Genomic DNA, 144,179 nt, shown 5'->3' on the forward strand with positions numbered 1-144,179 from the left:
TAAATACCTCAACATATCAAAGTACAAATATTAAATTAGATTCACAAAGAAATAGTAACTCAAGGTTTCAACATGACCTTTATTTTAAGGATTTTACCAAAAGGTAAAATGAAGACATTTGAAAAGAACTGTGCAATGTTATTTAAAATAAAATATAAAACACAATGAAAATTACTCTTGCTGCCACCTTTTTCATTAGGACACCAGTAGCAAAGGCTCACTTCCAGATTTGTTACCTCTTAATATTCTGGTCTTAAGTGAGAAACAATTTATAATATGTAAAAACAATTTTAAAGCATTTTAAAATTAATGTTATGTGGCACAGTAGAAAATGTGAATCGATTGGAAGTAAAAGGCGAAGATAGCCATGGAGTCATTTATTAATAAAACTAGGGCTTGTTGCTCAACATTAAATACCAGAATATTAAGTTCCCACCTCAACCCAAATATAAACCTCTTTATTTCTGTCTTCCCCATTGTTAAAAAAAATGCTCTAGGAAAGAAAAGTCCCTCATAATATGCTCCTAGCTAAAGAACAGGAGTGAGGCAAACTAAGGATAATAATAACATTTGTTTAAACACACAGAAAACTGTTTATAACTTCCTTAGAGAAAATAATTGATTCGAGATTTGCCTTAGTTTAGCAAAGTTGTTACAAAGTTACATCAGACTATTCCCTTTTTTGTTTGTTTTCAAAGCAAACAAACAAAAAGTGATTTTCCCTTCACAGATTAACTGTACACCCTGGGTGAATAAATTCATCGCATGAACCAACTAATGTGGAACTAGAAAAATGTTTGTTCTCTATTTCTAGGTAAGTTAACAAAATTACATATAATAAATATCAGTTATACATCATACTATGAGTTTTTAAAAAAACACATCACAAAAGCAGAATGAAATAAACCTGACATTTCATTTCAGAGAGCTAAAATCTGGTTTCTGCAGTGACTCCCTTCAAAATGAGAAGTACCATAAATTACCCCTGTAATAGTGAATTGCCTGAGTCAGTAGACACCTTGAGAGTTTATCATATTCCTGAAGTGATCACTACATTGCATTCCACCTACTCCCTGAACCTGTCCACAGAGAGGCTTCCAAGGCATCATCCTGCCTGGTTCCTCCCACCTCTCTTGAGGCTTTTAGGCTCCTCCTAAGTACCCTTTTTTCAAATCACATTTGTCTGTTGGCCAAATTAAGAGTTCTCTCCTTGGCCTACCATTTTCTCTACTAGTTCTCCAAGAGGCCTTCATCTAGCCTCAGGATAGACTTCCTCTGTCTCTCACACCTTCTAAAAGCACATTTCCAGCTCAAGTCTTCCCTCTGAGTTTCAGACTTTGGTGTTCATAAGTCACCCTGTGGCCATCTGTGGGATGATTGCCAAAGCCATTCCCTCTCATTCCTGAGCCCATAGGTAGGCTTTTCAGACTTCTTAAAGTTAGAGTTGGTCATGTGACTTAATGTTGGCCAGTGGAAAGCAGAACAAAGTGATGGGTGAGACTTCCTGGGCTGGACCATAAAACCTTGCAAGAACAATCCTCCATATTTTTCCATCTTCTAAACTACAAGCTGAAAATGGAGGAGCTTCCAAGGAGGGAGCGCAATCCCAAATTACCACACAGGAGAGGCCTGCTGCCTATATGGGATATTCATTTTAGTTCTAGGTGAGTAAAAAATAAAAATTGATTTAATGAATTAATATCTGCCTTGCTCAGTATGATCCAGACTAAATTAGCGACCTTTATCAAGGCTCACCTGCTAAACTTCCTGGTTCAATTAATGGCCAACCTCTGCCCCCAAGATCCACATTAGGACTCCCTTGTCTTTTGTCTCTCCCCCATATCCACAACCAGCCAGGCATTCAATTGCTAAGAACTCCAGTTTTCCCAATACTTCCTGAAACTGACCTTTTCCTGTCCTCAAAATTCCTCCCTCACAAGCTGTAATACAGCTGAGCGTGTAGCTCAGTGGCATAGCACTTTCTTAACAAATGCAAGGCCCTGGGACAGATCCTCAGCACTGTGAAAGAAAACACAAAGTATAAAGATTGTGATAAGCTCCATACTGGTCATCCCAAGTTTACCCTTATTCCTCTTGAACCTGTCCAGTCCACAGCTATGAAAATGAAATGATTTCTCAACAAGGAGCATCTGGTTGTGTTGATGTACTGCTTTAAGTCTTGTAGTGGTTCCTCAACACACTTCAGGGTCACTGCCAAGCACCTCTGCCTAGCGGACAAGGCCTCTGATGACTTGCTCCCATCCCTATTTCCTTACATCCCACTTCCATTCCAGGACCTGTGAATGGATTGTACGTAGCATATGGCTTCACACTATGTCTTAAGATCCCACTCTCTTCCCATCTGGTGAACACCACCTTATCCTTTATGTATCAAATTATTACTCTTCCAAGAAGTGTCCACAGACCTCTGTCCCACCTCATCAGCAAAATGGGATTAGGGAACTCTCTTGGGTGTTCTCATGGCATGCTCACAAATCCGTCTTTTTTATCACATTACCTTCATTAAAATAAGGGCTTTTGGCCCACTGGCAGGTAGTGGCACAGCCTTACAGGTATTTACCATTTAAATGATTTCTTATGACAGGGACCTTTTCCCCTCTCTAGCCATCCCCACATTATCCAGCAATTTAAATCACAATAGGGGGCCTTGGAGACCACATCCAGCTACCAGTACATCTGTTCTTATTCTTCAGCCTTTGTGTCTCAACATCCCTGACTGAGTTCACCTTCACAGTGTAAGGCATTGCCTTATCATTAGAATGTAAGTCTCCCATCCTGCTGTTCAACTCTAGCCCCACCATGCAGTGACTGACACATGACAGGTCTTTTTACTGTATGCTTAGGTAAACTAATTTTCAGCTTCAATCAAAGCTTTATTTATAAAAATATAAGAGGAGAAATGAAGAACTAAGGTGGACAAATGAGGCTGATGAAAACTTGGGGCTTTATGAGCTGGAGCTGGGCTCAGCAACAGAGTGTTCACCGAGCACATGCAAGGTGCTGGGTTCAATCCTCAGAACCACATAAAAATAAACAAATAAAATAAAGGTGTTGTGTCCAACTACAACAAAAAATGTTAAAAAAAAAAACTTGGGGCTTTACCTACAAAAAGAAAAAGTTATAGAGTTTAAGCTATGACGGGAGGAAATAAGGAAGAGACAGAAACTAAGCTAGGCGGAAGAGGGGCCCAAGGTCAGGATACCCACCGCTGACCCTGGCTGTGAGCACTGGGTGGACCCTTTCCTCTCCCCGGTCTACTTTCCATTTCCAGAAGAAATCAGTTAACTTCAAATAAGAAAAACAAGTTCTGTTCTTAGCTATTAACCACACTGAGTTTCTCATTTCATAAAAGTGTAAAGACCATTCATGAAGCTATTCATAGTTCTCTTTTGAAACCTTAACACTCCAAACAAAGAAAAAATACCAATATATATAAAACTGATTGCCATTAATTACACAAAGGCCTTTAAGTCACCTTTTTACCTGAAATTAATAAGCATTCATTAAGTGAGTAGTTAGAATTATGAAGTTTATATCTTTTCCTAAGGTACAATGTGTGACAGTTTTATTGTTATAAATGGGGAATGTTGCATAGGCTAACGTCTTTGTTACAAGGTCAGACGGATGAGCTTCCTGATCTATTTGCTGGATTAATAAAGTGAACAGAAGAGAAAACTGTGTTATTTCTAGCTCTGTTTTGAAGTTGTGGTTTCAGTTTTCACAAAGTCTATTCATAATGCTGCAGAGATGAAAACAAACATCAAGCAAACGGCTGAATTCACCTTGTTTTCTTAGGCCTCCTACAAAAATGCTTCTAAGTAAAGTACTGAAGCAAGTATATCAGGATAGACATAAGGGGATTTGTTTTCATTTAAAATGATTATTACACTGTAATAAGCAAGTTATTTGATTGAATTTATTAAATATGGCTTAGCACTGCAGCTTCTGGCCTTGTATGTTACAGAAAAAGAATAATTACTGTATTTAAAAACCCAAAGATTATTTTTCCCTTCCATTGGATCAGAGAGAGAAATGTAATAAAATCATAAGAAATTGCCCACATATGACCACGCATGATGTACAAACACAGGAATTCCACATACTTGGTTCTACCTAATCTCATAAAAGCAGAGGGTGGGGAATGGTGGGGGTAATAATAGACCCCATTTACTAACACAAAATTGTTTGAAATTGTTATTTTTAGGAGATCCCTGTATAATCATTACAAAATGACAGCTAAAATACTGATGGAAAGCTAACAATCATTTTTATGATCCTGTAGGTACTTAAATACATCAATCCCAACTCATTCACATGGAATGTAAAATTATTACTATGTCTTTTGCAATCAGAAAATAGCCATTCTCAGAAATTTTATTTTCTGATTTCTCAAAGAAGGCGTGGGTTTTTGATTCCTCAAAGAGGGTGTGAGAACTAGTACCATGGGCAGAAGCACATTTGCTCCATCACCTCCTCCCACTGTCTGCAAAGCTCTAAAGAGCACAATTATGGAATTACTGTAATTACACTGCCATCTCTGACAGCTGGATGGAACTTTTACAGAGAGAGACACAGTGACTGAAAGAACATTAAGAAATACATCAAAATCATTACCAGTGTTTCTAGGCGCTGTAGAAAGGATCAAAAAATAATATAGAAGATAATTTAAAAGTTAAAAAAAAAACACTAAGGGCAATTGTGAAACAGCATGCTATATATACTAAATCTTGGTGCCCTAATAAGCAAGTATTAAAGGTTTGAGTGGAAGAACACACCACCATTTTGATTTTACATGAAATTAATAATACCTACTCAGGTGTCCTCTGGATTCAGTTGATTGTCCAGTTTAATGGCCACTAAGAACCTACTGGAGGTCAACAGCTATAAACATTCCTGGCAATTTTACACCTTTTTGGTCATTGTTCAAGAGTCCTCTGGAAGTTAGGTCTAATCTCTGGTTGCTGATAAAGCCCCACTTTCAGGACTAGGGGAACCTAGAAAACATCTTTCCACCCAGGACAATGGAAGCCTAAGTGCCCAAAGGGAAGCGATCATCAGAAGAAGGAAGCACAGAGGAGGCTAAAAAGCCTGAACCCTGGGGGAGGGACCCAAGACCACAGGCAGTGCCCAGTGTTAGAAATTTAAATTAGTGCTCCTAGAAGATAAAAATGGCTTCCTCTCAAGCTGGGGAGGATAAGGTGAAAAGAAACAACTTTTTCAAACAGTAGAAGACAGGTTAATAGAATTACTTTGAGCTATTTGCCAAAAAGTTAATATTTCTGAAAGATGTAGAACAATGTAAATAGAATATTAGTTTCTACCTTCTTATCTTTTCAAGCCAAATGTGTCAGAGGTAGGAGGAAAATGTGAATTATTTTCAGAGACAGTAACAGTAAAACACATAAACTTTTTGGTGAATATCTCAGTGATGTAGAAATAGAAATACTGAAAGCAGAATTGAACCATGAGAAAAATATCAGAGAACCCAAATGCGGGACACTTTACCAAATGTCTGACTAGGACTCCTCAAAACTGTCAAGGTCACCAAAAACCAGGAAAGATACCAAAGAGGAGATTTAACAACTAAATGTAATGTGGCATTCAGGATGAGATCCTAGAACAGAAAGCAAGCACTAGGTATAGAGTTCACAATAATACACTATATACTTAAAAAGTAAGAAGGTAGTCCTTTTAAGTTAAATATTCTTACCATATGCAGGGTAGAGGGGAAAAAAAGAAGAGAACTGGAAGAAGGTGATGGCTAAGTTTGTAGTATTGTTTATCATGATGGATTGGCAGGTATATACTTATAGACACACTGATCAAAACATACACATCAAGTATGAACCCCTTTTTGTATACCAACATTACTTTAAAATTTTCAAAAGGATTTAAGGAAAAACTAATAAAAGCCAAGTAAATTATGAAGTTTCATCAGTAAAAGAACACCGAGACAAGAATAAAAATATAGAAATATTTTTTCCAAAATGAAATACAAAGATGGTCAGAAGACACAAGAATATTTCAAGACATAAACCTCAACTCAGTTTTTGATATGTCAGTGTTTCAACTCCCTGAACTTCACAGATAAACTTTTAAGTTTTAATCTTGATGGTTTCATTAATTTTCTCTCTTCACTGTTTATAGTACCAGAAATGGATGTAAAACACATGACTAAACAGTAATAAAAGCCAAGTACTGTGTAAGTGAAAACCTGATACTTCAATTTCATTTTATGGTCCATAGAAGAACATTTTGAATTCAGGACACTCTTAGATGAGAAGCAGGGTTTTAGCAAACAAGATTTTACTACTTTAATGCCTCAGCATGGCTGATATGATCTTATAGCGCTTAAGCATAACAAATATTTAAAGGTTGGGAATATTTAACTTTAAAAAATCAATATTTTCATTCCAAAGTGCCATTTGCTAGCCCTACTACTAAGAAATTGAAGACACAATCCATTAATACCATCTTGAAATATAGTTAATCAGGAAGAAGTCTTTTTTTCCCCTCTACCTTCAGTGAGCAGGTCTAAAGGTGGAAAGTTTTTTATTGTTGTTATTCAAAACTATTAGTATGGAGACATCCATTACAGATCTGTTCACTGAGAATACTTAGAAGCAATGGTACCCCACAGTAATAAGCACACCTAGCATCAAGGTCTTAGTATCTAAATACCATTCTCCAGTAAAAGAAAAGACATATCTTTGAAGAAATACCTGATTGTATGATTGTAGGGGGTGAAATATAGATAGATATAGATATATAGATATGTGAATATATAGAAATATAAATATAGGTATATATATAGATATGTGAATGATGAGTATCTTGTAGTGCTTAAGAAAATATATAAATAAAAAGAATGGAAGCATGCCAAAGAGGTATAAGAGCCAAACTGAAGGAGCTCCCAAGGACCATCACTAGAACATCTGAGCATGAAAATAAATAACATGGTGTTTCATTACAACTAAAAGTACCAAATACACATGAGTATATATTGATGCAAATAAACGACTAAGTCAATAAATAAATGAGAGAATAAATCTCTTTAGAGGAAATGCAAAAAAATTCATACTACCTCCTCAACTGTATACTCCTAATACTTCTGATAGCAAATGTATGGGGTTTTTTTTTCATGCCAATGAATTCTTCAAATCACCTGACACAAGCTGGGTGTCAATCAATTCAATTAACTTCTGACCCTAACTGCCTGGTGTAACTGCAGCACCTAAAGACTAAGGATTCAGTCCCATAAGCCTGCTCCTCTTCAGAAGCCAGCCGCAAATCTGGAAAACACATACTTCTGACCAACCAAGTAGGAAGCCAGCAGGTTTCCATGATCTTCTCTCAGGTTTGACAATTTGCTGAACAGCTCCCTGAATTCAGGAAGATGTCTGACTTACTGTTATTGGCTTATTATGAAGGATAAAACTGAAGAGCAGCCAAATAGAAGAAGTAAATAGGTATGGGAGAAGGGGTGCAGAGTTTCTGTGCTCTCTTCACCCTCAAGTTCTTGAACACCATCAGCTAGGTGTTTTCCTGATGTTTCATGACATGGGCAAGATTGATTAAATCAATGACCACTATTGATTGAGTTCAATCTCCAACCCCTCTCTCCTAGAGGTTATGGGTACGACTTACCAACCTTCTAATAATACCTTAGTCTTTGAAAACCAACCCAGTCCTGAAGCTATCTAGTGGCATGCCCAGTCAACTAAAATTAGCATAAGTTCAGGGCCTGTGGAAAGGGACCAAATGATGGCTTATCAACCCATCAGAAAATTCCAAAAATTTGGAAGCTCAGTATCTAGAACCAAAAACAAAAACAAAATACATATTTCTTATCACATCTCCTCTCCAAGAGGTAGAACCTAATCTTCCTCTTGATCTTTGAGAGTTAGCTAAATGTATTGAATTGCTTCCAGAGAATAAAGTAGGAAAAAGGAAAAACAATAAATTAATAATGAACACACTTGGTAAACACTATCATAATCAAGTGATAAAGATTAAGCTATGTCATATGGATATCCTATGCTCTCTGGTATGGTAAAAAGGGTACTTAACTTTTGTAGTATTCTTTTATATTTTTTAAACTGGTATACAAAAACAAAAATTGTATAAACTACAGGGGTAACATGATATTTCAATACATGTATATATTATGTAACATTTAAATCACATTAAACATATCTATCTCCTCAAACTTTCATCATTTCTTTATAATGAAAATTTTAAAAATCCTTTCTTCTAGCTTTCTAAAAAATATAACATACTACCATTATCTACAGTCACTTGATTGGACAAGAGCACACCAGAACTTCTTGCTCCTATGTAACTATAACTCTGTACCCATTGATCAACCTTTCCCCCATCCTCCTTCCCATCTGCTCTGGTAACCATGATTCTACTGATAATCCAAGTCTCATCCTAAAACAACATCAGACAAACCCAGATTGAGGGCCATTCTTCAGGATCCCTGGCCAATAATTCTCAAGAGAAAGTCATAAAAAAAAAACAAGAAAAGACTCAGAAACTAGTACAAACCAAAGAAAACTAGGGAATTCATAATGAATATTTATGCCATTTCTTTCTTCTAATTATTCTATTAAAGATATACAAGGAAACAATCTGCTATGATTTTATGTCAAGGTTTATCCTGGTATTGTTCATAACTAAAAAGAGTAAATTTTTAAAAATAGATAATGAAGGGCTGGGATTGTAGCTCAGTGAAAAAGTGCTTGCCAAAGCATGTGTGAGGCACTGGGTTCAATTCTCAGCACCACATATAAATAGATAAAATAAAGGTCCATCGACAAAGAAAAAAAAATACTTAAAAAAATGGATAAAGAAAAAAATGCAACATGGTACCCTGAGTTGGATATTGGACAGAGGAGGATACTTATGGAAAGACTGATGAAATCCTAATAGAGTCAGGGGTTTGATTGATAGTAATGTACCAATGTATCCTTCTTTGTTTTAACAAACATACCATGTAATGTAAGATGGTAATAATGGGAGAAATTGGTCAGGGGGCATAGAAAACTCTCTGTATTATTTCTGAAACTTTTCTGTAAATCTAGAATTAATCTAAAATAAAAATTTTAATAAAATAACAACTACTCGGTATGTGGCCTGTTTCTCTGGTTTTTGTTTTTCCATCAGAATGAAAAACACAGAGAAGAGTGCTGAGATTTCCCTCTGCAGGGGTCTCTCCCTGTAGTGACTCTTTCAGCTTTGCAAATCTGACTCGAAAAATAAGTCAATTTATGACAGTTAGATATATTTGTTCTCTCTATTGAACCATGATCCATTTTCTGGTAGTAACTAAACTTTATGTTGCAGAATCCAACATTTAGCAATATTGAGTGTATAACAGAAAGGCATGAAGTAGTTGCTTAATAAAGAAGCAGAACGACAACTCTGAAAACTTCATGTGTGAACTTTTTGGGTTCTGTTTTATTTTTCCCAATGAATAAACTTTATCATACAAATCAATATTGATTGGATTAGACCATCCTGATGATAGACATCTTAGATGGCTTCATAAAGATTTAAAAAACAAAAAAAAATATGGTAATAAGGACCTTTTAACATAAACCACATTATTACTGGCTTCAAAAACTAAGAATACAAACCGGACAAATAAAATGTTATTTCTCTCTTACTATTCTTATTTCATTTTTCCTGTTAAGATTGACTTTATCCATACTTATTAGTTAAACAGTATTACAAAGAACAAGTATAATACACTTCCATAAACAAAAAAGAAAATAGAAAAGTTAACTGAATTAACCTGAAGTTACAGAACAAGTCAGGAAAAAAAGAAAATGAAGTTTCTTCTCCAGCTACAGGAAAGAAATAATTGAATACCCATAAAAGATGCTTCCTATTTTTAAAATACTGATTATGTTGGACTGATGGCACTATCTTTCTTTCTCATTGTTCTTAACCTCTTGGATGGTGTTAATTAATTTACTTGAAAGGCAGACAAAGAATCTAGAGATGTCCTGTGTAGCTTCAGTTTATACAATTTCTAAAAATACAGTTAGATTCTCCTGGATTAAAATTACAAAACTACCCAATGTACGTATAAACAAACCATGCATCTTACACAAACGTGAAAGCTCTGATTTAAGAAAATTAAATTTCCTAAAATATGCATAGTTATGAGCAAAAGTTACATCCTGGATGGAAATATGTTAACTGGTAAAGCTCCTAAGTGCCAGAAGAATATGTCTATTTCTCATAATGTTCTAGCAATTTGAAAAAAAAAAGGAAAGAAGAGAAAAAGAAAGAAAGAAAAATATTGCCTTCATTAAAGAAGCTACTTCTATTTTACTTTTGGATTAAGTTTTCAGGTCTGATTACTTAGATATGTTTAGGCTATAACTACAATTCAGAATAGGCAAAACAGACTAGTAGCTAAAACATAAGGAGTTTGTGTCAGGCTTTATGGAAAAAAATTGCTCTTTCTATGCACAACTGTAACAAAACTGGGAATCTGATACTACATCCAAAGTTATATTTAGAAATTAGTACTTACATGGGAAAATTTGGATAATCCAAAAACATACGAATGATCTTATTCTTTACTAATTCTCTTTAAATATAGTTATTACTACAAATACTTCAAAGACCTACTGAAGTTATTACTTTAATACAACACTGAGTTGACTGGATACAACCAAGTTAAACTATCTGCATTTTACTTAGGGAAATTCGAGGGAGAAGACGGGTGAGAGAAAGATAAATGTAAAATGGTAATGATTTTTCCTGGCATTTTATTTGGATGGTAAAGGTCTAAATGGGAGGTGGAAAACCCATGTTCACTCAATCCTGACCTCATATCCTCTCATATGTAATGTGAACTTGTTATGGGTTGGACGTGAAATGTCCGACAAATGTTCATGTGTGAGACAATGAAAGAAGGGTTAGAGGTGAAATGATTGGGTTGTGGCAGTCTTAACACAGTCATTGAATTAATTGGGACAGGGATTAACTGAGTGGTAACTGAAGGTATGTAGGATACGGGCTGTGCCTTTAGGGTATATATTTTGTATCTGGTGAGTGGAGTCTCTCTGTCTCTCTGCTTCCTAGTACCATGTTCCCAGCTTCTTTCCTCTGCCATACACTTCCATGATGTTCTGCCTCATCCCAGGCCCTGAAGAATGGAGTCGGCTATCTATGAACTGATACCTCTGAAACTGTGAGCCCCCAAATAAATCTTTCCTCCTCAAAATTGTTCTTGTCAGGTCTTTTGGTCAGAGCAATGAAAAAGTTGATTAAAAGAGAACTCATTAGAAAAACTCTAGGGTTTAAAAATATTCATCATCATTTCATATGGTTCTGAATTGGAAGCCAACTGCTCTACTTGACCGTTAACAACAATAACCACAATCTGATCTGGCATTGTTCCTGAGGGTCTTACTGATACACATCGAGTGCTAACATGACCCCCCACTGGACGTCCTACAGTCGACCATGGGCATCACACTGGTAAGGTATGCAAGCAAGCAGGAAACCAACAATGCACTATTTCTGCAAATAATTAAATCATTTAAGACTCTCCATTTTTAGAGAATAATTTTAGTTATAATTCACAAGTTTTGATATAAATTTCTCATTTTCATTAATTTCTAAGTAATTTGTAATTTGTAATTTCAGATTTGATTTTTTTTTGTTCTACAGCCCCCTGAGGAAAGAATATGTGATAGATTTCATGGGTTTACGAACATTTGATGAAGAAGTAAAGCATTCTCATAAGCATAATGTGATTTTTACCTTAGGGTTGACTTTTAGGAGCTAACCCTCACTAAATAACTCCACATTTCAAAGCTTTTAGATTATCATAGCCTCAATTCTGAAATATAGATGATTTCTAGGTCTCAAAAATGGTACAAGCTTGAAAGAGGTGGAAAAATTTTGGACTTTTACCAACTATTCATATTTTCCATTTTGTCACAGTATTTTATGAAGGTATAAAACCACAGCTTGAAAGTTAAGATTTTAGAATTGGGTTCCCTTAGGATTTTTGGTGCCCAACTTTAATTTCACAGATTAAATCTGAACTATCTGATCAGGTAGTCTAGTCATATGTGGCTATACATCTGAATTAAGAAAAATAAAAACTCAGTTCTTCACTCACACTAGCCATATTTTTAGGGCTCAATGGCTAGTGGCTACCATATCTTACAAAGCACCTCTGGAGTATTTTCACCATCACAACAAAATTTTTTGGACAGTTCTATATTATACCAAAGGAGAGAAAATAGCTTGCATAAAATTACAGTTCACTAGTAACAAAGCTAAAGCTAGAATTTAGGTCTTTTAATTCCCACTGTTATTTGCTTTCTATGAAACCATAGCCTCTAAGAACTAATAAAGTAAAGGATCTGGGTACAACAAAACTCAATGCTAAGCTTAATCGAATACAAAATTGCCATACACTCATATAAAAAAGAAGTTTAGAAAAAATCAAACATGTATTTGGTCACTGAAAAAATATATTCCAAAAAGAAGTACAAGGAATTACTCCCCAAACCTTTGAATTTGGGGGGGGGGACTCTTGTAAAAAATTCCTGAATCAAAACTGAAATGATGAATTACCTAGAAAATAAGAATCTTATATTTAAGTTTGTGGAAAGCAATTAGAATTATACTCAGGAAAACATGGAGATCCTTAAATGTTTCTAAATTACAATTACAAGACTGTAAAAATAAGTCAAATATTCAGTTTATGAGTCTAGAACTAGCATCACATAAACCAGAGGATAGAATTAATAAAAAAGAAATTAATAAATCAGATATTTCTTAAAGTAATAATTAATTTAAAAACAGTAATTTTTGCAAGCCTAAGAGAGAAAATGAACATCTATAGTATAGGGAATGAAAATTTCATAATGAACATCTATAGTATAGAAAATGAAAATTTCATTATAATAAGTTTATAAGAAAATTAAAGAAATTATATAAGAATATTATATGTTGTTTTAGACTGGTCAATTAAAGAGTCCAAAAGACATGAACATTTTCTAGAAAAACGCAGATTAACAAAATTACTACAGGAAAGATCACAAAATGTGAGAAGATCATAATAAAAAACAAAAAAATACATTACAGATTAAAAACTGAATTTATTAAAAGAATAACAATGGGTTGGGTGTTGTAGCTCAGTGGTAGAGTTCTCGCCTATCATGCATGAGACACTGGGTTTGATCCTCAGCGCCACATAAAAATAAAATAGAGATATTTTGTCCACCTAAAACTAAAAAAAAATAATTTTTAAAAAAAAAGTAACAATGATTTTTACATCTATCAGTTTAAATGATGACATTAACAAATTGAAAGTGGAGAACTTTTGATCAATAGATGAAAATACACTTAATAAAATTCAACTTCCATCAGTTTAACAACTAGAAGCAAGGATTGATGTCCCACAGTGTTGCCAAAAAAGAAGAGCCTATCTGGTACCCATGCCTATAGTTTCAGCTACTCAGGAGGCTGAGTCAGGAGGATCCTAAGTCCAGGTCCAATCTCAACAATGTAGTGATATTCTGTCTCAAAAATTAGCCAGCATACCTGTAATCCCAGTGGCTTGGGAGGCTGAGACAGGAGGATCACAAATTAAAAGCCAGCCTCAGCAACTTAGTGAGGCCCTAGGAACTTAACAAGACCCTGTCTCAAAATAAAATATAAAAAAGGGCTGGGGTTGTGGCTCAGTGGTTAAGTGTCCCTGGTTCAATCCCTGGTAGCAAAACAATAAAATAAATAAAAGCAAACTTTTCCTTATACAGTGGAAAGAGCATCCCCTTAACACTGAGACGGGAGATAAGTTCCAGCACTGGCTTAGTTACTAACTGCTTTGGGGACGTGGGTTGAGTCACTGCACTTCTCTGCTTTCAGGTTTTCCATCAATGAGGTCAGGTACTGTATGGCTGAATATTAATGACCTGCACCCTTAATCCCTTACTTACAGATGGGATAACAGAAAAGGTAATCCTTCTTAGGAAAATCTGAAAGGAATCTTCCAGAGACAATGTAAAAATGTTTCTGAATCGATCAATATGATGTGTAGAGTTTGCTTCAAAATAGTCGGGGGCAGGGGGGCGGGAATTGAATAAGAGTACAGGCAAATAAGACTAACTGTGAGTGGACAGCTGTCTAAGTGGATAGATGCGTTCCACTATTTACATGTACTTCCAGTATGCCACTCTTCCAATATTCTATTTTTATTTATATTTAACATTTTTTAAAACTGTTTTTTTTTATCTAGATGGTCTCTAAACCAAAAGAATAAAGAGATGAAGATTTAACCAATTGGAAATGCCAAATTCAGTGATTTAATAAAACTTACTCTTCCTGAGTCATTAGCCTGTAGCTGCAGGGTCATGTTGTCACCAGCTCTTTGGTTTCATTCCCTGCAAAGTCATCTCAGCAGCACCATTATTTGTCATATTACTTAATAATGGGTTTCTAGGAGGCCTCATTTATCATTTTTAATGTTTCTTCTCATCCTTTTAAGTAGACTGTTTAATGAGAAGGGGCTGCCACAGTCATACAAATGCATCATTAGCCAAAGGGATATTATTGCAAATATCAAACGCACTCATTGTTCAGTCATTTTATAAAGAGATAGAAGAGAGAGAGAGAAAGATTGACTGATTCAAAAATTAACAAACTCCCACTATCTGCAAAAGAAGTCTGCCTTCTGACACCAGAGGAGATGGAGATTATTTAATCAAATTCTTACAAGAAATTCTTGGGGGCTGTGTAGCACCATGGCTTGGAATCAATCAGATGTCCAGTGCATCATTCATTCAATCTCTAGATTGAATACATTGAGTCCCCGTGAATAGTCAAAGTAGTTGTTCACGAAACTCTTTCTTTCTTCCACAACAAAAACAGACTCAAATAGCAATCAAAAAGCAAAATCTTTCAGTCAACTGAAAACTGAGATAAAGAAAAGGTTGTTTCCCATTTTCTTCTACCTTTGCGTACCTAAAATGTTAGCATGTATAGGCACGTAAGCTGGGAGAGCTGACTGCTAATGAATTTGCTTTGGTTTCTTTCTATTTTCAGCTAATCTTTTTTAAAAACTTGAATACAGTATTCCTTTTTGCAATTGTCTCATATTTCTACAATTATGCTTCAATTTTTCCCATTTAAGTTGTGCTAAAAGCTGATTTTAGGAAAATCAAATATGCAGTAAGTACAGGGGAATGCAGGTAGGTATGACTCTCATGGCCCCTGCCTGTAAAGAGTTTACAGTCTGGCGAATAAATGAGATATGTGGAAATAATTAGTATATATTGTGAGACATGGTAAGATATAGGCTTAAATAACATGCTATGAGAACCCAGAAAAAATGCCCAACCTGCCTTGGGTAGTCATTGGAAATGTCCAGAGGAAGAAGGCAGGCTGAATCACCTGAACTGGAATTTTCAGAGTAAAATTAGGCACAAGGGTTTGGTGTGTGAAAGGGGATGGATTTTTATGGTAGAAATCTATCTGTAGAGTGCCTGTTATCTTCAAAGAACAAGTAGTTCACTGTGGCTTGAATATAGAGTACATAAGGGGAAGTGTTAGAGGATGTGATGGTTAAGGTGGGCAGGGGCTAGATCACAAGTGGATTTTCATGTCTCAGTGACAAATTTGGGTTTATTTTATAGCTGGAGAGAACTTTGGCCAGATGGCATTCTAGAATGGTGCTATAGCATTGATATGGAGACTAGATTGGAGTCTAGAGACCTAAGATGGAGACTCAAGTTAGGAGCTATAGCCCTGTGGGGAGTACTGGGACTTAAACTGAGGTGGTGGTAGTGGAAATGTGGAGGAGGGAGAGGGAGAGGCCTTGGGTTATGTGGGCTCATGATGAGGATAAAAAAGGGAGTGGTGGAATCATGTTCTGATTGAGTAGATGAGGATTCAAATCACCAATTAAAAGTTACAGACAGGTAGGGGTGAGGGGCTTTCTTTGAAATAAAGATCAATGAAAAGATTTGGGAAATATACTGTCACATGAGTCACAATTTCCCATCTCCCAGAGTTTGTGCTGTATCTTCCACTGGGAATGCCCTCTCCACCATGCTTCTGCAAATTTGAGAGCTACAGTAAACCTCCTTACATTCTCAGTCAATAATAATGTGTTTAGTGCTCACTCATGTAACTCTTGTCTTTTGAGAAGCAGTGTAGGATAGTTTTCAGAATATAGATTCTGGAGCCCAACTGTAGGTTTAACTCTGAACCTAATTTCCAATATAGTACCTATGTGGCAAGCTTATCTGAGTATTAAATGAGTTCATTCAAGCAAAGCAATTGGAGCAGTACCAGACACATAGTAAGTGCTCAAGAAACACTGACTGTTATTATCCTCCTTCTTACCATGTGCTGTGTGCTACTTAATGTAAATATCTTTCTCCCTGACCTTACTTGCAGCTCCTTGAGGGTAGGATTTTTTTTTAAGTGTGCAGTATAATGCCTTACACAACAAATCTTTATTGATCTTTTGATCTATTCTGTACTGTTGATTTTGATCATAGAAACTTTTTGTTTAGAGCAAGTAATACATTTCAAACTATTTTTCCACTCAGGCTTGAAGCATCATTCTAGTATTTTAAATAATATCAGTGTTTGTAGTTTATTGTAAGACATGTTGCCATACATATTTATGGTGACATAAATATAATGCTGAGTGTTTGGCTGGGACTGCAACAGCCAAGTATTTTATTTTTATGGTGGGAAATATAATCCTCCTATGACTTGGTTTCCAGGAATGGTGAAAATTGAAGACTATTTGCACTTTTCCAAAGAACATTAATATACATTGTCCTGCATCTCATAATTCATTAGTTTTTCTGTCTATTCCCTGGTACTAAGCCAAGAAATAAACTTACTATCCAATTGTCGACCCATGTGATAATAGTATGGTCTAATAATTCTAGGCCTGTTTTACCAATTTAATGGTAAGTGTATCTGAGTCAAAGTCTTGTTTGTAGTTAGGCTAGTCAATAGCAAAAAAAAAAAAAACATGTTGTCATCTTGGTTTAGTCATGTCGAGCCTTTTATGCAAGTGAGCTTTCCAGGTAACTGAAGCTTTGCCTTCAGGTGCCCAAGGTATTTTTAGTTAAATTATATTTATTAGAAATTCTCTAAAATAATGGTTCCCTTTTTGGCTTTCTTAAACTTAGTTATCTTAGACATAAGATCAGTTTTCACTGATAATTTATTAGTTCACAACCTCTTTTTAATAAACCCTTATTAATCACTGTACCACATGCTAGGTGTGGGAGACCCAAGCCTAATGGTGTGCATCCTAATTATTATGCAGTGCTATTATTATGCAGGGATGGCCTTGGGGGATGTTGAGTAATGGAGGATTATTTATCTGTGCACTAAATGTCTCTTATCTGCTTTCTCCTTTTAGGTTTTCAGCTGTACTTCTGTTTTTGTTTTTCCCAGCTTTTCCTCCTCTGTCATGCTGGGTCAACCACTGAGTTGTGCTAGCCGAGCACCATTCAGGTCATGGGATATGCAGTCACGTCAATCCAGGCCAATGAACATGGCAGTGGAGGCACAGACTTTTCTCTCAGGGTCTCAGGAAGACCACTGAACAGCAGGGAAAACTGAGGCTGAGGACTACACACAGCAGGCTCAGAAGAGCATGAGGACACTTGGAGACGAACAGCAAGATATGTCGCTTGCTAAGTTGGTGAACTCAGCTGATCCGAATTCTAGCCAGGTAGCTTCTAGTTCCAATGGCTAGCACCTCTTCATTTAAGGGACCTTAATTTTCGTGGTCTTTTGCAGGAAACAGCTTTTCTGGGTTGTGCTGAGGCTATGATTGTGGATTTCCTGTGTTGGCCTCTATTTACTGATGCTCCAAGCATTCTTCCAGAAGTTTCTCTTTCCACCTTCTAGTGCTGCTGTAATTATCTCTAGATTAGAGAATATTTTCTATCTATTTTTGAAAAATATATACAAAGAGAGGGAAATAGGTTCAAACCTTGGGTCTATTGGTAAACTACATGAGATTTAGTCTATTGACTTTCTAGTCTCTCTCTTTTGGGGGGAGGTGGGGTATCAGAGATTGAATTCAGGGGCACTCAACCACTGAGCTACATTCCCAGCCCTATTTTGTAGAGACAGGGTTTCACTGAGTTTCTTAGAGCCTCACTTTTGCTGAGGCTGGGTTTGAACTCTTGATCCTCCTGCCTCGAACCTACTGAGCTACTGATATTACAGGCATGCACCACAGCGCCTGGCTATAGTCCCTCTTTTGATGACTTTTCTCAGTTGCTTGGTTTGTCTTTGTCTATTTGGTGGAAATAGCTAAGGTTACCAAATAAATGACTTACAGTCGAATGAATTATTACCATCTCTGAAAGTACTGCTAATGTGATTCTTGCCAGTATTTTTCTAGGAATATGCACCAAGATTTTATGCTTTCATTTTTCTTTGGTTTTTAAAAATAAATATTAAATATTATTTAACACTTTTGACAACTTCATTTTTCTCCACTTCCTTGGGAGTTTTAAGAAACGGTGGTTGGTAACACTGATACAGTCATTTCAAATGCTCTAAAACATAGCTCATCAGGGTGTGTAGATTAATTATATTTATCTTAGTAAAATATGGTGTTTCAATTCCCTCTTATTTTCCTTTTTTTTGCTTAATCTTTCTATTTTTATTTTCTCTTTATTAGCACTTAGGCTCATTAGACTCATCTACCTCCTTCCCTCCTGTCCCTCACCTGGTGTGTAGTGAGCGCGTACTACTGCTAGGTGCTCCCTGCAGGAACTTACATTCTAGTGGGAAGGACAAGAGGTACAGAGATTCCATCATGAAACACAGAAGTGTCTAAATGCTATACAATGTGGTAGCCCTTAATTAAGTAGAAGTGGTTCCTGGTTGAGTGATCATGACCATGACTAATATCCTATGGAGCAATTGTTTAAAAACCAGGTGGGAGACATTGGAACGAGAAAGGACAAGATGAGAGAGGCAGGGTGGAGACAGAAACTGGAGGGCCCTCAAGGGCAGATCAAGGACTGAACACTGTCAGCACCTCCGTGCTGGGCTTCTGATGAGCCTGACACTGTCTGGGAGCACAGTCAGAGCTGGGAAGCATGGGTTAATTAGATCTGAGTGGGCAAAGGATAGAATCTGGACTGAGGAGTGGCCCAGGCGGTAGGTGCTGCCTCTTCCAACCAGTCCGCTGACCGTGTGACCTACTGGGCTGAGCAGCCTATGACAAGGCAGAGAGTTCATCAAGAACATACCAGTGGTAGAAAGAAGACAGTCACAGGGTGGGAGGCCAGAGCAGGGTGTCAGGTGGGTTGCTGCTTGGTCCAGATTAGTCCCCAAACCAGACATATCGCCTGGTATGTTCCTTCTATTTTTTTGCCATGTGCTCTTGCCTCTTTGAGCTGACCTCTGCCCAACATGAAAGACCTTTGTTCTGCCTGTTGTAGGACCATCTCTGTCCAGGGTGCCTTTCTCTTTCTTCTCCTCTGGACCCTGGAGTGGAGAAGCATTCTTTGCTAATATGGGGATGTGCATATGCTGTTCTGGGGGCCCCTTCTGAAGCTACTTTCTTCTCTTCCCAGATCCCACTCTAAAATTTCTGTTGTTGGACCCAACCTCATTCTTGACCTCAGAAGCCATTATTGACTTTCAGACCTGGTTATTGCCTGTTGTATGTTCTCAGACTATGCTTACTGGCTTCTGCAGCTTTTACTGGTTGACTCTTGCCATTCTCTGCTTAAAGAAAGCGAAACTGAAGGCAACACCAGCCTGATAGGCTCCAAAGCAATGGCTGTCCACTGAGTGATTTTGGCAAGGTTTTATTATTGCAAATTGGGTTGAGAAGAAGAAATGCCTGGATGTAACAGGTAGAGCTCATGGATTCCATGAAAAGTCTTACAAGATATAGCATAGTCACCACTCCCCACTGTCAATATTACTGAGATTAAGCCAATCCCAAAAAACCAAATGCCGAATGTTTTCTTTGATATAAGGAGGCTGACTCACAGTGGGATAGGGAGAGGAGCATGGGAGAAATAGAGGAACTCTAGATAGGGAAGAGGGATTGGAGGGGAAGGGAGGGAGTATGGGGTTATAAATGATGGTGGAATGTGATGATCATTATTATCCAAAGTACATGTATGAAGACATGAATTGTTGTGAATATACTTTGTATACATCAGAGATATGAAAAATTGTGCTCTATATGTGTAATAAGAATTATAATGCATTCTGCTGTCATATATAAATAAAAATTTAAAAATAAACCCTTATCTAAAGGTATTTGTCTTGGAGCATGTAGCTAGAGTAAACATATAAATAATAAAAGGATTAATTAAAACTAAATTAAATTGCAATCAATTAGGGAAAACATTGGGGAAGTCCTGAGATGGCAAATAGAAAATGTTCCTGCTTTAATAATGACAAAAATAATTTGTATCGTATTGAGTACTCATTTTCACTGATAAGGATTATATTCATTAGGTCTCCCCATTTCTCCCTACAACTGTGAGTTTGGTAGTGGAGATATTTTGAATATAAAGAAACTGAGGCACAGAGAATAACAGAACTCTTCTAAGGATCCCATCCAAACAGAGATTTAAGGATTTTTTTTTATCCAAAGCAAAACCAAAACCAAAACCTACCCCCCCTAAAAAAAATTAAAATTAAAAAAAAATACCACAGGGCTATTCACACAGCTTAACTGGAGCTATAATGGCAGAAAATAAGGGCAGGAACCAAAGCTGCTGCCACAAAGAAAGGACTCTCCCAGTTCTCTATTTGGTATTTAAAAATAGGAGAGGGAGCAGCAGAGCTTGAATCTGAGATAATGCTTGCTGCTTTGTGAACGCTCTTACAGTGCATCGCCTTCGAAACAAATTGGCCTTCGTCTACAAAGCTTTCTTTTTTGTACTCTTGCAAACTCATTTTTAATGGCTTGTGTGGCATCAGTTGTGCCCCTGGGCTGTAATGAAGCGCTCTGCAAGTCACTGCATGCAAGTCAGAACTGAATCTCACCGAGAGGAAAGTGCTGGAACGTTAATAGGTTTTAATCCAAGGTAAGCAAGCCTATTGAGCCACTACCACGTGCTTTAAAAAAAATCTAAATGTCATGAAAATTTCAGCGGTTTTCCCTTGCCTGCAAATCAGTTTTGGTCCAGAGACAGCTGAGTGTGGGATCAGAAGGAAAAAATCTCAAATGTGCATAACTGCCCAGGAGCACACCTTGAGGAGTTTACAAGCACCATCCAGGCAAAACAAAGAAATAATTGATGGAGCGGGAGCGAAACTGGTGGCTCTGTCGGGACAGCATCTGAAAAGCCCGTAAGTGCAGCAGACATCTTGCAGTAGTATTTGATCCTATCTTCAATATCTGGGGTAAAGAAGTGGGTGTTGAAATCTGAGGGTCTCTGTTACATGGGTTTTCCCCCTAGGTTTTCACTGAAGTGGAAAGGCAGTATATGTATATTTTGCTGTATTGCATCGATCCTTGACAATTTACTGATATTTAATTGCTGAACCCCCAATTTTTAACTTTATTTTGCATAGTACCTTGGCAGTTTTGGATAGATGCTTAACCATTCAAAAATTAGAGCCTCTGAATATTAAAGCAAAACAAATTGGCTTTTAAACTGGTGAGACTTTCTGCATGTGTGGAAATGTTGAGGTGAATTTTGAATTTTTCCTCAGCTGGCCAGTGAGTGACAATGAAGTATAGAGATAGACTCAAGGCCTCACCCTCAGGGCCTTGGTGGCCAAGGCTTCCAGCCCCACTTCCAAGCTTCTTGCAGATGTGTTAATTGCTGTGGTAACTATGGGGATGTTCCTTGCATTTGAGATAGGATCTTTTTTCCCTCATGAAATGCAAAATGTGTCCCTAGTCATAGTGCCACAAACTCAATTAAACTAAGTTATAGGAATGCTGAGGCTCAGTAAAGGAAATTTAAAATTGTAACCATATTTTCAAATTTGCATTTGGGTATCTTTGCAAAGCTTACTATATGCAAGGTATGATTCCAAGGGCTTTTTAGCTTTGATACTCATAAATCATTCTAAAGTAGGTTCTGTTATCACACCTGTTTTAAATGAGGAGATGGAGGCACAGGTAGGTCAAGCAATTTGTCCAAGGTCTCACAGCTTATAGGAGGCATCAATACAACTTAAAATTCAGAAAGTTTCTCCTTGGAGCATTTTCGTACTCCTAACCACTCTGATACACTTCCCACAGCAAGTAACATTAATGTGCCCCTACTTAATACTGAATTGCAGAAGTTTTGAGTTCTTTTGTGGCATTTTCTTATGATTTAAACCTATAAAGAATTTTCAGCTGCTCAAAGAAAAAGAACAATGGGTTAGCAGAATTTTAGGCCCCTCTTGAGTGCATTCTATGTCTCTCTCCCCGGACTTAGCAGTCTGTATATAATAAGAATGTTAGTTCTTCCAACATTTTATGAAAATAGAAGCTATAGATAATTCTTAAGCGTATAGCCAGAAGTTCTGCTACCCTGGGATATGGGTGGGAGAGTCAGAATAAACACATAATAACCTTGAATGTGTCTTCCAAAACTCTGCCAGCTTATAAACTTAGGAGTCATCAGTAGTTCCAATGAAGATCTCCATCTTGTGACTTTATAAAGCAGAGGCAATGAAAAGAGGAAGATACAATTCAGAAGTCCCAGGATAATTTTTCCCATATTTGAATGTGCCTATGAGTCTCCCAGAGTTCTTGTTAAAGTCCAGGTTTTTTTGTGTGTGTGGGTGTGGGGTATGCCTGAAAATTCTAGCATTTCTAACAAACTCCTAGTAATTGTTGATGCTGCTGGCTTATACACCATACGTTTAGGGCAAGAATTTAGACTTGACTGGCAACATCTCCATCACCTGAAAGCTAGTTAGAAATGCAGATTTTGGGGTCCCACTCCAAGCCTACTGAATCAGAATCTAAATTTTAATTACATTAAAATGAAATGTCCAGGTAATTTTTCAGGCACTTGAATTGTTTTAGAAACACTATTCTAGAGTATTTCTCAACTCACAGAGATGCACCTAAATTGTTAAATGCATCTGCAAATGAATCAACTATGGTGTGGCCAAAGACAGACATAATGAAAAATTCTCAGTAGAAGTTCCATTCAAGTCTTTCAAGTATCTATTTTCCTTGTGACCCCTTCAATAACTGAAAAATTCCTTGGGATACCCCATTCAAAGCTCATTTGCAAAAGCTTATAGAATGTTTGTATTCTAGGGGAACTATTCGACTTAGATTGTTTCTCCTTTAGGATCTGTCTATAACCCAAACACTTGAACATTTAGTATTTGGAAGAATGACAGGAGTCTTTCCCATTATCATCTCTATCTCCGTATGGGAGAGTTCTAAATTCGGAGTCTCCTGTAGAATGCACTGTGGTGTTAGCCTAGATTGGAGATGACCACCACCTTTCTCTGTCCATGGGGCTTGCCCCCAGTTCTGCCCCTTCCTGCATCAGTGCAAGGCTCTTTTAGAGGACAAAGAAATATGAGTCTGACCTTCTCCCTCCAGCTGTGGGCTATAGGCCAGCTGGTGGCAGTCATGAGGAAGGCATTGGGAGCCTAAGTCCAGGCTGAGCTGAAGTCCTGGGAGGCAGAAAGCAGTGGGGACTGAGAACTCATCAGGGAGGAATAAGGTGGCAGGACTGAGACTTCAAGTTGCCCCCAAATGCATCATTGTCTCATTGAGTTTTACTTACAAAACACAAATTTAAACATCAAACCATTATAAGGATTTCAAGACAGTGACCGCACAGCATTAAACCTCAAGTGCAGGACACTTTGAGCATGAGGCTGTGGATAACTACACTGGTCACATGCCTGGGAAGCCAGGCTTGACTCTGAGAACTGGAATCTTTGTGTTTTGGGCATTTACTCAGACTTGCTTGTGCTGGCTGTATCTGCAAAACAAAATGATGTTTTTATGCTAATCAGGTAGTTTAAGGCAGTGGTTCTCCAAGTCTGGGCCTGGACCAGGAGCCTCAGCATCACCAGAGAAATTGTTAGAAACCCATATTCTTGCACCGTACCTCAAAGTATGGGACCAAAGTCTCAGGGAGTGGGGCCCAGCAGAATAACTTCTGATGATCTGCAGTATCCCAAAGTTTGAGAACCACTGATCTAATAGCTTGGACATTTTCAGCCAGCAAGGGGAGAGGGAGAGGTTCTTAAAAAAAATCTTACAAATCACAAATTGTTTCAGAATTCCTAGTGATTATTTGGAGGTAACACGGCATTGAGTTAATGAACCACGTGGTTATTCTCTATGTTTGCATGTTTTTTTCCACTGGAAAATCTGATGCGGCAGCTCTGATGGGAAGCTTGAGTCGCAGCACACCTAATAGCTGTTTGGAGATGCTGGGAGGGCTCATGGATTGAAGTAAATGAGGGTCTGGGTAAAAGAGACAGAAACCTTAACCTGGAATTGGGTCCCATCAGTTCAAATTCCAGCTCTCCTGTGAGATCTCGGGGAATTATTTACTGTCTCTGATTCCATTGGGAACAGTGACTTTGGCCATAAAATGGAAATAGTAATAACAGTGACATCTACTTCACTGGGTTCTTGTGAGTTGTAGCTGAGCTAATGAGCAGAAGTCCTTATCCTAGTGTCTGGCTCATAGTTGCATTTAATATTCACTATGTATTATTTAGGGATTAAAATTACTGTATATGAATACAATTATATAATGCAGTTATCTGTGAATTTGATTGGTCTGATGACTATTTGATACAAAATGAAATATTCTGTGTCCATCAAAGTCAGTGGAATAGGTATGACTTATAGCAATTCTGTTATGGGACCTTCTTAGAGTATTTTCAGCGATCCCACCGGTCTCCTGGAGGATTAAGTTTTCTCTTTTCCTGAAGGACTCAAAGCTTAGTTCATCCCCAGTATCAGCTTTGCTTTTGTGCTGAGCATACACTATTGGAATTTCATAGGCTTTTTTTTCCTCCTAGCACCCATATACTTTCTAAATCAATGATTTGCAAAGTAGAAAGGATTCCCTTCGGTAAATGTTTGCTAGGCAGATCCATCTTGCCCTTCTTTCTGAGCAGGGGCAAAGACTCCCTTGAAGCCTGTTGTGGAGGAGGATGGTGGGGTATTGATTTGCTGCTGCTGCATGCTCCATCATCACATCAGTTATAGGAACAATGGGATTCTCCCTGCTTAGACACATGGGCCTTTCTTTGTGTTTGGGTGAAAAACCAACTCCGGGCTACTTGTATTCTTCTTATTGAATAATAAATGAAGATCAAGTTCTGTTTGGCTCTAAGAACAAGCCAACCTGAGTGTGAGTTAAATATCAAGGCCAACAGGCTTTTTTCTGCAAACATGTACTGCTTTGTGGTTAGTTAAAAACCAACTAAAAAAAGCAGCAGCAACAATAAAAATAACACAAACCCTCAAATTATTTCACAAAAAATACTCTCTTTTGGGACTTTGGGTCCCAGGTGGTAGGCATCTGGATGCTTTTAGTATTGCAGAACTTTAATGCTAAGGACTGAAAACACACACACACTTCAGCTCTCCTTGGTATCGATTTCCCTCACACTGATTTAGTGTGGGCCTCTTGGCATTTCTCTACTACTGCTAGCAGCTGAGCTTTGGCCCAAAAGGGCTTTATTTAATGAAAACTTGGGGTTTATACTGTGAAAAAGCTGCCCCAGGAATTGAAGTTGTAGACATCCCAATGGAGAAAACATCAAGACAAGAGTCATTTGCAGGATCTGTCCAGGGGACGGGATGAGGATATGAAGCCTCCACCAAAGCATTTATTTTGAAGAGAAGAGGGAGCAACCTTCTTATTACTGAAAGAAAAAGTGCTTAGATGAAATAGGTTCAGAAGTTGCACTGGGAGAGGGAATCAGAAGAAGAGGGAGCCTCAAACTAGAATTTTGGAGAAGTCTGGCTATGTATTAGAAGGGCCTGATTAGAGACAAATATGGACTTTGGGGAGAGTTAAATGGGAGTGTGTTTTAAAAATAAACCTTTATTTTAGAACAGGTTTAGATTTACAGAAAAATTGTGAAGATAAGTACAGAGCATTCTCATACACTCTGTACCCTGTTTTTCCTATCAGTAACAACTTACATGACTGTGGTACATTTGTTCCAACTAATAAACAGATAGTGGCAATTTATTATAAACCCAAAGCCCATGGTTTAGTCACATCTTCTTAGTTTTCACCTAATGTTCTTTTTCGGTTTCAGATTTCCATCTATATTACATTTAGATGTCTTTTCTCTTTAGGCTTCTCTGAGTTTTGACAGTTTGCCAGACCTTCTTTGTTTTTGATGACCTTGACAACTTTGTGTAGTGCTGGTAAGGTATTTAGTTAGATGTCCCTCAGCTGGAGATGCAGGATTTGTCTTATGCTTTTCACTTGGTTAAATTGGGGTGATGAGTTTTTGAGAGGAAGGAAGGCCGTCTGGGTAAAGTGCCATTTCCATCTCATGATGTTTAACTGTTGGTGGAACAGGAGCATTTTAAATGGGAGATTTTAATTGGGTTGAAACAGAGATATTGAGTGTTGAGAATTAAGAAGATCCCTAGGGTGGGATAGTTTGGTATCAAGCCAAAGAGACACATTAACAGACCGCCATTATTAATAAACTACCTCAACATAGATTGGGTGGTGATTTTAACAAGGAAAAACTCTTGGTTTTGCTTCTCGCTAAAGAAATGTTTAAAAACAAAACAGAAACAGAAACAAAACCAAAAACAAAAAACAAGTAAAGGAAAGTGAATCGGGGTGGGGAATGAAACACATTTGACTCCAGTTCCAGTTGCAAATTGGAAGAGTTCTGGTTTTATAACTGGTTTTCAGGATGACAGTTGGCAAACCGAACTGGGCTTTGTGTGCAAGAAAATCTTGAAACTGAAATTCTGGAACTGAGACTGCATGGACTCTGAAATAAATTGCTAAGTAAGAGAGCTTTTGGAGCTTTTCAAATGAGTTGTGATTGTCCTGGGGCATAGATCTTCAGGACTAGCTGGACAGTGAGTGGTCCGGCTTTCTGTGGCTCACCTCTCCAGCAAGATATTAATTTTTATAGACATTTTTAAGAACATCAGTACAAGACCAGGATGATCATACGTGTTGCATTGTTTGTTATACTGTGACACCTCATCAATGTCTAGAACTTTGTGAGCAGTTTGCAGCTGCTCAAAGCCCCAGTTGCTCAGAAATCATGTTAACTTTAGCAGGACTTGACAATGGTTATCACACTGAGGTTCCAAAGTCACCCAGCTGAGTCGCTGGAGTGAAGATAATCATGAAGGGGTGATATGCATTCCTGACAATGGCAGTGGACAACCTTCTGGGTTGTCAAAAATCTCAGGCATCTTCTGTTTGAATCAGTTGGAGGACAAACCTGAAAGGAAGTGTATTAGTTTGCTATAACCAAGTGCCACAGAATGGGGGCTTCAACAAGAGAAATTTATCCTCATAGACCTGGAGGTTAAAACTCTCATATCAATGAATTGGCAGGGCCAGATTCTTCCGAGGCTTCTCTTTGGCATGTAGGTGCCACCTTTTACTGTGTCCTCACTTACTCTTCCCTCTGTGTCTTCCTGTGTCCTAATCACTTCTTCTTATAAGGACACCAGCCATATTGGATTAGAGCCTGCCCTAAGACTTCACCAACCTTAATTACCACTTTAAAGGCCCCATCTCCAAATGCAGTTACATTCTGAGATACTGGGAGCTAGGGATTCAATATGAAAACTTGGGGTGGGGGGAAACAGTATTCATCCTAAAACAGGAAAGGTAAACTATTTAATAAAAAAGGGAGCATCTTTCCATCCAGACTTGGGTTTCCAGGAGCCTGGGATGACTGACATTTGAAGCAGACTTTTGGCTGGGCTATTTGAGGGGATTATAACCAGGAGAAAAACATGAGAGGGAGCACTTCACGAGGGGTTAAAACATGCTGTGTAATATGGCTTTGTCAGGAGCCCATTTCCAGAGGTTACCTGTGGTGTTTGCACAGCTGTTCTGTCATTGTCCTCATGGCAGCCTGAAGGCTGATTTCCTGGTGAATTTTCACCCTCCTTTGCATCAGCCTTATAAGGGATAGTTCCATTCCTAGCTTTGAAAAAAAATGCATCAGCCAGAATGCTGATTTATTAGTATATAATGAGAAATATAATCATCGAGTGGAATGGATATTCTAGGTCCTTGACCAGCATGTGTTTTCCCTGCAGGCAAATCTAAGCAGGAAGCCACATTATCATCAGAGGGCAGCTTGGTGAGCATGGAATCAGGCCAGGGAAGTTAGTCGGGAGATTTGGCATTCCTGTGCTTTTTATTCTTTAGCTCGAGCATCACTGAGCAGCATAGACTAGCCACCTGGGGCTGGCTGCCTGGGCCCTTGTTATTCCCTCCAGGTTTTCATTGTTTCTCTGGCCAATTCCTCATCCAGCAAGTTCCAGCTCAACCTCAGCCTTCTCTGAAAAGCCTTTCTTAATTTCCCCAGGCAGAAGAGGTCCCTCTTCTTTCTTACCCAATAGTTTTTGATGCTAAGTATTTTTGCCTTCTGTGTTGTGGTTATTTATGCACCAATCTTTGCCACTCAATTCTGGGAAACCTAAGAGAAGTTTTGTGTATAGCACATAGTAAGTGGTCAGTGTTCAATAACATGGAATTGACTTATTAAGGAAATAATAACTATAGTAATTTTATTATGTTTGGGATAAACACATGTTGTTTTGTATTTTTTTAACCACCATTTGGCGCAGTTATCCACTGTTGTTATGTATTTAAAAACACTTCCCAGTAAGTTGTTCATTATGTAATGATCTTACATTACACTAATAGCTATGAGATAAGATAGGCAGGTGGGCACACAGTATCAGAAGAAAATAAGCTTAGAGGTTAACTCATCTGTCAGTTCTCAATTAAAGGTACTTTTCGTCAAACCTATTTGTCTTTGTGACTGTCTGCTCTCCCCATCCTTGCCCCATTGTCTACACTCCCTGTCTGAGTCTTTTCTCTTCCATAGTTAGTTTGTCTCCTTCCCTTCTGTTAGCAGCCCATGGTTTGCTGAATGTGTTGTGTTCTCCTTCTGAAGGGACGTTCCCACTCCTGTCTTCCTGGGAGAATCCTATACTTGAAAAATTCCTTCCTCACCTCTTCTGAACCTTAATTCCTTCCTCACAAATCTTCCTACCAATTCCCAAGTCAACCTCTCATCCACTCAGAAATTTATTCTTAAGAAGAAAACAATATGATTAAATTTAATTTGCACAGATGTTAATAATGCCCTAGGGGTATTTTTATTTTAAGAGTGAATTGCTTATAGCACAGTTCTGGACACTGGTACATCTTACCATGTTGCCCCCAACAACACACATTTAATTTTGTTGACTCTGTATTTGGTAAAACTTTTCTCAAGCATTTAGAACCTATTTAAAAAAATTTTTAAGAGAAATTTTTATACCTTGCAGTCCAGATGCTACCATGAATGAGTTCTTCGGATGATGCACAACTAGTCATTATAACCTTTGGGGAGATACAACACTATATGGATGAGTCATTAGCTTCTGGGCCCAGAGAATAAATCTGAAGGACCTTTTTATATCTTATAATTAAATACATTCTTCAGCTTGCAGATAAACATGCTGATCTGACAGTGAGTTAAGCAGGTTTATCAGCATTTGTGCACCTGCAGCATTAACACTAAAAGACATGATTTCATTAAAACTCACTGTGCTTGTAAGTACAATGAGGAATGGTCATAGGTGTAAAAAAGAAGGACACTACTAGATGGTGGCTTTAAGCTCATCTTTGAAGGGATGAACTCATTCTATCCGACACGTCCAGCTGTGTAAACAGCAGTGCCGAGTGAGCTGCAGTTAGCGGTACTAATACATAGGATTAGAATAGAGGCTGGGCCACATGTAAATGATGCTTAATATACTTGAATGCTATGCATGCTGCACAGAGGGGGAATGAGAGGCCCAGAGGTGACAGAAGATATTTTGCTAACTGTCATAAAAGGAGATTGTTTTGTGTTTTCAGGGCCTTCTAGGAATATTTCTTTTGCCAGTGACTTTTTGCCTTTTGAGGCCAATGTTTCCTGGGATGAAAAAACAATAGAAAACATTAGTCTCTCAAAAGACTCCTCAGGGAAATAGCAAGGTTTGCCACAGTTAGCATTGTTCTCTCATAAAAATCTCAGAATGAGGAAACTGTCCGTGTGTGTGTGTGTGTGTGTGTGTGTGTGTGTGTGTGAGCAAAAGAGGTGGATGGGATGGCCTAATGGGCATTAGTACCCACAGACTAAGAGTTTGGGCAACAAAGATCCAGGCCAGGGCTATAGGACATAGTCATGAAAGTGGATAAAATGGAGCAAAACTCAGGTTCGAGACTCATGGCACTAGATAGACATGGCACTAGATAGAAGGCCTAGTAGTAAGATAGATCTTGATGCTATGCCAACCATATCTGAAAATATGTTGGTGTGAATGGATTTTTAAATGGTTCTTTCCTTGGTGAGAGCTGTGGGTATTCTGAGGAGAGTTGAACTAAGTCTCCTCATAAGGTAAATGGAAGGACAAATGCTTTGGGTGGGAACCCAACAAATTCTGAACATCCAGAGACCCATTTCCAACCCTCATGGTGCTGCCAGAAAAATTGAAGAATGGGAGATTCACCTTATTTACCTAAGACCTCAAAAAGCTAGCTTACCTTTGGAATTTTCTAAGTAGAGCAATTATCTATCTATCTATCTATCTATCTATGCATTTTACTTTGGTGAGATGTGAGCATGGAACAGAGGTGAGGTAAAAGACACAATTCTGTGTTATAAAAAAGGGTGTTGGTCTTTTTGGAAACACAGGCAAATTCTTTTGATTTAACATATACGCATATTTGGTGTCTATAGATAAACTGTGAACTCCTTCAAGGATATCATTTGCTTTTTTAAAAAAATTCCTTGTCAACCTAACACCATATTCAACCTTGTAAGTGTTCACATTCTGTCACCAACCTGGTAAATATAAATGTGAGACACCCCAAACTAGCGTAATACTTAAATATGCTCACAAATTTCTCTACATCATATCATATTTGTAGTCAAGAACCCTGGCAGTATATCCAGATTGGTCTATTTTATGCATTGCAAGTGATATAGCTCAGAATTTATTGGCATGTTGGTCAATAAGTTACTGAAGTTAATCTTCATTTAATGAATCATCAGCAAGGGAGATAGACAAATGACAAGTCTTCAATTTTCAGAAATCTCTTGCCCAATCTCTCTCTCTTCCTTCTGTCTTCCTAATGATTGATTTAATGTATGAACCCCTCCTCCCAATCCTTCAGCCAGCACCCTTGAGAATTCAGTCTTTTAAAGATGTTCTCATTAGAGTCCATAATTCACCATGGCATATTATATAGTGCCCTGATTATCTATAAAGCTGTTCTTTCATGTTGTACATCCTGGGGTGCTCAAATAATTAATTTGACTAGCTATAAAGAACAATACCTTCTATTGTGAGTGGTAAAAAGTCTCTCCACAGAGGCAAAAGTACAGACATGGCTGGGAGACAAGCTCTGCGGGAAAGTTTCTCAAAGAATTTTTATGTTAGAGTCAGGTAGTCCTGTGCTTGGACGTATATGAAGATATACAATAAAGTGTAACTGTGACTTGGAAGTAGTCCATTACCAGTTGATCTGAATACTTTATTTTGGCATTTTCTTCTTCTTCTCTTCCTCCCTCCTCCTCCTCCCCTCCTCCTCCTCCCCTCCTCCTCCTCCCCTCCTCCTCCTCCCCTCCTCCTCCTCCTCCTCCTCTTCTTCTTCTTTTTCTTCTTCTTCTTCTTCTTCTTCTTCTTCTAGTAAGAGAACTCTCAAAATTAGTTAATTTGGTGTCATTGAGAACCCTTGCTTGAAGGGTGGGTGTGTTGGTGCACACAAGTAATCTCAGCTATTTAGGAAGCTGAGGCTAGAGGATTACAAGTTCAAGGCCAACCTGGGCAACTTAACTTGACCCTGTCTTAAAATAAAATTTAAAAAGGGCTGGAGATGCAGCTCAGAGGTAGAGTACTTGCCTGGGTTCCATCCCCAGTACCACAAATAAGCAATAAACCCCAACAGACTCTTGTTTAAAATAAAGCATTCCAAAGACATAAGACTTGGACCCAGGAGAAAATCCCAGATAGTCTCACACCGACTCAGAATTGTTCAGGTTTTAAAATAGGTATTTGAGTGAAAGTTAAGATTTCAATCAATTCGTACTAAGGAAGGCAATATATATCCCAATTTGGCTATTTATGAAGGGGGATAATGATATGAACATCAACATTTTGATTATTTCTAAGTAAAAATACTCCACTAACACTCCATTATTTCTAAGTAAAAAGACTCTAATATACTTTGTGACAAATGAATAACAATTCAGATACATAAAAAAAGAACCTTTTCAACTTTCATGGAGTAATTAAGAGGCCAGAGTTTCAGATTTTAATTCCAACTTTGCCAATAACTAACTAGTGGCCTTGAATGTGTCTCTCAATTTAACCCAGTCTTAGTTTCTTAACTCCTTTAAAATAGAGATTAATTCCTTCCAAATCTGATATTCTGTATTTCTTTCTATGATCATTGCTTGATTCTCCAATGAATGAATTACTCATCAATTGGAATAGAAAAGTTCAATAAACATTGCTTTGTTCCTTGAATAAATTCTAGGCAGCAGATATTTATGGGAGCTGAGAAATGGATGAACTATTATCAAAATATATATGTTCACTTTAGATGGGAGAGTTCCCAGTTTGAAATTTTTGTTTGATTGGAAAATGACTTAGCAAACCAAAGCCAGAGTGTCTATCTACGAATTTCTAGGTCATAGTATGAAAATTTCCTTTGGAAACTGAGCAGTTCTTAAGTTGAAAAACAAACAAAACAAAACAGACCTTGAGTCCTAGTTACCACAAATGTAGCCACATTCACCAGCTGCAGGATGAAAGGTGTTGCTCCAGAGCTCAAATGTGCTGCAGTACAGCAGCCCTGGGAACCTGGGCACAGTGCTGCCTGGTAAATCCAGGCATGCCCTTTGTCTAATCATTGGGTGCATCTTGAATGACAGCAAAGGGCTAAAAACCTGAGAAAACCGAGACTGAACTTTCTTTCTTGGGAAAACTAAGTACCAACTCAACCAGATTGGACATTTATGTTTCTTTCCTGCCACCCAGCAGGCAATAAAGACATATTAAGTGATAGTCAAAATCAAGGGTTTCCATTTCTAAGTGTTTTATACATTCAAATTGTAGTGTGTATAAAATTTGTGTTCTTGTTATAAAATGATATTCTGTTGTAGGTAATATAGAGACTGTATTTTATAGACTGAAACAGTCCCTAAATTCAATTTTCGAGTCTTAGTGAAGAGGCAGTTTTTATTACACATTTTATCCTATTTGTCACTATAGGTCCTTTGTCTCCAGGCATATCAATCTGGGTACTATTCCTAAGAATTGGTACAACTTTTTGGAGTTAATAAAACTGTGTTCCCACTGGTTTCCATTGCTGTTTTGTGCACAGTTCCCCACTGAGTATTTGATGAATTTCTACTCCTTGGGGCACCAATTTTTGTGTGCGTATGCTGAGGATCCACATCTTGTCACAGGGAGGAAGATGATTTCCTCTGATAGCATTCCCCTGGCACCTGTGGAACTTATCACAGCCCTTTATTTGGCTGTTTCTGTTATGCTGGCAAGAGTCCAGAGCACCGGGAAAGAAAAGGTTGTGATTTTACAGAGAACATTTTATTCCCTCTTGAGAAAAGGGAACATGACTCCATGTCAGGAAGAGAAATTCTTCATACAGATAAAGAGAATGAACATCCTCCTCCCTCTTTTAATAGTTAAAACACATTTAATGGTCCTTTTGTGTTTTTATTTTCTTGAGGAGTTCAAATTGTTTTAGGAAATCTCTTTTCTTTCTTTCTTTCTTTTTTGGTACCTGGGATTGAACCCAGGGGTGCTTAACCACTGAACCACATCCCCAGCCCTTTTTCTACTTTTTTGAGACAGGGTCTTGCTAAGTAGTTAAGGGCCTAAGTTACTGAGACTGGCTTAGAACTTGGGATCCTCCTGACTCAGCTTTCCAGGTCACTGGGATTATAGGTATGTGCCACCACACCCAACTGGAAATCTGATTTTTTCAAATCAGACCAGTCCCCATTTTGGGAGAAGAGAGATTATTTTTTCTTTCCTCCCAGAACTGAGTGGTGCAAAGGGATGAGATGGTGAGGGCAGATAGGAAGCAGGTTGTTGGAGGAAAGGTTTCTGAAGTAAAGGTCTCAGGTGGGATGCAAACTGGACTTTTTCTCTGCGGGGGGGCCGAGAGAGGAACGAGAGTTATCAAAGACTGATCAGGTGAAGTATCTGATCTATTGTATGGGAATCTTACTATTAAAACGTCACAAATTCACATCCTTTGAAAGGGACTAGGGCAAATTCTCAGTTTACCATCATCATATTTATCATTCCTCATCTGGAAATCTGAACTTCTTTATGAGAACTATACATCTCCAAATGTAAGGACTGTTCAATTTTATTTTCTAAAAAAGATTATTTTTTTAATTACCCAGAGCACTGGATATGTGCCTAGTTACACTGTAGGTGCTTAATAAATACTTTATAAATTAACTGATCCACTTCTTGTAGATAGAGGTACACTGATTCCAATTTTGCAGTTCATACAAGCTCCAGGAAAAACCCTGCCCACCACCATGTTTGGCTTAACATCTCTAGGATGAAAACACAGATTTATTTATAATCAAAGCAGAGAACAATTTGTTTGTTCTTTGTTTTCTCTAGACTCTGTTAGTCCAGATGGTCATAGTGCAGAGACTTGCCCTCCGATATCCATTCTCCAAATTTATATTCTTTAGTAATTCAATTCCAACTTTTTTGTGTTTGTTTGCAGGACTCATGCCATACCAGAATACACATTACAATCCCTAGCTTCCCTTATGGTTAGATGTGGCCACATGATTCAGTTAATGTAAGTGGAAGTGTAACTTTTGGATAGTGTTCTGAATGGGAGGGGAAAAGTCTTTCTTCTCTTCTTTTTTTTCATTTTATTGCCTGGAATGTGAATGTAATGGCTGGAGCTCCAATAGCTGTCATGGACCATTCTTTTTTGGAAACCATGCCTGCAGAACAAGGTAGAAGAAGTTGAACATCCTGACACCATGGAGTTTCCATATTATCTCTGGTTTCCTGGTCTCCCTGCCTACGGACTTCTTCATTATAGGGATCTAACTATTTTGTTAATCCAGTTTTGTTTGGGGCTTTAATCTGGTCAGAATCTATTTTAACCAATTCTGTCCTCTGAACCAGCAGTCTGCTTCAGTTATCAACCATGAATATATTGTATAAAACAAGATGTACTTGCTTTATGCATCCCATAAATTCCTGAACCCCTTTTCAGTAAGTTTGAAGGTCTTTAAAATATAATTTTAGTGGTTGTACTTTAAAGAAGCTAAACCAAAAATTGTTCTATAGAGGATTTACCTTCTTTTGTTATGAGAATGTTTTATATGTCAAATCTTGGAACAGAAAAAAAAGAATATTAGTGAAACTGTTAGGAACTGAATAAAATCTATAGTTGGTTATTAGTTTTGTGCCAATGTTCCTTTCTTCAGTTTGATAATGGAACCATGATTATGTAAAATTCTAATGTTGGGGGTAGCTAGTTAAAGGGTATAGGGAAACTAGGTACAGTCTTTTATTATGATAAAAAATACATGATTAATGGTTTACTATTTAAGATATTTTAAGTGTACAGTTCTGTAGTATTAATTACATTCACATTGTTCTACAACCATCACCACCAACCATTTCTTGAAATTTTCTCCTTCCCAAATAGAAAATCTGAACCTATTGGACCCTAACTCCCCAGTCCTTCCCATCCCCCAAACCTTGGCAAATTCCATTTTATGTCCATCTGTATGTGTGGGACTACACTAGGCACCTCATATAAGTGGAACCATACATCATTTTTCCTTTATGTTGCTGATTTACTTCTCTTAGTATAAGAGAAATCTTGAAGGTTCAACCATGTTTGTAGCATGTGTGTGTAAGAATTTTCTTTTTAAGGCTGAATAATATTCCCTTGAAAATGCATATTACGTTTTTATTATACATTCATCTCTCAATATGAAATGTATTTACTTATTTATTTTTGTGGTACTGGAGATAGAACCCAGGGACTCAGACATGCTATGTTGATATGAATGTTGAAGGACACAGATAGCATCCTTACAGAACACATTCACATTCTCATCTCTGGAACCTATGAATGTCACATAATATGGCAAAAAAAAAGGATTTTGAAGATATAATTGATTTAAGATATTGAGATGGGGCAATCACCCTGGGTTTTTTGGATAGCCTTGCATGCAGTCAGATGAATCCATATGTAGGTAAGGTAGTGAAGTAGAAAGAGATCAAGAAGGAGAGAAGAAGGACAGAAAAGGGGAGAAAATATGTAATGAACTTAACAAAATCATGCTATATGCATTTATAAATGTACCACAGAAAATTTTACCTTTAGGTATATGTAGAAAGTACTAATAAAAATAAATTTAAAAAACATGTAAAAGGAAAATAAGTAGAGGAAAGAGAATAGGGAGAGAGAGGAGTAGAAAAGGTAGGGAAAGTGTGGGAAAGAGGTATTCAAATCAATTCCATGCATGTATGATTTTGTCAAAATAAACCCAAGTACTATATGTCACTATAATGCTATAATTTAAAAGATATGGAAAGGTAAAGCTTATGAAAATGGAATAGGGAATTTGGAAACAATGCAAAAAAAGAAACAAGATAAAATCATACTGTGGAAACCTCAAGTTTTGTCTGGAACAGTGAAGAATGAGGGTCCTGTAATGAACTTAATGTGGAGAAAAATCAGGAAGTGAGAGAGTCAAGTATTCACCTGTTTACCAGTCGTCCACAGACTGGGGGTTTCTGAACTGTGTGATGTTAACATTTAAACACCTAGACAAGGTAGCTTCTTGGAGGGGTCTCACTAAGGCTTGGACAGGACTTGTATCTGACATATGGCAGAAAAAGTGCATACTCTGTTGAAAAGAATCCCATAAATATGACAAACAACAGCAAAAATAAGATTTAAGCCTGGTGTGGTGGCACATGACTATAATCCCAGCTTCTCTGGAAACTGAGGCAGGAGGATTGCAAGTTCATAGTCAGCCTCAGAAACTCAGTGAGGACCCAAGCAACTTTTCAAGAACTTGTCTCAAAAGCAAAGGGGTTGGGGTTGTGGCTCAGTGGTTAAGCACTTGTCTGGATGTGTAAGGCACTGCGTTTGATACTCAGCACCACATAAATAAAATGTAGATATCTTGCCCATCTACAACTAAAAAAAAAGTCTTATAAAAAATAAAAAGGAGGGGGTAGCTGGAGATATGATAAAGTAGTTAAGGGCTTCTAGATTCAATCCCTAGTATTAAAAAAGAAAAAAAAATTCAGATCTGATGGCAGCACTAGATGAGATATTCTGAGTGATTGGAAATCATTACAGCTATTGAAATACTTCCTGTGAGTTTAACCAGGTAAAAAGTGAAAGACAAGAGAGAGAAGGGAGTTGTTGTTCAATTCATCTATCTTGGATTAGTAGTGACATAGATGACATTTTATAACATAAGGAAAAAAGTGTAGGCACAAGATTCAGTAGACAAGATAAAGTCAAATATTTGCCTGTGGCCTTTCAGTCAGTCATATTAACTTTTTTTTTTTTTTAATTTGAGACAGGGTCTCACTAGGTTGCTCGGGCTGGCCAGGAGCATGTAATCCTGTAGTCTTACCCTACAGGGCAGCTAGTATTACAGATATGTGCCACAACCCCCAGTGTAAGTTTTTAAGTCCCTTACAAATACACTTTACTCCATCACATTTCTTGTCTAGATGTGTTTGGAAAACACACAGCCACATTGACTCAGCTCAGTTAAAATCCAGTACCATGAGTATAGAAGAGCCATTCTATCCTTCCTGTCAAGACTTTTCCCTTTTCTAGGAATAATGAAATGTGGGTCCCCTGATTTTGTTTTTCATTTTCAAGATTGCTTTGGCTATTCTGGGACCTTGCATTTAAATATTAATTTTAGTATCAGACTTCAGTTGAGATTTTTGGTAAGGCTTACATTAAATTTATGCATCAGTTAGGGGAGTATTACCATATTAATAATATTAAGTCTTCAGATTCATGAACATGGGATGTCTTTTCATTTATTTTTGTGAGTTTTTTTTTCAGTGATGTTTTGGAGTATTTAGTGTCAGCTTTATGCTTATTCCATTAAATTTATTCCTAAGTATTCAATTTATTTCGATGTTATCATAAATTATTACCTTCATTTTATTTTTGATTTTACATTCAGAATAAATAAAAACAGGATTGATTTTTGTGTGTTGCTCTTTTATTCTGCAATCTTACTAAATTCACTTATTGGTTCTAATTGTATTTAATTGTATTTAATTGTATTTTATTGAATAAGACTTTCTATACATAAGATCATGACAATATAGTTTAAAATTTGGTTTTCAATCTGGATGCTTTTTATTTCATAACATTCATTATGCTCATTAGCCAAAGATTTGGGATTGGTTAGAAATAACAGTAACTGAAACAGCTGTAGTAATGACATCTGGAGTGTAGATTTTCTGATAAAATATTATCCAATCACCCATGAAAGCCAAATTGAGAATTAGGACAACTAATTTTTTCTAGAGTGTAGTTTCAATACATTCATACCATTGTAACAACTCTTGATGCTAAAGCATTTAAAAACAGGTTACAGACATTGCAACAATGCCAAATAGACATTTCTTGCTTAGCCTGGTTGAAACAGAACTCTTATTTTTGTCTTGAAGATGTTTTCTCATGGGAATTTCCTATCTTCTTAAAGTATGCCATTGATATTGCCATCTATGGCATGTACTTAACCCAAAAATTTAGGTGTTAGTCTTGATTTTCACCTTCTACAGTCAATTCATTATCATAGCTAAACTTTTTATTAGACCTTTAATTCATATCCTAAAGCCATCTCCTTCACTGTCACTGCCTTAGTTCAAACCATCTTATTTAATTAAAAAAAAAGGAGGAGGAGGAGGAAGAGGAGGAGCAGGAGGAGGAGGAAGATGATTTGGCATGGGGTCTATGCCAGCTCTTCTGGTTATCACTTGTATCTTTTTTTTTTTGAATATCATAACTAGCCTCCTAACAGGTGTGTGTGTGTGTGAGTGTGTGCATGCATACCATTAATTCCACCAGACTCCACTCTCAGAAGGGCAGCCAGAGAAATCTTGTAAACATGCAAATAAGAGTTCATCATTTCCTTAATTGAAGCCAACCAATGACTTCCAATCACTGTTGGAGTGACTGTGTTCTGTGGTCTGTCTCCTGGTGATTTCTTTGACCTCATTTCAAACAACCTCCTCTCTGCCCACAATGTTCTGGTCAGGCCAGTTAAGTTTCTGGTCCTTGAAAATGACAAAGTAATTATTGTTTTGGGATCTCTGCATTGGCTGTTGGGCTTTCTGCCCTGGCCAGAAAGTTCTCCGAACCTTAAAATGGTTGTCTATTTTTTGTCCTTCAGATCTCAACCTAAATGTCACCTTTTCAGGGAAGCCTTTCCAATTACACCTTCTAATTTGGATCCCTGTCATGCTCTACATCTATTTGAATTCTCTGCATTCCACATTTTTAGGCACATGTGTCATCTCCTTCTAATTAAAATATAAGCCCCATGATAGTGGAAATCTTCTTTGTGTTATGTGACTTTGTAGCCCCATTGTGGAAAGCCATGCCTGGTACCAAGAAGGGATCAATAAATGTTTATCAAATGAACAACTGAAAATTTCAGAATAAAGCTGATATGGTGATAAAAGGACTATCAAAGTGTTCTGCTTGGCTGGAATTTTTTTACATTAAATTCTATTTAAATAAATAAGTATTATCTGGGGCTCAACACTTCTTTAGGGACAAGAATTAATCGTATGCTATTTGTTGTCATAGGAGATAATCAAGATCTACTTTTAAAAAATTGTGTACATTATTTGTTTAATTTGTACATTACTAAATGATTTACATCCTAATTGCACTGGATAGTCCTGGAACTCATCTGTTTAACTTTCCTGCAGTGTCTGATCCATCAATTAACCACCCCCTGCACATACAGCTCTTGGCCAAGATTCTAACACGAACAGAATCCCTTGTGATACCCCAGTAAGGAAACTCATCAGTATTCCTGATTTTTAAAAAAGGGGAAAATTCACATTGCCTTACACAAGAAATCTCAGGTGCTAGACTCTTTAATGCTTATTTTCTTTTAGTATTAATTTCTCTCTTAAAAAGGAAATCATGCCTCAGGTTGCATGCAGTTAGAGGAAGGTCGGGGACTGGAGTGGAGCAAATTTTGGGAACACCAGATGATTGCCCTGTGTGGAGTGCCCTTTGAATAATAATAATTTGAGGCTTTAACTGGCTCTATGTTCTTTTTCTTTTTCCTTTCTGCTCCCATTATTACATTCTTTAGGACCATGAGATATGAGTCTGCCATGAACCCCTGCAGAAATTTATCAGTTCAAAGGCTGGAATCAAAGCAGTGGTGTATTGTAAATAAGCAACAAACATCTTCCCAGAAAAAAGAGCCCTGATTTGTGGTGTTTATTTGTTTCCATAGGGTGAATACTCCCCTGATGGTTGATTTCTATCAATGAGATAACACTGAATGTGCATTTAAGAAAAGATGCTGATGATTGGCTCTTAGGAGCTAACCTGAGCTGGCTCCTGCATACTGCTGGATCAGAGATACAAATGCTTAGTTTCAAGTTCAGAAAGTTCAAAACAGATACAAGACAGAAAAGGTTGATAATAAATACAATAAGGCTGAAGCCATTTCACACCCCATCCAAAGACATAAAACAAAAAACCAAAACCAAACCAACCAATCAAATGAACAAAACTTTCAGCAGGAAAGAGAATAGAGATGTTTAGAGGAAATGCTATTCCTAGCATCAGGTCCATGTTTTCACTGAGTGTGAGTCTGGGAGAATAGGCAGGGTGGGAAGGCACAATGGAAGCCGGACATGCTGGAGTGCAGGAAAGCTGTGTCCCTCCAGGGACACACTGCTCATACCACAGGTTCCTCCAAGAGCCAGAGGCCCTGGGTCCCATTGGTCCCACCTGAAACTCTGGGGACAGGCAGCCTAACCAACGCTCCTCTTGGCACAGGGGAGAACTGAAGGACACGGAGGCCTATGAAGGGTGTTAGAGCAGGCAGCTTTGCTAACAGGCCTTTGTCTTCCCAAGGCTTTAAGAGGTACCTGCTTCCCTGTTCATGGGAAATTTTGGACCTTTAAATAAAAGAAATCTCAAATAAAAGAAATATCTGTGAAGAACTGGACTAATTTCCAGTATGTGGTCGCCAAATAATTGATTATTCACAAAGGCAGTTAGGTGTCACCAGATTTCACATAAACTTTGTGTGTGTGTGTGTGTGTGTGTGTGCATGCGCGCGTGTGCGTGCGTGCTGGGGATTGAACCTAGGGCCTTGTGCATGTGAGGTGAGTACTCAACCAACTGAGCTATATCCCCAGCCCCAGATAAATACTTTTTAAAAGAATTTTTAAAAATGCATTAACTACTTAAGATTCTAAAGTGAAATTAGAGGAACAAATCTCCAGATTATTGAAACATTATAGCCACTTTATAATGTAATCCTTAGGGAGCATGTTAATTTAAGTAAATGATAGATGTAGTTTAAAGGTTGTCACTAAAGCAGAATGTTGAAAACAACAACAACAAACAAACAAAAACCCAACTTCCACCACTGTTTGGCCTTCTTGCTTTCTCCAAACAAGTAAGTGTCATTTAAAAATTCTTTTCAAGAGAAAGCTTAGTTCCTAGAAGTGTTACCTGTTTCCTTTAAAATGCAGAATGGACATTTCTTTTCTGCTTCTAGACATCATTTGAACTGATAAGTGGGTTGGAATCTTTAGAATATCATTTTTTAACATTATTCCACTCATTAATTATTTTCTTTTCCTTTTGGACCTGGAATCATCAAGTTAAGAGAGAAAGTTTGCCAAACAAAGTCCTCCAAATGCTGGTTCTGGGCAACTGCATAGCTAGGATGGGATAGAGCGGGGGCACAAGACAGGAAATCACTGGATTTTTCATAGAAGTGCAATACTACTTGGTAGATTCAGGACTATGGTGAAGCAATACAGGCCTTTAGAGTGCAAAATTTACAGAGACCTTCAGATTCCTCGCACTTACATGACCTTGAAAATGAGTGGCTCCTTAAAATTTGCATTCTAGGTGCCTCCCTGGCCTCACTGTAGCCCTGTCCTGCTCCTGGGCATTTGAGGAACTAGTGGAACTACTATGTGCTCTAGGAAACAAACTTCAGTCTGGAAAGAGCTCTATCATCTTAGCCATTCAGGACCTACAGGAAGGCATTTGCTTGCTTTATGAAAGAACACCAATTTGATCACAAAGTGTTTCTCAATGCTTCAGTCTAGGGCTCTTGTGCAAGAAAGAGTTTTGATTTTAAAAAATTCTCCAAAAAGGGTCACTGTGTGCAATGACAGTCATTTATAAAGTTCAAATGAGCCAAATCTGTTTAAGTAATTTAGAAATCAAAAATCAATTCTTCCTGGGCTTTCAAAGTATATCTCGCCATTTGACTGCTTTTTGTTTTCCATTACTTCAGTTATTTTGGTTGGTTTGCAGTTCAACATATCTGCCTAAATCATCCACTAGTTAGCAGGCTTCTGACCCAAAGAACATCTAAGGACAGAGAGGTAAATTGAAAGGACTCTAAGGGGGTGGGGAGAGAAGTCCAGCTCAAGTGATTTAAAGATCAGTGTCAAATTTTATAATATGCAATCTGTTTCATTAGGTAAAAAGCTTAGGAGACTCTTTGGATAGCATTTCCTTTATTAGTGTCAGAATAGTAGTACGTGTGTGTGTGTGTGTGTGTGTGTGTGTGTATGCAGAAGAAAAAATTAATGCTAGGAATATTTTATATTTTTAATTGAGGCTATTACTAGGAGAGTGAGGCTCTTGATCACTGATTCTAAAATGTGGAATCAGACTTTTAAAAGGTTTATCATTTTTCTGCAGCCTTGTCTTACCGTCAATTTGTGACACAATTCTATACTACCCTCCATCTTGGTATCTGTCTAGTTGAAAATAATTCGTTAGATTAAAACTAAGTTCTGCAGCAAAAAAAAAAAAAAATGCTAGTTAGTTACCTATGACCTCTCCAATCTTCTTTATTTTTTGGTCTTATTTTAATAAAAGCTCAATTCTAAATGGAGTATATGCTCACTTAGCATGATCATGAGTGCTCACTACTTGAGAGGAGCCTCAAAGGAGATGGAAAGCCTTTTTGTTACCGAATATGTGGCAGGATGGTTTTGCTTTTTTATAAAATTGGATCTATTAGCAGAGCCCAGTCTGGTTTTCCAAACTGTTCCTGCTTCATAAAAATTAATGTTGGTGGACAAACACTAATTACCTGACCTGGGGATGTGGGGGGTTGCCTTATAGGGCATACTCATGTTGCCAGTGTCTAGGTTTAAATATATCATAGTGTGTTTATATGTATGTACACACATACTTACATACATACATACATACATACATACATACATATTACAACTTGGCTTGGCAGATGGTTATGGACCTACCATTAGTTGTTTTAGAAATACACTGGGAGACCCCAGAGATGGCCTAAGATACAGAGAAAATCCTGATAAGACTATTTGCAGGAGAGTCCATCCCTGCATGCCTGGTAAAGGAAATAAGAATGATCTTTAAAAAAAAAAATCTGAGTAGCTCCCTTAATTAAGAAAGGTTGTCCACCAAGTTGTTTTATTGTTTGGCTTCTCCACACAGAATGCACCAGCTTGCGTTTAGAAACAGCAAGTTCCCCAAGCTACAGAGAAACCTACCATGGCAGTCTCTTAAATAAGTAAACAGCATATATATATATTGTTAAAAAAAAAACTTTAAAGAAAAAGTTATACATATATAACAGCGTCCTTTTGATGTGAAATACCCACAAGAGACTCAGGGCAGGCCCTGAGCGTGTAGTTCGGGTTCCGAAGACTTCTTCGCAGTAAAATCCTTGGGAAAAAGCAAATCGAAGACAACGGGTCGCTGCCTTCAGGCCTCACCGCGGGCGCCTGTGATAGCGGCGGAAGGGCGCCACTGGAGTTGGGCGGACCTTGGAGCCGACACTGAAACCCAAGCCCGCGGGTCCCTGGCCACCTGGCTTCCGTCGGTGGTGTATTTGTCGGTCTTTCATCCTCTTTTCAGCTTCATTGTTTATCTCGGTTTTACATGGGATTCTGGTTCTGAGCGTGCTGGTTGGGCAGCTTAGATGTCGCATTCACTGTCGCTGGATGTGATGGAGATGGCCGAAGTGGCCGCCTTGCTGAATAGACTAGCGGCCGGACTGGTGGAGACAACCAACACCTCCGGGGTGCCCTCCCCCTCGGCCCATAGAGCCCGCCCGGAACCTTGCCACAGAACCTGCTCCTGTAGTCTACGGGGAAGGAAGGGGACACGGGTCACACTGCGGAAAGTTGCCGCCGCCCATCGTCTCCTTTTTCCACCCCCCTCCCCCGGCCCGCATTCCTTCAGCCCCGTGACCAGATGATCTTCCTCAGACCCGGGCAATTAAGGTGTGGAAGGAGAACCGACAGAGGTCAAGCAGGAGTCCTCGGCCCCTTCTTGGCAGAGTCCTGCAATTGCCTCCGCCCCCTTCGCTCCCTTTCTCTGCTCCACTTCCCTTGTCTTTGGTCTTTCCTAGTTGTTCCCTACCTTTGGGAGACTTACAGGACTCTAAGGAAATAGCCGAGGTGTGGATGAATAGGACAGAAGGCTTCGGACTTGGGACTCCCTTCCCAGTAGTGCATCTGTCCTGGGCTAACCTCTGACTCAGTACCCGTGAGGCTCGGTCGGCTCCAGCTAAAGGCAAACATTGCTACCTGAGGGTCGCACGGAGAGTTTGGGCCTGGGGAACCAGGCAGAGCCCTTGGCCAAAATGTTTTGACTAATGGAGATCCACACGTTCAGTAACGAGAAGCCTGGGCCAACTAGTTTGTTCTTGAGACTAGTGGCGCATGGGAAGAAGAAAACTCGACTTTGCACTTAGGAATAGGAGTCTTCTCAAAAACCATTTTCAAACCATTAGAGAAGGAGGCACCGGGGCTTTTAAAAGGATAACCTGAAGCCGAAACGTATTAAGCCAGGCTTTCCTTAATAGTAGGAGTCTGGGCCCCGGCTGACAAGAATTAGACCTTGGAGTCTCCCGATCTTTTCTAGGATTTTAATCTTTATTTTTCTCCTTTAATCTTTATTTCTCTCTCCTCCCTCTTCATGAAGCCTTAGTTTGGCGACCAAGGCTAGCTGCTATAGTGACCCAGATACGCCGTGAATGATAGAGAAGTTAAGAAACTAGGTGACCATAGGGAACACCGCGCACGACAGCCCAAAGCTCAGTGGGCTCGTAAACTGAGGATAGAATGTGCTCCCAACTCCTGAGATTTGAATCGGATTCTCCAAGCACCAGGTACCGCGCCAAGAATGTCTCCACCCGCCCCCTTCCCTTGCTCACTAAGCGCGAAGGCCGCTAGTTACCGACCTGTTCTTGGCTGCAGCCGCCCGGTCCCTTTGTCAGCGGTTTTTGAACCAGTTGCCCACCTGCGTGGGCGTCAGTCTGGTTGCCTGGGCGATCTCCCGCTTTTTGCTGGGGTTGGGATATGGGTCCTGCAGATACCACTCTCGGAGCAAGTGTCGCGTGCGCTCCTTGAAGCAATGTGTCTTCTGTTCGCCATCCCAAATGGTACGCGGCAGCAGGAACTTCTTCCTTATGGGATACTTGTCCACTGGCCCCAGCGGCCTTCCACGCAGCTTCTCTGCCTCCTGGTAGTGCGCTTCAAGCCATAGTGCCTGCAGCTTAGTGTGTGACTCCTTGGTGAACTTGTGCTTTTCCAGGATATGGTAAAGCTCGTGGTAGTTGCCACCGTGAAAGGCCACGATGTCTCTCCCGCGCAGCACCAACTCGTTCTTGTTGAGGGCTTCACAGGCCGCAGGGGCCACGGGCAGCGACCACAGGAAGCGACCCAAGCGCTCTACATCGCTGCTCTCCTCCAACGTCTCACATACCCCGGCCACTTGCTGGGGGCTGAAATTCAAGATGGGTAGATGAAACATTGAGGCAGCGCCGGCAGCTGCAGGGACACTGAGCCCGGGGTGGGACACACAGCAGATGCCCGCGGGCCAGGGCGGGTGCGCCAGGCTCTTTTCCTTGAGGCGCCTTGGGGTTACACCGCCAGGGTTGCAGTGGGGGCACAACGGCTAGGAGCTAATGTCCCCAACTGGAGGAGGTTCAGCTCGGCTTGGCTCAGGCACGCAGGCAGGCTACCTGGCGCTACTACTGGGGTGGGCGGATTGGCGGCGCGGGCGCCATGGAGACCCCCTGTCAGTCACTGGTCGGCTCTGCCAATCAAGGCTGCGACCAGTGCGCCCTGGCCATTTCAGCACCTCCCAGCACTGGACAGCGCCCGCTGTTTGCCGATGGACTTTTCCTCAGTATTCCACTGAACCCAGAGGATGAAAAGACGTAATGAGTGGCTAGAAAGAAAACAAGTAAGAGCGACAGCGTTTCGCTCTCCCCCTCTCCTCCTGCCTGGACCCTCCCTCTTTTTTCCCCATCAAAGAGGCAGGGATGCTACAGGAATTCATTTTGGGCTTATGCGATGCCTCGTCAAAAGGTCTCCAGAGGACAAAGAGGACTGGGCAAAATCAAAATCCTCCAAGAATTCTCAAGTTTAGTTGTAATAACGGAACAGTAAACCCTACGGGGTGAGCACGCACAATGGGGAGAAGGAGGCAAAGCGGATCTTCTCATTTCTTTCAAGTACCCATCCCTACATGCCTGCCACTTCTTTTCCAGCTGTCAAAGCAGCTGGGTGGGAAGCAAATCTGCAGCAGAGGAAACAGGACCAGGGATCTATAGAAGAGGTCAGTTTGGATTCTATCCCCACTCCCTTCAAAAGTCTCCTGAAATAATTTTAAACGTGAGCAAAGACACGCTCACACTTGATAACAGTTGCTGGCCATGAAGTAAAAACATTTCAAGTCTTAGAGAACTCTCACCCAAATAAAGATTATGCTCTTTAGACTCCCCCTCTCCAGTTTAACGAACTTGAACAAATGTGCAGCGTAGCCACATTTAGAGTGAGAAGTCATTGGTAGGTCAGAACAGCAACTTAAAGGCTTGTTTGAAACACGTTTTTTAAAAATATTGATTTGCACCTTTCCCTGAAGGTTAATTTCTGTGCTGGAACATATAATTGGAACTGGAGACAGAAATCTTGACTTTATAGCCCAAAAGCAATTCAGTAAAAATAGAGCAGGGGGGATCCTCAATTGTGTGTGTGTGTGTGTGTGTGTGTGTGTGTGTGTGTGCGCGCGCGCGCGCCCGCACGTGCTTACGTGGGGCTAGAAAGCACTTCCTAAACCGCTGGGCCCTGACCCCTCCTGCAGAGAGGAAGGGCTTTCTTGGCGGCTTTGCCTTCTGGCCACTAGATTGAATTGGCAACTTTTATTGATTCCCAATTGACATCTACATCATACCGTTTTCTGAGGCCTGGGTCAAAGAAACCACATCTCATCTGGGCCTTTGATGGGGGTTTGTTTAGTTTGATGAAAATACTCGGTAGAGAGTGTGTCCAAGGAAAACACCACGAAAGTCTTTGGGAGGCCGGTCTTTAGAAAGGGATCAAATGGAAAGTTCACCATCGAACTGGACTGGCCCTGGCTGTCTTTTCTTCACTATCAAGTACAATTTGTATGTGGCTTGTACAGATCTGGTAAATCAGAAGGCAGAGAGATAGCACAGATGGTTGGAGGTGTCAGGTCAGATCATGCTACGCCTGAGTGCAGGGCAAAGCTCGTTCTGACGGAAAAGCCTGATATTATTTTCACAGATCTTCACAGTTCACTTGAAAAAAATAGCAGAAGGGAAGGAAGAAGCCCTGCAACCATTAACATCATTTCTGTGAGATTGCCAGCCGCCTCAACGGAGAGGCTTTCTTTTTTAAGAGCTCATTTTCTTGAAATGCGCCAGGGCAGGGGCAAAATAAAGAGGGCGATGAGGATAATGACAAAGCATAAACCTCCTCTAGCTTGGAGCGACTTCCGAATCAGACGGAAAGACAACTTTTAGGGGAGAGTCGTAGCATACAGCGGGCCCAGAACACGTAGCCGGAGGAGAATTCGCAGCTCTAAAAGCCTGGCGGGCCTTTCTGGGCCGTGGGGGTGAAGAGAAGCATCCCCTTGTTCCATTTTGCAGAGGTTTCTTTATTCTCTCTGGGGATGGCTCCCTTGCAGGCTCTCGCACGGTGGCAGAATAGCATCACGCTTGCCCTTCCCTTGAAGAGGCCACAATCACACCGCGATCTTAGCTCACAAACCCAGAGCGAACTCCAATCCCAGTGCCTAGCTGCTGGAGATGAAAAAGGTTGTCCTCCTCGTCGCAGGCGACCATTTTCTCTGCTAGTCCCTTTGCTGCACATGAGCAGTTTGAATGCGGCAGAGTAGGGGATAATTGACTTTTTAGCCTTAGCCTTTGTGAGCAAGTCATTTAAATTTTCCTAGCCTAGGCACCCCATCTGAGAAATGGGAGTATTTATCCTACAGCCCACTTCTTGAATCAATAGTTCTGTAAATATTAGAAAAGAGGAGCACTTTGACTTCTGCGTGTTCAAGGCTCTGGGACCCAGGGTCTAGATTGGCCGAAGCCAGAGCCACCAGAAGGGGTTTGCTGCATGCGACATAGAAGTGCCTGAAGTCTACTATCACCGGATCCTATCTTCACCATTGTAAGGGATTTCATTTAATTTTATTACCTCTAAGGAAATTAACTTTCCCGGGACACCTAAAAATTACTTTTTTTTTTTTTCTCTAGCTTCATGCAGCGACAAACAGGAAGAAATAGCGGGGGATCGCTCATCCCTGGAAGAAAGAGCAGCTTTCCTGGGTTCCTTAGAAATAACCCTGCTGTGAAAAAGACAATGACCTTCAACCCATCCTTAAAGCTCACTTCTTCAGGACTTGCCAGGAGAATAGTGCACCTTCAGGTCCTCCCCATTACACCCCACCGCCCCGTTTAATTTTATGGAAAGATAGAGTTTAAAAAAAAAAAGGAGAAGAAGAAGAAATTGTTGGGCTCTGTGCCAACCCTCAGGCAACCCTCCACTCCTCACCCCACGTTTCTTAACTCCTCCCCCACCGCCCTCGCCCCCCACACTTGAACAGGAAATCCAGAAAGGAGGACAACAGCCCTTGGTCTCAGGCCTGTCTGGGTAGCTTTGCAACTTTCTACAGATTGTTTGCAGCTATGAGATAATGTGAAGATTTGGGCAAATTCTCAATTTTCACCGGATATATTTTCTACTCTCCAAAGTCAGGGTTTTATTTTATAGGGGGAAAATGTGCTATGAGATTCTGCAATCTGTATTTGGGGTAAAATTGGGAGTTCATAACCATCTTGAATCTAATGTATGAAATATGATATGTCAAGAGCTTTATAATGTTTTGAACAACCAATAAATAAAAAATAAATAAATAAATAAATAAATAAATAATACCAAAAAAAAAAAAAAAAGAAAAGAAAATGTGGACATAGAAGCAAGTAAAAGAGAGTGCCTATAGTTACATTCTGTGTTTAACTGTTCAGTGGGTACTTGGACTTAAGCAGAGTGACCCCTGGAAGTTGTGAGGCTCATTCCAGAAATCTTTGGAGTTTACTGAGTCATATCTATGCATACTGGGATCTCACTCTATTTCTGCAGCTACTGATCTTCCTCTGTAGAGGCACCCTGTTCATACCTTTCTGAACTATGTAGCTCGTATTTGTCAGAGGACAGCAGTGCCTTTTAGAAGTCAATACATTCTTACCTCTGGGTTCCAATTTTGTCTTAATTTACTAAGTTAAGTGCCTTCAAAATAATGAGGTTTTTTTGTTTTGTTTTGTTTTGTTTGAATAGTCAGGGAGTTTAATAATGTAGTAATTGAATCCATCTGAATTTCTTGATGAAAACATTTTACTGTATCTGAAAGTCACAGACTGGAAGACAATGAGGTCCCAGTCTTTTGAATGTCTGTTCGAACTTTTGGAAAATGTCTTGTTTTCCCTTTCCTGTGCCTAAAATCCCAATGTTGATGGTGAGAACTTATTTTTTTATTTAGAACTCTAATTTAAAAATTATTATTTAAAATATTTTATAGCAAGATAATGTAGAAAAATATGAAAGGTATTTATAGACTTTAAAAGGACTATATTAAGATTTCACACTCTCATTTATTCATTAATGTACTATTCTTATTTTCAAATGATATGATCTGCACCTAGATATATGTTCAAAACATTTATATATTTGGTAGTCCACATTTAAAGAATATGGAATAAATTCAGTATCCTATTTTTAAAGTATTAACTATTTTAATAAATTCCCAAGGTAGATTGCTGTATTTCATGAACTTCTCCCATGCCACCTTGTAACAAAGAATAAAGATAACTTTCCATTGCATTCTCCTGAGAACAAAGACCATTTAAAAAATATTTTGTAGATTTCCTGTCACAGTAAAATTAACCAACAAAAAACACATTACAATGAAAATATTCATCTATTTTTAAGAAATTAAGATTTTTTAATTATTCACCAGCAGTTTTTAAATGACATTTTAAAATGATGCAAATTTGTTTATGTTGCTAAGTGGAGGACATTTTTATAACTTTAAATGTGGAAATGTACTATTTAAAAGTAGTGATTACTTAGTAGTAATTTTAAAAAGTTAGGCTTCCTCTACAACCCTGTTTTGATCTCTAGCTTATGGCAAATCCAAGACATTTGAATGAGAATTTCCTTTTAAGACAAGAATATATACAAGGTATAATTCTTATTCTTATTTTTCTTTTGGTACTGAGGATTGAACTCTAGCCCTCTCTCCACCTTACCACACTTCCAGCTCTTTTTAGTTTTTTGAGACAAGGATTCACTAAATTGCTGAGGCTGGTCTCAAATTTATAATCCTCCTGACTCAGCCTCCTAGTCTTTGAGATTAAGTTATAACTTCTAAAATATAAGCTGTGCTTTTGAATTCACTATTTTCTCCCCTGCTTCTCTAAAATAAGACTAAATATACACAGGGCTAATCATACTACAGCATTGCTTGCTTAGAGCTATGAATCAAATGGGTTCTTGTCTGAGGGAGAAATGCTTAGAAATGTAACCAGTCTATCACTTCTGAACATGTTATTTCAGTAATGAACCATTAATTGAATGACTGAAAAAATGATTAATTCATAGTTCTCTACTGGAACATTATTCTTTCTACAAGCAGGTTATTTTTTACCATTTTCAAATCCAAGGTCAAAGTATCTTTCTAAAATACACATAGAAACCTTAAAATTCAATGATATAAAAGGGTGTCAGTTTGTTTAATATATTCTGGGATTAGCCAAACATTATTCACATTAAATTGTATGCATCATATACATGTTAGACATCATGTACATATTAGTTATATGTATTATATATGTGTGTATATGAATGTATACACATACACACATGTTTATTTATATTATTTTGATAAGTCATGAATCCTTTCCACATACTGTAATGTCAAATAGAGACAGTAACTTTTAATAAATACCTTAAATTCTCTGAATTGACCTAGCTGGTTAGCAGAAAATACTTTTAAAAAATTGCATTATAAAAAATACATATTCTTACCCTTTAAAGCAGCAATTCTCAGCTGAGGGCAATTTTGCTCCCCTTTCCACTTCTCAGATATTGGGCAATATCTGAAGACATTTTTGTTTGTAGCAACTGGCATCTAGTGGGTGTGGGCATGTTGTTAAACATGTTGCAATCAAACAGAACAGCTCCCTATGACAAGTATCAATAACATTGCTGTTAAGGAACTTTGCCTCACAGGATCTCAAAATAATTAAGGCATATACAAAACCTGTTAAAATTCTGTTTATTCTGGAGTCGAAGTGTTTTCAAAGGAATCAGTGCATTTTTAATTTCACTTTGGATGTAGGCCATACTAATAAAATCTATTCCTAAGAATATACTATTAATTTTTCTTCTTAAAATTTACCATAAGTGGTATTAGTAACCCATAAATATCTGCGGCCAAAGTGGGGATTTTATTTCTATCATGATGGAATCTATATGTTTTTTTTTCGTAATTGGTGAAACAGGCAAAAATGGGTTATCAGTCTCTCTCTGTTTTACAAATGAATAAAATATGAAGATCAAAGGGTTTAAATGATTACCTATATTACACAGCTAATGACAGAGGTAGGTGTAAAATACATTCAAACTTCTGTTAGATACCTTGTTTCCCTCAGTCAGGAAAGGTGGTTTAATTTCAGTTGAGTTGAGGGCAGAAGATATGAATTACACAAATAATTATTGATGCCTGCCATATGTGAGACTCTGCACTATTTCATGCTGCTGTGATCTTCATAATTTGCAGCAGGAATTTCAGAGATATTTAAACTATCCTCAGTCTTATCAGGTGGTGTGATCCTCCTTTCAAAATGTGACTCAGGGACATTCTGTGTTTTCTCTGGGGAGTCTGAGGCTGATGAAGACTCTTCCCTGAGTCAGCACACTGTCCACTAACAGAAAAAATGGAACTGAATGCAGCCTGTGGGGGAGAAGATATTGGACTTGAGGTGTTTGTTGTAAAGCTGGGTTTAAGTGGAAAAACTCTGAACTCTTTTGTCATGTCTTTCAAAAGAATAACAGTGATGCTTACAAGCATTTCTATAATTAACAAGCTGTCAACATTTCTATTATGACTACAGAAGTCTATTACAGACCTCAGAATTGTGATAAATGTTTCTTTAGGTCTGAAATGTTAGCCTTCATCTTCTTTTCAGCCTAGGGGCAATTTTTGAAACCAATTTTGTTTCAACCATTTTGGATCAGTTGTGTGGTAATTTTGGAAGTGCAGATGCTCTAGGCCCACCTATTGAAATAAAGATTTTTAAATGGTAACACAGAGAGGAGGCTGCTTAAGCCCCAGTGGGGACCAGCTGCAACACTCTGCAGGGAATTGTATGGGCAGACAGTGGGAATAGATTTAGAAAAACATTAAGGGACAGAGAAATGTGTGCATGTTTCCATTAACAACATATTTTTTTTCCTTGAGGTTCTTTCAAATTATAAAAATTTAAACCTTCCAATTTTTTCTTTTCTGGAATTTGTTGTTTTTGTTGTTGTTATTGCCTTCTCTGTTGTGCTAGGTTTTGGAGTAATTAATATAAGAAAATTCATCATTTCAGATATTAAAATTTGGGGCTGACCTGATTTTTTGGAATTTTATATTTATTTTTTACCCTTCCTTTAGATAAATTTTCTTCTGTTCCACGCATCTCCTTTTTGCTTTTTCATCTTTTCATCCTTATTTGTACTTTTGGAAGTTTCTGATGGTTATCTTATTTCCTAGTGATTATATTTCAATATCATAATAATTTATATTTATGTTCTTTCTGTTTGTTCTGATTCCACAACTCCTTCCTTCTGCTTTCTAGTCTCCATTGCCCAGTACCTCCTCAATAGACTTAAGTTTTTAAAAATTTTATTAGTACATTATAGTTATACAAGTAGTTCGGTTCATTTTGACAAAATCATATATGCATGGGATTTGATTTCTCCATTTCAGTCCTTGGTCCCTTATTCTCTCTTCACTTCTCCCTTCCCCTAGTCTTCTTCCTCTACTGGTTTTTCTCATGCTTTTTTATTTGTTTATTTATTTATTTATGATTGGTTTTTTATAGATACATAAGGTGGGATTTGCTGTGGTATATTTATACATGCACATGGTATGATTTTCCCAAATTCACTCCGTATTTTTTTCTCTTTTCCATCCTTCCTTTCTTCTTCCCAGCCTCTTTCCACTTCACTGATATTTCTTATATCTTTTTGATAGCTGACCCCCCACCCCCTTATTTTACTCTAGTTTCCACATATTAGAGAAATCTTTCACCCTGGATTTTATGATCTGGGACTTAAGACTTCTCTTAAAATTGTGAGGTATACAAAGACAAAAAGCTTATTACTGAAAGAATATGAAGGGGAAGGAGTGCAGTTCTCGGAGAAAGAGGGGTATAGTCACTATAATGATATTTTGGGCACTAATGATTCTCAAACTAAACTTTATGGAAGTAGATAGATAAACTAGTAGAAACAGCGAGGACTTTAGATATTTTAAAGTTTAAATAATGATTTTGGGTCGCATTTCCTTATCTGATATACAGTGCTATACTTACGCTATAAGGTAGGTGTGGAGATTAAATGAGATTATGAACAGCTATTCCTTTACATGGGACCTAATATAGAGTAATTCTTGATTATTAGTTCCCCTCTTGTGAGCCATCTTCCACTTAATCTAACAGTTAAGCCTCCTATATTGTCCTAGTGATATCTCACTTTCTATCTTGTCCTTGGGATCATCATCCTTTGGTGTTCTGCTTGGGTCTCTTAAAACTTTGCAAGCAATAGGTTCTTTTGAAATAGGCCTTCCTATTCCACGGAGCACTGTTGCAATAAGTTAATCTTAAAAAGTCATCGATAGCTTATGTGAAATTCCTCAAATGCTCACTGTATTTGTTTCCTGTGTCTGTTGTAACAAATTACCACAAACTGCATGGTGTAAAGCAACAGAAATTTATTTTTGCCTAGTTCTAGAGGCCACAAATCTGGATCAAATTGTTGGCAGGGTCATGCTTTTTCCAGAGACTCTAGGGAGCAGTGTGTCTTCTCTCTATCAGCTTCTGAACCTTGCCAGCACTTCTTGGTTTGTGACTGCCTCTCTCCAGTCTCTTCCTCCCTCCTCACATCACTTCTTTGTGTGTATGTAAAATCTTTGTGTTTTATAAGGATCCAGGTGAATGCATGAGGAACCACCTGGGTTATCTAGGATATGCTTCTCTTCTCAAGATCCCTTACTTAATCACATAATTTGCTACATAAAGTTAAAGTCACAGATCCTGGGAATCAAAAGTGAATACACCTTTGGAGACCTTCTTTCCTCCTGCATACCATACCCAGTTGTATGACAAATATAGTAGTCTCAAATGTTTCTTGGAAGGGAATTGAAATAATAGAACATTGTGAGTGGATGATCTAGAACTTGGAAAATAAATCCTTTTGAATTTTTAAAAATAAATTATAGACTTTTCACCTCAATACTACTCAATGTTAAGATTAGTAAAAGTCTAATCAAAGAAGAATTTTCAATAATTTCTTCATTTTATGTAAAATATTGTGTTTTTAGAGCTTTTAAAGCTTCCCTTGGGATAAAAATAGAAATGAAAACTAAAGAAGTATATTTATGTCACAGAATAAGTTAAGTGAAAGATTTCATTCCTTTCTGCATATTTTATTCTAGTATACAGTGAAGAATTGTTATGGTATTATGTTGAAGTACAGTTCACAGATATATGAAGAAATTTGCAGCTTATTTTCATTTTTCTTATTTCAGGGAGTTGAAATAGAACCCTTTCCTCTTTTAAGCACTGCTCTCTTATAGATATCTTGTAAAACAAGAGTTAAACGAGTCTTGTGGCAATAAATCACTAAGTGTAAGTCACTTTACACAAGTGATTTAATTCTTCACTATTATTTACTGAATTTAACATATGTCAGTGAACTTTTCATTCGGATTTAGTAAAAATCCATATCAAATAATATTCCATTTTATTTTATCTAATCTTCCTTTTCCATTCTTAGCAGTTGGGAAGTAGTTATTATTATAGCAACAATTCTTCTATTTAGATTTTGGCACATGGAAAACAACTATTTGTCAAAAATGCATGCTTTTAAAACAATTTGCTTGACTCAAAATAGTTCCTTCCAGGCATAATTCAGACAGTTCACTCTTTTTAAAACATTATACATATAATGTTTTTTTTTTTTTCGTTTTCTTATTTTTACCGGCTCTCTTAATTATTCCATATGACAAGATTATTATTTATATGATTTATAACTCAAACACTTAATATTTCCCACCTCAAAATGTGCTGTTTTTCCTTCCATGACACTCCTGCCTTGCCCATTCTTGTCACCCAAATATAATCTAGACTTTTTAGTTACTCACTTTCCTCCTCTTTATTCCAATTCTAACATTTTTTTCTAAAATAGTGTATTAACTGAGGTTTTCCTTCAAATGTGTCCCTTCTGTTCCAAGAATACTTTTTTTAAGGTGATATCATATTGACTGAGATTTTTATTTATTTATTTTGGTGGTGGGTACTAGGGATTGAACTCACTGGTACTGGATCACTGAGCCACATCCCCAGCCCTATTTTGTATTTTATTTAGAGACAGAGTCTCACTAAGTTGCTTAGCTCCTCACTTTTTGCTGAGGCCGGCTTTGAACTCACAATCCTCCTGCCTCAGCTTCCCAGGTCGCTGGGATTACAGGCCTGCACCACCACACCTGGCTCCCAAGAATACTTTTTAATAATCATGTCACACATATCTAGACAGTCCACACTTCATTTTGTTTTGGTTTTGGTGGTGGAAAATGAACCCAGGGGTTTGCACATGTTAAGCAAGTACTCTCACCACTGAGCTACACACCATACTAGACAGTCAATTCTTGTATGGGACAAGAATAGACTGTCTAGTATACACATACACATGTTCCTCTCTTCATTCTTCACTTTGCTTTGCTTTATTTGTTAAAATTTAGGTTTTTATACATTTTATTCATCTAGAATATTCATTTTTCCCTGTATTGGAAATATCTTCTTTGTTTATCTTCTTATAAAATCTCTAATGCTCATTGAAATAAAAATCCAAACACTAAGATTATATGGAGTCAAAAGTGAAAGTTTCTTGTAGTGCTATTATTCCAGATATAACCAGAACTTATCAGTATGAGGTGCATATCTTTACAGATATATTTCTCTTTGTATAGAGATCTATACTTTTTGGGGGAAGTACTAGAAATTTAACCCAGTGGTGTTTTACCACTAAGTCACATCCCCAGTCCTTTTAATTTTTAAATTTGAGACATGGTTTTACTAACTTGCTTAGGGCCTCACTAAATTGCTGCGGCTGACCTTGAACTCTCAATCCTCCTGCCTCAACCTCCCTAGTCGCTGGGGTTACCAGTATGGGTCACCACACTGGGATTAGATATACACACTTTTTTTCCCCCTTTGACAGAAACAGCATATTATTTCAACTGTTTTAGAATCCTTTTTCATCATAAAATTTCTCAAACATTTTTTTCTGATAATAAATACATGTTACCACTTTAAATGGTTATATTCCATCATAAATGCTGTAATGTAGTTAACTAGTTTCTACTGATGTTTAAATTGTTTCCAGATTTTCACATTATAAACAATAAAGCAATGAACATCTTTATGTATCATTCAGGCTTTTCCTTCAAATTCTTGGAAGTGAAATGGATGGGCCAAAGGGTATACATATTTTTAAAAATTGGTACATATTTCCAAATTACCATTGAAAAATATTTTTATCAGTTTTTATGTCTACCATACTGCATATGAATTTATTTTCCCCATATCCTGACCATTATTCTTCTCAGAAATATTTGCCAACTTGATAGGTGAAAAATGTTTTTTTTTCATTTTTTAAAATAGGTCTTTCTCTTATTATTAATTAGGTTATGCATTTTCATCTAAGTACTGGCCATATATTTTCTTTCTTTTCAGAATTTTCCACTTACATTCCTTCATTGGAATTTTTGTTCTTTTAAAATTATTTGTAAGATCTCTTCTGATATTAAAGATACTGTTCCCATCTTTCCATTGCTATGATAAATTCCTGAGAAAAACAAAATTAAAAGAAGAAAAATTTATTTTGGCTCATAGTTTCAGAGGTTTCAGTCCATGGTCAGCTATCTCCATTGTTTGTGGGCCTGTGGTCAGATGGAACATCATGGCAGAAGGGTATGGTAGAGAAAAACTGCTCACCTCATGGCAGCCAAAGGCCAAGTATAAGTTATAGACCATAAGGGCACTCCCTCATGGACCCATTCTCTAAAACTAGGCCTCACCTCTGACAGTTTCTACCACCTCCCAGTAGTCTAAACAATTATGGTCCATCAATGGATTAATTCCCTGATGAGGTTAGAGCTCTCATGATACAATCACTCCCCAAAAGTCTTACCTGTGAATACTTACTATGGGGATCAAGCATTCAACATATGAGCTGTTGGGGAACATTCCACATTCATACCACAACAGATACATTTTCTTCCTGTCCTATATTGCAAATACTTCTTTCAAGTTTTTCATTTGCCTTTTAACTTCATGGTGTTGTTTGCCCTATAGGTTTATAGTTTTTACATAACCAAGTCTGGTTCTGCCTTGGGTATCATATTTAAGCATAGGCCCTCTAGTCAACTATAGAAACAATCTGTATATTCTTACCCTATTCTTCTTAGATTAAAAAAAATTTAGACTTTATTTCATCTGGATTTATTTTGATACCTGATATAAATTTGGAATCAAACAGGGTTTTATTTCCCCTCCTAATATCATTTTCTAATGTTACTGCTATTATTTATTGATTGATCTGTTCTTTCCCCAGGAAAATCGTACCTTTATCACATGATAAATTTCTATGTACACATAGAAATTCTTCAGAACCTCCTATTGTCTTTCATCATTATGTCTACTTATTCTTGTGGTTTTAGTATGCTAGTTGAGCTACATTTTAATATCAGGTAGATCAAAATTTCTATAATTTTTTCTAAAGAAAATTCTTTGACTGTTTTGTGAATATTTTCTTCCACATGAACTTCAAAATCTGTTTGCATTTAGGGTGAACTTTTTGCTACTGTGACCAGAGACCTGACAAAAAAAATCTTAGAAGAGGAAGTTTATTTGGTGCTCATGGTTTTACAGGTCTCAGGCCAGAAGTGGCCAACTCCATCGCTCTATGCCTGAGGGAAAAGCAGAACATCAAGGCAGAAGAGCAAGACAGAGGCAGCCAGTGGAGGATGTGAGGATCTGGAAGCAGAGAGAGTTCTCCCTTACCAGGAACAAAGTATATACCTCAAAGACACATCCCAATGACCACCTTCTCTAGCCACACCCTACCTGCCTGTACTTACCACATAGCTCATCCCTATCAGGGGATTGATTCGCTGATTAAGTTAAAACTCTCATAACCTAATTGTTTCATCCCTAAACTTTTTGCATTGTCTCACACATGAGCTTTTGAGGAATACCGCATATATAAACCATAACAGTTTGTCAAATTTCTTTTTTACTACCCCGATGAGTCTAGTGAGAATTTTCATGGAATTACATTACATAAATGCCGTCGTCCGGCTGCAGCAAAAAAACCGGGGGGTGATGAGGAACTTGCGTAGATTGATACAGCAGGAGTAGGAGCCATTTATTGTAGGAAAACAGAGGTATTTATAAATTCCACACAGCTTAACTTAATTAACATAAACTAGATACAGCAGTCAACCAATAAGAAATCTCCACACTTAATGGCTCGCTGGTGCCACCTCACAAACCACCGCCATTCTGACTTGTTTACAGACTCTAACACATAAATAGATTGATTTGGGATAAATCTTCACCATGTTGAATGTTCTGATTCATGTACATGGAATGTTTTTCATTTACTCAAATATTCTTTTATGCTCTTCAGTTAAATTATATAGTTTTCTCGTGTAGGAAAAACAGACATAAGAATTGAAAAAGTTTCTCAATTTGAGGTTATTAGTGTAAAGGCCTTAAATCCTATTAAACTGCAGAGTTTAATGCCATCATTATATTACAGCATAGTACAATAACTAACACTTAGTATTGTTTTAAATGAATGAGAACGTTTTCCCCTAGAGTTCCCTTCAGTTGATAGATACAGATAATTGGAGGGAAGGATGAGCAGAAAATGAGGTTAGAGCTTAAAGAGCTGTTTGGAGCAAGGACTTTGATAACTGGGCTTTCCTATCCCTTCTTAATCTGTGAATGCATCCAAGATATACCTGAGAAATTGTAACTAATGGAATTGAGTGATTAATCTGGGAAGGTATAGGTCTCTCTAAATGGAGTGTTCATATTTATTCTGGGCCTAGAAATAATGTTAGCTCATTTGACAATGAATTGTATGCCAACTCATTCAATAACTAATAAGAAGCCAAAGGTTTTGATCCTACAATGAGTATGTGGGATTCTGTACATAGAAAAAAAAAGAAATGCTATTAGAAACTGTAGGGAAAACAAAATTTATATAAGAAGCCATGGATTAATATGAAAACAATCCTAAAATATGGGAGTATTATAAATAATTGGTGGAGACTAAACAAAGAAAATTTAATTGATTTTTATGCTTGGAAATCTGATGCAAGTACATTTTCAAGTGGCATGTGCAGTGATACAGAATTTCACTACCTCTATGTTTTTTGCATTCCACAGGACCCCGTAGGTGCAGGTAGTAGAAATCCAAGTTAGACTACCTTGAACAAAAAGGGAATCTACTGTGTTATAGAACTGGAAGTAGCTGATTCTTCTGTACCTTACATTTGCTTTCATCTGTGTTGCCTTCATTGTAGAACAGGCTTTTTCAATTTAATGTGATACATAATTATTAGCAGCCACAGGCTTACAAGGTTTTGGAGTTTACTAGTTGAGAGACATCTTTCTTCTATATCATTTAAGAAAAAAAATGACTCTGGGAATGGAGTGCTCTAATGGACCACACCAATTTACATGTCTTTCCAAAAGGGCATACCCCTGTGGGAGCAAGATATGGTTTGGTTCCTGTAGGGGAAAAAGTAGTTTTGTTGTCTGAGGATGAATTTTGAATGTCATGAGTCTTTATTTCTCTATAACTTATTTAATCTTTTAAATCTTCCACCCTTCTACATTTCAGGAACATAGGGGTAGATGGGGTAAAACTTTAAATTTCTCAATCAGAGATATCTTAGTTACTGCCAGCATGTAAGTTTCTTTTAGGTAATTTATTATTTTTTAGTTAAATACTAAATCTTTACAATTTCCTCTGCCTCTCTAAAATGGCATCTTTTTTTATGCGGGATATGGGGCAAATGTGACTTCATGATTCGGTAGATGGTGCCTTGGGCATATTTGATGTTTTTTGCTCCTTTCTGGTCTCTGCTGTAGAACAAATGACTTTATTGTGTGTGTTATGTTGGAGTGTTATGCAGGTGTTCAGTGCTAGCATCTGGACTTCCAGACATTTACCTTCAGGAGGGAAACACTATTTAATTCTCTTTGCCCATATCTCTATAAGTAGTCTCTTTGCTAATGTCTTATCATTTTAATTTTTTGGTTTTAATTTTATTTTCTGTCCTGAGCTACTGGATGACTTTGAACTAAAGGTCATTGAGATCATTGATTTTTTTCTCAATATCATCCCAATTACATGTATATATTTCATATGGTTTTCATCACCATTATCATCTGTCTTTGCTGTTAAATGGTGAAGTTTTTGAGAGTGAGGACTTTGTTCTTCTTTGTAATCCCAGTGTTTAGTATACTACATAATTACATGCAGTTTTCTATAAAGTGCCATAGACTTCAGTGAAAGGGATATGTGTATTAGTTTGGGAGGGGGGCAATCCTGAGCTATCTGAATGGCCTCTACTCGGCCTTGGAGCCAAGGAGATTTTGGTCTGACATTGCAAGTCATTTTGTGGCTTATTATGCAAAGCACATGGTGACCTCAGTCTTCAATGGGTTTAGAGAGGCTGCTCTGTAGCTCCAGATTTGGGTGTTACCCATTGGCCTTGGACAGCACCCCCCCACACACACCTAACTTGGCAAAAGAACATTCCATTGAAATCCTATGAAGCCCCCCCTTGTATAAATAAAGAAAACGCAGGCTCCTCTCTCTCTCTCCTTCCAGTGTAGAAGCAGGACCCTTAAGGTCATGGAGCCATCCCACCCTCGTTTTTCAAAATTATTTCTGTGTTGTGTGATTTTTTGCCATATTTCTCAGCCAGTACATTTCACGCAAGAGAAACCCACATTTCATATCCCATGTGAGACGCAGGAGAGAAAAGTAAGAATCAAGATATTAGTATAGGATTTCTGGGTAGGTTGGGACTTCACCATGAAGAATAAGTAGATCTTAATTGGGTCAAGAAGAAGAAACTTTTCAGTCAAGTGGAACAACCTGAACACAAAGCCACAGAGGCTTCAATAAGCACAATATCTTCATTGATCATTGAGGAATCTGTCTTGATTAAAGTAGAAAGATTTTGTTGAGAAATAAAGTTGGGGTCATAATATAGTCTTAAAATACTGAAGAGGCATTTCAATTTGAAGCAGAGGAAAATGTTTTAATTTTTTTAATCAGGTAAGTAATATGATAGAATAGATATAAGAAAAATCAGTATTATTATTGCATGGAATAGAAAAATACAGAGTAGATCAAATAGAATGTATCCCCAGTCTGTTACAGTAATCCATATGGAAACAGTGTATCCATTTTGGGGCACCCACTTCTCATTCATTCATTTATTCATAAATTAATTTATGTTGATTTTCTACTATGAGTTAGGCCCTGTGTTAGGTGCTGAAGATACAATGGAGTAAAAAAACAGGAGTAAAGTTAAAGAATTGTGTAAGATAAAGGATAGGATAAGAGGGAATAAGTTGAAATGGATTTTAGAAGTAAGAAAACATATTTGAGGAGAAATATCCTCAAAAATACCAAGAACAAAATCAAGGTGCATAAACAGTAAAATAGTGGATGGGTTAGATTAACATTTGGTGGTGTCTACAAGATATATTGTAATAAAAAAGTCTGCTTTTCGCATTTGTTTCAAAAAGTTTGCATATCCTCTAGCATTAAGATTATTGTCGAGAAGGCAGAATTATCAAACAATTACCCATATTTTATCAACATGATAATTTAAGGCAGTGATGAAGATATAAGCCTGATTTAGCCTAGAAAATCAGCTGTACTGACCCAGACTTAGAAGATACAATGAGGGGTCAAAGAAAAAGCTTTGGGAATAAATCCAATTGTGCTATTTGAAAATCATCGCACATTTTAAACCTGTTTTCTCTATTGTTTGACTGCCATGTCTGTAAATAAATTGGTCTTAGCAAATTCACATTTTCACTTCCTCTTCTGTAACTCTTTTTCCTATGAAGACTATTTGTAAAGTGAAGTGGCATCCATTCTCTTGGAAGTGCTCATGAGTTGAATTGGGATTGTAGCTATTAAAAAACTACTGCTGTAAGCTATTTGTTGTGGCTACCAAGGGGTAGGGGAGGCAAGACGGTGTTGAGTCTTTTCTCATGGCACCTACAATAAGTGGATGATGTAGATATTCATACAATAATTATACAAATAGTGGAGAATTACAACTGCCTTAATGGCTATGAAGGATAAGTGCTTAAACATTACAGAGGCTGTGATACTTGAGTTGAGAGTTGAAAAATAAGTAGGAGGTTATTAAACAAAGAAAGATAGAGCAGTCTAGGCTGAGGAACTGGCAAATAATATGTCCCTGTGATGGAAAGGATTATGTTGAGAACTGAAAGGATTTTAATAAGGCTGGGTTTCAGAGAGGAAGATGGAGTTAGTATAATATGAAGATACAGAGATAGGTAGGAACAGGACTATAAAGGACCCTATAGGTCATGATAACAATTTTGTTCTTATCCCTAGAGCAGTAGAAATCACTGATGTATTTTAAGGTGTGTGTGTATGTATGGGGGGAGATAGAGTATTAAATTTTTATTTAAGGATTGCTCTATTAGGCCAATTGTAGTGGCACATGCCTGTAATCCCAGTGGTTCCGGAGGCAGAAGCCTCAGCAATTTAGTGAGGTGCTAAATAATTTAGTGAGACCCTGTCTCTAAATAAAATACAAAATAGTGCTGGGAATGTGGCTCAGTGGATGAGTATTCCTGAGTTCAATCCCTCCCTCCCCCCCCAAAAAAAAAAGAATTGCTCTATCAGGATGATCAGGATGGGCAGAGAAAGGACAAGAGGGTCAAAGTAGATATGCGGCAAAACTACTTTGAAAGCTATTACAAAAATCCAGATACAAGAATGAATGATGATAACTTAGAAACTAAGATGCTAGCAGTTGAAAATGAGAGCAATGGATGGATTTGAATTATGTTTAAGAGGTGAAATTGGTAAGATTTATGTTTGATTGGATATGGGGGATGATAGGAGAGGAAGATTATTTCTGGTACGTATAAATGGATACTGATCTCGCACATGAAAAAAGAATGAACATTGAAAGAAGCCTAGCATTAGTGGGGGGGGGGAATCAAGTTGAATTTGTGTGTGTGTGTCCCTCCAACATTTATGTTGAAATTTAATCCCCAGTGCAATAGTATCAAGAGGTAAGGCCTTTAGGAGGTGGCCTAATCACCTCCTAAAGGCCTTATAGGTGGCATTGCCCTTATAGATGGGATTAGTGCCTAGGGAACAAGTTTATCCCTTCCATCCCTTCTGTCCCTTTTACCATGTGAGGACACAACATTCATCTCCTCTGGAAAACACAGCAACAAAGTGCTGACTTGGAAGAAGAGACCAAACCCTTACAAGACACCAAATGTGCTAATATCTTGATCTTGTTCTTCATGGCTTCTAGATATATGAAAAAAAATCTTTTAATATTTAAAAATTGCCTAGTCTATGGCATTTTGTTATAACAGCAGCAATGAACTAAGACAGCTTCTAATGTTGGTGATTAGATACATGGGTCTGGAACTCAGAGGGTAGATAACATAAAAAGTTGCTGTTCTTTTTGACTATTTGTCTATATGTAATTCTTTTATTTGGAGAATACCTATTTGAGTAGTATGGAAGGAAGGAGAGACTGAGCATATATTCTAGAGGTTTTTAAAAATATATATATTTAAGGAACTTATGAATAGTATGTGGAAAAGTGTTAGAGTCAAACATTCAACTCAACAAAAATAAGAAACATTTTTGATTCCTCTGTTAGGCACAGACTGCTTCTCCTTTTGCTAATGAATGTTTTTTAGCTGTAATATTACTGAGCTGAACAAATAAATCACCTTGAGTACATAAGGAAAAATAAACACATGCTAAATGGATAAACATATATATATATATATATATATATATATATATATATATATATATATATATATATATAGTTGTCCATGAAACTGTATTTAATTTATTTATTTATATGCGGCACTGAGCATTGAATAGCATCATTCTAAATGGAGAAAAAATAAAGGCATTCCCTCTAAAAACTGCAACAAGACAGCGATGCCCTCTTTCACCACTTCTATATAACATAGTTCTTGAAACACTGGCGAGAGCAATTAGACGAAAGAAAGCAAAGGGATACACAGGAAAAGAAGAACTCAAATTGGCAATATTTGCTGATGATATAATTCTATACCTGGAAGACCCTAAAAGTTCCACCAGAAAACTTCTAGAACTAGTAAATAAATTCAGCAAAGTAGCAGGATACAAAATCAACACCCATTAATCAAGGCATTTCTGTATATCAGTGATAAATCCTCAGAAAGGGTAATGAGGAAAACTGCCTCAAAAAAAAAAAATACTTGGGAATCAACTTCATGAAAGAGGAGAAAGACCTATATAATGAAAATTACAGAACCCTAAAGAAAGAAATCAAAGAAGACCTTAGAAAATGGAAAGATCTACCTTGCTGTTGAATAGACAGAATTAATATTATCAAAGTGACCATACTTCCAAAAGCACTATACGGATTTAATGCAATTCTGATCAAAATCCCAATGACATTCCTCATAGAAATAGAAAGACCTGGGAAGGGGTATATATTCCCCAAAGATAAACTTAAAATAACCCTTTTTACTCTAAACTTTTTAAATTTGGATTCATCAGGGCTTAGTGCTGCGGAAAGGCATATATATCCAAAAAATGTACAAAAGCCCAAGGTACTTTAGAAGGATATTCTAACAGGACAATGGAAAGGTCCTGATCCAGTAATTGTCTGGAGTCGGGGGTCTGTTTATGTGTTTTCACAGGGAGAACAGCAGCTGATTTGGATTCCAGACAGATTAACTAAAGCAATTTCTACAGACCAAAAAGAAGATGTGATATCCAGAACTCCAGTTTGGTTATTCTTACATCTGCGACAGAACCAGAATGCTTTTTTCAATATCTATTTTATTATTGCCCTTTCCCATATTTTGTTTTTTTGAGCTCATACAGACCTAGGTTAATGTTTTGCTGATCAGTTCTATTTTTTGACTATAGAGTTTTTAAACATTGCAATGGAGATTTCACCTGTAAAAAGTTATAAAGCCTTTACTATTATGTTATGTGTCGTATGTATTATGTGTGCACACTTGTGTTTTGTGTTTGAATGTACGTATGTCCATATGTCATATATGATGAGCGCTAATGAAAAAATGGATCCAAATATTTTTTTTTTATTCACGTGATTTAAATGGTTTAATTTAAATTAGGTAAACAACTGTTAAGGATTGTTTTAATATGTGAATAAAAAGGAGGTTAACAGATCTGTTTGTTTACTTTCACCTTTCCTTTTCAATATATTTAATAATTCTCTTAAAGATAATGTAAATTATTAAGAAAATTGTTTTCTTTTAGTGCCTTCTGGAATGTTACATAATTTTTTTCTTTAGCCATTATTGCCAGAATTCCTATCTTCAGTGAAGACAATGTAAATTGTTAAGAAAATTGTTTTCTTTTAGTGCCTTCTGGAATGTTACATAATTTTTTCTTTAGCCATTATTGCCAGAATTCCTATCTTCAGTGAAGACAATGTAAATTATTAAGAAAATTGTTTTCTTTTAATGCCTTCTGGAATGTTACATAATTTTTTCTTTAGCCATTATTGCCAGAATTCCTATCTTCATCTCAGTGCATGAAGACAAAGATAAAACCAATCTACAGCTTCTGCAATAGCCATCACTGAACTGCTTGCAGAACTTGCCTTGTGAACTCACTTGTATGCATTGTGAACTATCTGTTGGTGCAGCGACTTCTGGTAGTTTTGGGGTATTTATGCTGATGGTGTCATCGGTAGTACAATTTTTCCAAAAGGAGCCATCAATTGGCTTGGTGTATCTTCCTCCCTTCTGCTTGTCATGATCGTCCAGCTAAAATTTGGGGGCCAACAGAGGTGAGGCAAAGAACCTCACCCCCCCCCCCCCGCTGGTAAGAAGACCTCTACACAGGTGTGGCTGTATGCTGGACTAGTAGTCAGTGACGGGTAAGATCCAATTACAATGGTACCAACCTAAGACAGGAGGCTGACGCCTTGAGGTCACCTCATCCGATAATGGGTAAGGACCATATGTACTATTGGACAACCTAAGGCAGGCACGGTCCCTAAGCCACATGCTTGTTTTTAAACAGAGAGGGGGAGATGTTGAGAGCCACAGCCGAAGGGGCCCCAGCAAACTTTCAGACTGCCAGCTGATGATTGGCTCACAGCGGCCCCAGCAACATCTAGCTGATTGGCTCCTCTGCAGTGAAGATCATTGGGCTGTTTCCCCGCCCTTTCAGGCCACGGAGCTGCTCATTGGGAGACTTTTTGACTCCGCCCGTGTGACCCAGCCAATCGGCCTCAAGAGCAAGAGGATTGTGGGAGGTGTGGTGGCTGGTGGTTGGGGAGTGTGGCTTGTGCGAAGCCAGTGGTGGCAGTTGGGCTCTGAGGGTTTTTTCCGGAGGAGCTGTTTTGTTTGGCGTGTGTGGTTTTAAAAATGAAGTTTCTTTCTTTTGACAAGTGGCTCCTGAATTGTGCCCAGCCAGACTGGCTCTCAACAAAAAGCAATCATGAAATTTATCTGGAAAAATAAGAGACCCAGAATAGCTAAAGCAATCCTTAGCAGGAAGAGTGAAGCAGGTGGCATCACTATACCAGAACTTAATCTATACTACAGAGCAATAGTAAGAAAAACGTCATGGTATTGGCACCAAAACAGACTGGTAGACCAATGGTACAGAATAGAGAACACAGAGACTAACCCACAAAATTACAATTAGCTTTTTATTTAAAGAGAGAGAGAGAGAGAGAGAGAGAGAGAGAGAGAGAGAATTATTTTTTAATATTTATTTTTTAGTTTTCGGTGGACAAAACATCTTTGTTTGTATGTAGTGCTTAGGATTGAATCCGGGCCGCGCGCATGCCAGGTGAGCGCACTACCTCTTGAGCCCATCTGCAGCCCCTACAATTATCTTATTTAGACAAAGGCGGCCCCCCAAAAAAGCATTGGAGAAAAGATAGCCTCTTCAACAAATGGTGCTGGGAAAATTGGAAATCCATATGCAACAAAATGAAATTAAACCCCTATCTCTCACCATGAACAAAACTCAACTCAAAATGGATCAAGAATTTAGGAATACAACCAGAGACCCTGTGTCTAATAGAAGAAAAAGTAGACTCTAATCTCTATCATTGGGATTAGGCCCTGACTTCCTTAATAAGAATTAAAATTAAGAATCAATAAATGGGATGGACTCAATCTAAAAAGTTTCTTCTCAGCAAAAGAAACAATCTGTTGGGCTGGGGATGTGGCTCAAGCAGTAGCGCGCTTGCCTGGCATGCGTGCAGCCCAGGTTTGATCCTCAGCACCACATACAAACAAATATATTGTGTCCGCCAAAAACTAAAATAAATAAATAAATATTAAAATATTCTCTCTCTCTCTCTCTCTCTCTCTCTCTCTCTCTCTCTCTCTCTCTCTCTTTAAAAAAAAGAAACAATCTGTGAACTGAATAGAGAGCCTACACCTTAGGCGCAAATCTTTACCCCTCACACATCAAATAGAGCACTAATCACGAGAGTATATAAAGAATGCAGAAAGCTAGATACCAAAAGACCAAATAACCCAATCAATAAATGGGCCAAGGGCATGAAGAGACACTTCTCAGAAGATGATGAACAATCAATCAACAAACACATGAAAAAATGTTCATCATCACTAGCAATTAGAGAAATGCAAATCAAAACCACTCTAAGATTTCATCTCACTACAGTCAGAATGGCAGCTATTATACATACAAATAAAAATAAGTGCTGGTGAGGATGTGGGGAAAAAGGTACATTCATACACTGCTGGTGGGATTGACTGCAAATTGGTGCAGCCAATATGGAAAGCAGTATGGAGATTTCTTGGAAAATTGGGAATGGAACCACCATTTGATCCAGCTATCCTTCTCCTGGTCTATACCCAAAGGACTTAAAAACAGCATACTTCAGGAACACAGACATCAATATTTATAGCAGCACAATTCACAATAGCTAAGTTGTGGAACCAACCTGATGCCCTTCAATAGATAAATGGATTAAAATGTGGCATATAAAAGGGAATAAAACCATGGCATTTGCAAGTAAATGGATAGATTAGAGGAGATAATGCTAAGTGAAGTTAGCCAATCCCAAAAAACCAAATGCTGAATGTTTTCTTTGATATAAGGAGGCTGATTCAGAGTGGGATAGGGAGAGGGAGCATGGGAGGAATAGGCGAACTCTAGTAGGGCAGAGGGGTTGGAGGGGAAGGGAGGGGGCATGTGGTAATTAATGATGGTTGAATGTGATGATCATTATTATTCAAAGTACATGTATGGGGCTGGGGTTATGGCTCAGTATAGAGCACTCATCTACCATGCATAAGGTACTGGGTTCGATCCTCAGCACCACATAGATGTAAAATATTGTGTTCACCTAAAACTAAAAAAAAAAAAAATTAAAAAAACAAACAAAAACAAAGTACATGTATGAAGACACAAATTGGTGTGAATATACTATGTAAACAACAAGAGATATGAAAAATTGTGCTCTATATATGTAATAATAATTGTAATGTATTCCACTGTTATATATAAATAAAAAATATATTTAGTTGTTGATGAACTTTTATTTAATTTATTTACTTATATGTGGTGCTGAGCATTGAACCCAGTGCCTCACACATGCCAGGTAAGTGCTTGTTTTTTAAACAAGTGTACCCACTCAAGGTTTTGAATTGGAAATGCATAACACAAAGAAGTGTGCCTTAGGAAGTATCCTCTTTGCCACTGGTAACAGCTGAAGAAAGATAGTTTGTAGGGTAATTGTGGTAGTTAGTGTTCATGGCAGTGTTGTGAGCTACAGACTTTAGGGGCTGGTTGTGATGAAGGTATCTTGACCACCAAATCTGTGATGCAACTTTAGGTAGTACTCCTTCTTGTATAGCCTCTGAGTTTGGCTCTGTAGCCATTTTAGGCAGTTTTGCAACACACCATATCTTTTAACAAATTCTACCTTTGCTTAAGTTGGCCAGAATAAACTAAATTTGAAGTGAAAGTTGTTTGCAGCTGGGCATGGTGGCACATGCTAGTAATCCCAGCAGCTCAGGAGGCTGAGGCAGGAGGATTGTGAATTCAATGCCAGCCTCAGCCATGGTGAGACACTAAGCAACTCAGTGAGACCCTGTTTCTAAATAAAATAGGAGAAAGGGCTGGGGATGTGGCTCCGTGGTTAAGTGGCCCTGAGTTTAATTCCCAGTACCAAAAAAAAAAAAAAGAAAAAGAAAGAAAGAAAAGAAAAAAAAAAGTTGTTTGCAATAACCAACTTGGATTGGTACTAGAGGCCTGAGCTATAGATACACATTTGTGAGTCATCTATGTAATGGTTGTATCGGAAACTTGTACATGAAATACAAAATGAGAAGAGACCTAGGATTGAACCTGAGAAATTTATAACATTTAATGGCTGAGTAGGAGGAGATGAACCTGAACCTGAAGGAAGTGATAGAGAAATTTCTGTAGATAGGAGAAAAATCAGGTAAACTTGTGTTTTAAGGAGTGATACTGTTGAATGCTGTGGAGAGGTAAGGTCAGATAAGGACTAAAACATGTTCATTGGGTTTAATAACATGAGATCATTGTCATCCCTAACAAGAGCAAATTTTATTGTGTAATGAGGTTGGAAGGCAGATTGAAGTAAATTGAGAAATGTGGTAGGAGTTTGGGCACCTGTTTAGAAATCAGGTTGGCTAGAAGCAGAGTAAGACGGTGATGGAATGAGACCTTCCAGCAATCCTCTTCCCACAGAAATATTAAATTGAACACCAACTTATGCTCAGAAATAACCTTCACAAGAGCTAAGGAAATCAGTCCAGATGGTAGCATAATAATGAAAGAATTATCAAAGAAGGACAGAAGCAGAGTTGTTCCTGTTACCTTTCCCCCAACTCCAAGCAGGACAGCATAGAGAAAGATGCGTTCTTCTTGGGGCGGAACAATCCAGCCTAACAATTGTAATCCTGGCTTACCACAGTGAAACCCAGTACCAACCAGAGGTCAATACTCTTACACCCAGGCCAGTGCCTATGAACCCACTCTAGACTGACCACCATGGGTCTGCCTCCACCTTTTCTTGCCACAACCTTGAACAGCACAGAGTAGAGAAAGACTCCATCTGCTGGGAAAGAGGAGAGGTAAGTACAGGATTTTGCCTTGGAATTAAGCATCAAGTCAGTACAATCCTACATCTGGTAGATTCCAGTGTCCCCTGTTTCCAGGGAATTGCCCCTATTTAGAGCCTCTGGACTTGTTCCAGTACCAGGTGGATACCCATGGCTCCAGTGGAACTAACTTGTATGCTGGTTAGCATTACCAGATCGGAGGAATGAGAGAAATATGTTGACGAATAGAGATTTTTAGTGTCTAGGAAAGATTGATTCCTTCCTCCCTCCCTCCTTCCCTCCCTCCCTCCCTCCCTCTCTCTTCCCTCTTTTCCTCCCTTCATTTCTTTCTCTCTCTTCCTGCCCTCTTTTCTTTCTACTGGTAGAGATTTCACCAAGTTAAAAACTTATGGTCAAGAGCTACCTAAATGGAAAAAGATGAATACACCTAAGAGGAAAGGAATACTTGATATTTTAACATTCCTGAGGAGGTGAAAGGAGATGATACTCAAGACGCAGAGGAAATGGCTTTATGGAAGAGACGAGATAGCTACTGTTATGCTTTGAATGTGAAGTGTCACCCAAAAGGTCATGTGTGACAAAGCAAGAAGATTTAGAAGAGAAATGATTGGGTTATGACAGCCTTAACTCAATCAATGAATGGATCCCCTGATAGAATTAACTGTGGCTGGGGGAGGTGGGTCATTAATTATACCTAAATAATGCTGGAAAAATAAAGGTTTTCTTTCTCACACACAAATAAATATGGTAAATATGGTAGTTTTGCATGTTAAAGATGTTTTTGTCTTAATTTTATGACATATAGCATAATATATAATTGCCCTGTTTAGGGCAACTTGTAGTTGGCATTGTAACTCTTCTGGAAATTCTCTACTAATTTATTAGTATAAATTCTCTACTAATTCTGGAAATTCTCTACTAATTCTCTCCAGTAATAATGAGCTTTTTAGCCTAGGCAAAATAGTTGTGATTCACCTACTGTTTTTCAGTAATTTTGTGTATTCTGCATTTAATTATTTTGTGAAGAATTTTGCTTTAAGCAGCAATGACCCCTAAGGTGCAGTTAAAAAATGTTATATTTCTCAAATAACAAGGTTACTTCAAATATTTGAGTGAAATGTTTCTCTTTAAAGAAATCATCAAAAATTAGGAACCAGAATTGATGCCACATTTTCAGGAATAATAATTCTGAAAATAAGTGAATTGGCTAGTAAATATAAGTGAAGTGGCTGCGCAAATTAAATAAATATAATGCTTTAAATATTTTAGTTCTAAAAATATAACTATTAACTTCCTAATTGTCACAGAAAGATTCAATTTGGTTATTTTTTTCTACAATCAAAAAATAAAATATTATGAAATTATTTAATATTTTCAAGAACTAAGTTTATCTTAAATCATTGGTAAATAAGTTAGTTGATGGTGTATTTAATAATTAATTGATAGAAATTATGTATTTGTCAATAACAAAATCCTTATGTTAATACAATTAATGAGTAAACATTTGCATGAATTTATAGCATCATAAGATGAATTGACCTTAAGTGTTACCTAATCTAGCCCAGTGTACATTCTTCAATTGCAAATACAAATCCTCCTTAGTTTCTGGGGGGCTGTGGTCTTCTAGTTTTTAGTACAGGAGGCTTCCCTTCTCAAGCCTCACTTCCTCTCCTTTCTGGCTGTCCTCCTTTTAGGTAAGTTGACATAAACTGTTTTTCTTACTGTATTTGTTTATTTTGAATTTATAATTTCTACTTTAAGAAAATAAACATTTCCTCTTTTAGAATGCTTTGAAGACATAAAAGAAAACAAATCAACTATTTGTAAGATACATGAAACTATAAATACAACAGATGAGGAAATTGCTCATTACTGTAAACATAGTAATGAAATCAAAGACAACTGTAGTAAGTGAGTATTTGAAAGAAATGAACCTTCAGTAATTGCCATTTGATTTTTTTATTCAAGATTTCTAGGTTTGTAGTTGAAGACACCATTGCTTGTTTTGTTTTGTTTTGTTTTTTTGGTATTGGGGGTTGAACTCAGGGTCTTCCTTGTACATGCTAATAAGCATGTTCTCTACCATTGCCCTAAGTGCTGAATTATGAGATTTCACTAACTTAGATATAGTTAGTATAAATAAAGAATTTTAGTGTAGTCTATGTAAGTCTTATTAGTCTGAAATAATTTCCATTTTTTGACTTTTCAAGATCTTAGTGTTTTTGTTTATGTGGTGATGGGAATCAAATCCAGGGCCTTATGCATGATAAGCAAGTGCTACCTTGATACATGATAGACAAGAACCACTGAACTACACTCTGGCTTAAGATCTTAGTTTGTATAAGGGAATCCAACCTAAAACTTTTCAAGATAAAACACTTCTTTTGAGAAATATCTCTCTAGGTCTTTTGTCCAATTTCTAATCAAGCTATTTCTTTTCTTGCCATTGAATTGTGTGACTTCTACTTCAACCATTTTTATGATAGGAAAATATTGGAAGTAACTCTAAATGTTCAACATTAAGGGACTAGTTAAATGAATTTTGGTATATCCAGATGACTGAACACTAGGCAGCCAATAAAATCATGACATAGGTGTATGTTTGACATGGGAAAATGTTAGTATATTGCAAATTGAACAAAGCAGTTTATGCATCATTATTCATAATAAGAACCCAATGCATGATAATATATCTATATCTAAGAAAAACCTCAAAGGACGCACATTGAAAAGCTTATAGTAAATATCTTCTCATTGAGCTTATGTTTCTTATGGAATTTTAAATACTCAGAATATATGCATGTATAATCTTAGACCTTCAAATTTCCTTTTGGGGAATATATTTTAAGTATCAGAAATTAAGGGGTTGGGGATATATCTCAGTTGGTAGAATGCTCACCTGGAATGCACAAGGCCCTGGGTTCAATCCCCAGCACCACAAAAAAGAAAGAAAGAAAGAAAGAAAAGAAATTAAGACAAATATTTAAGTATAATTTCAGTAAGTGATAAAGGAGGATAAATTTTATGTGAATATGATCTCAATAATGTTAAAATATATAATTGTAGCAAAATCTTGAAACAATTTTAAAATCATAGTAGTTATTTAATATTGAGAATATGTATGATAGTTTCTTATGTATACTCTTCTGTGCTTCCAAATGGGCATATGGACTTTTTTTTTTCTTTTTCATTTTGCATATGTACTTTTTGAATTTGGAAAAAAAATGAAAATAGAGGAAATATTCAAACAATACTTAGAATGGAAGCTGCCATGGTATATATAGTAATTTTAGATTTTTTGCATTGGTAATAGTTTTCAAGTTATATAATAAAACAAAAATATATGAGGTGAATATTCATTTTATTCTATCTGATTTGATAATCTATTTTGGCCTAGTTTCAGCCATGCTATATTTGCTTCTTTCCCTATCATATCTCAAAAACAAATTTTATGTAAAAATTAATGAATATTAATATTTGAGCATATGAGTGTGTGGATATTGATAGTGATGGGGATAGGATATGCAATTTTTTTTCTTTTTTATACTGTTGTATTTATTATTTTAAAAATTGGTTTATATTAATTATACAGAGTAGTAGATTTCATTGTGGCATAGGGAATGTTTTCTTGATGTAAACTTGTTTTCTCTAGGAAGACACATTTATTTCTCTTTAAATGATTTTGTTCATTTTTTATTATCTCTGCCAATTTTTTTATTTGTTTATCGTTCTGAAGTGCTAATTACAACTATAACTTTTTTCTATAGCTGGAAGCCAACATGTGATGTTTTTCATAAACATGAAGATTATATGCAGGACCAATTTACTATTTATCAAGAAACCATTGAAAAAGACAACTACAGTATATATATTAACTTAAGTGTATCAGTTTTATAAATTAGTATTACTGGAACATGCTTTGTAAGAATTTAGAAAGTGTGTATTGTGAGGGAATTATTTTTAAGTAAATGTGATATCTTGGACTGAATGTTTGAAGGTCTCCATATTTGTTGTAAAAGCTTGAATATGTTGAGATATTGCCTTAGATATAAACCATTTATCTATCAGCAGCATTTATAGCAAAGTTCTTCAATTAATGGTATTTTTGACTGAAAAGTGTAAGCAAACATTTAGGAGGATAATTATTTGTAGAATAAACATTTTGAAAAATTTGAGGTATTGGTTTTTTAAAGGCATTTTGTGTCAAATTTCAGTTTTTCAGATTGCTAATTTAGTAAAGTGGTTATATTCTAATGGAGAAATACCAGTAGTTATCTGAATTTATTTTACTTCGTGTAAAATCACATCATCTTAGGGATTAAATGTAATTAATGAATATAATAAAACAATGTTAGAGACTTTGAACATGATATATATGGCATTAAAATTTTACCTAATTTTAAAAACTGAAGTGATTTGAGAACACTTATCAGTTTTTACATTTTATTTAAGAAACACATATGTTGAAGGCCTTGTGGTGCATACCTATAATCCTAACAAGTTGAAGGTTGAGATAGGAGGATCTCAAGTTCAAGGGCAGCTGTAGCAACTTAGTGAGACCCTAAGCAACTTAGCAAGATACTGTCTCAAAAATAAGAAATAATAAATAAATAAATAAATAAATAAAATAAATAAATAAATAATGCCGGGGATAAAGCTCAGTGGTAAAGCACCCTTGATTTCAGTCCCCAATATCAAACAAAAAAACCTCCTAAAATAACTACCCATGTAAAATCTATAATCCATTATTTTCAAAAATGAGTCTTAGGTTAGAACTAAAGTTTAATATTGGGACTTAATGGCATTAGAAATCTTGTATGTAGATGAGGTTTCTCAGGAAAATATATGGAGCAAAGTGGAGAAAGGCAAAAGTATGCTATCATCCAAAGAGTAGACAGAAGGTGGAAAAGATGAAGGAGACTATTAGGTTGTCATTTATAGATCCTGCTTCAATCCCAAAAGAATTTGAGATATTTGTATAAAAATACCACAGTGTTTAAAAAAAATCAAGGCTACATGTGGTCCTGCATATTGTTTGTTAAAAGTACAGAAATTAGGCTTTGAAATTCTTAGTAGTCAAGGCGTTGATCAAGAAATATGATCAGAGTGTTCATTTAAAAAAATTTAATTAGAGGCTGGGGGTGTGACTCAATGGTTGAACATTTTCCTAGGATGCTCAAGGCCCTGGTTTTAATCCTTAGCAGTTTACTTGCTTAAGATAAGTTATGAAGTTTTTCCCGAGACTTGAGAGAAATTTCTCTCCTGGGTCTTCAAAAAGGGGAAATTGGGGAGTGTGGTAATATTTTCAGTAAGTTCTTTCAAAAAAGTCCCCGTTTTTAATGTTTTCATTAATGCATTAAGTTATACATAATAGTGGTATTCATTTTGACATATTCATAAATGCATATAATTTCCTTCATTTCAACAATCAGTACTGAGGAAGTAGGGGCACTAGCTACTTATTTCTGATCTCCCATTCTTGTTCTGAGCATTCATGAAGACTAGTACTGCTAGAATAAATTAGATAATAATGAATTTCTGAATCATGACTTAGCTATGCTGTGTTCTGCCAAAGTTTCTATATGGAAGGTGTTAGAAGTGGATATGACTATATAGTATAAACAAGATAGAATATGGTATGCTAATCTCATATGAAACAGGTGACCCAGGCCTAATTTTTCAATGGTATTTCTCTTCTCCCTGGACCATTTTCCCAAGTTATTATATAAGTGGGGTCTTAATTAATAAACATACATTTAGAAGAACAGAAACTTATTTGGGGCTCAACTGCTTTATCTTGCTAAAGGGGACAGAGTTTAGCAATATTAAAAAATTAGATCATTCTTAAAATTCAGACTTGTTGACCCAGTACTTATCAATCATTACTTATTAAACCAGAAGTTTTAAGAATACTTGCTCCTATTCTCTGCTAAGGAGAACAATCATTATAGCATCTTTTAAGAAATTTCTTGATCCAAGAAATAAAATCTTGAGGAATATAAGGACTATATATTTTCAAAAAGTTTACTATGAATATTATTTTTGAAACCAGAATTTGGTAAAAAGAGAATTCAGGAATATATTTTCTGTAGGACTGGGGATGTATAGCTCAATGAGTGAGGCTCTCGGTGTAGTCCCTAACACTGAGGCTGAGGGTATATTTTCAGTGAAGAACTGTATTGAGTACTTTCAGTGTGATAGATCAGGATTGGCAAACATTTTTTGTAAAATACCAGATAGTAAGTATTGTAACTCAACTCTACTGTGTGGTACAAGATGGCTTTAGGCCATACATAAATAAATGAGATATGATCCAATAAAACCTTATTGGACAGTGAAATTTGAACTTCATATAATTTTATTATGTCATGGAGTATATTTCGAGTTTTTTTCAATAATTTAAAAACCATTCTTAGTTCACAGACAACAGAGGATGGATTAGATTTGGCACATAGGCAGCCTGGGGATGTAGCTCAGTGGTAGAGCACTTGCTTAACATGCAAGGCTCTAGATTCAATCCTCAGTATATTCTCCCCTACCCCATCACAAAGTTTTGGCACATAGGCAGTAGTAATCAACTCCTTTGGCGTATGGGTCAAATAAAAAAGAAGTCTTAATATTCTTTTGTAAGAATAATGCCTCACTTACAACTTGTGCCTAACTAGATGGTCACCTATTATTAGTTGAATTGATATAGAAGAGTTCCTCCAAACGGCTCAAATTTTTTTTTATAAGAATACTTGTGGGGTATACATGAATGATTATGAACCCAGAGTTTTAACACATAGAACGTGACTTCATGTAATAGTTTCAGCTAAAGAAAATTAAAGAAGATTTAAAAGGCATAGTTACAGAGGTCAGAACCCAGGGAGCATAGATATTTAAGAAGGTATAACTGATATTGGCCAAATTATATTATATCCTGTGCATGAATGAATATGTAACAACAAATCCCATCATTATGTACAACTGTAATGCACCAATAAAAAATGTGGGGAAAAAAAGGTGTGACTAAAAGAACCCAGTTCTTCAATGTCAGTTAGGATGAACATAAAAAATAGATCATTTGATTGGACAATTTAGATCATTGATGACCATGGAAAGAATAATGTCATTATACTGGTGGGAGTAGAAGTTAAATTGAAGAAGATTAACCAGGTGAGGAATAAAAAAAGTGTAGCTGAGAAGTGTCTTGGGGTTAAAGAAAGTTGAAGGACAGACAATTATGAGAGTAATACAGACAAATAGATGTTTGAATTGCTTTTTATACTTAATTTAGGAGACTTTAACAAGTGATATTTACTAGGTTTTTAGATCTATTCTACATCATTTATTTTTAACAGAAAAATGTATCATGATTATGTATGTCAGTATAAAGAAGTTTTGAAGCAATACCAACTAAAATATTCAGAAACACCCTTTTCACGTGAATATTATGAGAAGAAAAGAGAACATGAAGAAATTCAAAAGACAGTGTTGGCATGTTCTGAACAACTAAAAATGAGTGAAACTATTCTTATGGAATTTCTAGGTATTAACCTTTCTGTAATATGATGCTTTAATTATTATATCTTTGTACTGAGAAGAATACAATAAATCAGTCTCAACTATGACTTTTTGTCAGTGCCTGCACCCTTTCCATCGCTTACCGAGTGGACATTACACATGTATCCACAATAGTATTTCTATTTATAATTTTATTAGATAAGTATTGTTTCTGTATTTTAATTATTATTTTGTTTTCCTGGTGAGAGCTTCATAGATTTGTTTTTGTGTTTAATTCAGGTTTTAAAGGTCACTTTAAGGTCTTTTGGGATTAGTTCTCATGTACATGTGATCAAAAGCAAGTAATTTTAAGGGGAATAAAATTGTATATGTATTTGGCTTTAAAGTGGCATATCAACAATCAAACTAATGAAAATGTCATCTTGCTTTGTCTTTTCAAAGAAGTTCTGATTAAATTGATTAATTATTACTTGTTATGATAGATGGTGGTAAGGAAGTGAGTCAACAATTATTCACTAATATTTAAAAATTCAGTGGGTACTTACCTTGTGTCAGGCAGTACTGAAGAAATTAACAAAGCTCTCTTGCAAGGAGCTCAGAGTTTAATAGAGGAGAAAGACAAATAAAGAATTCTAATACAGTATCACTGTGATAGATGCTTAAGTAATTCTTAATTGGTCTAAGTCTGACCTGTTTGTCAGAGAGATCTTTCCTGATGCTGAACTTGAAACTTTAATCCTCTTTCAACCTCCACAATCCTTTATATGATTTTCTATCAGATTATAACTCCTATGTTTGTACTAAGTCTTCTTTATCCCTGTATTCTACCTTGCTTCTTTTCTGTTTCATCCTAAACCATTCTTTTATCTCTTCTGCTGCTTTTTATCCTTCATGTTTTGGTTTGAGCCTATTATATTTTTATGAACATTTGTTGTTTATCTATGCATTAACTTCTTAGTGGGAAAGGGCAGAGGTTAGTTGGTAGATGAAGTACAGAAAGTATAAGGGAGTTGGATATGAGTTGGGATGAGATGTAAAATTGCATGTTAAACAAAAAGAGGTAGATGGAGGTAGGACGAATTAAAGATTAGGATTTAAATATCTATTTCTAAAAATTTAAACTGATACTTTTGGTAATAACTTAGCTTTATAAATAATATTCACCTGAAATGTTTGTTCTAGCATATAAGTCACATATTTTTAAGGCAGGATAGGAAGTTCTGATAAAATTTCTCTAGAGTTCTTGTTCACTGTTACTCTTCTATTCATTTCTAAATTCTAGATAGATAATAGAGGAACTTAGGTAATTGTGTTAATTAATAACCATGTAGGATGTCTATTAATAGCAGATAAATTTTCTACTTGAAATTGAGTCTAAATCTCCCTAAACAGAATGTCCAGATGAAAGTTCTCAGTTTTACAGGGTGCATTGATGAACCTTATAAGGCAAGAAAAGGGAAATTGGGTGGATTTTTAATGTTGATTTTGGAATAATACATGATGGAAGCATAAAAAGTTAAATTGGGACCTGAATTTATTATATTTTATTAGTCATCCCAATGACACAGTGAACTTAGTTTAAAAAAAAACAAATAACACCTTGTGAAAATATTTAACTGAATAAAAACATTCTAACAAATATTTTTGATGGATGTTACTTTTAAGTTAATAGAGATCAATACTAACTTATCTTCATTAGTCTGCAAATATTTATATTAATCTTACCTGTTTCAGAAACAGTGCTTATTGCTTATATATACCACACATATAAATGACATTATATAATATTAACTATTTCTGACATAGTACATTTATTTTAAATGTAAGGTTTACTTGCACAGCATAGTTCCTTAACATAAAAAGAGTTAATCTGAGATGTAAAACACAAGATATCCTCAAACATGCCAACAGTTTTACCAAAAGTTCATCTGAATTGAAGAAAAAGCAGATGAAGCAGAAATGGAAATTAATTCATTAAACAAGGTATATATTTTGTTATTGTTCCTAAAATATGTATTAATGTATAATAGTGTGTTAGTTGACACCTTAGGAGAGCTGTTAAGATAGCCTCAATGTAGACAAAGGCCAATTGATAAGCTTTAGATCACTTTGAAGCCAAAATGTTTTTCAGGTGTGGAATTTATTTAACTCTGAATTTGGGGGAATAGGTTGGCTTTTGGGAGGGCCTGAAGAAGGATCAAGATGTAGGTTAAGAGGAATTTACTTATTGACTTGTGGTGCAGTAAGTTAAACCCAAGGCCTCATGCACACTAGGCTCTGGGTTTGATCCACTGGTACCTAATACCTCTGGCCCTGTAACAGGAATTTAAAAGCATTGAAAAAGTAACAGTGTTTTCAAAAAGGTGAACAGTAAATAGTTTAAATAATTTAATCTTGCAAAATTTACAACTGTAGTTTATAATTTTTAGGAAACCAGTCTAGAAACAGTTAAGCTTTTAATGTTTTATTGAATATTTTTAGTATCATCCATTGAATTGTGGCTTTGATTCACATACATACAAGAGCTCATCAAAATCATTTTATAAATTTTGAGAAAAAATTGAAAATTAAATTTTCTAAATTTTTTAAAAATTAGATTTTATAGTGATCATTCATAGTTACAAGGTACAAAATAATAACAATATCATTTTATTTTTTTTCTAAATATTTATTTGTTAGTTTTAGGTGGACACATATCTTTATTTTATTTTTTTATGTGGTCCTGAGGATCGAACCCAGTGCCTCATGCATGCTATGCGAGCACTCTACCACTGAGCCACAACCCCAGCGCCCCCAGCAATATAATTTTAATAATGAGAGAAAAATGGACGCTATTTCCTTTAAAATATGTGATAACTATGTCCCTATGTAAATATTCAATGTCTATTTTGCTTATGATTATTCTTTTAAAAAATGGAAATTATTGATATTTATGATTGAAAATTTAATAGTAAGGAAAAGTTAAAGGGGTATGATTTAATATTGATGTAACTCTTAATGACTTTCAATAGAAGATAGTAAATTCTGCCAAAAATACAAATCTTGTGATTCTACAGAAAAAAATCATATTCATTAATTAAGATAAAATATTCTTCTTTGCAGGTAATTATTTCATTTTCCTTTCCCATTTTTTCTTTTTAGCTGATTGCAAGACTTAATGAAACCAAGAATCTTTCAGAAACTCTTGAAGAAAAGAAAAAAGTACAGAAAAGAGAAAGGAATTGAAAGAAAGGTATAGGTAAATTTTAAAATTCAATTTTATGTTACCAGAGATTCTGCATCTAAAAGTTTGATTCTGTATTCTATCCTATTTTTTTTGTTCTGATTAGTTATACATGACAGCAGAATGCATTTCGTTTCATTGTACACAAATGGAGCACAACTTTTCATTTCTGTGGTTGTACATGATGTAGAGTCACCCATTTGTGCAGTCATATATATACCTAAGGTAATAATGTCCTCATTCCACCATCTTTTCTACCCCCATTTCTGTTCTCCTTCCCTCCCTCCCCTTTGCCCAATCCAAAGTCCCTTCATTCTTTCCATGCCCCCTCCCCTCATTATGGATCAGCATCCACTTATCAGAGAGAACATTCAGCCTTTAGTTTTGGGGGATTGGCTTACTTTGCTTAGCATGATATTCTCCAACTCCATCCATTTACCTGCAAATACCAGAATTTTATTCTCTTTTAATACTGAGTAATATTCCGTTGTGTATATATACCACAGTTTCTTTATCTGTTCATCTATAGAAAGGCATCCAGATCAGACAGTTTTGCTATTGTGAATTGAGCTGCTATAAAAATTGATGTGGCTGTGTCACTATAGTATGCTGATCTTAAGTCCTTTGGGTATAGACAGAGAAGTGGGATAGCTGGGCCAAATGGTGTTTCCATTCGTAGTTCTCTGAGGAATCTCCATACTGCTTTCCAGAGTGATTGCACCAATTTGCAGTGTACCTTTTCCCCAAATCCTCGCCAGCATTTTTTGTTGCTTGTATACTCGATAATTGCCATTCAGACTAGAGTGAGATGAAATCTTAGAGTAGTTTTGATTTTCATTTCTCTAATTACTAGAGATGTTGATTTTTTTTTTGTTTATTTGTTGATGGATTGTATATCTTCTTCTGAGAAGTGTCTATTCAGTTTCATAGACCATTTGTTGATTAGGTTATTTGTGGTTTTTTGTTTTGTTTTGTTTTTGTTTTGGTGTTAAGTTTTTTGAGTTCTTTATATATCCTGGAAGTTAGTGCTCTATCTGATGTGTGTCTAGTAAAGATGTTCTCCCACTCTGTAGGCTCTGTCTTCATGTTATTTATCTTTTCCTTTGATGAGAAGAAGCTGTTTAGTTTGAATCCATTCCATTTATTGATTCTTGATTTTATTTCTTGTGCTTTAGGAGTCTGATCAAGGAAGTCAGGACCTAATCTGACATGATGAAGATTTGGGCCTACTTTTCCTTCTATTAGGCACAGGTCTCTGGTCTAATTCCTAGGTCCTTGATCCATTTTGAGTTGAGTTTTGTACATGATGAGAGAGAGGAATTTAATTTCATTTTGCTGCATATGATTTCCAGTTTTCCCAGCATCATGTGTTGAAGAGGCTATCTTTTCTCCAATGTATGTTTTCTACACCTTTGTCATGCAGGCTATCTTCTATTAATTTCTTATGAAAAATATTAATTTAAGGGGTTGGGTTGTGGCACAGTGGTGGAGCGCTTGCCTAGCACGTGTGGGGCCCTGGGTTCGATCCTCAGCACCACATAAAAAATAAATAAATTTAAAAAAACCTATTGTATCCAACTATAACTAAAAAATAAAATATTTTTTAAATATTAATTTAAATGATTTGAACTATTATTATTTAGTATGCTTTAGTGAGGCTGAGGATATTATAATTGTAGAGGGAGAGAGGGTAGCAACAGCACATCTGATGCACAATGTACCTTTTTATCATCTTGTCACCAACTTGTTTAGTTCTTTCTTTATCATGGAGAGTGTAGAGGAGCCTATAATTGTGACTTAATCAATGACGTCATATGTTTCCTTGTTTTTTTGTCCTGTTTTTTTGATAAAATAGACCTTCGTGATGGAAGCATGAAGAAAAAGTCATTAATTTTTCTCTTAAAGAAAAATAGATGTGTTACTCTTGCTGTTTCTGATCTACTTTCTATTTTTTTTTCTTTTTGCCTGTGCCCTTTTTTCATTCTAAATTTCCATTCCTCAGTCTTCATTGCCTTTGTGATAATTTTTCAACACACTCTTCTCGAGTTTATTTCCCTGAACCCACTTCCTTGGATCTGTTATTTGCTTGACCTCCTCCCCAACATGTTGCACTCCCATATATAGTATCTATGGCAGTATGTATTTAGTTTTATGATGAAATTGATTTTAAAAAATAGGCAAACATACAGAATTTTGCTTTGCCAACAATGTTTTAACATAAAATTCTGTATATTGAGAGGAACTTATATAGATATTTAGTCATTTTTTACTCAGTGTATACAGTAGCACCCCCTTAACCATGGTTTTGCTTTCCATTATTTCAATTACCTGTAGTCAACCATGATCCAGAAATATTAGATAGAAAATTCTGGAAATAAACAATTAAATTGCATGCTGTTCTGAATAGTCTAATGAAATTTCATGTCATTGTACTCTATCCTACCTGGGATGTGAATCATCACTTTGTTCAGTATGTCTAATCTGTATACACTACCTGCCTGTTAGTTACTTAGTGGCCATTTCAATTATCCCATCAAATGTTATATTATCATGGCGCTGGTGTTCAAGTAACCCTTATTTTACTTAAAAATGACCCCAAAGTGAAAGATTAGTGATGCTGGCAATTTGGATATGTTGAATAGAAGCTGTAAATGCTTTATTTAAGTGAAAAGGTGAAAGTTCTTAAGATAAGGGGGAAAAAACAGTTATATGCTTAGGATGTCAAGATCTGTGATTAGATTTATCTGTCCATGAAATTGTGAAGAAGAAAAAATAAATTTATGCTAGTTTTGCTATCATACCTCACACTGCAAAAGTTAAGCCACAGCTGAGTGTGGGGGTGCATGCCTTGGGAGACTAAGAAAGGAGGATTGCAAGTTGGAGACCAGCCTCAGCAACTTAGGCCCTAAGCAGGTTAGATATAACTTGTCTCAAAATTTAAAAAATAAATATAAAGGAATAGAGATGTAGCTCAGTGATTAAGTACTCCTGTGTTAAATCCACCACAGGAGAAAAAAAAGCTACAATGTGTAATAAGTGCTTGCTTAGTTAAGATGGAAAAGGTGTTAAATTTGTCTATGTATGTATAGGAAAAACTATGGTATATGTAAAGTTCGGTACTGGAGAACTTATCATGTGTCCTAAATTGATAAGGTAGAATCAGTGTATTTTGATAGCATTTATTCTACTTCATTGATTTAGGAAGAAGTCAATGAAATTATCTTTCAGTAAAAAACTAAAAATACCCACTTATGTTGTATTATTGTTTTAATGATTTCTGTATTCATGGTAGTTGATTTGTTTCCAAATCAGTCTTTTTAAAGTTTAAAGTACTCTGAAATCTAAAATGTTACTTTTATGATTAGACTTTTGGTTTAAGATGTTTTTGATATGTTTGAAAAGTCGTTAAAAATGACTATGTTTGCCGGATGTATTGATACATGTCTGTAATCCCAGTGACTTGAGAGGCTAAGGCAGAAGGCTTGCAAGTTTGAAGCCTCAGCAACTTAAGGCCCTAAGCAACTTAATGAGACTCTGTCTCAAAATATAAAAAAGCCTGGGGATATGGCTCAGTTGCTAAGTGTCCCTTGGTTCAATTCCTAGTACCAAAACAAAAAGAATGATTATGTCTTAAAAATAAAATTGTGACATACTGAGAAGACTACTGGACTTAATCAGGAAAGGTGTTTTAGCTCTGACACTATTACCAAGTAATTTAATACTATTGTACAAAAGTCTGTTAAAAATCTCTGGAACTTTGGCTGGGGATGTGGCTCAAGCAGTAGCGCACTTGCCTAGCATGTGTGCGGCCCGGGTTCTATCCTCAGTACCACATGCAAACAGAAGATGTTGTGTCCACCGAAAAACTTAAAAATAAATATTAAAAAAAATCCTCTCTCTCTCTCTCTTTAAAAAAAATCTCTGGAACTTAGTTTCATTATTTGCAAAGTGGAGGATTTTAACTACATAGAATCTAAATATCCCTTCTATCTTCAGAATATGTTAATTTTTACTTAGCTCATTTAATGTAATCTATTCTTCTCTTTAGAGTTTTTGAAAAAGATGAGCATATGCTTGTATTGAATAAAATCCCTCAAAGCACTCAATTATTTCTTCCTTATGAACCTCATAAATTAGTAAGACCAAAAAAGATGCATTCTTCAGAACCAAGAGTTACAGGTACAGAATTGTTTATTATTTAATAACTTTATTTGTTTGGGTAAACCCACAGAAGGAGAAATAAAAATAAATTTTAGTTATCATTTGATGTGAGCAAGAACAAACAATACTGGAGACTTACAGACTCAGGAAAGTACTGCTTTGAGTCGGAGAGCAAACAAAAAATGTCTTCTCTACATATTTTTTTCCCTCTGAGAAGGAAACTTTTTACATAAAATGTGTTTTGGTTGGGTTGCTCTGCTGTCAGAGGAATATAAATAATTATATATTTTTATTTGAGGAATTATATTGTCATATGTATGATTTCTATGGGTAGCATACTTGTGTTAATAGTGTTTGAGACTTGGTCATTGAGACATTTGAATTAGATTTCATTCAAGGATCCATAGATTAACTAGTTTAACTATATTATCAGCCTCCCCTCCATCATTACTATTATTACTTTGTCTTTTTTTGGTTATGGATTCTAAAGATACAGTTTTGTCAGTTGGTCATTTTATCATTTCATATTTAATTGCTATCACAGTGAATATAGAGTGATAAATTAAGAGATGTGATGTTTAAAAATTGTGTATTTAAATTTAAATTTAATATTCATATAGACTTGATTGTCTAAATGATCAGGTTAGATTAAATGGTGGAGATGAGGGCCAGGGTTGTAGCTAAGTAGTAGAGTGCAAACTTAGTGTGCATAAGGCCCTGGATTTAATCCTCAGTATGAGAAAAAAGTCAGATGTTTGATTCTATCTTCAGAATTGATTTTTAAGTAGTATTACTTATTAATCTAGATAAAAAAGAAGAAAGTTCTGTGCAGCAGTGAAATCTTGCCAATATTGACTTCAGACAAAAGGAAAAAGACCCAGACGTAGGTATTTCTTTTTAAATAATATAGATTAAATACTTGCTTTTGTTAAATGAGAGTAATGTACTACACTTGAGACAGAGATGTGTGTGTCCAGGTGTGTGTTATAAATATATTAAATCAGCCATTAGCATAAACTTTGGGATCTAAAAAAATTAAAATTTGAATATGACATTCTGAATATAGACTATAATATGCTCCATTGCCTTCAAAATAATGGAAAAAATATTTTAAAATACCAAGCCCTTTATCTATTAAACCAAAAACTTGAAAAATCTCTGGAAGAAGAAACAAAACTGATTGGATTGAAGAAAGAAATTATAACCTGGGACATGCATAGGATAATTCTGTTAACAAAATAGAGATCCAGGGACAATCAATAGGATAATTTGTTGGGCTCCTTCAGAGGGAGTTAAGTAACTTAACTCATGTTCATCTTTGTTTCTCTACTTTGCCTTTGGTCAGCCTCAGTAATGGGATGACTGACTCCAGGTGGAAGCAGTGAGTAGTGGAGCATGGGTAAGAGAAACTGGCTTGTGTTCTGGGTGGTTCTTGATGCCTGTGAAAAATAAGGACTACACCAATCAAGTAACTGACTGCTGATATTGCATATCTTTATTTTCCCTTGAAAACAGTCCAGAGGGAATTCCTCAATGAAAAAAAATATTTGTCCTTTCACTGATTTGTAATTAATACAGACACTAAAATGAAACTAAGTCTAAATATGTATTATAGGAATCTAAAATTACAGATGATTTTAATATGGGATGAAGGTAGATAAATGAGGAAAACAAATGTTTACCGAAGTTTTTAATTTTTTGGTGGTGGAGGGGTAGTAGATGTAGGGAGAGAATTTAAATGCTGATTAAGTATACATTCTGGAAAAATGTAAATTTATGTCTGTATGTCAAATATTTAAGAAAATTATCAGAAGAGAAATGGAAGGTGTAAATTTTTTAAAAGTAGAAGAAAAAAGATAAAAATTAGGTTAACAGAGTGGAAACAACAGTTAGCATTTAGATAGAAAACAAACAAGATGCTGGAAAAAGTTCTGAAGAGATAAACAATCATAAAAATCTGACTGGGTTAAACCACTATTAGAAGACAGAGGTACTTGTATGGGATATATTTTAAAAATACAGTTACATACTATTAAAACAGAATAGCTGAAATAATTTTACAAATAAAGGCTAAAAATAAAAAATGGAAAGTATGTATCAGGCGAATACAAACAAAAAAGCAAATATAACAATATATAGAAATAACAAAAGCATTAGCAAGGATATATATATATTTCTTATTTTTTAAAGAGAACAGTTCATTGAGAAATCATAAAAACCATGTTGCACCAAATTATGCAAAGCAAAAATTGACAGAACATCTATCATAACAAAAACAATGAAATAAACTTACCATTTAAGCCAGATATTTTTAGGAAAAATTAAAGGCTGTAAACGAACATAATAAAGCAGTGGCTTACATGTTAATATAAAACAAATTTTATTTAAAGTTAAAAATGAAGTATTAGCTCTTTCATATGTAAATAAAAAAGAAAGTTCAGGCTTCAATCTTTTAATTTGTTGTTTTACTTTTCTGTATTCTGTTTCAAAGATTTTAGAGGATAGAGGGACACAGAGCAGATCATCAATTGAGAAATGGCAAGATTTTCTTAATTAATTATAATATGAAGGGAATAAATTTTAAAAAGATTTACCTTAACTGTTATAAAAATAGTTATTATATTTATTATAAACATCAAATTCATTGAGGGTTTTGAATTTGTTTTCCAGTATTTGTATGTCTTATATGTAATAGTTTCAATTAATGTATATAAGCATTATATTGCTAATGATGATGATAAGGTTGAAATGCCAATGAAATGAGAGAACCTTGTATAGCTTTAGCAAATGTTTATTGTTTGTTTTGTTTTTTTTTAGTTTTGTTGATTTTATTTTTTTAAATACACAACAGCAGAATGCATTACAATTCTTATTACACATATAGAGTACAGTTTTTTCATATCTTTGTATATAGAGTATGTTCAATTCATGCCTTTTTACATGTACTTTTTTTTTTTTTTTTGCATTGCAATTCTTATTACACATATATACTGCCAGGTTTCTGTTCTCTCGACTAAAAGACTCAGGGTTTATTCCAGTTAAACTGGGCTGACTAGGCTGTGCAAAATAACCACACAAGAGACACAAATACCTTTTTCTTTGGGGTTGCTGTGAAGGCTCCTCTGACCTTAATAGTCCGCAGGAAGAGAGAGAGCGAGAGCATATGCTGACCCCTTTTATTGAGGAGAAGCTATTCAAATGAGGCAAGGGGTCAGGTTTTAGGGGGCTGAGTCTATCTTCATGATGTCCACTCTCAGCAGGTTGACTGACACCTGGGCAGGCCACACCCAAGGACAAAGTAAGAGAAGGGGACACACAAGGCACTTCCATGGAAGATTCTATTCTAAACAGGGCAAGGGGTTATATTACAAAGGAGCAGGTGAGCATAGCTTCACCCATGGGGCTGTAGCAAGACACATCCATGCACAAGACACTGTCCCTCGAACCCAAGAAGGGTGGGGAAAGCTCTGCCACATTTCTGTGACTGAGCACCTCAGAATCCAGTCGGGGACTGTTACTCAGTCACATGTAAGGTTGGTCTCCCACAATATACCACAATTTTTCATATCTTTGTTTGTATATAAAGTATGTTGATACCCAATTCGAGTCTTCATACATGTACTTCAGATAATGATATCCATCACATTCCATGGTCCTTACTAATCCCAAGCCTCTCCTTTTCCTTCTCACCCTTCTTCCCTATCTAGAATTCATCCAACCCTCCCATGCTCCCCATCCCTACCCCAATATGAGTCAGCCTCCTTATATCAGAGAAAATATTCAGCATTTGGTTTTTAGGGATTGGCTAACTTCACTTAGCATTATCTTCTCCAATGCCATCCATTTACCTACAAATGCCATGATTTTATTCTCTTTTAATGATGAGTAAAATTCTATTGTGTATATATGCCACATTTTTTTTAATCTATTCATCCACTGAAGGGGCATCTAGGTTGGTTCCAAAGTTTAGGTATTGTGAATTGTGCTGCTATAAACATTGATGTGGCTGTGTCCCTGTAGTATACTGTTTTTAAGTCCTTTAGGTATAGACTGAGGAGAGGGATAGCTGGGTCAAATGGTGGTTCCATTCCCAGATTTCCAAGGAATCTTTATACTGCTTTCCTTATTGGCTGTACCAATTTGTAGTCCCACCAGCAATGTATGAGTGTACCTTTCTCCCCACATCGTATGTAGTCAATTCAATGCTTTCTTTTTTTCTTTCAGGTATTTAATGATTCTGGTGTGAATAACAATTCAAAATGTTCACATGTTACTGCTATTAAATGTTCACAAAATTTTATGCAGTTCAGGTAATTTTTTAAAATAAGAAAATTCTTAAGAGGTGAGAATGTAGTTCAGTGGTAGAGGACTTACATGGCATGCTACTAGGTCCCTGTTTCAATCCCCACCCCTACCTGCCCCCAATAAAAAAACTTTAATTTCTGCAATTTGTGAATATCAATTCAAAATAATATAAAAATTATATGCCTTGCATTTTAGATTGTTAACTCCTCAGAAACGATCAAACAACAATCAGTGGTTTGAAAAAAGACAAACAGGTATTTGCTATTCATATTTTTCCTAATAAATAAGGGTAATAAATTACATCAGTTTTTTATACTAGAATTATTTGGATTGTTTACATCTCTGTATAATTGATCATGCATACCTGGTTTTAAAACATATTCCCTCTAAATATTAAGTAAATGTATTTTATTGAAGAAATTTTGAAATACAAAACAATATATAAAATACAACCACCCAGAAATAATGGACATGATACATACCAGTGTATATTCTTTTAGTCTTTTTTTCTATGTGTATGTTTGTTTTGTTCTTTTACCCTCCAAATTTTAATTATACTATGTATATAATTTTGCATCCTTTTCCCCTTCATAATAAATTATTGAGGTTATTTCTACATACCATTAATTAGTTTTTATTAGTAATGACTGTATAATGTCCCATTGTGTGGATATGCCATTATTTAGCCATTCTTTCACATTGAATTCTTTTTGATTTCCTGTTTTTTACTATTATAAATAATGTTATTATATTTTTGCATTGATATATTATTATCTTGGACAATTTTCTTTGAATAAAGTCACAGAAAGATCACAGTATATATGCATGAATTTATTATTCTCAAATGAACTAGCTATTGAAACTTCATATCTTTGAAAATATAATTTATTTTTCTTTCTCTCCATATACATTTCAATATGCATGTTTGTATAGTTATGTATATACATGTATACATGAATATATAAATATAAACGTGAGTATATATTGTATATTAAGTGCATACATGCATATGTATTTTGGTAATCTAGTAATTCACAATAATTATTTAATTTATTATGCCATGTGGAAGTCTTTTTCTCTTCTTCTTGGATTATTGACTTTTATTTTGAAGTTTTAAAGATGGCTTTTTCTGATCCCAGGAAAATTCTGTTAATGCATGCATTTTAGAACGATTATATACTTAGAGTCTTTTTCTCTTACTCTTACTAGGAGATCCAACACAATATGTTTATTGTACACAAATGAATAGTCTCCTTGCTTTCTTCTAAGGTAAAAACTTATCTTACCTGTACGGGTGATCTGTTCTAGCTATTTATAATTCTCTCTATATACCAAACCAACAGTGTTAAACAAGGACAAATAATTAATCAAACAATGCAGGGAACTGCATATAGCTGGCATAACTCTACCTGTTGTTCATACACAAGAAGTCATATAATTATCTTGAAATAAAAATATTTATTTCAATAATCTTTAGACCCAAAATTTGAAGAAATTAATATGTAATGAAAATAGTAATTTTTATTTAAATTCAGAAGACAAAAACAAGAAAGCTTTCAGAAGATCAGATAGAATAATATTGTCATGACTTCAATATAGAGAAAGATCTCTTAAACAGGAATTAAAAAGCCCAGTCATAAAAGAAAAATTGATGAATTTGGCCACATTAACATTAAGATTTTTGTTTATCAAAAGATACCCTAAAAGAGTATCAAGTGCATCATCAAGCCAGAAGATATATTTGCAATACAGAAAGCTCTAAAAAGAGTAATTTGAAAGTATATACAGAACTTTTACAAAAGAAGAAAAAGACAACCCAATTAGAAATATATGCAAAATATGACTAGGTATTTTAAAAAGAGAAAGAAACGTTTGTGGCAGATAAACATGAAAAGATACTCAGCAAATCATGGAACTGAAAAAAAAAAAACAAAACCCACATTGAGTTATCGTTACATGTTTACTGAATTAGCAAAATTCAAAATGTCTCACAATATTATGTTTTGATGAGAATACAGGACAATAGGAACTTTCAAACTATTGGTAGGAATTGTCTTTAATAAATTAGCGCTAATTTGTCTGATGAGATTGAATGATTTCCAAGGTGGCTAGTTGTCACAGTGGAAATTAGTACAACTACATTAGAAAAGGTTGGCATCTGGTCTTGAGAAATGCACATACTCTATTCCTCATAATTCCACCTCTAGGCATATACTTAAAGAAATACAAGTATATACATACAATTGTATCAGTAAAGAATGTTATTATTTGTAATAGTTTTAATGTGGAAACATGCTAGATACCCATTTGCAGTAGAATGTATAGATACATAATGTCCTGTTTGTGCAATGGAATACTTTATATCAGTAAGAAAACTATGTCATGTACTACAGAATGGATGAATCTCACAAGCTTATGTTACTCAAAAAAAAAAAGTAAACAAAAGCAAGAGATAGGACATATTTAATTTCATGATATAACATTTTAAATCAGGAAAATATGTTATTGAGATGATAAAATCATATATAACAAATTAGGAAAAAATTATCACAAAAGTCTGGATAGGGATTACCTCTAAGAGAAAGACATGGAGAATATAGGACCTTTTGGAGTGCTTGTGATGTTTTATTTCTTTACTTGATGTGGTTACATGAGTGTTCTCTTTATAATTTTGTTTGTTAAACTGTTTATATTTTATTCTCTTATATATTGGATTGAATATATATATATATATATATATATATATATATATATATATATATATATATATTGGATTGAAACATGAAATTGCCATTTTGGTAGACTAACAGAGTTAAATATTGGCAATTTCATATGGTTAAACTAATGTGTTTTACTTTATAATAAAATTGCAAAAAGAAAAACAGTTTGTTTTCATGTAACAGATGCTGAGTGTGGAGAAAAAGGGACAGTAAGACAATTAAGAGAATCAAAATGCACTTCACAAGTAAGTCAAATGTTTGATTTGACCATTCTAATTTTAAAATTTTGTGTCCACTTTAATTTTGGATTTAGTGCAATAAAGATTGTTTATGTGAGATTTTATTAGTTGCTAATCAGGTTTCTAGGAAGTTACAGATTCTATTTTTCAGATTCAAAAGCAAGGCCAAAAACACGAGAGAAGAATAGCGTAACCTTAGGGAAGAAAAGGGAGGAGAGGGGAGGGGATGTGGGAATAGGAAACATAGTAGAATGAAATATATATATATATATATATATATATATATATATCTGCATGACCAATATGATTCTACAACATATACACTCAGAAAAATGAGAAATTATGTCCTATCTATATATGATATATCAAAGTGCATAAATGCATTCTCCTGTCATTTATAACTAATTAAAACAAAAAAAAGCCAAAAGGACTGGGGGTATAGCTCAGTTGTAGAGTGCTTGCTTAGTATGCTTAAAACACTGGGTTCCATTCCCAGCACCACTAAGAAAATAAAACAGAACAAGATGAAAACCAAAAGCCACAAAAAGTTTACACATAAATATGCAAAAATTGTCATTAATAAGGGCTGATAAATTAAAATTTTAAAAAACTAAGTGCTGATATATATTGAGATTGCAATTTGGTAAGATTAAATGATTTGTTGTGGCAGTCCAAGACCAGTAATTGCCATAAAAATGTCTTGGAATTATTTTTGAATAGTGGGAAGCTTTAATTATGATAGATGTAGACAATATATTTTAAACTTTACCCTAGATACTAAGGGTTTAAATAAGAGAAACAATATAGTAGTATTATTCTGTAAGGAAATACAAATAATAAATACATATAAATTTTTTTGTCAGACCCAAATTACTCTTTCCTTTCAAGGAGTTAGTATATACAGTTCTTCATCTATACTACAGTCCTAAACATTATTCTTTATCAAGTTCAGTATTTTCTGGTTGTTATACTTTTCTCAAGTAGGAATGAGGAAGATGGAGCTGTTAAGAAAAGAAAAAAATGAACATTAAAATAATTATTGTTTGAATGTGTATTTTAATATCACTTTTCCAGTTATTCTTATTTTACTTATCTGTGAAATGACTACAGATTAGTATGGTATTTTCTGTCTTGTGCATTTTTATATATGTCATTCTATTACTGCAACAACATTCATTTTTAGTTTTCTGTTACTTTGAATTTGCAGCCTATACATGCAGAACATTTTGGAAAGTCAATAGAATATAATAGTGATGAAGTAGAAGAAAGGCCTGAGAATTTTCCACCAACTCCTGAAATTCCTATATTTTTAAAAACTCCTGAAGCTATGAAGACACATGAATCTTTGGAGAAAATACAGTTTCCTAAAGCTCCCTCATTTGAAATGTAGGACTTTATTTGATAATTATAAGTAAATTATGCATTAAGTCAGATAAAGTTGATAGGAATAGTAAAATGACTTATACCTGTAACTTTAAATTTTTTTTAGTGTAGAGTATTTCAGACATGCAAAGTAGAGACTAGCATAATGAACTTCCAAGTACCTATCATCCTGTTTGAATTATTAAAGTTCTGCTGTTCTTGTTTCACAGGTCTTCCTCTCTATTTTTCCTGCAGCGTTTCGCTGAAGATGATGTAGATCCTGAGTACTTACCCAGGGCAATACTATATAGAGTTAAAATTTTCCAAAGGGTTAAATTTTGTAGAGAAATTTAAAATGTTAAAGAGCTACTGCCATATTTGGAAGATTGTGGGCTTATCATTGAATAATGTTCCAGCAGTCATTTTCCCACATGTTATAGTGTCTGAAGCAAGAATTGCCATTCTGCTTAGTAAGCTCGTTAGGCATAAATATCTCTAACATGAATATTTATCTTTGAAAACTATAGATATATGGTTTGCATTCAAGAAAATAGTGCTACCTTTAAATGTTGTCTTTAGTTCAGTCTCTTCCTTAATACTGATCCCTGAGGTTTTTCCAAAATATGTCAGATAGATTTCACTTTATCAGGGATATCTCACCTATATCCTACTTCTGTATTTTAAATTGTTAAAATAAGTTTTATATAAGAATACTATGCTATTGACTCAAGCACAGCATGTTTAAAGTGAAATTCAACTTCAAATCTGAGAATTACTAAGGAATATCAGATTATATGCTAAAATTTCTCTCCATGGATGAGAAAATTATGATCTGTAAAGTTAAATGACTCATTCATGGTCATAGAGATAGTTTATGGAAGTATTGTTACACTTCATACACACACACACACACACACACACACACACACACACACTTTTTTCCTATTTTGGTATTTGGAATTGTCTCCAAGGCCTTGTGAATACTAAGTACTTAATCTTCTGTTGAGCTATCCCCCTGGCCCCTATTATATTTTAAAAACACTTATGTAGCACTATCTGTGAGCCACTGTTATAAGCACTTTAGACCATTTAATATTGATCATTTGATGTTCACAACAATCTTATACATTTTAGATACATTATTATCATTATTTTATAAATGAGGAAACAAAATTATAGGTAATACAAATAATCATTGTTAGAGTTGAGATTTTAAACCCAGGCAGTTCTGGTTTTAGAATCCATTCTCCTAACCAATGTGTTACACATTGTATTGTCTATTTTTTCCGGATCATTTTACTGTTTAACTCCCTGATAGACACTTAGTAATGGCTGGCTTCTAATCCAGACACAGCTTGTTGGGGCTGGGGCTGGGGCTTAGCAGTAATGCCCTTGCCTGATATGTGTGAGGCACTGGGTTCAATTCACAGCACCACAGATAAATAAATAAAGTAAAGGTCTATCAAAAACTAAATATATATATAAACAAAATAGACACAGCTTGTTACTGACTTTCAAGATCTTGAAGACCATGTTGGGGTTAAGCGCTTGGACTTTGAATCTGAAGTGCTGAATTCAATTCTCAACTCTAGAACTTACTGTATTTTTTGAGCAAATCATTTATACTTTCTACGCTTAAAAATATTTTACTGTAAAATTAAAGTGACTGAAATAATATCTGTATTATAGAGTTATTATGAGGAATAAGTTATGCTTATGGAAGTACCTAGAAGATTGCCTGACAGTATATTGAGTATATATTCATAAAAATTATCCCAAAGTTGATTTTCTATAGTAGTCTCCTCCCAAACCATCTTTTCTTTATAGGTTGCTTCAATAACTACTTCCTACCTTCCCTTCTATGCTAATTTTTACCCCCATGACATTGCTTGTGGTCAATCTTCAGTGTTTAGTTATAGATTTTTAACATTTTGATAATTTTTAAAAATCTCTTTGTAACAGAAATGCAGTTCCTGAAGGTCAAACACAAAAAGAATCATCTGGATTTTCATTTCTTACAAGTTATACTTCTAGATCACCTAGATTGAATTTATTTGATTCTTCTGTATTTGATTCAGAAATTTCATCAGATCAGGTAAAATGGGAAACTAAAGTTGATTTCTAAAAGTTGTGCACTGAAACTTAGGGGTAATTTTATTTCCTTAGTACCAAACTATCCTGGGACAGAGTGCCAGTAAAGGCAATTTTTAAAAAAATTCTGGGTAGCTGTAGTATAGCATGCCCCATATTCACTGTATTTATTTATTTAAATTTCAAGATAGGGATGATTTAAATTTCAGTTAAGGGCAATTTGCAATGAATTTGTCTTTTTAATTAACGTGCCTACTAAACAAACTACATATTCTTTTTTTTTTTTGAGAGAGAGAGAGAAAGAGAGAGAGAGAGAGAGAGAGAGAGAGAGAGGGAGAATGAATTTTTTATTATTTATTTCTTAGTTTTTCAGCAGGCACAACATCTTTGTTTGTATGTGGTGCTGAGGATCGAACCCGGGCCGCACGCATGCCAGGCGAGCATGCTACCGCTTGAGCCACATTCCCAGCCCCCAAACTACATATTCTGAAAACAAACTTTACATATTATCAGTGAACTTACAATGGCTTCATATTTTGTCTTTTCAACTATGTGTGTGTACATGGCAACATTATCATTGGTTCATTTTAAAAGACCTAAGGAATTTCCTGCATCAACATTGCTACTGTTCAGTGGAAATGCTTATTTCTGTATTTAGTAATTAAGCCCCCAAATTAAGACATGCTTTATTTGAAAAGCAGAGACAATATAAATTTGTGGTTAAAACTAGACTCTGAAGCCTGATTACTTGAGTGTATACTATATGTAAGATTTTGGGTAACTGTCAGTTTCCTTATCTGTAAAATGAAAATAATTATTACCATAAGGTTTGTAAATATTTAGGTGAGTTTATGCACATAAAACATTTAGAAAAGTTTCAATCACTTAATAATACCATATAAGTATCAATGTAATATAAGTATTATTACTTATTTAAATTAGTCATATTTAGCCATTTTTTATATTTATTAGAATTTTTATTACTGTGTTCCTTGCACTATATTAAGCTGTTGAAATTATAAGTTTGTTGATGATATAGTAGTATACATTTCATATTTTGTTTCTTTTAACTTTGGTGTCAATTTTACTTAAATACTTATTTCAAAAACTAGTGGGGCTGAGGATATAGCTCAGTTGGTAGAGTGTTGCCTCACATGTACAAGGTCATGGGTTCAATCCCCAGCACCCCAATAAACAACAACAAAAAATTAGTAATCCCTAAAAAAGTACATTAGAAAAATAGATTAGAGTTACTAAATTCTCATTTACAGTAATACTATGAATGTTAAAATGAGTGTACATAAATAACCTCATCAGGGGACATGTACATTTTGAAAACAGAAAACTACTGAAAATTATTGAATATATTACATGATGTACTTGTTTAGAAAGAAAATATTTTAAAGATAATTTCCCTCTCAAAATAATTTATAAACGTAATCCATTATGGATCTAATTAAAGTGCTGGCAAGATGTCTTTAGTTTTTGTAATGTTTTGTTTTTGTGGTGGTAGAGCTGGGGAAGGAGATTGACCAAATAATTACTGTGTGTCCTGGGAGAAATGTATTCAAGAATAAGCAAGAACATTTTCAAAAATAAGATTGGTGATAGATTAAAATAGAATTCTAAGAAAAAGTTTCATCCAAAAGAAGGCAAAAAAGAAGGCATGGAGTGACAAAAAACAAGGGAAAAAACATAAATAGCAATATGTTAGTCTTAATCATGAACTTTAAAATGATTTTTTAAATATGAATGGGTTAAATACTCCATTAAAAGATAGAGACTATAAAAATGCATAAAAATAAATTGAATGTGGTGGTGCACTCCTGTAATCACAGCTATTTGGGAGGCTGAGGCAAGAAAATAGAAAGTTCAAGGCCAGACTTGGGAATTAAGTGAGATTCTCTGTTTTAAAAATAAAAAATTAAAAGGGCTGCCAGATGCAGTGGCACACACATGTAAATCCTACTGGCTTGGGAGGCTGAGGCAGGAGAATCTCAAGTTCAAAGCCAGCCTTAGCAACAGTGAAGTGCTAAGAAACTAAGTGAGACACTGTCTCTAAATAAAATATAACATAGGGTTGGGAATGTGGCTCAGTGGTCAAATGCCCTTGAGTTCAATCCGTGGTACTCCCCTCCCTAAAAAAAAAAAAATTCTTGATGGATATATTGATACCATTTTTGGTAGTCTTGAGATTCAGAGTATTACTGAAGATAGAAATGGTTCAGAATGGTAAAACGTCCACTTTATAAGGAAGATACAACAATCACAAATGTGTAACTGTGCCTAATAACAGCTCCAGTATACATAAAATCAAAGTTGTCAAATACTCAAGCATAGTTGGAAGTTTTTAATACCCTTTAATCAGCAATTGTTAGAATCACACAACACAATCAAATCTTCTGTAATATCTGAATACAGCATCAATCCCCTACACCATTTTTAAACACTGTATCCCACAACTGCCTCATACATGTTCTTTTCAAGTGCTAATAGTACATTCACCAAGATCAACTATATTATGGGCTATAATAAGAGTAAAAGAATTTAAAAGCATTGGAATTAGAGTGTGTTAAATTAGAACTCAGTAACAATAAGATATCTAGAAAAATCCTAAATATGTAGGTCATGAATCATAAGAGAAGTCAGAAAACATTTTGAGCTGAATTATCATGAAAATTCAGTTTATCAAAAATTGTGGGATGCTGCCAAAGCCAGAGCAAAACTATAACTTTAAATAATTTAGTTAGTTAATAACTTAAATAATTACTTTAATAGAAAAGAGGAAAGATTTATAATTAATGACCTATATTGAGAAACTAGAAAAAGAGCAATAAAGCAAATCCAAAGTAGAATGAAGAAATAAAGAAGACGACTTAACTGAAATAGAACAAATAAATAAATAAGAATAAACAAAACCAAAGATTGTACTTTAAAATAATTGACAGAATTGATACATTCCCATCTAGATTGACAGAGAAGGAAAGATAGTTATTAAACATGAGAGAATATCATTACAAATCCTATATATTATGAAATAGATGGGTGAAGGGAACTTCACTTTTTACACATTAAAACATCCCTATATAAACTTAGAGTAATCAAAATGGTGTGATATAAAGATTGAAAGAATGATATTTGGTATGGGTTAAATAGTCTTGATACAAAAGAATTTAGAATATGATAAAGGTGAGACCACACAGGGATAAATTAGACACTCAACTTACACTGTATACCAGTAAATTTACAGATGAATTAAAATAAATGAAAAAATATTAACCATAATATACTTCAGAGGAAATATAAGTTAACATTTACTAGACCTCAGAAGGATGGATGCCCAAAGCATAAAAGCAGTGGAAAAAGAACCAAAAGAAAAAGCAATTAAGTTAATTTCATTCAGACTTCCAAGTTAAAAAATTGGACAGGCAATATGATAACAGTATAAAAATAATTAACATCTTTATTATATTAAGACTTAAATTACTGGGCTGGAGTTGTAACTCTGAGGTAGAGTGCTCGCCTAGCACATGTGAGGCCCTGGGTTCGATCTCAATACCACATAAAAACAAGTAAGTAAAATAAAGGCATTGTGTCCAATGACACCTAAAAAAAAATTTAAAATAAATAAATAAATAAATATTAAAAGAATTTTAAAAAATTTAAAAAAGAATTTAAATTACTACCTCAGTATAGAAATGGGCAAAATCCATTTGGTGAGTAGTCCTCTGAAAAAGAAAATTAAATTACATAATTTATGGTAAAAAAGTTTTTCTCATTAATTGTTAAAGAAATATGATTCTGTGCTTAAATGTTTTAAGTGTGGTGTTTATAATTAGAAAAATCAAAACAACCTAAATGTTCAAAATAAATGAATAATTGAATAGTACAGTATGTCTATATGGAGGAATATTATACTGCCACAAAGAGGTTTCAGAAGAATAGCAACATGGTCATATGGTAATATTAAGATAAAAAAAAAAGGACAAAAAACTAAACCATCATGAAAACATTTTTAAAAGCCCATCTTACTGAGAAAATAGACTTTTTTTGGCAGCAAAATTTGATCTGAATGGACATGAAGCTGTCAGCATCCTTTTACTTTTATAATCAGAAAAGCAGTACTGAGACCCTGATTTGTTAAAGGCCTTCAGAATCAAGCAAGTTTTATTAGAATTTAATGTTATAGTAAGATCCTGAAGCAGGAATTATCCTTAGTGCAATGCATATTGGCTATTAATTCTTTATCTATTAGTATAGTAAAATTAGTAGGCCTTATTTTAATAAGTAAATGACAGCTTTTGAAGACAGAACACTCCCCCCACCTCTCTTCAGTTTTGGAGATTGAACCCAGGGCCTAACATATTCTAGGCAAGCACTGTACCACTGAGCTACATCCCCAGCCTAAAAATACAACTTTTTTTTTAAAAAAGTACAGTAATGTGCTGTATAGAATATTGCTATATGCTTACTCTAATGCTGCATATTAGAAGTACCAGGCTTTGGATTCAAATACAAATGCTGTGTATGTTTTTCTACTGGTTTGACAAGTAATATTTTATGGAAATTATTTTCCAGCTTAATGAACATTATTCTGAAGTAAATCTAAATCCTCCCTCATCACAACAAGGAATTGGTAAGTGATTTACTACTTATAAAAACATGCTAACTTTCCCCCTTGGTATTTTAGTTTGTTTCTAATAGATTTTTCTAGGCATTCAGTTAATTCTTTAAAAAATTACTCTTGACTTCTGTACTATTCACTGCTTTTATTTTTAGCAATTTAGCTTGATTTTTTTCACTGCATTGACAACACTTGCTTTCTCCAAGATTACTAATAACTTCTCAATTTTCAAACATTATGAATATTTGGCATTGTTTATCATATTCAGTCCCTTTGCAGCATGATATAGTTGACTGTTCACATCTTCTTTCTGGACTCTTTGGATTTCTTCCTATCTCTCTGTGCTTACTTTTTATTGCATTTTCTTTCTTTTATTCTTTTATCTGTTCAAAATATAAATAAGTGTGTGTATATATTATATTGTTTTATCAATTACTACTTTGGTTTTGATGATAGAACAGTGGACAAACATGCAAAATTCTCATAGGGTTTCTGTCCCACTAGAGTGGGAGAGACTGAAGATAAGACAAGTCAATATAGAATATATCAAGTGGTACATTAAACAACAATTTTTATGGGTTTGAATGGCAACTGATCATATGTTGTGATTTTTAATTCAGTATTTAATTTATTCTATAGCTAACAAGGATGATGCCAAGGTTTGACAATACTGTAAGAATTTATTGAAATGTGAATGGCTTAATAAGAGGAGGAATAAGAAATAACATAGGTACAATATCTTTTGTCTCATTGAGAGGCTCATCAGATACCCAAGTAATAATCTTACTTCTGCCACCTCATCCATGTGAAAGATTTCAGGCAGCTATGGATAAGTTATATTGCATGTAGGTTGCCTTGACACACAAAAGCTGCAGCCTCAGTTTTCAGCAGGCTCTTAAAGAAATCTAGTCATGAGGCCCAAGACCTATACAACTCTTATAATTCAGGTGTAGTTTCACACAGAACTGTAGACAAGTAATGCTGTAGACTCAGCATTCCGTATCTACCTTAATTCTGTATTTTCTAAGGAGACAGTGCTGTGAGAAATCAGACTCCAAGATCATTCTTCCAAGTGGGTCTGAATCAGTCTAGGCTTGAGGTTAACTCTGTACTTACTGGTTGTAATTAATAATATAAATAAAGGTAAAGCAGAATAAGGGGAATAAGAAGAACTTGGATTGAGAAGGCAGTTGCTGTGTTACGAGAGAGTCAGAGAAGGCAATCATTAAGAGGTGACATTTGAGGAAAGACATGAAGGAGGTGCAGTACAAGCTACTGGGAAAAGCTTTCAAAGTGAAGGATGAAAAGTTGAGATAGGCACATACTCAGTATGTTCAATGAACAGCAGGTAAATTGGTATAACTGGAATGGAATAAGGAAGGAGCAATTATGTAGGAAGATTAAATCAGAGAGGTTGGAGAGGAAGCAAATCATGGGACCTATAGACTGTTCAGATCTTTGGAAAGTAAGATGGGAAACCATTGGAGGGTTTTGAGCAAAGGACTGAAATTATCTAACCGGCTTTTAAAAGATTACTGTCTGCTATATGGGGAACAAATAATGGAAATGAGTGAAAACAGATTAGGAAGCTATTAAAATAATACAAGTAAGAATTGGTGATGGCTAAGATAATGACAGTAGAATTGGTAAGAAGGAATGGCATTTTGGTTGTCAATTTTTCTGAAGATAGATCTGGAAGAATTTGTCTATCACCTTTAAGGATGAGAAGGAAACAAGGATGATGCCAAGATCTTGACAACAATAACTGTAAGAATGAAGTTGTAATGAAAATCTTTTTATATCGAAGATATCTTTTAACATTAAAAACTCACCATATCTGAAATCAAATTTGTTCTTTTAATGTCCCTAATGTTATCTCCATTATTGTGGTGGCCAAAATTCAGTAATAATTTTAACTTCTCCTTGTGACTGTGACTAAATTCAGCTAATCAAGTTTTATCAGTTCTTCCTCTGAAGTACTTATTTCCTTTTTCTATATTAATCAAAACTGTTATATTTCAAACTCTAATAACTATTCACAGTGCTACTGCAGTCATATCTTAATTGGTCTTTTCATCGTCTTAGCTTACCCATAAATCACAGTTTAAATGATCTTCCTCATGCCTAATGTTGATTTTGTAATTGCACTAATCAGATGCCTTTGGTGGCTCTCCATCAACTCAAATTATTTTCCTACTTTTCTAACCTAGCTCCAACATACCTTTCAAGCCCTTTCCCTTGTAAGAATTACTCATGCTTTGGCTAGACTGAAGAACATAGTGTCAGATAAGCTATATTTTCTTATCTGCTTTTTTTCTTCTTGTAATCTCCAACTTCCATCCCTAACCATCTTTCAAGTTCTCTTCCAAAAAAACTTTATTCTCCCCTCAACCTTGAATTCCAGAAAGTCTTCTTCTTTCTTCTTCTTTCTTCTTTCTTCTTCTTCTTCTTCTTCTTCTTCTTCTTCTTCTTCTTCTTCTTCTTCTTCTTCTTCTTCTTCTTCTTCTTCTCCTCCTCCTCCTCCTCCTCCTCCTCCTCCTCCTCCTTCTCCTTCTCCTTCTTTCTCCTTCTCCTTCTCCTCCTCCTCCTCCTCCTCCTCCTCCTCCTCCTCCTCCTCCTTCTCCTCCTCCTCCTTCTCCCCCTCCTTCTCCCCCTCCTTCTCCCCCTCCTTCTCCCCCTCCTTCTCCCCCTCCTCCTCCCCCTCCTCCTCCTCCTCCCCCTCCTCCTCCCCCTCCTCCTCCCCCTCCTCCTCCCCCTCCTCCTCCCCCTCCTCCTCCCCCTCCTCCTCCTCCTTCTCCTTCTCCTTCTTCTTCTTCTTCTTCTTTTGTAGTGCTGGGGATTGAATCCAAGGCCTGTGCATGTGAGGCAAGCACTCTACCAACTTAGCTATATCCCCAACCCCTTTTTTATACTTTTAAATATTCAACCTCCTATCATTTATTATTTGTATGTATGTATATATATATATATATATATACATATATATGTACATATATATATATATATATGTATATATATATATATAATGAGATACTCTCTGGATTTTTGTTTCTTTAAGGGCAAAGACCTGTTATATTCACTTCTGAATTCCTCACAGCACCTAGAATCCTGCCTTGCAAAGCAATCTATATTTATTTACAGTGAACATAGTTTTATGAAGCCCACATATAATCTTCTGAAATTAAAAAACAAAATCAAATTTATTTATGCAAAAAGTGATTCAAGATTTTAGTTTTTTCTGGATCTATGTCTAAATTTTCTTTTTAAGATTTATGGGTATGTGCTGAAGACAGTAGAATGAGAAAGGGAGAGAAACAAAACACAACTGTCTGGTAATCAGTCCATCCAGTCAGTCAGCCATTTTAATTGCTAGTTGGCTTATTTAGAGTAAAATAACTGAGATATTAAAAAATATAAGAAAACTTCAAAGTGTTACAAAGTAATTTCTTTTGCTTAATGTACTAGTTGATCAGTTCTCTATGGAAAAAAATATTAGGTGCCTTAGAAGACTTGTTTTAGGTAAATCTTTCATTTATTGTAGAGTTAATAATAATTGATTTTAAATTTAAGATGTTGACAAATTTAATATTTATAGTTTTAAATAATATAATGATGAAAACAGTATTTTTCTTTAGTGGAAATTCACAGAGTCAAACACCAAATAATTCTATACATAAAGTTGATTTTTGAACAATGCTATGAGTGTATATTGTAGTCGGTCAATAAATAATGGTTGGATAAGTTTGACTTATGCAATGTCTCTCAGATCTAACATTTTTTCTCTCCATTTCCATTGTTATGATGGTATAGGTAATTTTCACCATCTCTTTGCTGGACAATAGTTTTTTCCTTTTGGTTTTCTCCACTTCTAGACACTTCTGTTCCAGCCTTTCTACACATCTCTCCTGAAGAATCCTTATAAAACAATTTATTTAATATCATATTATATTTGATAATGCTTAATGTTTTCCTGTTGTCTACTAAATAAAGTCCTGATTCTCTAGTGAGACATTCAACTGTCTTTCCAAGCTCATCTTCATTAATTCCTGCTTAATATATCATTATTATTTCTCAATATCTTGCCAAGTTGAGCTGATTTCTGTTACTCTAATAATTCCGATGCCTATTTCTGGGCCTCTGTGCTAGTCTCTTCATTTGAAGTGTTTTACTACACCTTCTACCACATATAGTAGTTCTTTATTTACTTGAGTTCATATTACTTACAAGTTGGGTTTATGTTTGAGTCTGTTTATCCTTCCATAGTGTCAAGAATAATGCCTCCCATGTGAGAAGAATACATTTAAATATCTGTTAAACAGGTAAATAGTTCAGTGGTACTGTATTTTTTGAATACATTGTATTGTAATCCTCTAGGTTATATGCATTCTATATAACATGGATAGCATGATTTTGTAATATTTGTCTTCCTCAGGAAATTTATTTGGGAAACCAGAAGGAGAAGACACCTTTACATTTTCTTTTTCATAAGACACTTCAGCTCATACATTTGGTACTGGAAAAGATGATTTTAGTTTTCCCTTTTCTTTTGAACAGGATCAAACAATACCTTCTTCTTCATTAAAAGGTTTTTCATCTTCCTCACAAAATACGGCACAATTTACTTTTTTTTGAACTAGTTATTAATTTTTGAATGATTTTAATATTTTATAATCATCTAGGGCATAAATTTACATTACTACTAAAAACTGAAGATACTCCTTTTTTGGTGATGAGATGAAATAGTTTACCATAGTGAAATTATTTGATTATATTAATTTAAATATTTAATATTTTTTATTTATAACATTAGCTAGTCATTTATTTTGGTTTTGATTTTGCAAGGCATACCCAGGCAGAACTTTTGTTAATCTGTAAAATTTGATACTTCTTCCATTACTTTTTATTATAAATATAAATCTGTTTATTCCTGGAGTCCAAATTTCATTCTTAATGGTATTTTAGTTGTTTTCATAAGAAGAAGAATTCCTGAGGTCATCAGAAGACTTTTTAGTGGCAACTGTTTAAAATTAGTGCTCGGGTATACTATAGCAACTAAACATTTTTTTTTTTTTTACGATTACTGGGTTTCACTTATGCATCAGTGTTCCAGAATTTGAATAATATTCTAATAATCATTTCAGAGGATTTATTATTGATAGTGAATTAAATCTCTGTTGTTTTCTCTTAAATACAACAAATAGTAAATTTCTAATTTTATCAGTTATGTTTTCTATCTTTAATGGAAGAAAATTATATGAGAAAGACTATTTTCTGAAAATTGAGTTGTTGTTATCAATGGTGTTCCTGCTTTTTGTTTAAACCTTTTTTGAAGAACATATAAAACTTTATTCCCTGTCTTCAACAGAAAACAATTTCATACTTATATTTTGTATTTTCAATTAATTATATATAACTTAAATCAAGATGTTTAAAATTTTCTGAAATTATGTAAGTATTGTACAGTATCTTGTATTTTGTGCTTTTTAAATTGGTTGTAATGTCAAGTAATAAAGAGTATAAAACCATATTTGATGTGTAACTGCTGTCACATTTTTAAACCTTACTTCTTCTGATTCCCCTTCTTTCCCACATCTGGTCAAACTGATAAGAAAATCTAGGGGCTCTCTCCTTTGGTGTCAGTAACAAGTGTACAAGAACTCTCACCCCACCTTCACTCCTAACCACCTTAAAAACCCATGAGCAGTCTCTTTTCTTAGGCAATTTTCAGATCAATATGGAGGCCTGCCCTCCCCTCCCCATAAAATCTTGTTATGTGAGTAGAAAATCTTTTCATATCCTATTTGAATGGGGATGTGTGGCATCATCAGTCTCAATATGCAAACCACATTTTGGGTGAGAGTCTATACTGTTTCATCAGATATCCAAAACATCACAATTGTGTTAAATTAAACCTTCCCAAAGACTTGTAAAAAAGGCTAATCTAACTAATGATAATATTTTTAAAACTTTAGACTTTGTTAAGGAAAAAAAAACCCACAAATCTTCAACTGATTGGAATATTAAAATTCGAGTTAAAAAGCTGAAATTTGGGGCTGGGGCTATAGCTCAGTGGCAGAGTAGTTATCTAACCTGAAAGGCACTCAGTTTGATCCTTAGCAACACATAAAAATAAGCAAACAAAGGCGTTCTGTCCATATACAATTATAATTTTTTTTTAAGCTGAAGTTTTTCTTTTCATATTAGGTATTTGTTTTATAACCCCATGATTTAATTAATTGGTGGTTTTGATATAATAAAGAAATTGACAATATATGAGAAAGGAGAAAAAAAGTTGAAATTGGTTTATTTGTTGTTTATTAAGAAATTCAAAACTGGTTTTAGCCTTGAGTGACTCAGTGAGTCTATGGTTTATTTTTACTTCAGAGTAATATCTAGCACAGTAGTGTAGTTAAATAATGCATCAATAATTGGCAGAAAATAAATATTTTTGGTTTTTGTTCTGCAGTACTAGGCCCTGCACATGCTAGGCAAGTTTTCTACCTCTGAGCTACAAACCAGCCTCTAAAATCAGTACTTTAAAATATCTATAGTGCATATGGCAACTTGGGAGAATATAAAATGTCTGGAAAACATAGTCCTACATTCAGGTAACAACTAGTTGAAATTGTTGTTTTTTAATACTTTTTAGATATAAGTGGACACAATATTTTTATTTCATTTTTTATGTTGTGCTGAGGATCAAACCCAGTTCCTCACACATGCTAGGTGAGTGTTCTGAGCCACAACCCAAGCACTAGGTGGCAGTGTTATGGAATTTTTATCCTCCAGTTTGTGTTTAATATGAAAGAAAAAAAAAGTGTCACTGACACTTTGTAATGAAATGCTTATTCTTTTCCTCTCTTTGTCTTTTATAGAAACAGATACTTACTTGATTGTCTTTGAGTCGGGATTCCCTCTTGTGGACTTTACAAGATGATATGTCCTCTTGTCACTCATGTAACTCTCATACTTTCTCCTTGGTCAGGGGTTTCTGATGTATCCATAGCTATCATGTCCACATAATTTTGGAGTGTATAGCCCATTTGTGTCTCTGTGTCCTCTTCTGACAAAAGCGAGCAGTGTGAAATATGGTGTGAAGATTATCTGGTGAGTAATTGGATGCCCTGGAGCTGAAAGAAATCTCTTGGAACACCCTTCACTTAAGTCTATCATTTTTTTTCTTTGACTATTGAAAATACTGCTATGTGATAATGGACATGCAGTCATTTATTTGACTTCCTCATTCTAACTTCTTGAAATTCTACCCAGAATTAATGTAATCATGTTATGTGTTAGCTCTGTTTTAAATAGTTCAAGGAGTCTACATGATTTTCCCAAATGAGTTTTCTAAATTTACATTTTTACCAACAGTGTACAAGGATTTCTTTTTTTCTATATCCATAATTTCTTGACTCATTTTTATTATTAAATTATTGACAAAACTGTTCTCCTTTTTAGTGTAGGCACTGGGGATTGAACTCAGATGCACTAAACCACTGAGCCACATTCCCAGCCCTAATTTGTATTTTATTTAGAGACAGGGTCTCACTGAGTTGCTTAGTGCCTCACTTTTCTTGCGGCTGGCTTTGAATTGCGGGTCCTCCTGCCTCAACTTCCCAAACTGTTTGGATTACAGGCATGTGCAACCATGCCTGGTGGCAAAAGCTACTCTAATAGTGGTGTTCAGTATACAAGTGTCCACTGTTTGGCTAGTGCATAAAATTCATGTTAGAAGATTGTAGAGTCCAATCTGTCAAGTGGCCACAGAGAGAGTGTGTAGAAAATCTTTTCTGGGAATTAACAGATATCTGTGCTTTCTAACCTCTTCTCTGAACTACTGGTTGGGATTTTAGCAGCCCATAGACATGCTTACAAACCAATAGAAGACCTCGGGTTTTAATCTGGTAGATATTTGCATATGATCAGTAAGCTTTACTCCCAGAACTTTGAGGGCTTGAAATGTCTTTCTATTTGTGGTCCCCCTGCCTAAGCCTTATACTTTTTTTTTCAGAGTGTTTGGTTATATATGAGGAAAATAGTTTTTTGTCCATTGAGTGGAACATGTTAAAAGATTAGATGGTCAGTGAAGAAAACGTTTTTCTCCTGGGAAAAATTGGCAGTCATGGAATTTTTAGAAAGGCAAGCTGGAGATTGGAGTTCTTTGTGTGTTGAACACACACAAATGCATAAACCAAATCTTTTGTGATTAACTTCTCTCTCCTGATCTCAGGGTTTAAGCACATGGATGCCCTTGCATGGACATAGATAACTATCACTTTTTCTGGGTTCTTAGCACTTATTAATGTCAAGATCCTTCTTCAGCACAAGCAAAATTAAGCTGTAAGCACAAAAACTATTTAGAGGTATTGTGTTATATATATGGTCCCAATCTTTCTCTTTTCAGGGTGATACTGGCTGTTGGTAATTCTGTTCCAATTACATAGTACAATGCCTAAGGCTGAACTGAGGCCCAAGTTTACCCTAGCTTTTTAAAATCATCAAGTGGCAGGTATTTTCCCAGCTATTCAATTTATATAAATCTTTCAACTCATTTTTTTAATTTGCCTAAGAGGAACTTGAAACAATATTTGCATTCAATGTATCCATGGATGGCGAGAGAGTCAGTAGCTCCTATTCTTTTATATTCCCAAGATTGCCCTCACTTAAAAATATGCCTTTTATTATTGGGCTGCAATTTGAACCCAGTGCCTTGCATATTGTATACAAAAACTATACCAGTAAATTCTGCCCTGTAGTTGATTTTCCTTTAGGTTTGGCCATGTCATCCTTTCACATGTGGTGAGTTTCTTAAGGTGTTTAGATTTATGTTGGCCTTTCAATTTTTATTAAATAAACATTGAGTTTTACAGACATATACATTCATTTATGGATATTGTTTTGTATTATGATTCTTTGGTTTTTATTATTGAAAAATAAGTTCTTTTAATTCAGAATTTGAGTGCTAATTTTATGTATAACATATAACATTCCAGATAAATTTTAGAATTTTGCTCTGGTCACTTCTTCCATAAAAGTAAAATATGTTAACATTTTAATGAGGTGATGTTTGAGATTTAGGGGGAATTTTACATCTTGGTAATGATGAGTTTTATCATGTACACAATAGTGAGTATAATCAAGTCTTTTATATGTATATATTTATTTTCTCAAACTCTACATATTTTTAAATATGTATGCAAGCAAAATATTACATATATGTTACATCTACATAAAACTATTTGATGATTTACATATTTGTCAAACTGGATATATTATGATAAAATGGGTTCTGGAAATCATTTTCCTCACTTTATTCTTATATCTTTCTCAATGTACATTGCCTTTTCTTCATGTTTTGGGTTTTATCTGTTTGGACCAATACTGTCATATCTTTATATGTTATCATGGTTCAGATGTGCAGTAATTTTTATAAGCATATGCTTCTGTTGGGGAATAAACATGTATTTTCAATAGCCAGGTTCTTTGAAGAAATAACAATTTTTACTTCCTCTTTAGTTAATGAAAATTTGTTTCATGTGTTTACTGATACTATTTAATTTTGTCTCACAGTTGTTATTTTATTTGTTATTTCCTAATTTCTAATGCTATTGAGATATCTTATGATTATTTAACACTTATGTTTCCTTTTGAAAGATGTATATTGAAATATGTTTCTTTTCTTTTTTGGTTCTGGGAATTGAATCCTGAGGCACTTAACCACTGAAAAATATCCTAGATCTCTTTAAATATTTTCATTTTACTCATAATCTCACTTAATTGCTTAGGTCCTCACTAAATTTCTGAGACTGTATTTGAACTCACAATTCTTCTTCCTGAGTATCCCAAGCTGCTAATATTATAGGAATATTCTACTATGTATATATAGCTTTTATGTTCTCTTCCTTGGGGTCTCAGTTTTTGACATTATTTAAATTATTATTTACTTTTTTGTTACCCAGTTTTAAAATCAGGAATGCGTAACTACTGTGTAACATTCCCTCCTCTTTTTATTTTATTTATTTTTAAATTTTAAGGCAATGTCTCTAATTTGCTTATGGCCTGAATGAATTGCTAAGGCTACCTTTAAACTTGGGATTCTCTTGCCCTAGCTTCCTTTTCTATTTTTCACATGTGAGGCATACATTTTGTCATATGTGAGGCAATTAGTTTTTCCAAATTTGTTACTTCAGTTGGTACCGTTTAATGGTATCATAACTATAAATTACATTTTAATATTAATATTTCCCTGTTTTGTTATGGAAACATTATATAACTTGAAAACAAACAACCATATTCATGTATTTATTATTGTTATTATTATGATTATTATTATTTTATTTTGGATGATTAAAGAAAGGTTTGCCATACTACTCAGGTACAATTGCGTCCTTTCTAAAGTTTATTTTAAGTATCTCACTATAATGCTTAAGCATTTAAAAAATATTTTTAGTTGTAGAAAGACACAATAACTTTATTTTATTTATTTATTTTTATGTGGTGCTGAGGATCAAACCCAGTGCCTTACACATGCTAGACAAGTGCTCTACCAACTGAGTTACAGCCCCAGCCCTGAAGATGAACTTTATCTTGCAATTCTTCTTACTTTTCTTACCAAGTAGCTGGTATTACAGTCACCCACCACTATATAAATTGTATAAATCCCTTTCTTGTAAAAGTTTTTGCATATCTTATATTTTTCTTTTTTATTTAAAGTATTTTTTTTACCAATGAATGATTTATTATGTCTTACCAGGAAATAATACAATGACTTTTTTGTTATGCAGATATTCCATTGTTTTAGCAGCTTTCTTTGAAAAGGATATCATTTCTTCTCCTTTATGGCAGTAAAGTATCTGTCTTTCATCATTGTATAAGTGGTGAGAGCCTTTTTAAGTTTTCTGTCTTTAATTCCACAGGGCTAATTATTTGTCTCATTATAAGGTCTACAGTGATTGTTATAATGTTAAATCCTAGAGTCATATGTGGCTCTATGGATTTAACATTATAAATCATATTGTTTTCATTAATGATGGACTTCATGTACAGTATAATGGCTAAATTATAATGTAGGTATGTAATGCTCTATACCATCTAGGACTGTGTTAGTACCCATCATATTACCAAAATAACAGAATCATCTTATGGTGCATTTTCCAGAATGTATCCACATCATTAAATGAAGCATCATTATACATACCATACATGTTAAATTATATAATATATAAATAATATAAAATTTTTACATGTAAAATTTACCATAGCCCTTTTAATTTTGTGTTCTCATTGCAACATTTGGTATTATTGATACTTTCTCTGCTATGTTCACTGTTAATATGTTTAAGTATTACTCCTTTGTCAGTATTTTTCTTGAGCCTCTTCCTATAAAAATTACCTTTCCCAAAATACTGATACTGATAAGTAGCTAACAAATTATTAGTTTTATTTTGAATTTAACTCTTAATAGTGTGAATTCTTTTTTTACCTCAACTTAAACAAATTTTTCAGGTTTATTGATATAGTTACTATCTATCTATCTATATCTATATCTATATCTATATCTATATCTATATCTATAAATATTTTATGGTGCTGGTGATTGAACCCAGGGACTTGCTTGTGAGGAAAGTACTCTACCAACTGAGCTATATCCTTTGCTCTAATTACAATAAATATTTAAGGTGTATACTTTTATATATAAACTCTCTCTCTCTCTCTCTCTCTCTCTCTCTCTCTCTCTCTATATATATATATATATATATATATATATATATATAGACACACACACATATCCATAAGAACAGCTCAATAATCAATTAATTCATCCATTACCCCAAAGTATTTTCTAGTACCATTGTAGTCTCTCCCTTAAGTTCTTCCCCACCACCTTTCATGAAATTAAGTTGATATTATGTAACAATGCAAATAATTGAACAGCATCAAAACTATACAGATCAGTGAATTATTACAAAGAGAATAAACTATGTAACTACTATTTATATTCAGAAATAGAATATTAATGATGGTACATAGAACAGGTTCATGTCTTTTTGCTTTCACTATACCCTCCAGTCACCCTAGTGGTATCTTCCACTTTTTCTTCTAACTAATTGCTTAAAATTATTATTAGTTTTTAAAAGAAAACAAAACACAGAATTGGGAACATCTACTCATTTAATTATTTTAAAAGTGTAGATTATGTAGCTAATTGTGTAGGAAACCAAACCTTATGCCAATCATGCTTGATTCTTTGTTGGTGGAGCAAATTGGAGAGTTATCAAGGAGTCAGAATATAGAGGGGTTGGGACATTAAGAATTCAATTATAAAAATTTATTAGAGTATAAGTATTGGTTGGATTGGTTGAAGAAAAAAAAGAGATTGGGTATGAGTTACCAGAGACAATCTGAGGAATCTCAAATGGCACAGATACAGAAGTGGAGCAAAAGCAGATTGAAGTTGGATGAGCAGTGCCTGAAGAAGAAGAAATTACAAGTCTTGAGAGAAAAAAGTGTCACATCTCCAGTAGAACTCTAAGATCAAGAAGCCAGGTGTGTGGCATACTTGTTTGATTTCACTATTATACCATTAAGTTTTGGCTTTTAGGAATTTCCATATATGAGGCCACTGGCATACATATTATACTGCCACAATAGATTCTCTCTTCTCCCACTTGTGATCAGCCTTTTTCTTATCTAATACACCCTTAGCCATTTTTTTCTTTCTCCTGAGATCCATTCTCTTGTTCCTTCACCAATTTTTCTTCTTCTTTGTCAAGTTTACCTTTACTTCCATTGTCTTCTCTTTTAGATACTTGATTCTCACCTATGCCACATTCCACATTCCCTATGCTTTTCTCTGACATTTTTGTGGTACTGGGCATAGTTTCATGGGAAACTTGGTTACCAGGGCCCTAACTTAGAGGGACTATACAGTGGAAGGTAATAGCAGTTTCAGTCTCTTTTGGTGGTGAAAGCAGAAGTGGCAGCCACCTGTTGGAACATTAAGAATATTTTGGTGTCAAAGAGTAGAACTGATGACAAATTAAGGTATGCCTATGTAGATAGTACCAAAGCAATTTTCCACAAGTCTCTAAAAGTTTACATGGCAAAAAATAAAAGGATTTGACAATTACAAACAATTAACATGTTTGTAATTTTATTCTTCCTAAAAAGAGGGGAGGGGAGGGGGGATAGTAGGGGATAGTAATGGTAGCAGAATACAACAGTCATTAACATGCCATTATGTAAAAATGTGAGTGTGTAACCGATGTGATTCTGCAATTTGTATTTGGGGTATAAATGGGAGTTCATAACCCAATTGAGTCAAATGTATGAAAGATGATATATCATGAGCTCTGTAATGTTTTGAACAATCAATAAAAAAAATAGAGATAATTCTGCCAAATTTCCTCATCAAATGTGTTTTTATTTTCAAAGATTGGAGGATTTCTTTATTGTTTCTGTCTTCTACTTAATTGAGAACAGGGAATTTGCTCATTCCTGTTTCATTTACTTCTTGTGCTGATGTATGTATTTGTGTCTGTTTTGTAGTCTTTTTTGTTGTTGCTGTTTCTGAGTTGTATGTTTGTGAGATTCCCAATAATGTTTTTAATATGGTGAAAGTAAGGTACATGCAGTTTCTTCCTTGTGTCTCTTGCTTTCTTAATATTTTTCTTTTCCCAAATGAGAAACAACAGAGCTTAAAAAGTATATATTTTCAAGGTCACAAAAAAGAAGTGTGTAAATATAGGAAAAATTTTATGAAATGGAAAGGCCAACAAAGCATTTGCAATTGGCCTTCTGATTAATGTATATAATGTGGTGAATTTCTGACTGTTATCTGAAGTGAGTTCTCATTGTGTAGATAAAAATTTGAGAGTCAAGACTTATGTTTAGTATGTCCACATAAAACTGTTTTTCATATTTAATGTGTCTTAGAGTTGTGACCAGGGGTATTAAATTATCTCTGTGGTCCTTATTGTGTAGTGTTTAGTGACTTTGAAACCATTCTTGAATTTACTTTTGTGACTTAAAAAAAACGGAGAGCAAAATAACCTGTAAAACATAAAACAATCAGTATAAAGTATAATATATCCTGTTGTTTAAATGGTATTTCAGGCTATAAATAATGACATTGAAAATTTATACTTAGGACTATGTGGTACATAGGAAAGAAAATTTAACAAAAATCTTCATATCTACTAATATTGTAGCAAATATGTCACTGATAAGATTACATAATTTGCTACTATTACCTATTAAATTCTGTATGTGTTATATTATTGTCAAAGTTTTACCACACTGCTAATTTTATAATATATTAGAAATCTTTTTTGTACTATTGATTAAACATAGGTACACTTAAACACTGAGCCACATCCTGAGTTCCTCCACCCTTTTAATATTTCTATTAGAAAGTGTTTTACTGAGTAGCTTAGAGCATTACTAAGTAATAGAGGAAGTATTTGTCCTTGGGATCATCCTGCTTAATCCTCGAAAGTCACTGGAATTATAGGTGTGTACCACCATGGCTGGCAGATATTAGCAATCTTATGAATAATACTTTTGATCTTTGTTTTATAACAATCTATGATTATTTTGTACAAAAAATTATACAGTATATTTTGGGATGTATAATAGGTAGAAAAACAGTAGTTGCACAAAGGATACAAGAAAAGGATACAGTATATAATAAGATTTTTATTTTGTATTTAGTAATATCATATAATACTGATTTTAATTGAAATGATAATATAGAAATTGTAATCCTCATAGTAACCAGTAAAAATAAAATGCAGTGTCATTGAAATACAAATAATTATTTGTTTAAAAATATTGATGAACCCACTACTCCTAATGATCGAAAATAAGAAATAACTCAGATTTTCTTGAATGTTGAAATAAAAAAAAATATAGTGCACATATAAAATACAAGAGCAGTCATCAATACAAATGAAGACATTACTTAAGCACACATGCTTGTTGACTCTCACAGGTACTGTACAGTTCAGAAGTTGTATTTAAATTATATTGCATGATGTCAGGCAAAATAAAATTATGGTTAAATATCCACTATAGTAACATCCTTCTGGGAACACAAAGTTGCATGAATAAGAAAATATTTTTTTTGGAATGATGTAAATATTTTCTGCTTAAAAACAGTGAAAGATTTATCATTCTATTTTTCAAAACTGTATAATTAATATCTATGGATTCAAGACCAGTACATATGACTTCACAACAAAAAAATATAAGGAGGGGGGGGCTGGTCTATTTTAGGAAATAAGTACAAGCATAGAAAAACTTAAAATGGCATGTAATAAGCAGGTATTAATTCTGGGTAACAGATATAATATTCACTTTATTTATATACATTTTACATTTATGTAATAAAACATTTTCATCTAGTTATTAAGAACCTCTTTGCTCTTTAGGATCATAGATGAAGAAAATGATTTAGTCTGTCTTGAGCAAGCCTGATTCAAAATGTGTTTACTTTTGTAAAATATCTGAATCTTCACATACATTTTTGTGTGTTTGTATACGTGCATAATACTTCAATGGAAATTTTTTAAAGTTATGTCTGTGAAATTATTCAGTATCTCAGAATACTAGCACAGAATACTAACAACTATTTTTTATTTTATTCAAATTTCAAATTGACTCACTTTAGATTTTTATATTTTATTATTCTCGGGCATTTCTCCATGTTCTAACACTTGAAGTTCTCCATGTTCTAACACGTGAAGTCGTATGTATGTGTGTGTGTGTGTGTGTGTGTGTGTATTTACTTATTTATTTTGTAGTGAAGTTGTATTCAGCAACAATTTGGAAAATATAATATTTTATTCATTTATTTTTCTTCTGAGTACAGGGGATGGAATTAAATATCACTTTACCATTGAGCTTTATATATATATATATATATATATATATATATATATATATATATATATATATAAAATTTTGATATGGCACCTTACTATGTTGCCAATCCTGTCATTGTACCTCAATCCAGCTTTATAAGATTCCTTCATTGCAAGAAATACTGGCATGAACCACAACAAATTACTTAACACATTTTCTGTAATAATATTTTCCAATTAAATTTTTTTAAATTGATATGGTTCATGAACAAGGCACTTAGAACTGTGTCCTGTATCTTGTGTATTCTAAATAATTTTTAACTGTATTGAGTGGACAAAAGTGACTATCAAAGATCAACGTCTGAAAAGGATATCAATAATACAATGCAGGGGCTCTAGTTTGAATTAACTGCCCTATAATATTTCATGTACTAAAGGCTTGGTCCCCAGGGTGTTGTATTTAGTGGAAGCTTTACAAGGTAAAGCATAGTGGGAATCATTTAGTTCATTGTAGAGTATGTACTTGAAAGGTATTTTTTTTTTAGTTTTCTGTTTCCATGTGCTCCTGCCATAATGTACTCACTCACCTCAAACATAAAGCTGTAATACCAAATACACTTATCATTTATCAAGAAGAATCTCCAAAACTTTTACTCAAAATAAAGGTTTTTCTTTAATGTGATTATCACAGGTATTTTTCATAGTTAGAAAAACCTGACTGACAAATTGGGTGAGTCTGAAAGGCCAAAGTCATGAGCATATATCTTATGTGTCTTTGCAACTCATTCAACAAAATATGTTAATTTAAAGCACTAGCTTTTAGTTTTGCTACAAATAATAATTCCTTTCAAATTTTTCAAAAACACTGATGACTGAGTTCATATCCAAGGATATGGATTCCATTGTTTTAATGCAATTTGGTTTTTGAAAATTAAAGAGCACTTTAAGTGACAGTACACTTTAACCAGAACTAAGAACCATTGTTTCACAATTGAAAATGCATTAGCTCTGTGTGGTTTCCATGTATGCTGTGTTGATTTGTCCACTTCAGCCTTTCATGCGGGGGTTTATAAAAAACAAATTTGTCCATGTTAAAAAAATAAAAGAATGATTTTCTTGTATCCTCAAGTGTTTAGTCAAACTGTTGGTGAAAAAAAAATATGTTTTCTCAGTAGACCTGTCTTGTTCTCTTGCTTTCATATCAAGAAATTCTTTCATTAGAACAATGTCTAGGTTTAATCTATGTTAAGACTCATAAGTAAACTAGAAGGAATAAAGAAAAAGAATGAACTCAGTTGCAGACATAGTGTGTGTTATTCAAATTTTTACTATTATCTCATGATGAGAAATAAAAATGGATAATTTGACTTTCATTTTCAAAACATAGCCCAAATCTGTTTACCCAAATTATTCCCTATTTAGAAAATAAAACAAAAGAAAACAAAACAAAAAGAATGAAATATTTGAGTGTTCTCTTGAAAATGTTTGAATACTAAAAATGTAGTAAGGGATATGAAGCTAAAAAAAATTTTGCTTCTCTAGCAGAGAAGTTCCTGAATTCCTAAAAAAGTTGCAGTGTGTGTGTGTGTGTGTGTGTGTGTTGTGTGGTGTTAGAGACTGAACCCAGGGTCTTGTGAATTCAAGGCAAGCACTCTACCAATTGAACTAAATCAACAGCCTTAGAAAAGTTGCATAGTTACTTTGGCCTAGAAAAATCTTTGAGTTAATGAGGCAGGCAATTGTGATTCTGAGTTCAAAACCTTACGAGCCTCTTAGTACCTGTGGTATTGTACAATTTTATTAACTTAGAATAGGAATACAATTGTGTTCTAAAAGAAAAGGAAAATAAAAAGGTATGAAATGCAAAAACATCTCCAGTTTCATATCCTTTCCTGCATCCAGGCCCTTGACAATATTTTTTATAGCTGTCTTTTTCAACAGGCAGAATCTGTTTGTCAAGATGTAAATAAAATTGGTTATTACATTAGAGCCAGTAGAAGACAGACAATATGGAAGTTTACTGGTATGGTGCCTAGACTTAAGTGTCTTGAATTCTTCCTGTTATTATCTTTTTAAACCTCACCATCTCAAGAAGGAGAAGTTCATATTAGGCTTATGAAGGAGAAGAAGCTATATAAATGAGAGTGAAAAGATCACAGAGGACAGCTATTTCTCTTCAAGGCACAGGGTAACAAAGTCAAATAAGAGAGCATGTGCTTGAAAAAATCCTGGTGAATTCAGAATAGCTCAGATTAACACAGCCTAATTGGTCTTACTCACAAAATGTTCATTTGAATCATGAATTAGTTTGCAGGTTGTTTGTAATACTTTATAGCTCATCAACAAAATGCATTCAATACAAACAGGAAACCAGAATTTAAAACATGCTGATTTCAAGTAAACTGAATAGAATTAGGCATGCATGAAGCACTCAATTCATTTTTTTAACTTGATATTTTGCTCTCAGCTTATTAAAAGTTACATGAAAGGGAATGCATGGATGGTTTTAATGCCACTGAACACTATACAGTAAAAAGTGCAGAAAGCCATTAATATCCCTGGTGACAACTTTCAGACAAGTTGAAGATGGAAAACAGTCCTTATGTTAACATAGTCAAGTTAAGTCTTGGCTCTCAATTTTTTTTATCTACACATATGAAAACTCATCTTATTAAAAATTCAAGAAAAGTCACCACCTTATTCATACTGATCACAAGCCCAAAATATAAGCTCTATTAATTTATACATTTCTTCTCATTTTTCCAACTTTTGAACATTTCATTTTGGATGACCTTGAAAGTGTCCAGTTTGCAAACTATGGTATTTCTCATTTGAAGAAAGAATAAAACAAAGATAGCAAAAGACACAAGGAAGATACAATAATTTTTACTTGGACAGGAATAAAAATGTTATATTTTTATTATTATAACACAAGATTAATTTCAAAGGGTTAGCAAAGCCACACTCTCTCTAGAGGTTCTAGGAAAAAATTCATTCTAGCTCCTGGTGACTTCTAGAATTTTTTGATTTGTTGTCAAAAATGTTTATGGAACATGATAATATCCCAACAGATATCAAGAAAAGCAAATAACACTAGCATAATTGAGAGTCAAGGATCAGAGAAGAAGAAGGTGGAAGAATAGGCAAACTAAAAAGAGCAGAAGAAAAAATAGTACTGAAGAAGGAGAATCGATCTGAGAAGAAACAAGAAACTACTTAAGATGTATAAGATGCAGGGATAAATAGGTTGCTCACAGTTGAAAAAAAAAGAAAATATTGTGAAAGCATAATACTTATTCCAGTGGGCTCATATTTAGAAATTCCTATAAACCAGGAGTTAATGGTCCAATCAAACAAGTGTGCCACATACCTGGCTCCCTGCTCTTACAGCTCTACAAGAAATTCCACAATTTTTTTCCTCTCAAGTTTTTTAAATTTTTTTTCCTCCAGCCACTGCTCATCCAACTTATATCTGCTGTTGCTCCTTGCTCCACTTCCTGACCTATTCCCTCTGATCTCCCCGAGCTTGTCTTTAGTAATGCTTACCCATTCTTGTTTTTCTTCAACCCATCCCACCAAATTATATTCTCTGGTAACCTCTCATAAAATCACTATTAATGCCCCAACCCCTCTTTATTCTGGTTTCTGTATCACCCTTAGATTTTCTGTAGTAACAAAGCATCAAGTATGATTATCAGGTTTGGTTTTCTACACAATGAGCTACCTTTTTTGTATAATTCAATAAATATATGGTCACAATTATTATTTTTTGTTTGTTTTTTGTTTCATTTTCAAAAATAATAGTTCTTTAAAAGAACTAGTTGTACAGAACTAATGTGTTGCCTTAGTGAGACCCGATGGTATAGTGAAAGCAAGAGTACCTGTAGGTATTATCTGTAGCATAATTAATGTTCTATTTATTGATATAAATATTAGTTCCATTGTATTTTACCTTTTAATAATTCATTATAGTTTTTATGCTGGTTCATTATTTGAGTTGGTTAATAATATTAAATTCATTAAATAAAAGGTAAGTGGGGAAGAGCAGAAAAGATTTAGAAAAAATACCAGAACATACATTGGGATGTTGGTTATATTAATTATGTTGATTATTGAGCTGGTGTTATGGATGTGTTCAAATGTCAAAAGATAATACATAAACCTTAAATATGTTTGGTAATCATATCAATAACACTGAAAAATGTGTAATGTGTCTAGGTTGAGGTTAAAAATAAATCACACATATAAATAATAAATTTAAAAGAAAACAGAATTCATTCACTAAATATCTGTCTCAATATTTTGATAAAGGAAATGTTTATAAAAAGGCAAGTAGAGAAAAAATACACAGAAAATGAGCAACATTTAAAATAATAACAATGAACATACCATTGAAAGTATCAGGAATGACAGGTGTTTCATATAGACAATAAATAAATTGAAAGAGTTCTGGTAAATTTTACAAGTAAATATTGCATACTACTTATATTTTGTGATTCAACATGTATGGTTATATATAATGATGCCTAAATTAATGATGGGGATACATTCTAAAAAATGCATCATAAGTATATTCTTTTATTTAGCAAAAGATACAGGTTATTGACACATTACTTGATGGCATAAACCCCTACATACCTAGATTATATTGTAACCATCAGTGCAATGAATTCTAGTACCGATATAAAATATTATGCCATATATAACTATAAGATTTAACATTATAGCAATCTGTATAGACCTCTAATGAGATAAAAAAATTCTCCTTTGGAAATAAAGAGAGAATACTTAAAAAAACACACAGCCATTTGGACAATGAAATATAAAAACTGCATTGAAATATATTACAAGGGCTGGGGATGTGGCTCAAGTGGTAGTGCACTTGCCTGGCATGCGTGCGGCCCGGGTTTGATCCTCAGCACCACATACAAAACAAAGATGTTCTGTCCGCCAAAAAATAAAAAATAAATATTAAAATTCTCTCTCTCTCTCTCTCTCTCTCTCTCTCTCTCTCTCTCTCTCTCCTCTCTCCTCTCTCTCTCTCTCTTTTTTTAAAAAAAGAAATTTATTACAAAAATTGATATAGTTTCCACAAAATCTATTGGGACAATACTGTATTTTTGTGACAAATATGTCATTATAAATTTTCCTGATATGAGCTACTTAGAATGAAAAAGCAGAATTGCAAGATCAAGGTAAGTCATGGCATATATGCACAAATATCTGTATATACATACATATATATGTTTATATATAAATATATATATTCTTAGTTATACATATCTATATAATTATATAGATATTTATATATATATGATGCATATAATAAATGTATATATACATACATATATTTAAAGGCATATATATATATATATGCCTTTAAATATATATATATATAAGCTGGGATATTGTTTATTTGGTAGAGTGCTTGCCGCAAATGCACTAAGCCTTGGATTCAATCCCCAGCACCAAATAATAATAATAATAATAATAATAATAATAATAATAATAAAGAAGTTTGCTGAAGCAAGAGGCTCTCAGTTTTAAACCCAATCTTAGCAACTTTTCCAGGCCATAAGCAGCTTTGTGAGTCATTGTCTCAAAATTTAAAAAGTAAACAGACCAGAGGATGTTGCACAGTTGGAAGCATCCCAGAGTACATAACCTGATGTCACAGAAGTAAATGAAAAATGAAATTAAAAAAAAAGAGACTCCAAAAAAGAGAAGTCAAGAGTCAGGGGTGGCAGCATATGCCTATACTTTCAATACTCAAGAAGCTGAGAAAGTAGAATCACAAATTCAAAGGAAGCCAAAATAATTTAGCAAGGCCCTAAGCAAGTTAATGAGACCCTGTCTATATATATATATATATATATATATATATATATATATATATATATCTCAGTGATGGTTAAGTGCCTCTGGTTTCATCTCCAGTACCAAATACCAAAACAATAACAACATCAACACAAAAGACAAACAAACAAAAAGAGAAAAAAGTACTTAAAAAGTCACTTCATAAATGAAACATAAGTGCTCACTAATTATAAAATAGCTCAATAGTGTTAGAAATTAGAGAAATGGAAAAATAAAATCGCACCTGTGAGACAAAATTAAATAGTATCTAGGAAACATATAGAGCAAATAAATTCTTATGAACTGAAGATGGAGTTAAAATTGTTATTTCTTTGAATAAAATAGCTATTAAAAAAACATGATCATGCAGAACTTAGTGACATATGACTGTAATCCCAACAGCTCTTGAGGCTGAGACAGGGGGATCAGGAATGCAAAGCCAGCCTAAACAATTTAGTCAAATACTAAGCAACTCCTGAGACCTTGTCTCTAAATAAAATACAAAATAGGACGGAGAATGTTGCTCAGTGGTTCAGTGTCCCCGAGTTAAATTTTGTATACCAAAAAAAAAAAAAAAATACTCATTCCCCAGCAAAACCATATGCTTATAAAATCATCACACATGTGTACCATGGTAACATGTGAGGATATGGCAGCTTTTGTACAAACAGATAAAACCTAGAGCATGGATATAAAACAAAGTATATTGGGAAAGACATAAGTAGTAAAGACTGGAGAAAATTATTTCCTAAACCCATTTTCATCACACTGTATCTATTTGGAAAAATATTCTGAAACACCAGAGTTTTAGTAGAAATCATTTACATGTGATATTTTACATGCATCTATATTTTTAAAATAAATATTTAGAATTTGAGAAAATAAAAATATACAAAAGAACATAAAAGACTCAATTATGCACATCATATGTATACAATAAAACTGATTATTACCAATCTGTAAAATTCCCATGATATCTATTTTTTTTCAAAATACCAGCATATTTTAGTTATAACTGAAGAGGGGCCAGAGCAAAAATTCTAAAATTTATCTGAAATGTTACATGTATATATTTGAAATTAGCCTCTAAAAATTTGAATTAAAAATTAAATTATTTTGCAATAATAAAAACCAAGAAATTATAACTCAAAGTACATGTATAGGTGCATTAATATTCATGTAAAAATTTTATGCATTTTCATAGCAATTGAAAGGCCTACATAAATAAGCACATCACAAACAACATTTCTTGTGAATGGATGATAGAGCCAAATCTAAAGGAAAATTGACTTGGAGGCACAGTTCACTTGCACAATGTGTTTATAAAATCTGCAAGGCACTGGGTCAAATCTCAGCACAACAATAAAAGGCATATCTTACCTGAGGGTGATATTAGGAATATAGGAAAATAGGAGGCTCTTGACTATCCCTCCAATGTATTGAATATATTGATATATTTTTCTTAGAAAAAGTAAAAAATAATGAGTTGAGAGATATGTATAATACTCAGAACTGGGAAAATGCCTGCCAAAAGATGATTAAGAAACCCTAGGGTAGGGGCTGGGGATGTGGCTCAAGCGGTAGCACGCTCGCCTGGTGTGCGTGCGGCCCGGGTTCAATCCTCAGCACCACATACAAACAAAAATGTTGTGTCCGCCGAGAACTAAAAAAAATAAATATTAAAAAATTCTCTCTCTCTCTCTCTCTCTCTCTCTCCCCAACTCTCTCTTTAAAAAAAAAAAAAAAAAAGAAAAGAAACCCTAGGGTAGACTTGGGTCTTATTCCAGCCTTAGGCAATGTGCCACATAATTGGGAAAAAATACTCAATCACCAGTGTCTTCCTGAGAAAAGGAAGATTGAAATATATATATCATCCTAACTCTAAAAATATTTATATAGATTATATCTTTGTCTGTGCTGAAGAAAAATCTACACATTCATAAGTAACAAGTACACACAAAAAAGTGATGGTTGTTTATGTTCATGCAAGTTCATCCATGGCTTCAACCCCTCAGATAGGGAGAGATAAGCTAAAGCTCAGCTGGCATGAAATATGCCTAAAAAGATTTGCTAGGGTATTCTTCTAACTAATGTTGGTGACAGTTGAGGTACTCCATAGCCTGCATCAGAGTTACAAATGATAAAAATATATAGGACAAATTATACCCTTTATTGGTGTTTAGCACAGTGAAGTTCAATCTCTAGCCTCCCTCATAAAAATTACACAACTGCCAATTTTCCCTGGAACAAAAATTTTTCTCTACTATGTGTCTCATCGCAAACATGTTTCATTCAGTGGAAGAAAATAATTGACTCACATATAGCAAAATATTTAGAAATATAAAGAAAGAAGGCGTAAGAGGAGGAACCCAAGTTCAAAATTCTTCTAAGCCAAGTGTAGTTGCACACGCCTGTAATCCCAGTAAATCTGAGGCTCAGAAAGGAGGATCATGAGTTAAAAGATATCCTCAGTAAAAGTGAGGTGCTGAGCAATTCACTGACATTCTGTCTATAAATAATATACAAAATTAGGGGATGGGGCAGTATCTCAGCTGTAGAGTGCTCACTTAGCACATGTCAGGCACTTTGTTAGATCCTCAGCACCACATAAAAATAAATACATAAAATAAAGGTACTGTGTCCAACTACAACTAAAAAAATACAAACTTTTGCTGGATATATGGTTCAGTAGCCATGTGCCCTTGAGTTCAATACCCAATACCAAAAACAAAACAAAACAAAAAACAGAAAATGTTCTAAACCCTCAAGCTCTGGGAATAAAGTTTATTAAGCATTTGCAAATGTCCTCAGGATCACAATTCAGTGGTTTTCCTTTTGTGTGCAAATGTCTCCATGGGCTGCTACACTCATGAGCAGTAGTTCAAAAAAGGGATTAAAAAGCACATGTCTGATAATTCCCAGAAAATAATTAGAGCACACTCTCTGTGGCTACTTGAGTAACTGAACTCTCCAATTTTTCTATCAGGGATTTAGTGCACAAGTCAAAATGTGGACTCTTGTTTAATGAGCAGAGATTTTAGAATAGTTTAGTCAATAATCTGAAAGATTACAAAGAGTCAAGAATCTATAGATATGGAAAAAAATGTGTTTACACTGTTGGTGAAAATGTATGTTTAGTAAAGTAATTTTTAAAAATAGTACAAAGAAAGAACAATTAAAAAAAAGAATGAACATATAATACAGTAAATTAATTCCGTTTATAAATTTAAGGAAAAAGAATCAGTGTCAAAAAACTACTACATGCCCATTTTCTTTGTAACCGTATTGTCAATATTCAAGGAAAAAGAAATAAATTTTTCTATGTCTGTGGAAAACTAAGAGAGAACAGGAACAAGCACTGTTACAAAGAGTCAATGATTTTTCTCATTTTTTTCTCATATAAAATGTTCCAAACAAGAAAAAAAAGTCATAAACAGTGCCATCTCGTGCTGGAGAAACAAAGTTAAAAAATACTGTGTGTATTTGAAGTATGAGAAATAAATCATTATGTTTTTGAGAAATAAAGTTGGCATTTTGAATGTGGACAAAGATATGAAAATATAGGAACACATTCTAAGACCTCAGGGGAAAAAATTTTAAAAAAAGAGTATAGCATTCTGAATTTGAGGTCCTGCTTCTCAAGCATCTAGAAAGCTCAGAGGAAAATTCAATTTAGTCTTGTATATACCAGCACTACTTTTATGCAGAAAATCACTCATGGATTTGGGATTCTCCCCTGATGATCATGCCAAACATCATAACACAATCTGGGAAGATGCCAGCCTGACAGCACAAACCTGTCCACATAGGCTTCTGTCCATGACTGGAGACACCATGAATAGATAGGACAGAATGTCAAGCATTCCAGCTAGTAACAAAATTTATACCAATATAAGCCATCACACTCAAGTTTTCAGTCACAATTTTTGTTTTCAAATCTAAAGCATTCATTCAACTAATTTTTAAGAACCACATCACAGATGATCAACTCTTACATAAGTAATAAAAGAGTCACCCTCCAATGATTTAATTGAGCATTAAAAACATACAATGTAGTCTCCAACCAGAAGCTGGATGTGCAGCTCAGTGGTACAGTGTTTGCCTAGCATGGACCAGGCCCTTGCACCATAAATAAACAAATAAATAAATAAATAAAAGTCCCAATCACTTTGTTGGCTCTCACTCTTTTTCCTATATTTTTACAAATTCCTCATATTTGTATTTATGATTACATTGAAAATATCCTCGTAAAATACAATTTTACCACATGGTAGGTATGAAGAGAAAAAAAACAGAATTAAGACTGCAAAAGACCCAAGAAAATTTAATCACCCTTTTCTTGATAAAGTCCAAAGTTCAAAGATTTTGATGGTAACCTTAGAAGACACACATATCTACAAGCTAGAAAAGTAGAAAATGTTACCCTAATCTTGACCGAGTCACATTCACTCAATGCCACAGATGATAGAAAAAGAAGCCAACAAAAGGTGAAAAAAATCTAAAACAGTAAGCTCTGGGAGTAAAACTTGCTGATCATATGCAAATTTCCCCTAGATCACAAACCACTGGTTTGTGATATCAGCCAATGTCAATAATTTAAAAAAAGAGTTGTCAGAAAAATTGTCTCAGTATAAAAGCTATTTTCATACAAATTACTGTTCTTAGTTCCCAATAATAAAAATGTATCCCCATTCAATTCATAAAAAATAGTTTTTTACAGCAGAACTTACCAGAATTAACTCTCAGCAAAGAGAGCATCTCAGTATGCAGCATGAAGGGAATAATTCCTAAAAGAACAGCACATAGTTCACATCACAGAGGCTCTGGTATTAATAGAAGAATCACAATTCACTTATATATAATCAGAATTTAAAATCAGCCTGATCAAGTTGTTGCTGACACTCAAAATGTCAGTGAATCGTGACTTTCAGTAGCTTCGTTCAATGCTTTAGTAACTATCATTTAATACTGACCACAAAATCATGATGGGAATTTTATCCAAAACAACTTGCTTTACATTGATAAATTGTATAAAATTTAAGTTGCAATGAAATATAAGTTTCTACTTCTCTACTTGTTGGAATAAAATAATTAGAAATTATACAATTACAATTATGCATAAACTTAAGTACAAGATTTTCAGTGTCAGTTACTGTGTATGGACTCTTATACAAGTGATGGATGGATCATGCTACATTTAAAGGCTCTAAGAAAGAATAATTCTTGATATTTTCTCAAATATGATGGCTTCTGATATTCCTTAGCATGTGGCCACAAATGTTTCTATTCTGTGTTGATGGAGCCATCAAAGCAAAAATGACAGAGAAGTCCCTCTCATATAAAAGCTGATGAGCTGTCCTCAAAACCAACAGGATCTAGGACCAATATAAAAGGATATTAAGGACCCTACAATAAGCTTGTTTTTCCAAACATTATTTGAAATATTGATAAAAATCATTGCACAGAAGAAGTGAGGTCAGTCTTTGCAGAACAGAACAGACAGTAAAACAGCCACAAAAGTGACTTGGGGACACGATATTAAAGGATATAACAGATAGAATCCTGAAAAAAAATTAGAGAGCACCAAATGCACATAATTATCAAATCTTCATAAACCAAGGATGTAGGTTCATCTGAGAGAATCAAATTCAGATAAAGAACACAGGACTGAGGCACATACAGAGGGATTTAGCTGTGTTTTTTTTTTTTACTAAAATTTGTTAACATTTTATACAACTGCAGAGTGCTGAATCACCCCAATTTCTACTTTTTTATCTTCTAAATATTATCACAACCTTTCATCTACAATGCATGTGGCATACTGAATTTACCCTCACACTTCTGCAATTCAAATTTATCTTTTTTCTATATAAATGTATATTTATGGGCACATACTTTTGCCCACATTCCCAAGATTATACTCTGGAAATTTGTCTGATATCACCTCTCTGAAATGCATTTTTGTAATTTAGATCAATAAATTTAAATATTCCAGTCTGTATATTTGGGAAAAATAGGACATTGCAATCACCTACCGATTTTACTAATTATGCACTACTATTAAAGACAAATCTTAGTGCCTCCAGAAAATTAATTCTCATTTACCTGCTCATACATGGTGCTTTAGAGAGTCTCAAAACCTACCCTGGTAATTTGACTCAACCTCACCACTGAAGCTTCTAGATTACATTCCAGGTTGGACACTGGTGCTATACTTTCACTGGAAGTGATTCTTTGGTCATGGCTATTGTCCTTTTACTGCCTCCTACATGCTTGGAAATATGCAAATTGAATGGAATGTTTAGAATCATAATTTTCAACACATTTAGCATAGATCTATGCTATAACAGGTTACACCCACGCTCTTTAAGCAAAGAATAAGACACTTCACCAAGCCCTACACACACATAATAATAATAATAATAATAATAATAATAATAATAAATAATCCCCAGGAAGGAAAAGAGTAATCATTCATTAAATTGACTTTAAAAAATATTTTAGTTAGTCATACATAACTTTAATAAAAAACAGTGACAAAAATGCAATTTCAATTTCTACACTTGTGTCTGATTACTTTAAAGACAACATAAAATGCTGGCTGCAGGGCTGGGTTTGTAGCTCAGTCATAGATGACCTGCCTAGCACATGTGAGGCACTAGGTTGTATCCTTAGCACCACATAAATAAATAAATAAATAAATAAATAAATAAATAAATAAATAAATAAATAGTTTTAAAAAACTTGGGTGCAGTGCAGTATGCCTGTAATCCCAGTGGCTTGAGAGTCAGAGGCAGGAGGATCACAAGTTGAAAGCCATGCTTAGCAACTTAGTGAGGTTCTAAAAAATTCATCCAACCCTAGCTCTAAATAAAATTATTCATAAAGGGCTTGAGATGTGGCTCAGTAGCAAACCATTACTGGGTTTGATGATGTGTGATACCAAAAATTCAATCAATGAATAAATACAAATCAGAGAGAGATAAAGAAAGAGAGAGCATAAAACAACAGAGAAATTAAACAGCATCACTATTAGTGACACTGTCAATGTCAAGGATGTAAACAATTTAAAAGCAGTAGTGGACAAGTGTATGGAAAACTTATCTAGGTTTATTAACTTATGCTTTGGACAGTTACTCTCCTGCTCTTGAACATATAAATGGAAAACAAAAGTCCTATTTTGAGATATGTATGATACTAAACATGCATTTCTATATAACTTTTTGTTGACAAGGATGTCCACTTTTTGCAGGATTGAGTTAAGCCCAGATGACAGATTCTTGAGCTGTTTGAAATGATGTGTTTTTATCAAATCTTTATAAACCAAGATTAAACACATAAACTAATGTTATAGAAGTTAACATTCAGTATATATAATACACACACACACACACACACACACACACACACACACACACACCCCACAATAACAGTAAAGCAAAAGTGAATAAAAAAAAATGGAACAAATAAAAAAATAAAAAAAAAAACAGATGAAAGGGTACAAAGATTTTATGTGACTAGAATTGTCAAATGTTGATTGTGACCACACAAATTTGTAAAACTACTTGGAAATGGTTTTATACTACCTAGTGAAAAATACTCTGTGAATTATCAATTCCACACCAAGGTGGGAAGAAAAAAACACATAACCCATTCACCTTACTCTTTCTCTTGGGAACTGTGCCAGAGTTACCTTCTTCTTTCTCCCCTACCTATTTCTCCCCCCAAAGAAACTACCCCTTACCCTCATGCTACCATTGATCCACCATTAGACTTTTTATTTTTTTTAATTTTTTTTAGAAATTTATTGGTTGCTCAAAACATTACATTGATCTTGACACATCATACATCATACATTTGTTTTAAATAAGGTATGAATTCTTATTATTCCCCCATGTACAGATTGCAGAATCACCTTGATTATACAGTCACGTTTATACATACTGCCAAACAAATGTCTGTTGTATTCTGCTACCCTTCCTATACCCTTCCTATCCCCCCTCCCTTTCCCTCCCCTCCCCTCCCTCTACCCCAACCACCACAAGAGCCTGTCCAGTGACACCTCAGCAGCATCCTCACATAGAAAATGAGAGCAGAAAGCATGCCTTTCATCCAGTAGGACGAGAGTGCCATGGATATATGAGAGGCTTCAGGCTGAGTGGCCTGCAGCAGGAGGCCAGAGGCATCTTGGTGCTGGTTACTAAGTCCTTTTCCTACTGGTAAATGGGTCCTGGGAGAGTGTGGCCATGGTCTTGGACTGTGGCCCATGCCATCTGAGACCCACAGTCCATCCTGAGCTGTGTGCCTCCTTATTTCCTTCGGCTTCATGCACAGCACTTAATCCCAAGCAGTTCTTAAGTGTCAGGGGACATTGGAAACAGTGAGTGGGAGAAGGTGCTTGGCAGCTTTGAGGATCTCTGAGTCCTGGTCACAGGCTTCGTTAGCAGTCCCTACCCATGGCACCCAGGGACCACTGTACTCACCCACTGGGAAATTTAGAGTTCTTTCCACCTGTGCACATTATTAAAAAACCACCAGGATTCAGAAAAAGGGACAGCAGAGTCAGGGAGAGACTTGTGAGGGTCTCCAGTGGACGTCATCTCTCCTGGCCGAGGTTTCTCAGGAAATGCCAAGAACCATTAGACTTTTTAAATCTGAACTCTTGAGCTGGTCATGCTTTCCCTCTTTCCTTCACAGCACGTTTTTTCCTACCCCTATCTATTCCACCATTACTTTTTCATGAATACTCACTACTACATACTCAGCATCCACCAATCTCACATCCTGACCCATCCCTGTTCTGCCTTGTCCATGGATCATTTTAAGATCCCCTCCACTCAGATATCAATAGTCCAGAGTAAAGTCAGTTTAGGGTGTAATATATGCAGGTTTTGAGAAGTCATTTACATAACAATAAGCCTATAAAAAGTGGGAAGTATTTAAAGCTGAGGTTAAAATAAAATCTACAGAATGCACTGTTAAACTGAAGTGTCTAAAATTCATTAATCTCAATAATTTGCAAAAGAGATTATATAAAAAGGAGAGTAAAAAAAGAACATAATATATAAAAGTGACAAATTTGAAGACACACAAAGTGTATATATCCAGAGTGTAATATATATTGCTGCTTTCAAAAGACAAATTGGTTTGAAACAAATGTGGTTGATGTGAGATATAGTAATCATTTATTAATTATATATAATGGTAATATATATGTATATGTAAAAAATGCATTTCATATAATTATACATTGCAAGAAATGAACTCTACAGTGATTTTTTTTAATTTTGCTGAAAACAGTATAAATACCTACATCTAGGTTTTTTTATTACCAAATGTTCAGGATACATTTTATACTTTATAAAGTTTATCACTGACCAACAGACCTTTTTTTTTCAGTTTTTAAAAGGAGTAGTATTTAATTTTTAATTATTTTTAAATTATATATGACAGCAGAATGCATTACAATTCTTATTGCACATATAGAGCATAATTTTTCATCTCTCTGGTTTTATAAAAACTATATTCACATCAGTTCACTTCTTTATACATGTACTTTGGATAATAATGTCCATCATATTCCACCATCATTTCTAACCCCATGAAACCTCCCATCTCCTCCCAACTCCCGACAGGTCATTTTCATACACATTGTTGTATGTTATGAAGTTATAGAAAAGAGTATATACCTTATAATAATATGAACAAATAAATTTTTGCAACTAAGACATAGCTTAATAATAATACTAATAATACTAATAATAATAATAATAAACAACTTGCCATTTAGACAACAATAAAGTATATATCTGGCACTACTGTGTGGAAATAGAAAAATTACAGCTTTTCCAAAAACAAAACAAAAACAAAAAAAAAACCCACAAAGCGGTATTTGTGGGGGAAAATGGTATTCTATGCTTTCTTAATATCAAGTATAAATTACTTTTAGAAGTAATATATATTTCAATATAAAAATAAAATAGAAGAAGGTGCCATGGCACACACCTCTAATCCCATTGGATTGGGAGGCTAAGGCAAGATAATTTTGAGTTGAAAATCAGCCTCAGAAACTTAGCAAGGCCCTAAGCAACTATGTGTGACCTAGTCTCTGTGTGTCCCTGATTTAAATTTCCAGTAAGAAATGACGACAACAACAAAAACAATACATAGTATTGATGAGGACACAAAACAAATTCTCATGAACTAAAGATGGAGTAGAAATTGCTGTTATTTATTTGTGAAAACTGTTTATACATATATCTAAACATATATTTGTATGTTTTCACAGTACGTACATATATATGTGTATGTACATGTAAATGTATACATGTTTATACGAATAAGTTTTTTTTTCTTATTCATAGTCATAAGCAGAATAAATACCCATCAAAGATCCTTCTAATCTGCAGAACCTGTAAATAGTTATGTGATAACGCAAGCAGACATATTGTTTGAAATAGAATTAAAGTTGTTCTTAAGCATATTTTTATATTTTGAGGTAGAGATGATGTGGTGATTATCTGAGGGGTGATTATCTGATTTAGTAATATGGAAGAGAGTCACAGAAGAGTAAGTTGCAAAGTGACACAATATGTGAGTCTACTGGCCATTGCAGACTTATCTTTTAGTGATTCAAAAGGAACACAATCCTGTCAACACCTCAAATTTACCCCACTAAGACCCATTTTAAATGTCTCACCTTTAAAGCATCCAAATAATAAATATGCATTTTTACCGAATTTGTGTTATTCTATTTAACATCAATAGACAAATAATGCACAAATAAATTTAATCCTGTTGAAATGTATGCAAATATACACTTGGGTAAAATAAAATTTTGAATATGTAGATTATATAAATATAAATAAATACAAAATACTTGATCACCATTCTGCTAAATGAAACAAAAAAGATGTTTAACATCTTCAAAGGGAATAGGAATACTGCACTAAAGTTTAAATAAGTGAGTTAAATTGGGTAAAATATATAGAGCTCCTAAATATAATTTTTTTGATATAAGTTTTTGGATATTTTCTATTATTCTTTTTGGGGAGAATTATATAACTTCCAACTGTGATAAGATGATAACTTGATGTTAAGATAATGCTCAAAAAGAATTAGCACTTACAAGCATGATGATTTTTATCATAAATGAGGGAATGAGAAGAAAAGGGGGGGGGTAAAAAACAAAGAATTCCAGAAAGACTGAAAGAGACAATGGGTTCTGGAACCATCTGTCAGAATACAAATAGTTGCTTCTATGGCAGCAGCAGTTTAAATCAAGGGAATCAGGCATTTGGATGATTCACTGCTGCATCAGCTCCTGTCATTTGCATTTTACTTTTGCTCATTGCCTTTATTAGGTAAAGACACTGAAAATCATGTAATTTATGCAAAGCAATTATCAAGAGAAAAATACAAAACCTGCACATAATATTTTAGAGACCAGTAAATGACAAAGACAAAAATATGCAAATATAACAACATTTTAATTTTGGCATATTTTGGAATTAAAATTTTAGAAATAATAAAAAGTGAATGTGAGATTTGCAACATAGAATTGGATTGCTTTAATAGCTGACTTCCTTTAAATTAACATAATATGAAATATGCTTTTAAAATGATCAAATTTATGTCAATTATCAGCTCATTTTCTTCCATATTCATTTTTCCTCATTATACTTTCATAAGTTGATCTTTATGCTATGGGTCACATAAGCCAGTAAATACTTCTTGTTGAGCATCTTTCTGTGCCTATCTGACAAGCTCATCTCTAGAATCATCATGATTTCAAAGATAGGCTTCTTATAGGAAGAGCTTATTTAAAAATTACTGCACTAATGTGAAAGATTAGTAAGTGTTAAGTAATGATAGGTAGAAAAAAGAAAAAGATGACTAGACAATGAGATGTACAGACACTGAATACAAAAGTAAAAACTGAGTGGCCAAGAGACAGCCAAATAGATGAATACAATATCATTTGTTATTCTAAAATTAAAAATATAATCAAATGAATTAGGGAAAAATATGCATCCTACATCAGTCTACAACTTCTCTATCTATAAAATGATCCACAGTGTTGTTTTTTAATAGGATGTAGTCGTTATGCATTTGAAAATATATTCTAAATTATCTCATTTAATTTACATATCCATTTAAGTGATATTCCCTATCTTTTAACTTCTGTTTCAATATTTGTTTCATACAAACTACTCCTGCACATTTTCTTTCTTGGATCCCAAAACCTAGATTTGTTCCAATACTTTTGATGGCAAAGACTGGTCTGAATTGCAAGTATCTTATCAATATGGGATATAGTACCTATGTGTATATACATATAGTATATATACTATATCCCATATTTATATATAATAAACATATTACTCATAATATAACTTCAAATATAGAGGATGCCACCTCTGTGACCATCAGGCCTGATCCCCAAAAGTCTAGTAAATCATATATTACCAGACTATGCCAGATATGCACAATTTTAGGAAGGGTAACCAAAGACATCTATGTATGCTTCATTTTTTGTCTATATGGTCTTGATATAAACTTACTTATACTAGAGAACCAGCTGTTTTCCAGACTTAAGACACAAAGAAATATGCATTTGTAAAATTAAAAATGAGGGCTATGTTATATAGGATGAGTGTTTTTAATGAAAAATTCTAAAATCTAAAAGGGATTTAGATCATTTTAGACTTCATATTTTTACATTAGGAATTCTCAACTAGTAAAGTCTGAAAGTATTCCAACTTGTGAAATACTTTGATAACATCATGTCCAATAAAGTATACTCTGTGTATCTTTCAGCAAACTGTTTATGCATCCTTAAATATCCATAGCAATCCAGTCTGTGATGTCCTCTTGCAGTAGCTTCCCAGAAGAGATAACAAGGTGAGTTAATTCATTTACTTTTTTAGAAATAAATGAGCACATGTTAATTAATCTCAGCATTTACAATAAGCTATATTAAGATAAAGAAATGGAAAAGCACATGCATAAGTCTATACATATATAACAGAAAAATGACCATAGTGACCAGAACAAGAACATTAAACTCACAGTAACTATTGATGATTTTATAACTCTCATCACAAAAGATAAAGATCTTTAGATTTTAGTAATCAATAATTTGCATTTTGTTTACAATAGACATAAACTTATGGTGACACAGAAAATTTGAAAATAATTCTTTAAAGGGGACAGGCAAAAGTATACACAATAAAGGCAAAAGAATTATATTGACAATATTAATATCAGACAAGGAAAATTCAAGGGAAAAATTAAGTGGAGCAAATGCTTGTTTATTACAATGTTAAAAAAAAAAACGGTTTGTTGAAAAGGCTAAGACGTGCCTTGGGGCATATCTGGAGGTCAAATGCTGCCATCAAAGTGTAATTATCTGTTGTGCACTCGCTAGAGGAAACTTAAGAAGTCATTTTATGACATTCTAAATACTGAGCAAACGTCAAAACCTCTATGTAGAGGCTGTTAGAAATATAGGGAAGAACTAAAATTTTTATTAGAATCTGTTTCATATTTTCTAGTCAGCTATAAATATATTCAGAAAAAAACAAAATAAAATAATTAATGGGTAAAATAGTTACTTAGCTGTATAAACAAATGAGTTACACAAATTTGCCAACATTATTTCCTAATAAGATACAATGGGGGCCTTCTCATTCAATATATTCTGACAATCTTTTACTGGAGATGGTCTGACCCTAAGGCAATCAAAAATAAGCCCCAAAACTAATATTTTTACTTTCCTTCAAAAATTATTTTAACATTTCCATGTAATCATTAATGTATATACATAGAAGCAAATATGTATACACATGCATATGTATATATGCAAAGGCAGGCATATACAAATATTTATGTACATATGTTATACACATACATATATATTATTTTTGGGTTGTAATTTTATTTATTTATTTTTATTGATTTAAAAAATACATGACAGCAGAATGCATTACAATTCTTATTACACATATACAGCACAATTTTTCATATCTGTGGTTGCATATAAAGTATGTTGACACCAATTTGTGTCTTTATACATGTACTTTTGATAATGATGTCTATCACATTCCACCTACCTTACTAATCCCCTGCCACCTCTCTTTCCTTATACCTCTTCTGCCCTAACTAGAATTGATATATATTAACCATATATTGTATGTACACAAAATAAATATAAATGCCAAAATCTTCAAATTTGTAATTACTACATCCATTCATTCTAAGAGGAAAAGCAATTAGCCTCTCAGGAACATAATATAGATGCTTAAAGGATGCAATTGCCCAATTACTATGACATTCTACTGACATTTTAGATTCTTTTATTTTGCATTTTGAGGATGTTAAATACCATTTCTTTTAGAATGACACAATTATCTCCTACAAGCAAATAGTATGCTATCCCAAGACCTAAATGTAAATCCTTAAATTTGTAAAAATAGAGTCAAGCAAACATATAGTCTTTTAAAATATGAAAAATAACTTGTTGGCCTCATGGAAAAAGATAAAACAAAGTAATTTATTTCATTACAGTAACATTATGATTGATGCATCCTGTGTTTTCTAAGGCTGCAAAATCTCTTGGACTCCAATATAAGCAATATTCTACCTAGTCATTTGGCTTTTCCAGTTACACCCCTGAGTGAAAGTGAAGTTCTTCAGTCTACCTCACAATATTCATTTCCTTTCCACTGAACTGGGGGTTCAGTAATATTCCTGAAATTTTACTTAAGAGTTCATCAAAATAACAAAATTTCATTTCAGCATAATTTTCTGAGTTAAGCCAAAACCATATTATTATTTAATGAGAGTTCACTGTATCATAAATTCACTAAATCCATTTTCTCAATTATTCCTGCCACAGAATTTTTCAAGTGGCTATATGTTCTAGAGTAAAGATTTTTGTAAAAGATCATTAAAATATTAACTAACTGCTTAAATTGTTTTTATAAGTCCAAAATTTATGATTAAAAACCAAATTAGTGTTTTCTGTTTGTTTAAATCAAGCTAGAAATGTTCACCTTTCCTCTTCTTCCTACTTTCAGCAAATTTGAAAAATTTTTTCTTTTGGAGACCTAAAACATATCAGAAGCAGAAGTGTTATGTCTAGACATTAGTGCTATTTCTTTCCTTTAGGATGATTTTTAAAATCCTTCTCTAAATCACACCAATATGGGGTTGATCAGATACCAAAAGAACCCTGAGCCCCAAACCAGTGGATTAGAATTTCCAAATTATGTCCTGAAAAGTAGATATCTCCTATTATCTAGTATTTTATACATTTCATAAGATGCCTTGAAATCGGTCCACTGGAATAGTGATAACTGTAATATAGGGTTATATTCAGTCATTTTAGACATGGGCCAGAAACATTCTCTGATTTAGAGTCCATAAATCAACTTGGATTAACAGTTCCTAATTCTTGCCCTTATTTTTTCCTTACATTCCAGTGTACAGGGATTCTAACACAATGTATTGTGACAGTATCATTGTTATTATGGGTCCACACCAGTGGCATGCATGATAGTCAGTTTACCTGTTTTTGAGGTTCCCTGCCATATGTCAAGTAGTCCTGTGAAAGAGGGCATATCTGTCACTTCTTATGGTTCATAAGATCTTTGCTTCTCACTACCTATAGACCCTTATGATTAATGTTATATTTTTCTCTGAACCATGGGGAAATATCATGATCTCTAGGTTGGACTTTGGCATGCCAGTTGAGGAAAGAGTATTTCCTGCAGAAATAGGAGTGGTGCATAAATGTCAGAGTTGTGGTCAGTATTGAAAAAGATTACATTCTAGAATGCAGCATTTATTGCCTAGAGAATTGAAGAATGTGTTGTCCTCTACTTTTAAAAATTCCAAATTATTAATATAGCATTGCATTAAAAAATAAACCATTGTTCACACCTTTCTTCATATTGCAGGCAATATTTGCACTTGCACACTTCACAACTACAGCCAAGTAAGGTCATTTGGGAGTGTCATTGCAAGCCAGGAGTTTTGGTGACTTAATGCATCGTGATGCAGCATGATATTAGTAATGACATATAACTACCCAAAATGTACTTACATAAGTAGGAACATTTTTTTTGCTTCAATACAAACTAGTTTCAAAGAAGTGTTTTTGTGATTAATAATAGTGCTGTGATCATTACTCTAATAAGAGAGATGAAATTAGACAGGAATTATAAAATTGACACATGAATTTGTGATTAACAATAGTGCTGACATTATTTCTTATAATGAGAGATGTGGAATTAGCTAGGAATTGTGAATGCAACTACAACACACAGAAGGAATGGGTTTCTGGGCCCAGGATCAGGAAGAATTGGTATTGTGGCACTTTAACTGATCAGACTAAAACAATTATCTCTTCTGGACCTATTATTCTAAATCTTCATTGAGAAATCATATCCCTCACAGAATTTCATAAATTCTCATATTTTTTTAAAGAGAGAGAGAGAGAGAGAGAGAGAGAGAGAGAGAGAGAGAATTTTTTTAATATTTATTTTTTAGTTTTCGGCAGACACAACATCTTTGTTTGTATGTGGTACTGAGGATTGAACCCAGGCCACACGCATGCCAGGCTAGCGCGCTACCGCTTGAGCCACATCCCCAGCCCTAAATTCTCATATTTTATTGAAATTGCTTATATCAGCTGAGGAGCCATGAAAAATTCTTTGCCCAAGGTGATGCATGCCTTACTGGAAGCTTTTTCTCAGGGTGTTTATTAGTTCTATAGCCTCCTCTGTCTTGTGGCTCACATATTTGCTCCTCCATGAATACTACTCGTAACTGTAGTTATTTACTCTTTTGTACACAAATCAGTGTTACTTAAGTGACAAAATTGTTGCAAAGTTCATTTATGTTATACTTTAGTCTATGGGTTGAAAACCACTCAGACATCTTTTTTATCACTAATATTCTGAAGATGATTTAATGTATAAGCTACCCTTTAAGAATCCTTCCCTTTAAGACCCTGTCAAGGTCTCTGTTTTATGCCTGTTACCTTGTACCTTGGCCAGAAAAACAAACTAACTAACTAACTAACTAACCAACTAAGCAGCACATATATTGTTTTGCAATTGCCTGGGATATATTATAAAATGAAAGTTTCAAGTTTTAAAGTCACACTATTCTCCACCTATGTTCTGAATCAATAAAGAGATAAAATAAGACAGATGAAAATAACCATTTCATAGGCCTTACTGGCATAAATCATTGTTCCTAGTTTAAAAGTTACTAACTTTTACCTCAGAATTAGAAAAAAAATATTGATACAGTCTCTGGTAAATAACTGTGGACAATCATCCAAAATGGCAGAATGTCTTGCATGACATTACACAGCATGTCTGTGCCCTGAAGGCAAGCTGTGTTCCAAGCATAAAAAGCATAAGGATGAATTACACATATTTAGCACCATAATACACTTCATCCCTCAGGCACCTCATGTTTTCCCTTGTTGAGGAAGACCAGTGAGTGTAAGGAGGGGTCGGCAGTAAAACTATGTGATATACCTTTGAGGGATTTCACAATTTCCATTCACAGAATAACAAATATTTTATTAGAAAAACTAATAACTAAGGTCATATATACTCAAAAGTGATAAAAGCATACACATCTTTCTTTTTCCACAGCAAAAGGGTAAAGTACTTCAATAATTATTTGAAGTTTCCTTTTAGGGCAAATTCCATCTGGGATAGCTCCATCATATATGTATGTGAAGTTGTAAAATGAGAGAATATATGTTGAAAAACTTTCTAAAACTGATGGACAAATAATTTTATTGTGATAAAAGAAGGTCTCAATCAGAAAATTTTGAAGAATAAAAAAATGTGAAATATTACTTTAAATTTCACACTAAAAATAAAGATGTGTTCATAAAGTATGCAGAAACATATGCCAGGAAAGAAAAAAATAAATGTGATTGAGGAAGGGAGAAGAAGAAGAAGAAGAAAAGTTAAATTATAGGTACTGTCATTCAAAAAATACTTGTATTGACTGATTCATCTACCATAAACCTATAAATATTACATCAAATTTAATGTCTGCATCTTGTAGAGCTATGTGAAAAACTAATTAATAGACTATAGGAAGTCTTAAAACAGAAAACTTACAAATATATCACCAGCCAGTTCTAAACAATTAAATCTCCCAGAAACCCTAAAATTCAGGTAAAATTTTATCAACTATGATCAAATCTGCAAAGAGGAAAAAAAGGACTTAGTCAAAATAATGCATTTTTCTGAATGCCTGTGTACTTTCTATCAAAACTTGCTAGTGAAAACAATCATCAACATTGTAATTGTGACTCAACAAAGAATAATTACCTATAAAATACATTAAATAGTTTTGTTCTCCTGAAAATTCTTTTCTGTTCCAGGCAAGTTATTTTTTTCATCATGGATTGAGAATTTTACTGAATATTTTTGCAGGCTTTGCAATCCTAACAGTACTATTGAAATAAATCATTGTGCATTGGAGTATGATCTGTTGAGATTCCTTTACAATAATTCCAAGTTTAATATTCTTATGGTTGCATTACAGGATATAATTCTACAAGAATACACAGTGCAATGCTGTCATCAAATGAAACACAAAATGATTGATCATGAATCATTGATATTGGTTAAGAAGTTATAATTCATTTTTTACTTTTCTACATAGAATTTAAAAAATACAATATCATACATCAGAGAAAACACAACAGCTGAGAAGTGCTACACTGGAAAATTACATCATCAAATGAAAATATGTGATATCTGTATGGTTATAATATTACCATAATGAAGAGGTTGCCCAGGTAAATTTTTAAAGGTATTTGCAAGCATATTGTGATTATGACTTTTTTCTAAAGAAGCCATATAAAGAAAGGAAGACTAATACAGTTCCATTTGGTATAAGTTGCTTATATTTCTCAGTTCTGGTCACTTAATTGATATTTTGAACAAAACCTGAATGCAGAACATTATGTAATTATTTTAATTAAATATAAATTAACACTGGTTGATATTGCCATAGAAAAACATTGCATGTATAAACTCAATCTGCATTTAAAAAATTCTTCTAGCATATTCATCTAAGTGAGATTTCTTTGAGAGAATAAACATTAAATAAAATATTGTGGCTTGTTAAATACAGACAAATTAGATACAAAATACAATTACAGGTGTTCTTCCTTGCAAAATAAATTTAGAAAATTCTCAGGAGACCTAGCCAATCTTTACTTTTTATATTACTAATTGTAAGAAATATTAATAATTTTAGAACACAAGTAAAACCTATTTTAGACATGCAGTTATACTCTTTTATAAAATTCTTTCAGTACATTGAAAAATATACATTGATGATTTCTCCTAGTTCTTGTTATTTTGTTATTCTTAATCTTAAATAACAATTTCTATTTTATTACACAGAACAATTGATATTTGACTTGTAAAAATAACTGTACCACTACTCCTTCTTTGGGGCATGAAGTTAACTATGTAGATCTGTCCTAACATGAAACTCTTTTGACTTATCTCCTTTCACTTTATGTTTTCAAATGTCTACTCCTACTTCTGAGCAAGATGGGTGGAGGAGGAAAGATCATAAGATACCACACCTACTCTCTAAACCATTCTTATTCTTATAAAAAAAGACAATTTTTTAGAACTTTTACAAGTCATCTACATTCCCTTCAAGTTTAATAGGGAAGGCAGATCATAAAAAGGCTGGACCACCTACCTCCAACCCTATCGCTATGACTTATATCTTCCTATATCCATCCCTTGCTCTTCTGCCATTTTATAGAAACCACTTTACCAAAACTTCCTGCCAAAAATGCTATATGGGTTTTTATCTTGTTTTTGTTTCTCTCATTGACATATAACATAATATTCAAAGTGTTTTCTTTCTAAGTCTTTACCATTCATAGAATCTTTTTATTTCCTTCCATTGGACTAGTTAAAAAGTTAAAGAAGACTTTATTGAAGACTATTTTAGTAGGGAAGGCAGTCTGAACTCAATTCTATTGAACCAAAAGAAGGGAGAGTGTTAAGTGTCAAGGTAACCCAGCACCTAAAGTACTAGAAAGCACTCAGGGTAAGGGAGATTAGTCAATGGAATTAGACCATTTTTACTTGCTAGTTGATGTTTTTCTGAGTTAAGACTCCTCTACCATAGTCACTAGAAAACAATATATATATATTTACGCTCTGCACAGGTTCACTTTATTGAGTGGAAGGCTTACAGGTCCACTGGCCCCTCCCTCCCCACGGGGACACTTATTCCTTCCAATGCAAGCAGGCATCTATAAGCAATTCTGAGTCACTGTCCCCCACAGGCACAAAGGGTAGGTGCTTCCAAAGGATCCCTTGTCTGTAGCAGCAGATGGTGTCTTATGCAACAGTGGCAGAAAGCAGGACTCGCAGTTTCTCAGACACTGGGGTCTTCCTTGCTCCTGAAGAGGGGCAGTACTCGTTGTAGATGAGCTTGAAGAGGAAGAGGTGGAAGAGGGTGATGAAGGAGGCCACGCTGAACCAGAAGAGGAAGGGCAGCCCTGGGTCCTGCTGGGTCATGTGCTCATTGAGGGCCAGAATGGCCTTGAGGTGC

At 34.9% G+C, this 144,179-nt stretch overlaps 3 pseudogenes; 1 reads left to right on the forward strand and 2 right to left on the reverse strand.

The window, feature by feature from the left end:
• Positions 1-44,486: 44,486 nt before the first annotated feature.
• LOC143640137 (homeobox protein SIX6-like) lies at positions 44,487-46,328 on the reverse strand (annotated as a pseudogene).
• A 254-nt stretch (positions 46,329-46,582) lies between these two features.
• Positions 46,583-106,461, forward strand: LOC143637772 (protein SIX6OS1-like; annotated as a pseudogene).
• A 37,476-nt stretch (positions 106,462-143,937) lies between these two features.
• Positions 143,938-144,179, reverse strand: part of LOC143640142 (uncharacterized protein KIAA2013 pseudogene) — a 1,935-nt pseudogene continuing 1,693 nt past the window's right edge.

The sequence above is a fragment of the Callospermophilus lateralis genome, unplaced genomic scaffold (genome assembly GCF_048772815.1).
Source record: "Callospermophilus lateralis isolate mCalLat2 unplaced genomic scaffold, mCalLat2.hap1 Scaffold_123, whole genome shotgun sequence".
NCBI lineage: Eukaryota > Metazoa > Chordata > Mammalia > Rodentia > Sciuridae > Callospermophilus > Callospermophilus lateralis.